General features: G+C 41.4%; 2 protein-coding genes across 2 annotated transcripts; one reads left to right on the top strand and one right to left on the bottom strand.

Moving 5' to 3' along the window:
* The first annotated feature begins 33,760 nt into the window (after window positions 1-33,760).
* Window positions 33,761-92,538, top strand: RMND5A (required for meiotic nuclear division 5 homolog A). Its single transcript, XM_032410507.1, has 9 exons — window positions 33,761-33,995; window positions 54,704-54,846; window positions 70,722-70,856; window positions 72,385-72,485; window positions 83,999-84,165; window positions 84,963-85,128; window positions 87,590-87,692; window positions 89,690-89,844; window positions 90,956-92,538. Exons 1-9 carry the CDS (start codon window positions 33,854-33,856, stop codon window positions 91,017-91,019), a joined length of 1,176 nt encoding a protein of 391 aa, XP_032266398.1. The 5' UTR covers window positions 33,761-33,853; the 3' UTR covers window positions 91,020-92,538.
* An 11,185-nt stretch (window positions 92,539-103,723) lies between these two features.
* On the bottom strand, window positions 103,724-108,480 carry CD8A (CD8a molecule). Its single transcript, XM_032411143.1, has 6 exons — window positions 108,401-108,480; window positions 107,946-108,311; window positions 107,240-107,350; window positions 106,917-107,027; window positions 106,239-106,269; window positions 103,724-103,913 (listed from the first exon to the last, which is right to left on the bottom strand). The coding sequence occupies exons 1-6, from the start codon at window positions 108,447-108,449 to the stop codon at window positions 103,862-103,864; spliced, it is 720 nt and encodes a 239-aa protein (XP_032267034.1). The 5' UTR covers window positions 108,450-108,480; the 3' UTR covers window positions 103,724-103,861.
* Between the last annotated feature and the right edge of the window lie 35,699 nt (window positions 108,481-144,179).

Here is a 144,179-nt window from a genome sequence, read left to right as displayed (position 1 = left end):
AAGCTTTTTTCTTATTTAACAAGCATCAGAAATTGTCTATTTCAGTTAAGTACGAAATCTTTGTGTTGGACCAACAAGAAAACAAGCACAGGTTTTAATGAAAAGGTAAATTCCATTCTTTAGTTTTAGTTTCAAAAAGAATACTTTTAATGCTTTTATGTAGTCTGATAAAAGAGATCAAGAAGTAACACATGTCTATAATAATTTTGCAATTTTGCAATGGGAACCTGATCATGTTGGTCAGTGAGGAAATGCTTTTACACTGTCTTGAATAAAACTGTCTTAGGCCATATTTTTATTCATATTGCTTCTTTTATAGTTTTAGTAGCTTTTCAATATTGTCAATAAATTTCACATTGTAAATAACATTAATTAAAATCAATTTACAGCCTTTGTGTAAATTAAATCTACTCCCCTTAAAAAAAATTAAATTTCAATTTGTTTTAAGCCAGTTATTTAACAAAAATGTATTATATTTGCCTTGTGAGTTTTAAATATTTATGACAAGGCAATAAAGAAATAAATGTCAAGAAAGGTAAGCTAATCTTAACTATCTGATTCTTTTTCAAGAATAGATGATTAAAAAGATATTTTAATTGTAAATAAGGAAAATAACTCCTCTTGTATGCATCATATACCACATACCAACCTCATTAGACTCTCATTTAGTAGGAATTTGTGATAAGAATTTCAGATCTACACAGACAAGGTTAAAAAAAATTAAGCAGGTATTACAAGTTAATACCTTTTATCAGGAAGAGGAACCACAAAAAATAGTAGGCTAATTAGTTCACCAAAATAAACAGATCCTCAAAATATATATATATCATTCTCTACTCAGAAGAACATTGGATATTATCATTGAATTGTTATATCTATAATTTACTGATCATGCTAATGTATTATGAACTGTAAGTAAAATAATTTTTATACAGAGGTCCCCTGAGACCTGAAAATTATTTCAAGAGTTCCTCCAGAGAGAAAAGATTGAGAAAATCTGCTAGTGAATCCTCTGTGTGATACCAAGAAGTTGCATTGTGTCTTCCCATATCAATACAAAGTACTGTATAGGTCTTATCCTTTAACATTTTTTAAATAAAATTAATCATGTTCGTGATATCCTATAGTAAATACACTGTGATATTTCATGATATATAGAAAGTGAAAGTATATCACAGTGTTAAACTATAAGGTAAATATTAAGGAGCTTAATTTGTTGTTTTATGGATATATATTTAATCAAATTACATATTATATAAGTTATATATTACATATTAAATAAAAATACAGTTTTAATCATTTCTTCCTGTAACCCAATGACTTTCAGGTGTGCATACACCCACTTTAGAAGCTACTATTCTAATCATAGAGTTTTAGACAAAATCCATACATCTACGGTCAATTGATTTTCAACAAAGGTGACAAGACAATTCACAATGGGGAAAGAATAGTCTCTTTGAGACAGGGAAATTGAAGGACTCCATAAAAATCTTTTTGCTCCTTTTCCTGCTTCTATTCTTGCTAGGACCTGTATCCCACTGCACTCTACACATGCCTTTTTAATGCAAATAGCATATGTCCTCCTTGTAAGGGACAAGGAATTAATGATTTCCCTAGAATAGATAACATCTAAGGAAGGACCAGGTGCGAATGACTAGATGAAGAAATCATACGCATATTCCAGACCACCAGAGCTAGCCAACTTGATGCCAAGGCCTCCTGGCTCCTGGGCCCTGTCTTTGTTCTAAGCAGTTCCTGGATGCCTGAGTGGACGTGTACACCAGATCACCATATCAGACCACCATCCTCAATAAAAAAAACCCAGACCCTGAACAAAGACAAGTCTCCTGCTCCTTTCCTTTCTGAGTCTCCTGGATGCTCTGTATATTATCTGCTCTCTCTATATCTTCAATAAACTCTGCTTTCACCTTCTGCTGGCTCACATTTTATTTCCATCTTGCATGAAGCCAAGGACTCTCTTGGCCGGTCCTGCAGGACACCCTCTGCTCCCACTCTGTCCTTGGACCCAGCCTGCCGGCATCATCTTCAACAAATGGTGCTGAGAAAACTAGACATCCACATACAAAAGTTGAACCCTTAACTCACACCATATTCAAAAACTAACTCAAAATGTACCAAAGACCTAAATATAAGAGATAAGCCTATAAAACTATTAGAAGAAAACATAGGGGCAAATTTTCATGACCTCAATCTGGCAATGGATTCTAGATATGACACCAAAGGCACAAACAACAACAACAAAAAATACATAAAGTAGATTTCATTAAAATTAAAACTTTTGTACCTCAAAGGACACTGTCAAGAGAGTGAAAAAACCCATAGAAAGGGAGGAAAATATTTGCAAATCATATATCTGATAAAGATCTAGTATCCAGAATACATAAAGAACACTTATAACTTAACAAAAAATAGACAAACAACGCAATTTAAAAATGGGCAAAGTGCATAAATAGTGGTATAATAAGAAATATATTTGGAGTTTGTCCTGGGTTCCAGGTACAAAGCATCTAAAACCCTGGGAATTTCCTAATAGGAGTGTCTTTTGTTATTCATATGGCATCCTTTTAAAGCACACTGGAGTTTATGCTAATGAAGTAATTAGGGTGTAGCACCTAGATAGCCTCAGGCTGGGACTGCTCACCAGAAAGATCAAGTGGAACTTTCAGCTCCATCTACCAACCTCGGGGAAGGGACAGCGTGGGGGCATGGGAGAGTGGAGTGGGGAGGATCTGCAGATAAAGCTCTATAAAAACTCTTGAACATATGATTTGATGAGCTTCTGGGTTAGTGGAAGGATCCACATGCTGGAGGGTGGCACATGCCACCTCCACAGGGACAAAAGCTCCTGTGCACGGGACCCCACAGGACTTTGCTCTACGAACCTCTTCGTCTGGCTGTTGATCTTTATCCTTTATAATACCCTTACAATAAGCTGATAAACCTAAATTAATGTTCCCTGAGCTCTGCGAGCTGTTCTAACAAATGACTGAACTGGAGGTGGAGGTCGTGGGAACCTCTGGACTTGCAGTTGGTATCTGATGGGGGAGCAGTCTTGTGCAACTGAGCCTTTAACCTGTAAGATCTGATGCTATATTCAGGTAGATAGTGTCAGAATTGAGTTAAATTTGTAGGACACTCTGAGCATCTGCTGAGAATCAAATTGCTTGAAGGCTTTGAGAAACACTCCAGAATGGGCATTTTTCCAAAGAAGATATGCAAATGGCCAACGAGCACATGAAAAGATGCTTAATGTCATTAGTCATTAGGGAAATGCAAATTAAAATCACAATGTGATAGCACTTCACACATGGTGGGATGGCTATAACAATAATTTTAAAAAAGAAACAACAAAAAACAATAAGAAAATAGCAAGTGTTGGGAAAATAACAAGTGTTGGCCAAGGATACAGGTAAAGTGGAAACCTTATACATTACTGGTGGAATGTAAAATGGTGCAGCTGCTATAGAAAAGAGTTCACAAGTTCTTCAATAAGTTAAAAATAGAATTGCCACGTGACCCAGTAATTCCACTCCTGGGTATATACCCAAAAGAACTGAAAATAGGTGTTCATTCAGAAACTTGCACTTGAATGTTCATAGCAGTACTATTCATGATTGCCAAAAGATAGAGGCAACCCAACTATTCATCAACTGATGAATGAATAAACAAAATGTGATATATCTATACAATGGAATACAATTCAGCCATCAAAAGGAATGAAGTATTAATACAACTCTGAACTCTGAAAACGTTTTGCTAAGTAAACAAAGCCATTTACAAAAGGCCATGTATCATATGATTACATTTATATGAAATAAAATCCATAGAGACAGAATGCATTTATGGTTGCCAGGATCTGTGGAGAAGAGAAGTAGGGAATGGCTGCTTAGTGGGTATAGGATTTCTTTTTACAGTGAGGAAATTCTCCGGAATTCTATAGTGGTGATGGTTGCACAACATTGTGAATGTACCAAATGCTCCTGATTTGTACACTTTAAAGCTGTTAAAATGGTAACTTTTATATTATGTGTATTTTACCATGATTTAAAATTATAAAGAAGAAGAGCATTCCAGGCAGAGGACATGGCAAGCACCAAGGTCCTGAGGCAGGAATAAACATGGCATATTTAAGGCAGTGCATGAAAGCCAGCAAGGTGGGAAAGGTGTAATTGTAGAAGGTATAAGGGTAGAAGATGAGATCAGAGAGGTAGTAGAGAGGCAGGTCTTGGATGTAGTGCTAGCTCATGGGCTCCAGGGAATGAAAAGCATCTCCTATGTCATAGCCAGGCTCCTGCTTTGGGCACAAGGTCTCAGTTGGGACTAGATGGAGGCCCTGCACACTAATGTGCTTGACTGAATCCTGGTACATGGCCACACCCTCATCCAGAAGTGCCTCAGTGTCAGACAAGGATAATTGACAAACATGCCTGGTGTGCCCTCCTCACCAGATAGCAGCTGCTTTGGTTTCACCAATCCTATCCCTGTATTCTCCTCCTCCTGTTCCTCTCAGGTAGTGTTGAAGCCCCAGTGACTTGAAGTCCTGAAAGTGTGCTATTCAGGAATGAGCACTAGCAGGATATAGCAGGAGAACAGAGTGCCTAAAAGGATTTGGTTGCAGACAATGACAGAGAATCGAATGCCAGGGCAGGTGTGGTACAGGAGGTGGGGAAGCACAGAAGGTGTTTGCAGAAAGGGATGAAATGTATTTTAGAAATATACTTTTGGTGGCATTTGGAAGGATGGAGCAGGAGAGAGAAATGGAGAAAGGAAAAAAGAATTTCTAATCATAGAATATGTGTATGTTCAAACTCTATTAGATATTGCTGAATTAGTGTCTGAGTGATGGTAATTGTATTATTTTCCCATTGCCACTCTAACAAATTATTACAAACTCAGTAGGTTAAAACACAAATTTATTCTCTTACAGTATTGGAAGACAGAGGTCTGTAGTCCAGGTGTTGGCAGGGCTGTGTTCCTTCTGGAGGCTTCAGGGGAGAATATGTTTCCCTGCTTTTTTCAGCTTTTATTTATTTATTTATTTTATTTTATTTTATTTTATTTTATTTTATTTATTTTTAAAGATTTTATTTATTTATTTGACAGAGAGAGAGAGATAGCGAAAGAGGGAATACAAGCAGGGGGAGTGGGAGAGGGAGAAGCAGGCTTCCCGTGGAGCAGGGAGCCCGATGCAGGGCTTGATCCAAGACCCTGGGGTCATGACCTGAGCCAAAGGCAGACACTTAACGACTGAGCCACCCAGGCACCCCCTTTTTCAGCTTTTAGAGGTTGCCTGCGTTCCTCAGCTTGTGGCTCCTTCCTTATACCTCTGCAGCCTCTTGCTTCCATTGTCACATATCTTACTACTCACCCTGATTCTTTGGCCTCTTCTTTTTTTTTTTTTTATTATGTTATGCTAATCACCATACATTACATCATTAGTTTTTGATGTAGTGTTCCATGATTCATTGTTTGCGTATAACACCCAGTGCTCCATTCAATACGTGCCCTCTTTAATACCCATCACCAGGCTAACCCATCCCCCCACTCCCCTCCCCTCTAGAACCCTCAGTTTGATTCTCAGAGTCCATAGTCTCTCATGGTTCGTCTCCCCCTCTGATTTCCCCCCTTCATTTTTCCCTTCCTACTATCTTCTTCTTCTTTTTTTTTTTTTTACATATAATGTATTTGTTTCAGAGGTACAGGTCTGTGATTCAACAGTCTTACACAATTCACAGTGCTCACCATAGCACATACCCTCCCCAATGTCTATCACCCAGCCACCCCAACCCTCCCACCCCCCACCACCCCAGCAACCCTCAGTTTGTTTCCTGAGATTAAGAATTCCTCATATCAGTGAGATCACACGATACATGTCTTTCTCTGACTTATTTCGTTCAGCATAATGCCCTCTAGTTCTATCCACGTCATTGTGAATGGCAAGAGTTCATTCCTTTTGATGGCTGCATAATATTCCATCGTATATATATACCACATCTTCTTTATCCATTCATCTGTCGATGGACATCTTGGCTCTTTCCATAGTTTGGCTATTGTGGACATTGCTGCTATAATCATAGGGGTGCATGTACCCCTTCAGATCCCTACATTTGTATCTTTGGGGTAAATACCCAGTAGTGCAATTGCTGGGTCATACGGTAGCTCTATTTTCAACTTTTTGAGGGACCTCCACACTGTTTTCCAGAGTGGCTGCACCAGCTTGCATTCCCACCAACAGTGTAGGAGGGTTCCCCTTTCTCCGCATCCCCGCCAACATCTGTCGTTTCCTGACTTGTTAATTTTAGCCTTTCTGACTGGTGTGAGGTGGTATCTCATTGAGGTTTTGATTTGGATTTCCCTGATGCCGACTGATGTTGAGCACTTTTTCATGTGTCTGTTGGCCATTTGGATGTCTTCTTTGGAAAAATGTCTGTTCATGTCTTCTGCCCATTTCTTGATTGGATTATTTGTTCTTTGGGTGTTGAGTTTGATAAGTTCTTTATAGATTTTGGATACTAGCCCTTTATCTGATATGTCATTTGCAAATATCTTCTCCCATTCTGTCAGTTGTCTTTTGGTTTTGTTGACTGTTTCTTTTGCTGTGCAAAAGCTTTTTATCTTGATGAAGTCCCAATAGTTCATTTTTGCCCTTGTTTCCCTTGCCTTTGGCGATGTTTCTAGGAAGAAGTTGCTGTGGATGAGGTCGAAGAGGTTGCTGCTTGTGTTCTCCTTTAGGATTTTGATGGACTCCTGTCTCACATTGAGGTCTTTCAACCATTTTGAGTCTATTTTTGTGTGTGGTGTAAGGAAATGGTCCAGCTTCATTCTTCTGCATGTGGCTGTCCAATTTTCCCAACACCATTTGTTGAAGAGACTGTCTTTTTTCCATTGGACATTCTTTCCTGCTTTGTCGAAGATTAGTTGACCATAGAGTTGAGCGTCCATTTCTGGGCTCTCTATTCTGTTCCATTGATCTATGTGTCTGTTTTTGTGCCAGCACCATACTGTCTTGATGATGACAGCTTTGTCATAGAGCTTGAAGTCCGGAATTGTGATGCCACCAGCTTTGCTTTTCTTTTTCAACATTCCTCTGGCTATTCAGGGTCTTTTCTGGTTCCATACAAATATTAGGGTTATTTGTTCCATTTCTTTGAAAAAAGTGGATGGTATTTTGATAGGGATTGCATTAAATGTGTAGATTGCTCTAGGTAGCATTGACATCTTCACAATATTTTTTCTTCCAATCCATGAGCATGGAACGTTTTTCCATTTCTTTGTGTCTTCCTCAATTTCTTTCATGAGTATTTTATAGTTTTCTGAGTACAGATTCTTTGCCTCTTTGGTTAGATTTATTCCTGGGTATCTTATGGTTTTGGGTGCAATTGTAAATGGGATCGACTCCTTAATTTCTCTTTCTTCTGTCTTGTTGTTGGTGTATAGGAATGCCACTGATTTCTGTACACTGATTTTATATCCTCCCACTCTACTGAATTCCTGTATGAGTTCTAGCAGTTTTGGGGTGGAGTCTTTTGGGTTTTCCACATAAAGTATCATATCATCTGCAAAGAGTGAGGGTTTGACTTCTTCTTTGCCGATTCGGATGCCTTTTATTTCTTTTTGTTGTCTGATTGCTGTGGCTAGGACTTCTAGTACTATGTTGAATAGCAGTGGTGATAGTGGACATCCCTGCCGTGTTCCTGACCTTAGGGTGAAAGCTCTCAGTTTTTTCCCATTGAGAATGATATTCGCTGTGGGTTTTTCATAGATGGCTTTTATGATATTGAGGTATGTACCCTCTATCCCTACACTCTGAAGAGTTTTGATCAGGAAAGGACGCTGTACTTTGTCAAATGCTTTTTCTGCATCTGTTGAGAGGATCATATGGTTCTTGTTCTTTCTTTTATTAATGTATTGTATCACATTGATTGATTTGCAGATGTTGAACCAAACTTGCAGCCCAGGAATAAATCCCACTTGGTCGTGGTGAATAATCCTTTTAATGTATACTGTTGGATCCTATTGGCTAGTATTTTGGTGAGAATTTTGGCATCCATGTTCACCAGGGATATTGGTCTGTAATTCTCCTTTTTGATGGGGTCTTTGTCTGGTTTTGGGATCAAGGTAATGATGGTCTCTGGCCTCTTCTTATAAGGACCCTCATGATTACATAGGGCTCATTCAAATAATCTGGTATAATTTCCCCATCTCAAAATCCTTAAATTAATCACATCTGCAAATTCCCTTTTACCACATAAAGCAATATATTCACAGGTTCCAAGGATTAGGGTGTGGACATATCTGGGAGGCTATTATCTAGGGTAACAGTACCTATTGTGGACGCTGTGGGGTTCTACCCAGAACCCCAGGAGGACCAGGGTGCTCATGGCCTCAGCTACTGTTTCATGCTAAGGGCTCATAGTTGAGTCTCTCTCTAGAAATTATCCTTGACTGAAAGGGGCCACCTCACCCAGGATTTTGTCCCCTCTTCAGGGATAGCGCATATCTAATAACGGTCCACACAAAGATACAAAGTCCTGGCCCCCTTGCCTTAGGGCCATTCTAGCTCCCAAAATCCCCAGTGGTTTTAGCTGGGCCTCTTTTGCAATTGTATAGCGGTTCAACTTCTTTTTCTGCTGAATGCTACTTTTCTCCCTCTTTACAAGAGTTGTTCCCAAGCACACTCCCCAATAACCCTATACAGATTTCTGTCTCAGAGCCTGTTTCCTAGAGAATCAAGGTATATCATTACCAGTTTACACTATTGCTAGCAGAATATGAGAATTCTTGGGTTTCACATCCTTGCCAACACATGGCATTATCAGATTTACTAACTTATGCAAACCCAAAGATGTAAAATGGTCTTACATTGTTTTATTTTGTGCTCTTCTGATTACTAGTGAGGTTGAACATCTCTTCAGCCCTTTATTGGTCACTCCAATTTTTCCTTTTGTCAATCAACTGGATACATTTTTTTCTTTCTTTCTTTCCTTCTTACTTTAAGTTTTCTAAATTTGGTTGCATAATTTTTTCCCAAATACTGCTTCTATTACAAAGTAGCATATGTTCTTTGCAGAAAATGTAAAATACACACTCACCCCGCAGAGAAAGAGATAAATAAAAGTTACCTGTAATCCCATCCCCCAATGATAACTATTAAGTAATATTTTGGCTACATCATTTCCTTATATATATTTATGAGTGCAATATCTTCTTTCTCATTTGGGTCTTAATTTATGTACTTTCTGTGCCTTTTAAAAAGTAGTTGGGCTGGGGTGCCTGGGTGGCTCAGTTGGTTAAGCATCTGCCTTTGGCTCAGGTCATAATCCTGGGGCCCTGGGATCGAGTCCCACGTTGGGCTCCTTGCTCCGCAGGGAGCCTGCTTCTCCCTCTGCCTCTGCCTCTCTCTCTCATGAATAAATAAATAAAATCTTAAAAAAAATTAGTTGGGCTGGTGGTTTACTTGCATTTTAATCAGTTCATTTGTAGTTTTATTTTTCATACTAAGTTATCACTTTTTTTTAAAGATTTAATTCATTTATTTGACAGAGAGACCTAGAGACAGAGAGACTGCACAAGCAGGGGGAGCGGCAGGCAGAGGGAGAGGGAGATATCCCTGAGAGATAAGAAAGAAATGAGATAGGCACTACAATTGCTAGGGACTTGGGTCTAGGATATATAAATACTCTCAAAACCATTAAAGTTTTTTTAAAAAAATCTGACAATGTGAGGAGTGCCTGGATGGCTCAGTTGGTTAAGCATCTGCCTTTGGCTCTGGTCATGATCTTAGGGACTTGGGATCCAGTCCCACGTTGGGCTCCCTACTCAGCAGGGAGTCTGTTTCTCCCTCTCCCCCTCCCACTTGTGTTCTCTCTCTCACATAAATACACAGTCTTTAAAAAAATCTGACAATCTGTCATAGAAATGGATAAAAGAAGACACTTCTCCACCAAAGATCCACAGATGGCAAATAAGCATATGAAAAGATGCTCAAAATCATTAGCCATTAAGGAAATGCAAATTAAAAACCACAGTGAGATACTACTATACCCCAATTAGAATGTCTTAAATTTAGAAAACTGTTCACACCAAGTGTTGGGAAGGATGTGGAGGAAGGATGTGGAGATAGGAGTGAAAAATGGTACAACCACTTTGAAAAACAGTTTGGCACTTTCTTAAAATTTAAGCATACACTTAGTGTATAACCAGTCCATTCTATTTCTAGGTATTTACCCAAGAGAAATTAAAGTATATGTTCATACAATAATTTTTACACAAATATTCATATCAGCCTCATTTGTAATAGTGTCAAACTAGAAATGACCCAAATGTTCATCAATGGGTGAATGGATAAACAAATTGTGGTATATCCATATAACGGAATACTACTGAGCAATAAAAAATGGATGAGCTATTCATATATGCTATAACATGGATGAATCTCAAAATAATTATGTCAAGAGGCCAGACAAAAAAGAGTACATACTATATAATTCCATCTATATAAAGCTCTAGAATATGCAAAGTAATTTATAATAGCAGAAAGTAGATCATGTAGATGGGCAGAAGGCAGGGCAGTACAGGAGAGAGACATTATCAAGGGGCACAAGGAACCTTTTGGAGGTGATGACTGTGCTCATTGTGTGCATTGTGGTGATGGTTTCATGGGTATATACCTATGTCAAAACTTACCAAAGTGTACACTTTATGTGTATTTTATTATATTTTAACTATACCTCAATAAAGCTAATTAAAAATTCCATTATTATATTCTGTGTTTCCTCTCTGAATCTTTTTAAAAATAATGTTTTACCATTTTCCTTATGGTTGGGTAGTTTAAAAATTTGAAATTATATAAAGTCATTTATAGAGTGAGCCTATTTATGCTTATTGTGTAGTTCTTATAAAAGATTCCTTTGAATTTTTTCATTTGAAAGGAAGTACATTTACAGATTTTATATCAGTTACATTTTATTCATTGTATCATTCAAATCTACTCTGTCTTTATTAACTTTATTATCATAATCTTTTGCAAATGCAGATTTAATCTCTAATTACAATTATGCTTTTGTTTATGGCTTCATTTATGTTGGATTATTCTTTCATATTTGCTTGACTAGCAATGGAGAGTGGTGGGAGTCTTTCTTTTGAGGATTATTCTTAGAGACAACTTAAATTTTACCTGTATATTAAGTTTTGTTTTTGCTTCAGAATTTTTTCTTCAATTATTTCCTTAAATTGTGAATTTTGCTTGACTTTACTTTATTGCATACCTCTATGTCTTGCCAATTAGAACTTAGATGCATAGAGCCACATCATTTTAGAAAGAGATCTCAGATACCATGATTTTCCAACCTCTCCAATTTATAGATGAAGAAACAAAGTCATAGAGAAGTAAATGTTTTACCTAAAGCCAAACAACCAAGAGAACTGGGCTAGAACCCCAAACTTTTGATTCCCTGTTTCTTGCCCTTTGAAATACATCATCTTCCTTTTTCTATAATGGATGTCAATTTCTTTTTAATGGCTTTCTGCTTAATCTTTCCATGATTTGTGACTGATGTTTTAATTTTTTTGTTTATTATTTGCTACATTGCTGCTGTGAAGATTAAGGAAATCTTGTTAAGGTGTACATGGGTGAAAGCTCCCCCTTCAGGGCTTCCTGACTCCATTATATATGAGGTTTCCTTAAACAAAACAAAAAGGCAACCTAGTTAATAGGTTAACTTAGTTATGATATTTGCAAATGATATATCTGATAAAGGGTTAATATCCAATATATATACATAGTAGTTATACAACTCAACACCAAAAATCCGCAAACAATCTGATTTAAAAAATGGGCAGAGGACCTGAATAGATATTTTTCCAAAGAAGACATACAGATGATGATATACATACAACATACACATGACACATCAAAAGATGCGGGACATCATTAATGATTAGGGAAAAGCAAATCAAAACCACAATGAGATATCACCTCACACCTGTCAGAATGGCCAGTATCAAAAAGACAAGAAATAACAAGTGTTGGGAAGGATCTGGAGAAAACAGTATGTGGGTTCCTCAAAAACTTAAAAATAGAAATACTATACAATCTAGTAATTCCACTACTGGGTATTTACCCAAAGAAAATAAAAAAAAAATAATTCAAAAAGATATATGTACCCCCTACGTTTATTGCAGCATTCTTTTTTTTTTTAAAGATTTTATTTATTTATTTGACAAACAGAGACACATGTCTGCGAGAGAGGGAACACAAGCAAGGGGAGTGGGAGAGGGAGAAGCAGGCTTCCCACTGAGCAGGGAGCCCGATGCGGGGCTTGATCCCAGGACCCTGGGATCATGACCTGAGCTGAAGGCAGACGCTTAACGACTGAGCCACCCAGGCGCCCTTTATTGCAGCATTCTTTACAATAGTCAAGATATGGAAGCAACCCAAGTGTCCACTGATAGATGAATGGATAAAGAAAATGTGGAATACATTGGAGTATTACTCAGCCATAAAAAAAGAATGAGATCTTGCCATTTGTGACAACATGGATAGACCTAGAAGGTATTATACTAAGTGAAATAAGTCAGAGAAAGCCAAATTCCATAAGATTTCACTTACATGTGGAATCTGAAAAACAGAAATGGACAAACAAAAACAAACTCTTTAATGCAAACTGGTGTTTGCCAGAAGGGAAGTAGGTGGGGGGTGGGTGAGATAGAAAAAGAGGTACAAACTTCCAGTTATAAAATAAATAAGTCACAGAGATGAAAAGTACAGCCAAGGGAGTATAGTTAATATTGTAATAATGTGTAGTGACAGATGGTAGCTACACTTATCATGGTGAGCACTGAATAATGTATAGAATTGTTGAATCAATATGTTGTATACCTGAAACTAATATAACACTGTATACTAATTATACTTCAATTTAAAAAGATCAGAAATCAATTGAAATGATAATGAAACACATGATACATTCTAATTGAGTGTAACATTCATGTAAAATTAAATGTGCTTACTTGTTTGCAATTCTTTCTTTTTTTTTTTAAGATTTTATCTATTTATTTGAGGGGCGCCTGGGTGGCTCATATGGTTGTGTCTCCCCTTGGCTCAGGTCATAATTTCCAGGTCCTGGGATTGAACCCCATGTCGTGCTCCCAGCCAGTGGGGAGTCTGCTTCTCCCTCTCCCTTTGACTCTCCCCCTGCTTGTGCTCTCTCTGTCTCTCTCTCTCAAATGAGAGAGACAGAGATAGCGAGAGAGAGCACAAGCCAGGAGAGGGAGAAGCAGGCTCCCCATTGAGCAGGGAGCCCAAGATGAGATGCTGGCCTCAATCTTAGGACCAGGGGAACATGACCTGAGGTGAGGGCAAGATGCTTAACTGACTGAGCCACTCAGGAGCTCCACTTGTTTGCAATTCTATGTATATATTGCAATTCTACATATATTATATATATTCTCTGAACATATATATATTCAGATGCTGAGCCAGAACCACCCAGGTAAGCCACTCTTGGATTTCTAAACCTCAGAAACTATGTGAGATAATTAATGTTTGTCGTTTTAAGCTGCTAAACTTTGGGATAATTTGTTATGTAGCAATAGAAAACTAATATAGCAACTCTATCATGACATTTACTCTCAACTAATTCTGGGTCCAGAGGGCTGGATATTGAGAGAGGAAGACCAGCCTAGGAAATTGTTAGAGTTTTCATTCTTGGGAGTTGTTGGATCAATGCTTTATCACTTCTATAGTATGTTGAGTCATGGATTTTAGGCAGTACATTAATTAATTTTTATTTTTAGGCACTCCATTAATTCTAAAGAAAGAACTGGGGCTCAGATCATAGCAAGAACATGAATTGTTTGAGAGAGCCTTTTTCTCTTTTTGTGTGTATAGGGCAATGTGTTAAGAAATTAAGGAGTTTCACTGTCTTAAACCCTCATTATCAGATATTTAAAATGTAATTTGTCAAATTGCTAACTATACATTAGTCTTAAAATTAAAAATTTCATTTCTGGCAAATGAAATTTATAAAATTATGGTTAATGTTAATGGTAATTAATATAGGGGAAGAACCTAGAAATTTTTTTTTTAGAAGATTTTATTTTTTAAGTAATCTCTATACCCAACGTGGGGCTCGAACTTACAGCCCTGAGATCGAGTTGCATGCTCCACCAACTGAGCCAGCCAGGCGCCCCTAGAACTTTCTGTAATAGTCAATACCCTGACATATTACAATTTTTGTATTATGAACAGAATATTAATTCAGTACTACTGTACTACTTAAACACTTGTGCTAAGTTGGGAGAGGTTCAGGAAAGAGAAAATTAAAAAGAAACCTACAATTTAGTCATAGAGTGTGATAAAACCAGCTATTTTTCTCTTCCCCTGAAAGGCAGACTGTCACTTTAAATTTAAGATGAAGCAAACTACTGAACCAAGACACACACACACACACACACACACACACACACACACACTATAATTTTCCAGGGGAAACTGGCAAAAGCTGTTAAATTGGTAACTTAGGTCTGTAAATAAAAATTGCCAAACTGGCTCCTTGCCTGAGATGGCCATGGGAGAGGGTGAAATTAAGATGGTTTTTCATAAGTGGCTTAGAACTACCTTCTGTTTGGTGGAGAATAGACAAGCAATTTTGGCTGCTGACTATAAAAGTGTTTTGTGTATTTTATATGGAGCAATGGATGGAGAGCAAAGTAAGAGAGAGAGGAAAATTATGTGAGAAGCCACCCAAGGAAGGGTAAAAATCCCTGTCACTCTTAGTACAATTTAGTTCAGAAGCATGTAGATATTAACTTCTGAGCCTCAGGAGAAGCTGCATAAAATTCTTGCCAGAAAAAGTAGCAAACTTGACAAAATGACCACAAAAGGACTTAGTTTTAGTCAATATTCAGGAAAATCTGAAAATTAAAGAGGTTTAAATATAATTAAGAAACCATGAGGAGAGGAATCCATATGTCATAGAATACAAACATACAGATGCATGTGCATGCACATGCACACACACATTTTTTAGTATGATGCTCTAAAGATATATCGCCTTTAGGTGACTGTGTAATTGCAAGTTGTTTTAGTTTATTTAGGCACTCTGATTTGAAAGTCTGAGTTTGATATAAGGTCATGTAGAAACCCACTATTTAATTAGGGAAAAACACATTCTTCGGCTCCTGTACCTTTCTTTTTTTTTTTTTAGTTTTTATTTATTTATTTGACAGAGAGAGACACAGCGAGAGAGGGAACACAAGCAGGGGGCGTGGGAGAGGGAGAAGTAGGCTTCCTGCCGAGCAGGGAGGCCTACGGGGCTCCATGGGGGGCTTGATGTGGGGTTCGATCCCAGGACCCTGGGATCATGACCAGAGCTGAGACGCTTAACGACTGAGCCACACAGGCGTCCCTCCTGTACCTTTCAATTTCAAGAATATGCAGCACTGTTTACCACCATTTGGTATCATTGTACAGCATCTGTAGGAATAACTGACACTTCATAACCCATTAATCTCCAAAGGTCTAAAATTGCAAAACAAATATCCTGAGGCTATAGCTTTCGGATAGACGCTCACTCATGAAAAGGTTATATGATAACTAAAAAGAGGGAATTTGATTAGGAAACAAATTAAGCACTGAAAATTCTATCTATAAGAGAAATCCACAGGGGCACCTAGGTGGCTCAGTCGTTAAGCATCTGCCTCCAGCTCCTGGTCATGATTCCAGGGTCCTGGGATTGAGCCCCACATCGGGCTCCCTGCTTGGCGGAAAGCCTGCTTCTCCTTCCCCCACTCCCCTTGCTTGTGTTCCTGCTCTCGCTCTCTCTGTCAAATAAATAAATAAAATCTTAAAAAAAAAAAGAGAGAGAGAGAGAGAGAAATCCACAGAAGGGAGATCCAGGACAGCTCTCATGATGTGGGGAGGCTTTGAGGAAAAATCATCTGGGCTCTGAGGCATAGGATGACTTCAGGGGATTGAGAGAAGGGCATTAGATTAGCAGGGGGATGGGGACAGGAGCAACAATAGTGTGAACAGAGGAAAGGAAGAGACTGATGTAGATTAGAACTGAAAGTTCATGTTAGGAAGTAGTTTTGAGAATAAACAGCTCAGTAGTGAGCAGCACAAGAAAGGTTACTGGATTTAATAAATGCAAGGAGATCCCTAGAAGCGCTATTTCAGGAGACTGGTGGTCCATGGACAGAACTATTTTTTTCTATAATACATTGTTTGATTTTTTTGTGAATAATATCCTTCATAGTTTCTCATGAAAAATAACACCAGTATCCTAAAGATCCCTACAGGTTTTTTTTTTTTCTTTTTTAAAATAACTTTCTGGGGGCAGGAATAAATAAGAACAGGGTACCAGGATCTTTAGCGGTATTAATGAAGTAATTTGAAAACCTCCTGTTATTTAGATAACTTAACTCTACAAACTTAAGCTAAAATCCCATAGTTTTTAGAGAGAAAAATATGTTTTCTGGCCCAATGGACTGGGAACAAGAAAAATAGATTTTAATTATTTTGCCATTAAAACATACACTTTGTTGCCTCCAGGTTCAATTCCTTCGGTTCCTCATGGCATTGAATCCAGCTCTTCATAAAAAAATTCCCTTCCCCTGTCCCTTCTCTCAATGTCCTGCTCCAACAGGCTTCTGAGGGTCGAAGGAGAGGCTCCAGGGCAAAGCAGTTGGTTCTGTGGCTTTTGCTTATACCTCAGAAAAATGTGCATGATGAGAAGAGGGATAAAGACAAAGAGTCACTTGGTATGGCATATACCTACTGTGTTTCTTCCATATCACAGGTGAATGCAACTACAGTTAGAGATTGGAGAAATGCCCTAGATAAGGGTGGATGAGAAAAGTTCTATTTCAATGCAATGATGTGTTTTAGTTGGTTGTACTTTATTGGACATCCATGATCAGGAATTGATTTGGAAAAAGGAGTTGAAAATATCGACATTCTTTGCTATCATGAATCCAACTGTAAACAGAGAAGATAAACAATATATGGATGAACTTACAGAAATTTAAGATGCAATATTAGGTTTTGCTTTCTGATTTCTTGAAATATCTTCACACTCAAACCAAACATGGAAATGAAATAAAATGATGAATGCTTAAAATCTGTGTAGTGATTAAATTCTCCAAAAATTTCAGGGCATTCAAAATAATAGCTAAGAGAAATCTGTCTCTTTTTTTAAAGATTTATTTATTTATTTGAGAGAGAGAGAGAGAAAGAGAGCGAGTCAGGAGGAAGGGGCAAAGGGAGAGAGAGAATCTCAAGAAGATGCCCTACTGAGCATGGAGCCCGATGCAGGGCAGATTCTCATGATCCATGAGATCATGACCTGAGCCAAAATCAAGAGTCAGATGCTTAACCAACTGAGTCACCCAGGTGCCCCCCAAAATCTTGTTCTTTATTACATTTTTATTTATAGAATTTTATTCATATAGCTTAAGTTTTAGTGACATGAGATTCTCTTCTTTCATTACAAAGAAGAATATTACCTTTTTTCTTTTGATCAAATCAGTAAAAAAAACCAGTGGCTGTAGTTACAAATATGAGTAAGATATAGTCCCTGCCTATACTGGGATGAGACTTTTGGGAACTTTGGGAGGCAATGAATATATTCTGCATGTGGGAGGAATGGGAATAATTGGGAGGCAACCTCTAACATGGCTCCTAATGATCCTGCCTCCTTTTATTCTTGCTCTTGTGTAATCCCTTCACCTTGAATGTGGGCTGGACCTAGTGACTCACTTCTAAAAAACAGAACGCAGGAAAGGTGAGGGATGTCACTTCTGAGATCAGGTTATAAAAATAGGGTGACTTCTGTCCTGCTCAACATCTCTTGCTTGCTCATTCAATGGAAACCAGCTGCCATGTTGTGAGCTACCCTATGGAGAGGCCCAGTGGCAAGAAACTGAGGGTGGCCTCTGAGGAACTGAGGCCTCAATCCAACAATCCATGAGGAATTTAATCCTGGCAGCAACCATGTGATCCTTCTCTAGCTGAGCTTTCAGATAACTACCAGTCTAGGTAATACCTTGATTGCAGCCTTGTAAGAAACCCTTAACCAGAGGACTTAACCAAGTGTTCCTGGATTCCTGACCCACAAAAACCATGAGATAATGTTTGTTGTTTTAGTCATTAAGTTTGTAATAATTTGAATACAGCAATAGATAATTTATACTGTCCTCAAGTAGCTTATGGTCTAATTAAGTGAAATAAACAAAAATAAAGATAACAGTTAATACTTATGTAGCGCTTATTGTATTCCAGGTACTTTTCTAAGCATTTTACATATATTAATTTAATCCTTACAATACATCTATGAAATATTACTACTATTGCCATTTTATAGATGAGGAAATTGAGGCAACCAAGAGGTTAAATAACTTGCTCACTGTCACACAGCTAGTGTAGCTGGGATTCAAACTCAGTTTGGTGTCAGAGTTCAATTTTTTTTTTTTTTTTTAGAGTTTAAGTTCTTAATCACTATATTGTACTGCTTCTTTCCAATTTATATACTATAATAGAATTATGCACTCTTTATAGAAATAGTACAGCATAGGGAATGATTATATCTGTAGGATAAGGGGTCTGAAGGATTCACAAGACACTAAGCAAAATTTGAAACATGGAAAGAAGGCATTCCAGACAGATGGAATAGCATATGCTAAGGTATGGGGGCACAAAACAACATTGTACTTGCCAAGGACATATGCTACTATTCCTTTCAAATGTTTGTAATCAATTATGTGGTCTTCTTCATATTCTGACCTTTATTTCTATTGATAAACACTATGTTCTCTGAATTCTAATAAGCCACAACTCTTTTTAGAAAAGAATAATGCCTGATTCTCAACCAAGGGCAAAGGCAGCTTAGAATGAGTTGAGCAAAAAAATCTCCCCACTCATTTCAACATACAAAGTGATTTAGAGGATTAGTAATGGAGGCATTTGTCTTTTGTAGCAACAAAAGCATGCTCTTTACACACTTCCCACGTGCTGTCTACCAGAGAGTACCCAACATCCATAATGCTCTCCCTGCCTTTGGGATGATGAGCAAGATCAGTCATAGGTTTGAGAACCACAAGTCTCTATACTGAAATGTAACTCTAGATAATCTTGCATCAGATCCAAATAACCTATTGATTATTTGACAGGAAAAATGGAGAGGAGAGAAAAAGGGGGATTAAACATAACTCAGAATTAATCACTAGAAAAAGTAAACCGGGTAACCCTAAAAAGAAAGACAAGTGGCTGTAGATATAATAATTATGGACATAAAAGGAGTGGTTGCCTTTCCCCCTTCATTATCATAATTATCCTCTAAAGGCCAATTAAAAAAACTTTTTTGAGATAATTGTAGTTTCACATGCAGAGAGATCCTGCATAGTGCAGTATTGCAACCAGAAAATTAACATTGGTGCAATTCATTGAATTTATTCAGTTTTCACCAGATCACCATGCACTTGTGTGTTCACACAAACTTCAATGCAATTTTATTACATATGTAGAATTGTATGGCCACCACAATCAAGATACAGAAGAGTTCCATCATGAAGATCCCTCATGTTACTCTTTTGCAGCCACAGCCAGGCTGTTCCTCCTACTATCCCCAATCCCTGGCAACCTTCAATCTGTTCTCCGTCTCTATAATTTCATTATTCAAGAATGTGATTTAAAAGGAAAGTTTTGAGACTGGCTTTTTTCTTCCACTCAGTGTAATTCCCCTAAGATTCATTCAGGGCACTGTGTATTAATAGTTCATTCCTTTTTATTGCTGAGTAGTACTGTCTGGTATGATTGTGCCACAGTTTTTTTTTAACCAGTCACCTGTTGAAAGACATTGGTGTTGTTTCCTGTTTGGGGCTATTACAAATAAAATGTCTGTGAGCATTTGTGTACAGGTTTTTGTGTGAACACAAGTTCTCATTTCTCTGGGATAAATGCCCAAAAGTGCAATTTCTGGGTTATATGGCAAGTGCACATGTAGTTTTGTATGAGATTGCCAAACTCTGCTCCAAAATGGCTATTATCTTTTTACATCCCCACCAGCAATGTATGAGTGATCCAGTTTCTCTGCATCCCTACTTGCGTTTGGTATATCACTATATTTTATTGTAGCCATCCTGAGAGGTGTGTAGTGATACCTCATTGTTGTTTAAATTCTTATTTTGCTAATTGCTAATGTTTGTTGGGCAGCTTTTTATGTGCTTATTTGCCATCTGTATACTATCTTCAGTGATAAGTATGTTCACATCCTTTGCTTTTTTCTGATTGGATTGTTTGGTTTTTTACTGTTGAGTTTTTTTTTTTTTTTAAGATTTTATTTCCTTATTTGACAGATAGAGACACAGTGAGAGAGGGAACACAAGCAGGGGGAGTGAGAGAGGGAGAAGCAGGCTTCCCGCGGAGCAGGGAACCCGATGTGGGGCTTGATCCCAGGACCCTGGGACCATGACCTGAGCCAAAGGCAGATGCTTAATGACTGAGCCACCCAGGTGCCCCTATTGTTGAGTTTTGAGAGTTCTTTATATAGTCTAGATACAAGTCCTTAGGCAGATTTACAGTTTGCAAATTTCTCTGTCTATAGTTTGTCTTTTTCATTCTCTTCACAGGCTCTTTCACAGAGCAAAAGTTCTCCATTTTGATGAGGTTCAACTTAGTAATTTTTCATTTTATGGATTGTGCTTTTGGTGTCAAATCTAAAAATTCTTTGCTTAGCGCTAAGTCCCAATGATTTTTGGCTATTTTTTATTGCATTATTTTAAAGGTTTTTTTTTTTTTAAGATTTTATTTATTTATTTGTCAGAGAGAGAGAATGAGTACAAGAGGGGGAGTGTCAGGGAGAGGGAGAAGCAGGCTCCCGCTGAGCAGAGAGCCCGATGTGGGACTCCCCAGGACCCTGGGATCATGACCTGAGCCGAACGCAGATGCTTAACTGACTGAGCCACCCAGCGCCCCAATTTTCGCTTATTTTTTAAAGTTTTACATTTTACTTTACCTGTTTGACATCTAAATCAGTAATCTACTTTGAGGTAATTTTTATAAAAAGTGTGAGACTTATGTAAAGGTTCTTTTTTTTTTTTTTGCCCATGAATGCCCAATCATTTTATGACCCTATTTCCTGAAAACGCTATCCTTCCTCTATTGATTTCTTTTGCACCTTTGTTAATATCACTTGGGCATATTTGTGTCAGCCTATTTCTGGGTTCTCTATTATATTCCATTGATCTATGTGTATATCCCTGGGCCAATACCATACAGTCTTGACCACTGTCATTATATATTGAGATTTTAACTGGATAGAGTGATTCCTCCTATTTTATTCTTCTTTTTCAAAGTTGTTTTAGTTATTAGAGTTCCTGCACCTTTACATATAAATTTTATAGTAAAATTGCCTATGTTACAAAAGACCTTGCTGAGATTTTGATCAGAAATGCATTAAATCTATAGCAATCATTTTGGGGACAATTGACATCTTTACTATACTGAGTCTTCCAATTCATGAACAGAGTATATTTATTCATCCATTTAGGTTATCTTTCTTTCATCAGTATTTTGTGATTTTCAGAATACAGATCCTGTATATGTTTCATAAGATTTATACCTATGCATTTTTCTTTGGAGCAATTATAAATGACATTATGTTTTTATTTTATTTTGTTTTTAAAGCTTTTTTATTTATTTATTTGACAGAGAGAGACACAGAGAGAGCAGGAACACAAGCAGGGGGAGTGGGAGAGGGAGAAGCAGGCTTCCTGCTGAGCAGGCAGCCCGATGTGGGGCTCGATCCCAGGACCCCTGGGACCATGACCTGAGCTTAACGACTGAGCCACCTAGGCACCCCAGACATTGTGTTTTTAATTTCAGTTTCCTCAACTAATGTTTTAGCATAAAAAACACAATTGGTTTTTGGGTGTTATTCTTGCATCTTGTGATCTTGCTGAACTCATTTATTAAGTTCTGGGATTGTGTGTGTGTGTGCATGTGTGTGTATATGTATGTATAGATTCCTTGGAATTTTCTACATAGACACTAATATCATTGGCAAATAGCGACAGTATTATTTCCTCCTTTCCAATCTGTAGGCCATGCTTTTTATTTCTTTTTCTTGCTTTACTGAACTGGTTAAAACTTCCTGCCACTTCACTAGGTGGTGAGAGTAGACATTCTAGGACATTGTAGGGAAGAACATTTAGGCTGGCACCAGTAGTTATGACGTTAACTGCAGGTTTTTGTAGATATTCTTTAACAAGTGGAGGAGTTCCTAGCTTACGGAGGCTTTTAATCATGAATGGATGTTGGATGTTATCAAATGCCTTTTCTGCAACAATTGATATGATCATATGATTTTTCTTTAGCCTGTTGATATGGTCGATTACATTAGTTGACTTTTGAACATTGAACCAGCCTTGTATTCCTGAGAAAACCTCTCTACACTATGATATATAAATCTTTTTATATATTGCTGTAATCAATTTATGATTCTTTATTTTTGCAACTAAGTTCATGAGAGATATTGGCCCATAGTTTTCTTTTGGCTTACTGTCATTATCTGGTTTTGGTGTCAGGGTAAGACTAGCTTCAGAGAATGAATTGGAAAGTATTCTCTCATATTTTAAAATGGAAGAGATTGTATAGAGTTGGTGTTAATTACTCTTGAAAGGTTTGGCAGAATCCTCCAGTGAAACTATGTGAGTCTAGAGATTTCTTTTTTGAGAGTTTCAAAATTATGAATTCAATTTCCTTAATAGCCTTAGGACCTTTCAAATAATCTATTTCATTGAGCAAGTTGTAGTAGTTGGGTGTTTTTTGAGAAACTAGTTCATTTCATCTAAGTTGTTGAATTTATATGTATAGAATTGTAGTAGTATTTCCTTATTATCTTTCTGATGTCTGCAGGGTCTGTAGTGATATTCCCTGTTTCATTTCTGGTATTTCTAAGTAGTGGTTTCTTTTATTCTTTGTCAATCTTGCTAGAGGTTAATTTTCTTTTATAGATTTTCTCTATTGTTTTCCTATTTTCAATTTTATTGCTGTCTGCTTTTATATTTATTATTTCTTTACTCTGCTTGCTTTAAGTCTGTTTTGCACTTATTTTCTGAATCACTTGAGGTGAGACTTTCTCTTTGACTCATACATTATTTAGAAATGTAAAATGTGTTATTTAATTCCAACTGTTTGGAGATTTTCCTATTATCTTTGTTATTTATTTCTAGTTTGATTCCATTATGCTTGGACAACATACTTAGTATGATTTTGTTTCTTTTGAGTGAGAATTGTTTTATGGCTCAGGAAATGATCTATCTTGGTATATGTCCATGAGCACTTGATAAACGTGTATTTTGCTGTTATTGGGTGAAGTATTCTATAAATGTTGACCAGATCCTGCTGGTTGTTGGCATTGAGCTCTTTTATAGCCTTGCTGATTTTCTGGCTAATTGTTCCATCAGTTTTTGAGAGAGGGGTGTTGAAGTCTCCAACTATTATTGTGAATTTGTCTATTTCTTCTAGTTCTTTCAGTTTTTGTTTCACATTTTGTTCGCAGCTCTGTTGTCTGGTGCATACCTATTTTGAATTGCCATGCCCTCTTGGTGGATTGACCCTTTTATCACAATGTGGCCATCTCTATCTTTGATAATTTTCTTTGCTCTTAAGTCTTCTATATGCAATATTAATATAATATCAGCCACTCATGTTTTCCTTTAATTAATGTTTGCATGATATTTCTTTTTAAATCCCTTTCATTGCCTATATCATTATATTTGAAATGAACTTACTGTAGACATCATATAATTAGGTCATGTTTTTAAATCCATTCTGCCAATTTTATCTTTTAATTGGTGTACTTAGGCTGTTAACATTTAATGTAATTATTGATATGTTACAACTTAAGTGTGCCATTTTATTTTCTGTGTGTACTTTGTTTTCCATCTGTAGTTTCTTTTTTCCTGCCATCCTGTTACTTGAACATTTTTGAAAATTCTATTTTGAAAATTCTATTTTATCTATAGTGTTTCCCCCCAACTTTATTGAGATTTAGTTGACATATAACACTGTGTAAATTTAAGGTGTATGATGTGTTGATTTGATATACTTACATATTGCAAAATCGATTACCATTTCTATAATGTTTTTTTAATTTACCTATTTTTTCCATTTTGGTAAAATAAGCATAACATAAAATTTACCATTTTAAAACATTTCTAAGTGTATAATTCAGGAGCATTAAGTATGTTCACAATGTTGTGCAAACATCACCATTATCCATTTCTAGAATCTTTCATCTCAAACAGAAGTGCTGTACCACTTGAAACAATAACTCCCCACATCCCCCTTATCTGTAGTACTTTTTAATTTTACCTATTGTATAGTTTTTTTAGTGGTTGCTCTAGGTATTACACTATGTATACATATCACAGTCTACTGGTATCATTATTTTACCAGTTCAAGTTAAGTATAGAAACCTTAACTCCCTTTATGTCTTTGCCCTCCCTGTTTATAGTATAATTGTCTTAAATATTTACATACATTTAGAATATAAATAATGTTACAATTTTTGCTTCAACTATCATTTTAGAAATTTATAAAACTCAAGAAGAAAAAGAGTCTGTTGTATATACCAATATTTTTGTTTATTGTGTTTTTTCTTTCTTCCTGATGTTCCAAGTTTCCCTTTTTTTTTTTTTTTTAAATCATTTTCTGTTTAGAAAATATGCTTGGGGCACCTGTGTGGCTCAGTTGGTTAAGTGTCCAACTCTTGATCTCAGTTCAAGTCTTGACTCAGGGGTTTATGAGTTCAAGCCCCATGGAGCCCATTTAAAAAAAGCTGGGTGTGGAGTCCACTTAAAAAGTTCTTTTTGGTGTGACAAATTCTCTTAGTTTTCCTTCATCTGAGAATTTCTTGATTTCCCTTTTCTCATTGAAGAATATTTCACTGGACATAGGATTCTTGGTTGACAATCCTTTTAATACTTGAAGAATATTGTGCCACTTCCTTCTGGCCTCCACAAGACATTAGGTGATTCATATTGGTGTTCCAAGTAATGTCATTTCTCATTGGCTGCTTCCAAAATATTTTCTTTGTGGTTAGTTTTCAGAAATTTAATTGTTGTATGTTTTGGAGTGGATTCCTTTGGGCTTGTCTTTTTTGCAATTTAACTTCTTGAATTTGCAGGTGTATGTCTTTTGCCAAGTTAGGGAAGTTTTCAGCTATTATTTCTTTGAATATTTCTTCAGTTTTCTCATTCTCCTCCAGTGATATGATTGTTACCTCCTACAATGGTATGATTGTTACCTTTTTTTTTTTAATATCCCATAGTCTCTGAGATTCCATTCATTTTATTCCAGACAATTTTATCCAGTTGTTCAACTTGAGTAAGCTCCATTGGTCTGTTCCTCAAGTTCACTGATTCTATCATCTGTTATCTTCACTCTGTTATTGAGCCCTTATGGTAAGTTTTTTATTTTACTTATGTATTTTTCAGTTCTATAATTTCCATTTAGCTTTTTTGGTAATTTCTATTTCTTTGCTGAAATATTTATTTTCACTTTGTTTCAAGAGTATTTGTAAATGATTGATGAAGTATTTTTATGATAGCTGCTTTAACATAATTATCAGACAATTCCAACATTTGATTCATCTCATTATTGGCATCTGTTGATTGTCTTTTCTCATTCATGTTGTGATTTTCTTGGTTCTTGGATGAGTAATTATTTTTTGTATCTTGGATATTTTAGATATTAGATTATGAAGCTCTGGGTCCTATTTAATCAATCAATCAATTGATCGATCAATCATTTATTTATTTTTAAAGTAGGAAGTCTCCTGTTGAGACATGGGCTGCTGGGTGTGTATGTTTAACTTCTCTCTGAGCCCTGCCAACACCACCTTAGCAAAAGTGGAGCACTGATTCACACTGCCTTGTTGCAATTGGGTGGGGTGGAAGTTCAGCTCCCCCCTTACTCCACCAACAATTTCACAGTGAAAGTGGGGCACCAATTCCCTCTGTCTTGTTGCATCTGAGTGGGGATATAAACTCAGCTCTCCTCTCAATCTGCTGATACCACCTGCTGGGGAGAACTGGAGCACCACCTGCTTTCGCCAGGCAGAAGATGGAAGGTCAGCTCCCTACTCCAGCCCTGCCAAAACCATCCTGCAGGGGAATTGGAATGCTACCTCTCATGTCCATGGATTAGGGAAAGTTGAATGGGAAATTAACTCCTTGCTCAGCTCTACTGAAACTACGCTGTGATTAGAGGGTGCAGTTTTCTGTATTTGGCTGGAGTAGGACAGAATTGTCAATAAGCTTTCCACTGTTAGGCCATTCTTTTTTCCATCCTTTGGGTAGGGAAAACGGACTTTTCTTGGAGTTTTTATTGTCTGTGCCTGTTCGTAGTGCTGGGTTGGAGGATTTTGCATTGCCCTGAGATATGAGAGGAAATAAGGAAACCTGGAAACTTATCATCGTGTCATTCAAGTCTCCAGATTCCTATGTAGCCCAACTTCTTTCTACCTTCCAAAATATTACTATGCTTGTTTTCTGTAGTATGTCTAGGGCTTTTTAGGGACAACCTAAAGGAATGGGGTTACTTCATGTTAGTTGAACTGGAAGTCGCCTTAAAAGGCCATTTTTTTAAACATTACCTTAGTTTACTACCTGGAATCTCCCCAGGTTGTCAGAAGTCATGAATCTTGTATTTTAGCAATTTACAACCTAGACTCTGCACTGAACAGATGCACAGAAAGATCCATAAACAGATGAATCAAATGCATACATAATAAGAGGAAATAACAGCACCCTAAGCTTTTATAGGGCTTAATGGTTTACAGAGCACTTTACATATATAATGTATATTCACAATGCTCTTATATATTTACAATTAAATATATACATTTACTATATAAAGTATATTCATGTTACTTTATAAATATATATGTACATATTACTCTCAACAATGTTGCAAGGTAGGTGGAGCAGATATTGTTATTTGAAAAAAATAAAGGCTGTTTGGTTAAGGTTCTTGCCTGAGGTTGAAAAGCTGGTAAGGAGAAGTGTTACAATTTTTGTGAATCTTAGCCCTGAGCTCCTGATACCAAACCACACTACCTAGGGTAAATAACCCTCCGTTGTAGTAGAAATCCTCTGCTTAACAAATAATCATAAAGCATAATTTTGCCTTTTTGAGGTATAGTGGCTTGTTGGTTATAGAGTCAGATTCAAATTCAAATTCTAGCTCCACCTGTCTTATTTGCGTAATCTTGGAGAAATTACTTAACCCCTGCATACCTCAGTTTCTTCATCTGTAAAATGGGGACAACTATAGTAATATTTACTTCAAAAGGTTGCTTTGGATAATCACACATTTAAAGCAAAGTGCCTGGCATATTGTAAGCACTCAATAAATGGTAGGTAGCTATTATTATAATTAGGGATAAATAAAGAAAAAAAAAAAAACAAAAAAAACAAAAACAAAACAAAACATCACCACATTTCCACGAGGAAATAATGATTCAGACGCAAAGCTTTCAAAAGCAGAGAGGGTGCATCTGTTCATTCCTGTATGGTTGTGTCATACCTCACGTATTGCTTAATAAACATTGGCATCTCTATAATTTTAAAACTGGAAGGACCTAAAAGGTCATCTATTTCAAGCTTCTCATTTTATAGATAAAGAAACTTAGGTTGGGAGGGGTTGAATGAATTACTTCGGTGTTAGTACACTTCTTGCTACACCTAGTAAAGCACACAAAAGAGTGAGCAGGACATAAAGTATAGAAAGACACCCCAGAATCCAGAAAGGAAAAGATTTGGGTCAATAAAACCTGGGGAGGTGGGGGACAGGTCCAAAAGGTATAAATACTTCCCTACAGGTTGGGTACCATATAGGTACCATACCATACAACAAGATTTTTGTTTGTTTGAAAATGATGAAAACTGACTTTTTTTAAGTGATGAGAAGGAATATATTTTGTAATTGAGTATGTCATTACACATTTTGTCAATTTACTCTTACTTTTATATTAGCTGTGAGCTAGAACAGTCAGTAAATTAATAAGCTCCTTTCTACAAGGTCTTTTTTAATAAAGTCTTTCTTACCCTTATCAAAAGTGTATTTTGCATAAAAGTACATTTTTAAAGCAGTTTTTAAAAACAGATTCTCAAATCTGAAAGATGAAATTTTGACTTTTCCTATCTTGCCTCTGTGTAATTTCAGATTTCTAAGAATAAATGAAAGTGAAAAGTATAAATATGACATATGTTGAATAAGGGTGAGTTCTAAGTTCTAGTAATGTGCAACAGCTATTAAGCATTTCAAAAGATGTCAAAAGCAGTTCTAGGGGTGCCTGGCTGGCTCAGTCAGAAGAGCGTGTGACTTTTGGGCACCTGGGTGGCTCAGTTGGTTAAGCGACTGCCTTTGGCTCAGGTCACGATCCCGGAGTCCTGGTATTGAGTCCCACATCGGGCTCCCGGCTCAGCGGGGAGCCTGCTTCTCCCTCTGGCCCTCTCCCCTCTCATGCTGTTTCTCTCTCTCTCAAATAAATAAATAAATAAATAAAATCTTAAAAAAAAAAAAAAAAGAAGAGCGTGTGACTCTTGATCTTGGGGTTGGAGTTCGAGCCCCACACTTGGGTGTAGAGATTACTTAAAAAAAAAAAAAGCAGTTCTAAAGACTTTTTTGTTGTTGTTAGAGAAAAGTTGTTAAGCGGACAACAAAAGCAGTTTACAAAATGTATATAAAAAGAGCTATCTTTTATGAAAATGCACATATGGGTATATGTGTATACATAGGAAAAACTCTGGAAATTCACCCCAAATGTTAAAACTCATTTTTTTTCTGCTTCTGGGATTTCATGAAATTATTATTTATGTACTGTTTTTTTCTAATTTCCTTATGATGAATATGTATTTTAGTCAGAAGGCAAAGGGTTTCCTCTTTCCTTTGGATTAATATTAGTTAAATGTTACAGAGAATCAAATTTAAAGTTAAGGGAAGGACCAGAGCAAAGTCCAGAATGATTGCAAATTGAGAGGTTCTCCAGATTGAACAGAATATGGGGACAGGAGTCCATTTGATACTGGAGTAGGGTTTTGTTTGTGTTTGTGTTTGTGTGTGAATTTTTTGTTGTATGATGAAAATGCAACCACAGAAAAATAATTTGCAGTTGTTCTGAAACTGATTTTTTTCCCTCTTGCTTCTAGAGACCCTCCTCTGAGAAACCAAGGTATGGGCTTAAAGCAATTATGCACTGGATAGGAAGGGCCAATACAAACTAAAGAGGGAACATAAAGATCTCTGTCCTTACAAGTACTGTTTTTCTTTCCTCGGTTAAATTCGAAACCTCTTCTCTCTCTCTCTCTTTTTTTTTTTAAGATTTTAAGTAATCTCTAAACTCAACATGAGGCTCAAACTCACAACCCCGAGATCAAGAGTCCCACGTCCTAATGACTGAGCCAGCCAAGTGCCCTGAAGTCTCTTCTCCTCTTATTATGCTCTTTCCTTTAACAAATACCTAAAGCACTTTTTCTATTCTGATTAAATCATGTGAGAGAAAAAGAACAGTCAGCCCTGACCTAGGAGCTAACAATCTAATTGAGTAAGCAAATTGGAAAAGTTAACCAAGAAGAGAAGAGCACTAGGCACTTAGGAATTAAATGACTTAACTCAGAGAAGTCGTATAGCAGGTCAAGGAATGGCTGGTAACTGTACTGTGGTCATGGTCTAGATCAGCACTATTCAATATAACTTTCTACAGTGATGGATTAGCATAGTAGCCACTAGCCACATGTGGTTAATGAGTACTTGAAATGTGGTCTGTACAACTGAGGATTTTAATTTTTAATTTTAATTTAAAAAGCTACGTAGAGTTGGTGACTTACCATATTGGAGAATGCAGGCCAAGATCTAGAAGATATCAAGAAAGTAGGACTTGTCTTGTTACTTGAAGAAAGGGGAGGGTTTGAATGGCTTTGGACAAAGAAAGGCATTCCAGGAGAGGAAAAAGCACGGATGAACTGTGCTCACTTCACCCTGAAAATGTGAACGTGTCCGGTGTTTGGATGGGGGATTATGATGGGTTGCTACACTGGGCAGACCATGCAGCTGAGAATTATGATTTGAAGCTGTCAGTAATGGGAAGTAATTAGTTCTTCCTTTTTTCTTAATTGAGGTATAATTGATATATAACATTATATTAGTTTCAAGTGTACAACATGATTTGATATTTGTATGATTATTTCTGATCAGTAGATAATAATAGCTCTTACCATGTGTTAGGCATTATGTTGAGTGCTTTAGATAGATTACCTCATTTAACTATAATAACCTTTTGAGGGGAATGAAGATTCATTTGGTGGCACTGTAGGAGTAAGAGAAACAATTATAATCTTGGAAATATCTCAAGGTACTGATGATGAGGATGTAGAAGTTAAAAAGCCTCATGAGGACATTAGGAAGTCATACTCAATAGAACTTGATGTCTGACTTCATGTGGAGGATGAATGAAAAAGGGACAAGACAATCTGCATCCCTAGGGATACTGATGAGGACAAAATCCGGAGGAACACCAATGATTCTGGGGTGAATGAAGGCAGTTGAATTAGCAAAGGGATCTTGGGAAGGATGTAGAGGGGTGGCAATGGAAACAAGTTAGTAGAGTCGAGGAATTTGATAAAGGGTTTTTGAGAGTCCTATAGGTAAGTTAAAGATGAGGATGGAGGGGCATCTGGCTTTAACTGGTGGAGCATGTGACTCTTGATCTTAGGGTTGTGAGTTTGAGCCCCATGTTGGGTGTAGAGATTACTCAAAAATAAAATCTTAAAAAAGATAAGGATGGAGAAGTGGCAGCTGTAGCTGGGAGTTAAGGTAATGCTGACAAAAATAGAGAAGTCAAAGGGAGGATAGTCAATTTTGAAAGGAAATGTGAAGTTTTTTTGACATGTTGACTAGAGGTAGTCAGTCTCTGGATGATAATGTCTTACTGGTTGGAGAGAATGTGAAGCTAGAGCTTATGAGGCACATCAAGGCTGGAGAGGGGCAGATTGTAAAGTGCTATCTCAGGACAGCAGGTATTGAGGATAAAACCTGGGGCAAATGCCCACTCACATAGAGGGCTAAATGAGAAAGAAGAGCCAGCAAGGGAGAAGGGGTGACTGAACCATACTAGGACAATATCAAGGGAGAATTTTACAGGTGAAAGTGAGTCAGAATTTTCTCGTGTGGCAGTGAGGTCAAGGAAAAAAAAAAGACTGAGAAAAGAATGAGCTTATCAAGGAGATCAGGGAGGAAAAAGTGTAAAGAATTTGGTCAGTTTGGCCATGAAGGGACTGAGAGGAAAAGGGAAACAGCTTGAGAAGGGATAAATAAAGATCATCTCTCCCCCAATTCCCCAGGTAGGTCAGTCCCATTCAGTCTGAAAGCAGAAAGGAAGGACCTAGTACAAAGAGGGGAAGACGTCTGGAGGGAGGTGAGATGAAGCCAGCAAGCCAAGGGTTGGCAACTTAGAATGGAGAAAAGACTCTTGTTCCTTTAGGTACACAAAATGGATGGTACGGACAGAAATACTTTGAGAAGAGTGGCAGAGGATGCTGGAGTTGGATTTTTTTTTTAATCTTCTCAGTGAAAAAGCAATCAGGGCCATCTGTCAAGAAAGAGGAGAAAGGAAAATGGGTTAGGTGGGAAGGAGAAAGGAGATTTATAACAGCAACAGCGAGGGCAGCCCTTGAGAATCACCTGAATGAAAGGATTGGGGACTACACCAACGTGATTCCATTTTAGGCTGCCATCTCAGATTTACTTATGGGAACAGACAACTAACAACCAGCATTTATCATACGGCTATTCCCTGCTTACTATGAGTGTTTACATATATTATCTCACTTAATTTCCCAAGAAGCCAATGAAATATTATTAATTGCAATTATTTCCAAATTACAAAAAGGGAAATTGAGACTCAAAAAGATTTCGCCTTAATCAAAAAAAAAAATTGCCTACTATGTTGCCAGGCGCCGTTCTTGGGCAGAGAATTAGACAAAGGCTTGCCTTTATGGAGATTTACTGAAGAGGTGCAGGCTGAAAAGTAAACGAAAAATTAACCAGATCACTTCAGCTTTTAATAAATGGTGTGAAAATAAGAAAACTGGTGATATGGTTGATATTATGATAAATACGACACAACACTGGAGGAGTGCGGGAAGGTGGAAACTCTATTAGTGTGGTCAGGGGAGGGCCCTCTGAGGGGGCAAGTGAGCTGAGAAGTTTAGGATGAGAAAGGTGGACGGGTTTTCCAGGCCAACGAAAAAGCTAAGTGCAGACGCCGTGAGGCAATTACTAATGTGGCTTTTGGAGGAAAGCTAACATTAGCGCAACTGAAGCTTAGTGAGCAAGGGGATACGGGCCAAGGTTGGAGGCACCACGGCAGTCCGGGAAGAATTTACGCAGAAGAGGTAACTCAATTCGTATCAATGGAATAAGGCGCCCGAGAGCAGGGGCAGGTTGTGCCGCTCTCCCACGCGGGTTTCCATTGCGTGAAGCTGCCCGCACACGGCGCAGAGAGGAGCTACCTGTCGGGAGAGGTTCCCAGCCCCGGAGCCAAGGAGCTGAGGCCCGCGGGGGGTGGGGAGTGTGACCTCCCCGCGGCACCAGCGTCCCGGCAGCACCGACGGCCGCGCGGGACTCTTCCCCGCGCCGACCCCGCGCAGCTACCGAGCAGCCCTCTTCCCCCGCCCTCCGGCATCGCCCCCGCCTGACTTCTTGTTAGCGACCTCCGCCCGCCGCACTACCGGCCCCGCCCCGCCCCGCCGGGCTTGGTTTTTCGTCCGGGGCGGCAAGTCCGTCTTCCAAAACTTCGGAACGACAGTAGCCCTAGGAGTAATGGGGAGATGACATAAATTATGACCAGGGCGAACTCCTGTAGAAAACAGACCTTTTAGTCTCTGCCTTGTTTTCCCTCATGGCTTTCCAGAAATAACTTGCTTCCCACGATGCACTCTAAGTCACCCCCTCCAACAGCGAGACTATTGGTTTGGCCCCTATACTCCGATTGGCTGAAGGTTTACGCCTCGGTCAGGGATTGGAGAACGTTGGATCCTTACGTATTCCCCGCGCCCATTGGTTCTTTTTCCCCTTTTCTGGGCGGAGTGGTTAGGGACGGTTTCCACCCTCTTGTTTACGGGGAGCGTAGTTGTAGCGCTCTCTGAGCGCCGGGGCTGTCTCCGAAGTTCCCTATTTAGCTCCTCGGACCAATTGGGTTCTTGCTCCACCCTCGCCCTCTCCCTTGCACGCTTCCCGCGTGGTACTGCCCACACCTTTAGAGCGGCGGCGCGAGCGGACGCTCGTCGCGTTCCTCCGCCCGCGTTCGCCAGGCTGCTCCCCCTCGAGGGTGCGCTTGGTACGGCCCGCGCCGCCTCTTTCCCTTGCTGGGGTGGCTGCCCCCCCCTCGGGTCGGCGGCGCTTGGTGCCGCCCGGGAGAACCAGGTCATCGGTCGGTTCCCGTGAAAACAAAAACAATCGGCGGCGCCGCCGCGGGCAGCCGAACGCGGCGAGTGAGGACCAGGGGCGCGGGACCGGGTGGGGAGAGCGAGCGGGAGCGGCGGCGAGTATCCGGGGGCCGGGGGGCCATGGGGCAGGCGGGCACGGGCTGCGCGGGACTCCCCCGGCGCCGCGGCTAGCACGCCCGCTCTCTCGGCCGCCTCAGCCGCCCGCGCCGCCCGCCTGGGGGACGAGGAGCAGGACGCGGCCTCGGCCGGGCCCGGGCCGAACGGCTGCGGACACCCGGGCGCCAGGGAGCCGAGCGCCGCCGCCGCCGCCGCCTCCGGGATGGATCAGTGCGTGACGGTGGAGCGCGAGCTGGAGAAGGTGCTGCACAAGTTCTCGGGCTACGGGCAGCTGTGCGAGCGCGGCCTGGAGGAGCTCATCGACTATACGGGCGGCCTCAAGCACGAGATCCTGCAGAGCCACGGTAGGGCGGCCCGGGTGGGCGCGCGGGGCAGGGCCCGGCCCCTTGGGCCACGGCGGGCCAGGAGGGGTGTCCCCGCGCCTCCCCCACCCACCCCAGCCCTCTGTGACTTTTCTTCCTCGCGATTTGCCTCGAACCTGCCCCGACTTCGTTGTCAATTAAGAGTGAGCGCGATCCACCCGGAAACCCAGCCCGGAACCACGGGTTCCAGCCGGGTTAAACATGTGTGGGGGCCGGTCCGTGGCACCTGCAAACTGCCGCCGTCCCGGGGTGGGCGCCCCCCGCCCCCGACCCCGTGCTTTCTGGTCCCTGCGGGCTGAAGGTGCGCTGATTGCGTTGGACCGAGGGTCTGGGTGATAAGAGGGTCGGTGTAGGAAGCCCCTTCTTCCTCTCCTGCCCCAGATCCTTGGCCCTGGGACTTACTTTCCAAGTCTTTCTTTTTTCTTCTTTCTGTTCTTTTTTTTAAATTAGAAAGTCGAGTGTTATTCTTAGCTGTGGGTTAGCAGAACAGCCGCTGCTGCAACTTCACGATTTGCTGCTGTGTGGAAGCAGCTCTTCTTCAACGCCGCAGCAGCACAGACGATTCCTAGGAAACGAGCTCAATCAAATTGTTCAGCTCTCCTAGTGTAGCCTGAGGAAGAACAGGCAACTTTCCTGAAGCAAATTGTGGCACAAGTAGTTAGTTACTTGCCTTACCTGGCCAAGTTTTTACTTGCTTTCCTTTCAGAAGACAGATTTTTCTATAGTAGAATGTTTTACCTAGATTATTTCATTATTGCCCTAGGACCTGGGGGCAGATACTTTGCCGAAGTTAACTTGTGGAAGCTGGTTGAGAAGGGGTTTTGGTTTTGGTTTTTTAGTAACAGGTTAAGGTCTGGTGTCCTTAGACTAACATATTCATAGTGGTGATTCCTTCTGGTCAAGAAAGAAATGACTTTATTTAATGGATTCATTCAAGAGTTTGAGGGAGCCTTCTCAATCCCTAGGCTGAACAGCAGTTTATGGAAAGGAAAGTTTGGTAGCTGAGGTGAAATGCGGATAATTGGGCAGGTGAGGTGAAGGCGGTGGCGCCATCTGAGCTTCTCCCCTCCTCCACCTTTCTTTCCAGACTCCTTTCAGTGGGGAGTAAGTGCTAGCCCGTGATAAGGGAGTCTTAAAACATCTTATTCTGAACATGGCAGTCACTTTTGAACTCGGGGGAAGAAGCAAGCCTGCAACCATAATGGAAAAAGGAGTTAGAATATTAATATGGAAAAATAAACAGACATAGATGGCTGCTTGGGAAGGGGAAGTGGAGGTGGAGTTGGGTGGGAATCCTGGGAAGGCTCTGGTGAATTGGGTTTTTGGACATGCGGGATAAAGCTGAAGGGCTGATGAAGACAGAGCCAAGGGCTAATGTGTACTGTTGGCTAAAGATGCAGTTAGAATTGGGGGGAAAAGTAAGGTCTCAGATGGTTTCCTAGTATCATTTCTACCGAGGAGAGTGAAGGAGATCACATAGGCTGCAGGGAAGAAAGACTGTAGGGTCCACCCGCACCTTGAACTCCTCTTGGAGAGTGGAGGGCCATGGAGGAGCCAACAGAAACAGAAAAGGCAGGAGCTTAGAAAAAGAGAAGTTGGTCAGCTGGTATTTGGCTGTTGGGAGTCAGTGACCGTCTGCTTGCAGCTTCATAGAGTTAAAATAAACTAGATTAGTGGGGATTAAGAAAAATATGCAAACTGAAGTGTAAGAAGGCCCAAGGCTGTTTAAGTACAAGGGTGGGAGGTGCGTGTGTCTGTGTCCCTCTGTCTCTGCCTGCCCACCCGCCCATCCGTTTCAGGAAATCTATGTCTTATTCAAGGCTGAAAGGAAAAGAATGAGTGAAGGGTCTAGACTTGGAGAGGTGGAAGGAGCATTTCCTTTTTAGGGACCAGGTCAGAGATTGAGGGGTTGGATAGGCAGAATTTGAGAGAGAAGATGGAAAGTAAAATACCTTCCTATAAGAGAGAGGGGGTATTAGTTGATGGGGGAGTGTGATTGCAAGCCTCGTTTTAGGGAATTTGGGGCCCATCTCAGATGGATAAAATAATTGCCAGAAATTGCTGAAGCACTAGTTTGCTTTAGACAAATTGTTTTTTGCTTGGTATCGGGGAACTTTGCAAGGAATATATGGTGTGAGGGTATTAGCCACAGATAATGCCATGCTATTCAAATGGTCTGACTTGGTGAATTGCATGTGTTCCTTTCTCAGCCTCCTATTTTTTACCTTCTTGTCTACCAAATTGCAGTTTGATATTGGTATTTCTTTGATTTTCTTTAATTCTTTAATAATAGGATTAAATGACTAAAGGCAGTTATGAAACATGAAAGAAAAATAAATACTGCAAGTGCCGGGTCTAGTTTCCAAAGTAAACTCTTTTTTCTAATGGTGTTCTTATGTGTGGAGGCAAACATCATGCTTTGGTATCTTGGTTATGGTAATTTTCAAAGCAGATAATTTCTAATGTTCTTTGCCAGCGATGATGTGGATATTACATTTGTATCTTAAATATACCCTTCCTAAAGTTATGTCTACTGAAATCTGAGTTTGGAACTCCACTTTCAAGTTTGAATGTACTTGTTTGGGCAATTGATCTTGTGGGCTCCTGTGACTTGAGAGAGGGGCTCCAACTGGGACCATCTGTCAGGGCTTTGGATCTCATTCTCTCGGGTTATTTGTGGTAATATTCTTGTAAGAATGTGATGTGAATAAAGTAGAATCTTGGGAACCGTATAGATCCCCCAACATGGCATCATACCGATGGTGAGTAACTGCCTGATTAGGAAGTTTTTTTTTAGCTAGGGTCAGGGGATCAGTTCAGTTTTTGAGGATGATTTATATTTCTTTATGTTTAAGTATCTTTGTTCTAAAGTGAGTGAACAACTATACTAAATGAGGACAGTTAGAATAGTTTGTGGTGGAAACATCATACGTAAATGAAGATTAGTAAGCCCATTGACAACCCATATCCACTCTCACCACTTTTATTCCAGATTGTGAAACTGCCCAAAGGGGGCTAGCCTGGCAACTGGCTTGGAAGTAGTCCTGCAGTGAGCCCTAACATTTCTTTCATCGGCTCTAAATTGCCTCTATATAGCCTGAAATTCTTTCATATAAACTTTACCTAGTTATTTCATTTAAAATGCATTTTTCTTAATTCACTTACCTTTGGGAGAATAAAGGTGATGTGGGTGGTCACTTACACCTGGTGGATTAGTTGGTACTCTGCCATTTAATCCACCTCTAACCAACTCCAGCCTGGGAAAAGGACAATCTTTTTTTTAAGTTAATTTATTTTTTTTAGTGGGCGTGAGGCCTAAGGCAGAGGAGTACTTTCAGAGTAGAAGGCTCTGACTGAAGGCCCCGATTGATACGTGCGGGCTTTGACTAGGTCACAGCCGGCCATGCAGTTGTTGGTGGTTGAGGGGCAGCATAGCAGTAACAGAAGAGCGAAGGGGCAGTAAAGAATCACACAGAATACTAAAAAGAAGTTCTGTTGAAGCCTGATTCATTCCTCTTCTGGAGACTGACTTAAAGGCTTTCTTTAGGTCCAAGAACTGCCTGGGAAACCTTAGGGTGGTAGATTGGATGATGGATGGGAGAGTGATCCAGAGCCTGCTGAGTGAGGTATCTGAGGTAAAAGGGATTAGAGATGACTGTTCACAGCAGATGAAAGGTCTGTGCTGAGGTGTTTGGGCTGGGAAAGGAATACCTTTTTTTTTTATAATTTTATTATGTTACGTTAATCACCATACATTACATCATTAGTTTTTGATGTAGTGTTCCGTGATTCATTGCGTGTAACACCCAGTGCTCCATTCAATACGTGCCCTCCGTAATACCCATCATCAGGCTAACCCATCCCCCCACCCCCTTCCCCTCTAGAGCCCTCAGTTTGTTTCTCAGAGTCCATAGTCTCTCATGGTTCGTCTCCCCCACCGATTCCCCCCCTTCATTTTTCCCTTCCTACTATCTTCTTTTTTTTTTTTTTAACATATAATGTATTATTTGTTTCAGAGGTAGAGGTCTGTGATTCAACAGTCTTACACAATTCACAGCACTCACCATAGCACATACTCTCCCCAATGTCTACCATTTTTAAGCTTAATTTGCCAGAAGTTCAAGGATTGTACCAAACTCTGAGTCTTACCCTTAGTTACTTTGATTAAATTTCAGGTTCACTTAATTTCCTCAACTCTTGGGAAAGAGGAGAGCACTGTCACATAGTTGTACCAGCTTTTCAGTGAGTTTCCCTGTGCACATGAAGTTTGGTCTAATTTTCTGTATGGTTGATGCTGTTTGGTGATCATTCCCAGTGTGCCCTTGATCTAATTTGGGTAATGCACTAGTGCTTCTCAAACTTCACTCACAAATGTGCGCTCTTATTTTTCAGATGAATTCATGATTTCTCTTAAGTGGAAGTGAAAGGCACTGTAGGCACTGATGTTTGTGAAATCATAGGTTTGGTGTATTAGATATAATAAACTATTAAAAGCAAATTCATAACTATTAAAATACTTCACATACAGCTAAAATCACTATTCATGTCAGTGGTGTGGGAACCACACTTTGGACAATCCTCAATTAACAGGCAGATAGTATGGATAAATGTTAGGGATTTGACTTGTGATTGTTTATATGCTTTTTAGCTTTTTTTTTTTTTCTATTGGCAAATATATTTTGTTTCCCATTAGCACTTCTGTGGTGGAAGGAGAACAGAAGAGAACTATATATCACGTATTGCTGATATTCTAATTTCACATTTGGTAAATGGAGATTAGACTGAAACAATAGGGTAGCATTTATGACATGATTGACGTGTACTGGGAAAATTACAATCTTTGTTAAGAGGCAAGGGTATGCAGTTTGTTTAAAAGTTATTTCTAGGCTAGGGGCACCTGGGTGGCTCAGTCAGTTAAGTGTCTCTTGATCACAGTTCAGGTCTTGATCTCAGGGTGGTGAGTTCAACGCCCATGTTGGGTGTGGAGCCTACTTTAAAAAAATTTTTTTTTAGGCTATTATAGGGAATTGTATTATAGTTTCTGAAAATGATTCTCAGTGACTTTTTTTAAATGAATTTTCTAAATTTAAATTTTATTTGTTTTGAGTAGATAATTTGTTCAAATGGTATAAATTCAAATGATAAGAAAAGGATACCCAGTAAGAAGTCTCCCTCCTACTCTTATTTGTGGGCCACCTAGTTGCCCACTTCACAAAGATGCTAGCTTCCAGAAAAATTTTTAAGAAAAATCAGGGAAGTAATAATTTGTCACTATTCATTTTTACTTTGAGGCATTGGACATGTAGTTCTACTTACTGTGATTTAGGCTTAGTATTATTGCAATTTACAAGTTGGTAAAGACAACTTAATTTGTAGGAGTGGTCAACACATATATTAGCTTCTAAAACTCCTTTTTTTGTGCGCGTATGTGGTCTGACTCCCAGTAGTAAAACTCATTTAAACCATAATCCTCCATCTTTCTTTCTTTGGTGAATCAAAGAGAATTTAGTTACTAGTTGTAGAACTGCTTCCAGTTTTTAAAACTTGAAGGTAAAAAATGAGAAGGTAAATAGGCAATTAAGCATGGAAGAGAAAGCAAATTGTGGCCACTTTTTAAACTAATTTCTGTGGTATGGTTTTTATCAGTAGACAGAAAACAGAGATTCAGGGTCATATGGTATGGATAACTCTTCATTCTAGAATTTGAGTTGTATATATTATATATACTTACTGAAAAGTATGCTTATTTATACGTATAAATCCCTGTGCTTTTCAGAGCCTCCCAGGGTTGTGAATGTATTATGTTGAATGAATATTAAAGGATCAGGGTTTGGTAGACAAGTGGTTTGCTTATTCAGCCTTTTTGTTTGGTGTACTTGAAGTAGGCTACAGTATCTCGTCTCTCAGTTGTCAATGAAACTTTTTGCTAAATATTAACAAGACACTATTGGGAGAGAAAAGGATTTTATTTGTGTATGTATGTATGTATGTTAGCCACTGTATAGTACATCATTAGTTTTAGAGAGAGGAAGGACTTTAAATTTTTAATTGAATAAAATTTGATACCTACTTTTAACATCTAGTCTGGAAAGTAGCAGGTAAGTAGGTCAGAAAAGTTTGGGTGGATAACAGTAGTCATCGTTCAAATACTCTAAGAGAAGAATAGACCACTTAGCAAGCTACTTGGGCTGTTTTAGATGGTGAGAATAATAGGTTAGTGTGGGCATTTCCAGTTAAGGTTTAGAAGCTGATTTAACTTTGTCAGCCATTCCTTTCCAGGCTCTTTTAGGAGATAATTCTTTATTTGACACCTTATTCATTGAGACTAGAATCTGTTCAGGATTCTTTTGATTGCAGGTGGCAGAATAGTTTTAATTAAAATGGACTTTGTTGACTCATAACTAAATAGGCTGAGGTAAAGCCAGCTGGCTCCAGAAGCAGAGAGGATGTCATAAGGATTGATCTTTTTCTCTTCCTTACTCAACTGTGCTTTCCATGGTTGGCTTCATTCTCAGAGGAGCTTTCTCCACATGGAGGTAAAGATGGCCAGTGGAGTTCATATCATTCTTATATTGCTAGTGATCCCAAAGACAGGAACATGCTTTTTTTCCCTGCATTTTCAAACATAAAATTACCAGGGAGTATTCCATGCTGTCTTGGTTCAGGTCTAACCCTCTCCCTGAATCAATAACTGGGGCCAGGGCATGGAGTTCATTGGCTACCTTGGGCAGTGCTTATCCCATGTCAGGAGATGTACGGCCATGTGATCATAGACAGGAGAGAGTTCTAGAAAGGAAAACTTGTACCCAGATGAAAGTGATAGATGTCTGTTATAGTTGAGCAGCTACCAGTTACACCAATAACAATGTTCTTTGAGGTGTTTTCTTGACTAGCCCAACCTTTATTTCTTAGTTTTTGCCTTGCCTCCTAACTATAACGTTCATACAATTCAAATACTGAGTTGCTGGTGCAACTTAATTTGTAGACTAAAAAAAAAAATACAATTTGGTTCATGTTACCTTTGGGAACTTACTTGAAATTGCTTGTATGCTTGGCATAGTAAAATCATTTTACTAAGGTTATTTTATCTTTTAAGTAGTTTCTAATTCAGGATAATAACATTGGTGAGGGAGAAACTTGCCAACGCTTCTGTGATACGATACTAGAAATTTCCATTCTTTCCATGTCTTAGTCACTTAGTTGTTAGGATAGTGAAAATGGTGTTTTGGTAAACTATTCACTTAGGACCTTAAAACTGATTTGTTTTTATTTGGGTCCCTGCTTTTTCATCTGTAAAATCTTTGAAAATAACCCCAAAATGTGGAATAGGGGAGAATTATGGAAGGCTCTAGTCCTGAGCTATGTACTGGAGTGCCATGGTGCTCCATGTAATCCCCAGAAGTTGATAGATACCAAGGACCTGATGCTCTCTAAACTGGGCATTTTTTTGAAAGCTTCAGGAGTTTGTAGAAGAATGGCAGAAATGTTTGGCCTTCCTCTTAGATTAGGTGTAGTCTAATCCCTCAAAGAACAGAGACTAGAATCTCCAGCAGGACTTGAGACTTTTAGAAATATACTTCCACCTTATTTGGGTTTGGTGATTGTATGGCTCAGCTCAGAATGGTTCTTAGGGAACATTGTTCTCAGAATCCATAAGGCTTTAACACTTAAGATTGAGCCTGAATACTTTCTTCTCATTTTGAGGTATAGCGTCTGGCTGTGTGTTATCTTTGATGAGTTTGCTATATCTATGGGATCCATCTAGATTTAATATCTCATTATTGATTATATGAAGGTATTCAGGAGGAGATAAGGAGTGACTTAAAAGAAACATTATATATGGCTTTGGCCCTCCAGGAACTTGGAGGCTAGTTAGGGAGATAAAAAGATGAGTCTGCCACTTGGAGAGTAGACCACAAAATTTTGTCCTTGAGCTTAGGAGATCTGAGTTTGAGTCCTTGCTCTGCCACTTTACTGGTTCTATAATCTATAATCTTGCTTAACCTATTTCCTCTTCAGTAAACTGGTAACTTATATCACAGAGTTATGGGAATTAAATAGGTAGTAGATGTAAACTGGCTTTAAAATCTGAAAAAGAGGTATATTTGTTATTTTTAATGTCTGCCGTTTTTGTTTGTTTTTATTTTTTTTAAGGTCTGTGCCTTTAAGCAGTGTTAAGCACTATGGAGACACTTTGACTATTAGGTATCTTTTGTACTGGTGTATGTTAGCTACCATTCTGTGCCCAGTAGTCTGCCTAACACCATAAGGAATATTCAAAAGGCATAAGATACAGTCTTCAAGGAACTTTAGTTGGATAATGAGACAAGACTTTTACATTTGAGAGGGGAAAAAACCATGGCCATGACACAGTATAAATAGCAGTACTTCTGGTTGGTATAAATACTAGCAGTTCAGAGAAACAGGAGAGAAAAAGCCCTTAGAAAGAACTGCTGGGTGTGTGTGTGTGTGTTATTTCAATTGAACTTCAGAGCACCTGGTCAATAGTTATTAATTGCCAATTAAATGTAGAACTAGGCTAAATCTTGTGGGAGTTAACAAAGGGCAAGCAATCGTTCTCATGCTCTAAGAACTTTCTGTCTAGTTAGGGAGATGTCACTGGTGTGTTTTTAACCAACTATGCCCAGTAGTGCAAGGCCATGTACATAGGCCAATGCTGACTGAGTGGTACAGGCAAGAAGGGGTGGGATTTGAGACAGAGTCCTCTAACCTGTCAAGTTTCAATAACAGAGATTGAATGTGGACAGTAGGAAGATAGGATGGGGCGCCAGAAGTGGTGGTTGGCAAGAACAAAGGTACAGAGGAGTGAGAGAACAAGAGGCATTCTGGGAACAGGGAAGGACCAGAGCAGGGAGAAATAGAAGAATTAAAATTAAATCGGAATCAGGGTTTATAGAGTCACACATACCAGGGAAAAAGTAGACTGGGAAAATGTTGAATGACTTGGGTGGGGAGTACATTTTGAACAGGGACTGGACAGGGACATTATATTGAGACCAGTTAGCAGCAGTTAGGTTGATTGGAGTTGGGAGTGCGGTTTGGCTAGAGGCAAGAGGACTAGTTAAGTGTCAACTTAGACCTGATGAAAGAGGGACCTGTCTTTGGGTAGTGGTGGTAGAGATGTACAGGGACCCATGCATGGGATCTCCTGAGGGAAGGAATTACCAGGACTTATTGTGTGGATGTAGTCTGGCAGGATGGGAGAGAAGGGTCAGAAAAATCAAAGCTTAATCTAAGGTTTGAGCATGAGTGACAGGTAGACAATTATGGAACCAGGAAGAAAATAAGTTTATGAGAGGGGAAGGTAGAAATTTGAGTTTGATTTTTAAGTATGAAATTTACATTTAAAGACTACAAGAAACCTTACCTGTTTCAGCCATTCATTTCAGAGATATATAGAAGGAGATAGCTAGAGATTAATTCTCTATTTTGAATTTGAAGGGAATGACTAGGCTCTCTAAGGTAGGACTGTCTAGCAGACATTTGAAAACCGGTGCTATGTGTCCTCTTTTTCTTCTGTCATCTCCCTCAGTTCTTGCCTCATCATGTATTTTTGAAGCCTTCCCTTTCTTCCCTATGCCAGTCATTTTGGTCTAGCTTTCTGCTCTAGGCGCACTATTAGTCTGTACCATGTAATTTAGCTTTTAAATATAAGCTTTCTTTTTTTCTTTTTTTTTCCCCCTTATGGTTGGTTTTGCAGCACACTAGGGTGTGATTTGGAGCACTGGATCAGAACACACCTATCTGAATCTGTGTTCTGTTCTGGAAGGTCAGGGGTTGACCCCCAAAATACTGTGCTTGGTAGATTTGCCACCTATTAATATACTGAAAAAAGTTTGTTTTGTTTTCAGTGTGTACTGCCCGTAGAAAAAAATGAGTGTGTTCTCTTTGTGCGTTTTTCTTCCTCTGAGTGTTGAGCAGCTGCTGTGTCCTAGGTGCTGAGGTAGCTGATCAGAAGCCCCAAACGCCAATAGGCCACAATTTAGTTTGTTACTCACAGTATGAAACAGTCCTTTTATTATTATTTTTTTAATACCAACCTTACCTTTTCAAGTTTCAGGTTTTTCTATTTTAATATTTCGCAATCTTTTCCATGTTCACCTTGCCAGTGACTTCTTTAGAATGAATCTTAGACCCTTTTATTCTTTGTCTTCTTTTATTCCCATCCTAAATTTCTTAATCTGTCTAAAATGCTTGATCTGTACCCTGAACATTGCCGACAGGCATTCAGCACTCAGTAAATTGACTCTGAGTGTCATGGTTCTCTCTTCCTTTTGACTTTAGTCTTTTTTCCCCCTGTTTTGTCTTTGTCTAGTCTCATTTTGTTTAAGATATTAAGACTTCTAAAAAAATAAGAGCGGGATAAGGGAGCCAGGGTGGTTCAGTCGGTTAAGTGTCCCGACTCTTGATTTCAGCTCAGGTCCTGATATCAGCGTGGTGAGATCAATCCCTGTGTCTGGGCGGGGGGGGGGGCAGGGAGCCTGCTTAAGATTCTCTCTCTCTTCTTCTGCCCCTCCCCCCCTTAAAAAGAGTGGGATAATGTAGAATTTTTTTTCCCCTTACAGCATTCTTTCGACTTTTTCTATTTTAACTTTTTTTTAGGAATTAATCTAGAATGAATTCTGGAATATAGCTCTATGTGGCCCCAATTTTCATTTAGGTATAGTTAGGATTATGTTTACTAAATGGATTTTTTTGCATTCACATCAAAACTTGTGTGCCATTTTGTTTTACACTTAATTCCAAATTTAACATCTCTGTCCATTTTATGAAGCGGAGTTAACTTTTAATAATGCAAAAGAGCTCAAATGCAATATGTGTAATATTTATAAACTTGGATATTTAAAATGTTTTCTGTCTCCGTGATGTTCATAAGATTGTTAAGTCAGGTCTTAGTGATTTCTGGGGAATGCTACTATTTGCTTCTACCAAAATATTCTAGTCCTAGGTGGTGGTGTTTTCAGCCATTTTGGACACCTGAATAATAATCATCATAGTAATCACCTTTCTGTGTTGTGCCTCACCATTTTTTTATAGAGTGCTCTTAATTATAGGGGGGTCTCATCTCTCATGTGTTTGACTCTTAGGCAGCATGTACTTCATGGTGTAATTGACACCTTTAAACTGCCTTTTACAGGCCAGATTAGAACTTTTGATTATCTGTCCATGAGCAGATAAATCAAGCTACACCATTATAGTGCTGCCTGCCAACCAGCTGTTTAATTTGAGCAACATTATCTTTCTTTAATAGTGTGTACAATTATTTGAGGGGTTTCTTCCCTTCTGATATCCTAAAAATAAGTGGCAAACAAAATTGCAAATGCGAACACTGAGTAGGGATGAGTAATATAGTTTTCAGTCTTAATTTCTTTGTCTTGATTGTGTTAGATGAGCCAAAATGATGAGTAAATGTTGTCCCATAATTGGACATATGGTTGTTTTAAGCCGTGTGATTATGAAGGAAAATAATTGAACAAATAAATGTACAAAATGATAGAACTGTATTGAAAAGTTATTTATAAAACCAAGGTATAATTAGGAATTTTGTAATTTTTCCCTGTGTGGGAATTGGGCACTCCTTTTATTGTGTAAGTTTGTTCTACCTTGCTACATTCTGACTTGGGGTATAATTTTACAGGAACACGTTATGTATGAAAGTTGAAATGTATTTCCTTTTTTTGACACACCTTAGCATAGTTTTCTTTTACAAACACAGAAACTGTGGCTCAAAACACAAACCTGTTAATTTTTTCCCCAAGTCTTTACCTACATATTTAAGGTTTTAGAGGGGAGGGAATGGTCATTATTTGGAAAAGGGAAGGAACTTACAACTGGGGGGACTCTGTTCTATGAGTGTGTTTTATTTGGACCTTGGTGTGTGTGTGTGCGCGTGCGTTATTTATTTGGTATTTGGAAAATTTAGGCCATAGTGCTTTGCATAGTACACACTAAATACCCTGGAAGGGAGTAGAAGGTCAGTGAGCTGCTGAGTGTGAAACTGCTGGCAGTTCAGAGGGTATTGGTTCAGTGTGTTGGCAGTGCCAGAGTCTCCAGTGCTGGGCTTGAAAAGAAGAACATGTAATTTACTAGGGGCCCTTGGCTGGCTCAGTCAGTAGAGCATGTGACTCTCGATCTGGGGGTCGTGAGTTCAAGCCCCACACTGGGCGTGGAGCTAAACACCGAAGATTAAACAATCATATTTCCTATCTTCAAGTAATTTCATGAGGGTGATAGACAAATATTTACAATGAAGTGTGAAACTCTGATAGAGAAGTACAGGATGGTATGGAAACAAACAATTTATTGTTTCTTTGAAACTAATGGACATAAATCCTGAAATGGCTAGGCAGTGAAGCCCAAGGGCAGAGCTTGAAGTCTTAGCTGGGCTCTCTAAAAAACGGTTTAGGAGTTAACTCAGATGAAAGAAGCCAGTCTGAAAATGCTACATGCTATATGATTCCAACTATCCAGCATTCTGAGGAAGGCAAAACTATGGAGACAAAAGGATCAGTGGTTGCCAGGGGTGGGGTGGAGGAGAAAGATGAATAGGCAGAGCACAGAGGATTTTTAGGGCAGTGAAAATACTCTGTATGATACTATAGTGATGGATATATGCTGTCAGAATCCATGGGTGCAACACCAAGGGTGAACCCTCAGGTAACTCTGGACTTCGGGTGATAATGATGTGTCAGTGTAGGTTCATCCTTGGTTTAAAAAAAAAAAAAAGTACCATTCTGGTGGGTGATATTGATAATGGGGGTGGGGAGGCCAGTTTATCGGGAAAAGCACAGTAAACAAAAGTAAGGACTGTTGTGCAGATAGAAGTCTGAACCTTCTTCACTGATAAGTTTCATATGATTTAGAGCCATTCTTCTCTTCCTGGTGTAGAGAGAGAGACACTCTTACTAATGGAGATTTCCCTCATAAATGTAAATTTCCCTTGCAAAAGGGTGACTTCTACTCTGTTTTTAGAACTTTTCCTGTATCTGCTGTTTCTCACAGTAACATGCTCAAAATAATCCTCATGCCAAAGAAGCATATTTTGGGGTGGCAAATTCTGCTACCCTTCATCCCCACAGTAGCCCCATGGCTGATTCCTTCATTTCTTTCAAGTCTTCACTGAGATACCACTTTCTCAGGTATATGGGGAATCTCTGTACCTCACTCAGTTTTGTTGTAAACCTAAAACTACTCTTAAAAAACAAAACAAAACAAAACACAACAATCCTTAGGGCACCTGGGTGGCTCAGTCGATTAAGTGTTTGCCTTTGGCTCAGGTCATGATCCCAGGGTCCTGGGATTGAGCCCCCATTGGGCTCCCTGCTCAGCAGGGAGTCTGCTTCTCCCTCTTCCTCTCCCTCTGCCTCTCCCCCTGGCTTGAGCTCTCTCTCACTCACGCCTTCTCACTCTTAAATAAATAAATCAGTAAATAATCTTTAAAGAAAAGAAAAGTACATGTGGTCACTGTAAGTGATGAACACTGCCTCAGAACTATTTCTTTCATGCTTATGTATGGGCCATGAGTTCAGGGAGGTTTATTGCATTGAAAGACACAGTTGGGGGCACCTGGGTGACTCAGACTCTTAATTTCAACTCAGGTCATGATCTCAGGGTTGTGAGATCCAGCCCTGTGTTGGGCCCCATGCTGGGCATGGAGCCTGTTTGGGATTCTCTCCCCACCCCCCTCCACTCTCTTTTGCTCTCTCTCCCTCTTAAAAAAAAAAAAAAGAAAGAAAAAGAAAAGAAAGAAAGAAAACAAGACACAGTTGGCACAGGACTTTATCCTGGGTAAAAAGTGATCACCGCAGTGGCCAACTGGGATTCTGACATTTACCTCACATCTAGTTTAGTTATGGTAAAGACGGCTATTAGTAATTCCCCAGCTTTATTTCTAGGAACTGAATCCATTTAGATTTCTTTCACAGAAATGTTCTTCTAGAAGCGGGTTTTGTTTTCAGACAGAAATCAGAAGAACATTAGAACTCTCCCTTTAGGACTTAGAGATTTGGTCTCAGTTTGATTATTACAGCGATTTCTAAACCTGTTTTTACCTTGGCCGCTTTCCACTAAATCCATTTGAAAATGCATTAGTGGAATCTTTCTCTTTGAACAGGGCTTTTCCAGGGTTCTCTTTCAGATTATTCCATTCTACTTTTCTTACACTTCCGAATACATTGTAGAAATTTTTCCTTGGGGTGTACTGAGAATTCTCAGTGTTAATTAATTGACCTTATACTGCTAGTATCTGTCCTTTATAAACTTGAAAACCAAAAAGTGTAGGGTCTTAATAGATGGTAAAGGAAAAAGAAATGATAGCAGCACCAAACGTCAGACATTTAAGTTGCTGAGATTTGAAAATATCAATGAATTTTAAGGTTGGGGCATGGAAGTTCAGTTGGTAAATTCCAGATGACCTCTCTCCTCCAGCTTGGTGTCTGCTTTTTTGTTCTTTAACCTTTTGTTTACTTTGTTGTCTATTGACTGTAGAAACAAACATGCTAGAATGAATAGGACTTATGGCTTGCATTTTTAAGATTTTTAAAATTGAGAAATAGTTCACATACCATAGAAGTCACCCTTTTAAAGGGTATGATTCACCAGCTTTTAGAGTATTCAGAGATGTGCAGCCATAACCATTATCTAATCCCAGAACATTTTCATCACTCCCAAAGAAACCTCATACTTACTAACAGTCACTCTCCATTCTACCCTTTGCCAGCCTCTAGCCCCCATGAATTTACTTCTGTCTATGGATTTGGAGATTTCATATAAATGAATCATACAATATATGGCCTTTTGTAACTGGCTTATTTCAGTCAACAGTTTTTTTTTTTTTTTTTTAAAGATTTTATTTATTTATTTGAGAGAGAATGAGACAGAGAGAGAGAGCATGAGAGGGGGGAGGATCAGAGGGAGAAGCAGACTCCCTGCTGAGCAGGGAGTCCGATGCGGGAGTCGATCCTGGGACTCCAGGATCATGACCTGAGCCGAAGGCAGTCGCTTAACCAACTGAGCCACCCAGGCGCCCCTCAGTCAACAGTTTTTTTAAGGTTTGTCTATGTTGTAGCATGTGTCAGTGCTTTATTCCTTTTTATGGCTGAATAATATTCCATTATATGGCTATGCCACATTTATCCAGTCATCATTTGGACATTTGGATTGTTTCCACTTTTTGGCTATTATGAATAATGCTGCTGTGAACGTTTGTGTGTAGACATATGTTTTCATTTCTCTCAAGTATGTACCTAGCAGTGGAATTCCTGTGTCATATGGTTATTCTCTTTAGCTTTCTGAGGAACTGTCAAATTGTTTTAATCAGCCACTGCACCATTTTACATCCCACCAGCAATGTGTGAGGGTTCTAAATTCTCCACATCCTCCCCAACTCTTTTTCTTGTCCATCTTTTTCATTAGAGCTATCCCAGTGGGTGTGAAGTAGTTTTTCATTTTAGTTTTGATTTGCATTTCTTTTTTATTTATTTATTTATTTATTTATTTATTTATTTATTTGAGAGAGAGAGAGCACATGAGAGGGGGGAGGGTCAGAGGGCGAAGCAGACTCCCTGCTGAGCAGGGAGCCTGATGTGGGACTCGATCCAGGGACTCCAGGATTATGACCTGAGCTGAAGGTAGTCGCTTAACCAACTGAGCCACCCAGGCGTCCTGCATTTCTCTTTTGACTAATGATGTTGAACATCTTGTCCTGTGTTTGGTTATTTGTCTTACCCTCTTTGGGGAAAAAATGTCTATTCAAATTCTTTGTCCATTTTTATTTTTTAAAGATATTTATTTGAGAGAGTGAGCAGGGGGAAGAGCAGAGGGAAGAGCAGAGGGAGAGGGACAATCAGACTTCTGTGCTGAGTGCAGAGCCCAACATGGGGCTTGATCCCAGGACCCTGAGATCATGACCTGAGCCAAAATTAAGAGTCAGACACTTAACCAACTGAGCCACCCGGGCGCCCCTGCCCATTTTTAAATGGGGTTGTCTTGTTGGGTTGTAACAGTTCTTTGTACATTCTGGATACTAGACCCTTATTTGACATATGAGTTGCAAATAGTTTTTGTCATTCTTTGGATTGTCTTCTCAATTTCTTGGTAGTATTTGAAGCACAAGAGTTTTTTTTGATAAAGTCCAATTGAATGAATGAAGAAGTTATCTATCTATCTATCTACCTATCTGTTTCTCTATCTACCTATTTATTTTTGTTACTTGTGCATTTGGTATCATACCTAAGAAACCATTGTCCAATACAAGGTCAAGAATACACCCATGTTCTTCTAAGAATTTGATAGTTTTGGCTCTTACATTTAGGTGTTCATTCCATTTTGAGTTAATTTTTGTATATGGTATGATTCTTTTGCATGTGGATATCTGCTTATTCCAGCACCACTTGTTGAATATGGCATTCTTTTTAACTGTTCTTTTCTTGCTTTATTTACCATCAATCCAAAGACTTATATTAATAGTGCATGAAACTGAGGCACCTGGGTGGCTCAGTCGTTCAGCGTCTGCCTTCGGCTCAGGTCATGATCCCAGGGTCCTGGGATCGAGTCCCGCATCGGGCTCCCTGCTCATCGGGAAGCCTGCTTCTCCCTCTCCCACTCTCCCTGCTTGTGCTCCTGCTCTCGCTCTGTCTCTCTCTGTCAAGTAAATAAATAAAATCTTTAAAAAAAAAAAATAGTGCATGAAACTCTGCAAAGCATGTGATAAGACTGGAATATGTAGTTTACAATAAGAACCTATCTTCCCTCAGGACTTACATATCTAGTTGAGACTGATGATGGAATTATACACAAAATTGTTCAGTGGGATACAATTCAGTGCTAGAGGAATGGTGGAGAGAACAGAATTCATTAGGAATTGAGAAGACTGAGTAAATCTATGAGCAGAGAGGTTCATAGAGGAGATGAAGGTACTGAGGTTGGGTAAGGTTTAGATACAGAAATGGCCAGAGTAGAGCTACTGAAGCAGTTAGATTCATTTGGCTCAGGGTATGGAATACCTTTTAGACAGATTTTGAAATTTTCCTGAATTACCAAGTCTTCTCTTAGCCTAAATTATATTATTAGAAGTTGGAAGCACCTGATACATACTTTGTGCAATTGTATCTAGAGAAGAGGGCAGTTTTTATTTTGGTTACATCATATTGGATTGGGTATCTTATGGGCACTATCTTCTGTTTGCTTATCTTTTTACTTCTCTCAGTGGTTGTCACTGAACTAGACTTAAATTCCCTCTTCACAGTCCCTACAACCTTCTAGGTTTCTTTTCTTGAAACTTTAGAGAAACTCTTTTGTCATGGTCACTGATAACTTCCACATTGTAAATCCAGTGGTCAGTTCTCAGTCTGTATCTTAATAGCAGAGCATTTAACAGTTACTTCTTCCTCCTTGACACATTGTCTTTACTTGGCTTCCCCAGCACCCTGCTTGATTTTCCTCCTACCTCACAGTGTTTTCAGTTGTCTGTTAGTCTCCTTTTCTAGTTCTACTTCATCTTGGTCTCATAAACTTGGAGTTTCCAGGACTCCCATCTTTTATCACTTCTTTTTGTCTGTACTTACTGCCTCTTTTGATGATTTCATTTAGCCTCATGGCTTTATGATTTTTTTTAAAGATTTATTTATTTTAGAGAGAGAGTGCAAGAGAGTGCAGGGAGGGGGGTAAAGGGAGAGGGAGAAGAATCTCAAGCAGACTCCCCATTGAGCACAAAGCCCAACATGGGGCTTGATCCCAGGAATCATAAGATCAAAGCTGAAACCAAGAGTTGGACACCCAACTGACTGAGCCACCCAGGCACTAACCTTATGCCTTTAAGTATCATCTACATGCCAGTGGCTCACAAATTTGTAGATCCAGCCCCATGTTTGCTCTTGAACTCCAGGTTTATAAATCTAACTCACTCCACATGTGTACTGGGGTAACTACTCACATATCAAATTTAACAAACCCAAAAGTGAACTCTTTCTCTCTTCCTTCCTCTCATACCTGCTCAGCTTTTAATTTTTATCATTCTAATTGAAGACAACTCCATCTTTCCAGTTGACTTAAGCTAAAATGTTTGGAGTCATCTGTGAGTCCTTTTCTTGCCTCATACTCAGTCAGGAAATCCTATTGGCTTTACCCTCCGAATATATCCAGAATCCAACCACTTCTCACCACCTCCACATCTAAAACCCTGGGCTGAGCCACTGCCCTCTTATCTGGACTGCTGCCACAGCCTCCTAACTTCTCTTCCTGCTTCTGTTCTTGTACTTCTGTCTTGAGCCAGAATGACCATACTAAAATGTGTTAGTTTATGTACCTGCTCTGCTCAAAACCTTGCAGTGGATACCCTTTCACGCAAAATAAAAGCTAAAGTCTTTACAGTGCCAAAAAGGCCTGCAAGATGAGGACCCCCATTATCTCTTAAACTTTTTCTCCTCCTGTTTTTCTTTGCCAGACATCTACTTTAGCCACACTGGCTTTTTTGCTATTCCTTAAATAATCTTGGTATATTTCTGTAAGGGCTTTTGTCCTCTCAGCCTGGAATGCTTTCCCCTGAAGGGGAGGAGAAATAATTTTTCCTTTAACCTTGTGAGTTCTTGGCTGAGACCCCTGTAATAAAAGGCAGATTAACAAGAGAAAAACAGCTTATTAACATGTATACCTTATGTATACAAGGGAAGTTCTCAAAGAAAAGTGAGTAACTCAAAGAGGTGGTTTAGAGTTCAGGCTTAAGTACCATCTTCAGCTAAAGATGAAAGAAAGGTGTGGGGAGGCCAGTTTATCAGGAAAAGCACAGTAAACAAAAGTAAGGTTTGTTGTGCAGATATAAGTCTGAACTTTCTTCACTGATAAGTTTCATATGATTTAGAGCCATTCTTCTCTTCTTGGTGTAGAGAGACACTCTTACTAATAGAGATTTCCCTCATAAATGTAAATTTCCCTTACAAAAGGGTGACTTCTACTCTGTTTTTAGAACTTTTCCTGTATCTGCTGTTTCTCACAGTAACATGCTCAAAATAATCCTTATGCCAAGAAGCATATTTTGGGGTGGCAAATTCTGCTACCCTTCATCCCCACAGTAGCCCCATGGCTGGTTCCCTCATTTCTTTCAAGTCTTTGCTGAGATACCACTTTCTAAGTGAGGCCTATCATATCCATTCTGTTTAAGATTGTAATTGTTCAGCTCACATACACTCTCCATCTCTTTTACTCTGCTTTTTCTCCCCCAGTAGAATATATCCTCTTTTGTCATAGTATATATAATTGACTTATTGTGTTGTTTATCTTGCTCATCAGAAGGTGTCTTGCTCAATAAATATTTGTTGAATGAATGAACATCCTAGGGCTGTTGTACTTTTGGGGTTGTTATTGTTCAGAATCTTGAACCCCACCCCAGACCTCTTGAATTAGATACAGGGGGTGGAGGTGCAACTCCTTTGTTTTAACTAGACCTTCAGGTGATTCTGATGTAAATTCAAGTTTAAGAACCACTGCTATATCATAGTGAGTAGTTCAGAAGCCAGGCCTGTTGCTCACAGGTGGGGATATATAGATGTATGAGGTAATTGATAAATGTTTGCTTTTCTTCCCATCTTCTTCTCCTCCCTTTTTCCTGAGGAGATAGCACTGGGAAAGATGATATAAACTTTAGCAACTTTCAGTTGATTTAGCATGTGTATCAAGGTCCCCAAGACCACCTTTAGGTTCCAGTTATCACTAGGAGGACACACAGGAATTAGCCTGTAGTCACACTCATGGCTAAGATTTGTTACAGCGAAAAGGACACAAAGCAAAATCGGCCAAGGGAAGAGGTTCATGGGGCAAAGTCCAGAGGAAACCAGGAGAAAATTTCCAAGAGTCCTCTCTCAGTGGAGTGTCACACAAAGCAGGATACATTTAATTCCTCCAGCATCAGATTGTAACAAGTGTGAAGTGTTGTCTACCAAGGAAGCTCATTAGAGACATAGTGCTCAGGGTGTTCATTGGGGACTGGTCATATAGGCACCCTCTGCGTAGCACATACCAAAACTCCAGACTCTCAGAAGGAAAGCAGGAATTCGGCTTAAACCTCATTGTACAGTTTAGGCATAATGAGCCACTCCTATCAGTTAGGGTGGTGGGAACCCTGATAAGAATGGCTCACTGTGCCTTATAGATGGGGATATGTTAACTCTTTTTCTGCTATGTTCACTCTTTTCATCTGGTATCCAAAGAAGTTTGTTGGGTTTTTTCCCTACTTCTTTATATAGATTATAAAGCATTTAGACTAAATCTCTCTTTTAGGAAATTGAGTAACAAAGAAAATGTTTTGAGGATAACTTGAACAGTTTACTTTAAGTGGATTGAATAACTGAGTTTATTCAGTTAGACATATTTTCTGAAAAATGCCTTGGCAGTATCATTCACAGTCTGTGCTATTTTAGTAATTACAAAAGTGGCTTATTTCATAGTAAAGTTTTCTTATTTATTCCAAAAAATAAATTAAGATAACTTTCTTAGCATTCACTTGAAAAATGTTATCTATGAATGTGACCATCTGTTTCAAAGCAGATATTTGTTTTTCTTCACTTTTCTTCCAACTTTCATGTTCTAAAGGGCCTATTTGAAATTTGCCATCTTTGGGTTTGCTTTCGTGAGTAACCAATCTTTCTTTCTTTCTTTCTCTCTTTCTTTTTTTATAGGCCAAGATGCTGAATTATCAGGGACACTTTCACTTGTTTTGACACAGTGCTGTAAGAGAATAAAGGACACTGTTCAAAAATTGGCCTCAGACCACAAAGACATCCACAGCAGTGTTTCTCGGGTTGGAAAAGCCATTGATAAGGTATGGTGTTGAAGGAAGTGTCTGGGACTTTTTAACATCATCCTTCATCTCCTATCACTGCTTTGATAACATTTGCTTTCTTCAATTCTTTTATGCTATTCCTTTCATCCTGGCTTTTATTAATTTTTTCAGATTTGGTTTTACTATGTTATTCTTAAAGTTTGCTCTTGATATTTAAAAAAACAAAAATAAAAACATTTGCTTATATGACTACAGTTCCTGGTATCATGATGAGTGAATTTCCAAAGAAATTTTAACTCCTGTGAGGGAGTGTGTTTATAGAAGTAACTTCCTACTTCCTGAATAGTTCCCTGGTAGTGACTCTGTCTCTCTTATGGGGCGATTAGGATAATACCCTTGCATCTGTCTCCCCTGCATCATCCTGTTGTCTTCCTGTGTGCATGCTAGTCACTTTTCTCCAGTGTTGCTTTCTATGTGAGTGAGTGGGTTGGTTGCAGTCTACTTCTGTTGGGTGATCGTTCCGGTGACATCTCTTGAATCTTTGACTTAGTGGTTTACTTATAAGTGGTTATTTTTAGCACTGGGCCAGTTTTGCCCTTGGAGTTCATAGTGGGGCCTAAGAGATAGGGCCTAACTACCTCTGTGTGATACCTCTGACTACATCAGCCATTGGCGAATTTGTAACTGTTTATGGATGTTTCTTTGACACAAACTTGTGGGAAGGTAGGAAGAACTTTTGGGAGAGCTCTTTGTAGAAAAAACCAGTCCTATGAGTTGCTTAGTCTGAATGTAGGAGAGCTAGTAGCTATGATGTAGATAGAAACTCATGGAATCCAGAGGGTGACTTTGTCTAACTCATGGGTAAGCCTCCCTGTTAGAAATTATCCTGTAGAGCAGTAGTCTTGAAGGGCTAGTCTCCAGGCAGTCTAAGGTGGAACTATCTGCTACTAAGGAGATATTGCTAACTGGTAGGTACAGTGTGACTGGACAGTGTGTGGCACGGGCTCTAAGGATTGTTTGGGTAGCTGTGGTTTACAGAAGTGTTAGTGACCTTTTAGAGAGCTTTCACCACTCCCATAGTGCTGAGGGTTTCAACTTGGCAAAAGAGGCCTGAGAAGTAGTCTTGGCAGCAGCAACACGATATTTGGATTAGTGATGGCATTTGCTAGCAAAGGCTGGGAAGGCAGTATTCTCTGAAATAACTTTGAGGTTGTGATGCCTGTTTGGTGACTCCAAGAGAGTGAACAAGCTTTGGAAGTGGCTTTGGCATCAGACTTTTTGGGGGCTATGGCATTGGAAATCTTCAGTTGGTATGTACTAGCTTAAGGGCTCACTGGAATGGTGGTGGGGCACTTTAGAGAGGATCTTAAATCACTGTGGGTGAGGGACCTTCAGGTTCTCTAGGTGGTGTTTAGGAAGCTTTGGGTTTTGGTGGCTGACAATGACCAAGGCAATCTAGTGATTCTGATGGTTCAAGCCCTTGGAGGTAACAGGAGGCATCTGCTTGACCACCAGGCTGCTTGTAGTTATGACAGAGGGTGGGGACAGCAAGACCAGAAGATGCCATGATAGTGGGAAGAGCTGAAGTTTTCATAGCAGCCAATCAGAGAAAGTATCTGAGAAGAGATCCCAGATTCAGGATAGGTGAGGATGGCCTCAGCAGCCATATCTCAAGTGTGTGGACTGCTGGCCACTAGGATCTAGAGCATTTGGGCCAGTAATTGACCAGCTTTGTATTCTACCACTGATAGGGTGACCATGTGTCCCCATTTCCTAGATTGTGCCTGTTGTCCTGTCAGATTATTAGAACCTTCTTTTTACTCTTGTTCCCCTAGCTAATGTTGACTTGCAGAGCATGTCTTCCTGATCTAGCAAGTCTTTACAAATACTCATAATTGTTGTCAAATATTTTGGCTAATCTTTGAGACAAAGCATTTAAGTGTATTTGGTGCTAGAAACAAAAGAATCCCTTTGAGAATGGATACCAAGGGAATGCATAGTGAGTAATGTACATTATAGCTTTTTTGGTGCGGATGTGTTTGAAGTGAATGTTCCTAATTATATATTTTGATTTACTCATTTCTCTTTGGAGGACATTTTTGTCATGTAAGTTATAAGGGCTTTTTCAAGTAAAAAAAATTTTTTGTATGATTTTATGTTGCTGTGAAGGTAGTTTAGGTTCTAGGTGACCTGGATTCCAGATTCTTCTGATCCATCCTATGACATTCCATTGTTAAGTTGATACTGTTAAGTGTTTGCTGAATTATGGTCCTGGGGCACAGAAGAAAGCCTGGATCTTTTAACCCAGTTCTGTACCATTTTTCAGTGCATTTTCTCCCTCCCTCTTTTTTGGGGTGGGAACATCTGTTTGGCCTGAGCTGTAACAGGAAGCTGTTACCTACACTAGAACTACCTAGACACTGTGCTTCTCACATACTTGAGGAATTCTGTGTAGGCTGTTGTCTTATAGGACTCCACTGACTTGTAGTTTGGACCTGGTAAATTTGTACAAGCTTCCAGGGCCACCCATTGTAACAAGGCTGGGTGGACTCCTATGGGCTGGTGGTGAGCAAACAAGATGAAGCTGAAGCCATTGTGGCACAGGCCTTTATGTACCACAAACAGACTTGAGTAATAAACCGGAATGCTGTCCAGCAGCCTGTGAGTACCTTGTTATGGACACATGTTCCCACCCTGCCAAGAGGAGGACAAAGAAGCTGGTGACTCCTTTATGAGCAGGCTGGTTTTGAGTGAGGAACATTAGTAAATTTTTGACATGCTTAATGATTTTTTTCCTTTAATGTTTTAATGCTTGTTTTAAAGTTCTTTAGTCATCGCTTAATGTAAGCATAAAAAAAGTTTGTGGTGTTAGCCAAGGCACTTTCTGGCTTTTAATTTTGTGAACATAAAAAAATTATTGAAGATTTCTGCCTTAATGTGTTGACTATTTTCAGATCATAGTATGATCACTATTTAAAATAAATAATATCAGCTATTGGGTTCTGTGGCAAATTATTTTTAGTAAAAACAATGTGTTGGCCTATTTTTAATTTCCTCTCCCATTTTAAGAACATCTAGAATTCTCTCCTGCTTAGGGCTTTTACTTCAGTGTTTAAGTCTTTTGACTTTTTTTGAGTTTACTTCCTAAGTAAGAAAAGTCAATAAAACCATTACTGCTTTAGATATGTGTGTGTGTGTTTATGTTAAAATAAATAGTGCTAAGAGTTTAAATTGTCTAAATTTAGACACAGTTGTGGGATAGTTGAAAGCACAATACATAGTCCATGTTCTTTAGAAGAGGATGGTCTAGTTCGGTTATGTAAGAGTGCTGCTTGTACACGTGAAAGAGCTGGGAAAATTCTGAGGCTACATAAGATAAATTTGCATGAGATGCACTCTCTTTACTGTAAAGTAAAGGGAAGATCATTGTGCTCTTATTTAGTCTAAGTTTTGTGGAGTTGGTATCTTAAATTTGAATTGGGGGGCGCCTGGGTGGCTCAGTTGGTTAAGTGTCCGGCTCCCTTTCGGCTCAGGTTGTGAGCCTCGGGGTCATGCTCATTGTGGAATCTGCTTCTCTCTCTCTCCCCCTTTTCCCCTCCCCCTGCTCACATGCATGCTCTAAATAAATAAATAAATGAATAAATAAATAAAATCTTTAAAAAAATTTGACTTGGAAGAACAGTTAAGATTTCAAACAGCAGAGGTGTAGTTTTCTGTAGGACTGAGGAAGAGGCTAAACAACTGAGAAATGCTGGACTCCTGTGAAAGACCCTCGGGGACTGACTCTATTGGAGTGGCTGCCTAATCAGGAATAGGGTTGATGGAAGGCCTAAGGATTTGATTCAAGGAGATTAGGGAAAAAGGGAGTGAATGATATAAGCAGTTGAGGATTTGCTTGCCCTCATTAAATAGGATGAAATTAGACTAAGGAGAAGTCCGGAGTAGGAAGATAATAGCTGTCATGTATTGAGTGTTGACCGTGTTCCAGCTATTGAGCTGGGCGCTGTACATATATTTATATTCTATGGTATAGGAACATTGTTCCCATTTTAAGACTCAGATATTAAGTAACATATCCCAGGTGTACAGCTTGGAAGTGGTGAATCAGGATTTGGAAAAAGATCTCACTCATGAGTGCTACACTAGGAAATCAGGCCATTGCAGGGCTGGTAGTGTTTTAAGGGGGGAAATAAGGGTTAAAAATAGTTTTTAAAAAGCATCAGCCTAAGCTGATCTGCCAGTAGATGGAGCATCTACATGGGTGAGTTAAAACGCTGACTGTGTTAAAAAATGGAGTAATGCCATAAAAAGCAAAATATAGAATATTTAAGATAGTTCTGGGTGAGCCATCTGGAACTTCCTTTTATGTAGGTATGACTGGGGTATGAGAGGAGAAAAAGATACCAATGGGAGAAAAGGTGTTGGATTTGGCCTTAAATAGTAGCTGAGATACAGAGTGGGTGAGATCAGGTATGTACTAGCTCTAAAGTTCTGTTATTATGTAATGGATAAATCTTTATATAGTAGAGAGATGTTATTGTTAATGAAGGAAAAAGGAAATTAAAATGACTGGAAATAGAAAATACACTCTGATTAAGAAGAAGAGCTAAGTTGAGTTCTGAAATACAGACAGATAATTTGATAATATATTTTGAGTATTGAATTTTTAGAATTACTGAAAAGGAATGGTTAACAAAGTTATAAAAAAGACAACAATGATAAAAAGCCAGGAACATATTACCTAAAAATAAAATAAAACATGTCAAACTAACTCTTCTCCCTGAACTACTAGTGAGTAATCCAAGAAAATGCACTAGACTTATGTGTCTAAATTTTGGGGAGGCATTTAATAAAAATCTCATATCTTTGTAGTCAAGATGGAAGGCATTTCTTTTTAAATTATGTGATTTGGATTAGGAGCAGCCACATTCTCAATACCTTGTTGGGTTTGGCCATAGTTGCATGGTCTGAGGATCGATTTGACCTACCCAGGCTTGGCCACAGTTGTTTGCTCCAGGGTGGATACCTCAGAGTCCTCTCCTAGGATCTTTCTCATTAGAGCTCTTATGGAAAGAAGGGCTGGGAATATGTGCACCTAGAAGTGATTAGTAGTCCCTGAAAGAATGTGGTCTGTTGTGGGAAACAAAATTCTTCTTCAGAGAGAAATAGAGCAAGAGGTGGGGGAGGGAACATCTTTTGAGGTTCAGCTACCCTCTTACCTACCCCTGGTTACCTGAGCCTTTCTTCAAATCCAGCTTGTTTGGGCAAAGGAGATTTCTGTTTGTAGGAACCAAGAGTCCTGACTCATACAAGCAGCTAGATGCTCTCTGGGTCTCTTCACTTATATCAGGCTCCAGTTTCTGTGAAACAACATTGGTTTTGTCTTTTTCAGTCTGAAGATCATTCTCAAAAGAGATGAGTTAAGTTCTGTTTTTTTTTGCCATCTGTTACACAACATCATTAGCTCTAAGCTCTGGGCCTATCTTGTTCTTATTCTGCTCTGAGCTGAATGAAACTACATTCTTTAGTTGATAATGATAATTGTTTGCATTATAGTCTAGTCCACAGAAGAAAGCCTAAACCTTTGCAATCAGGTGTCATATTAAGATGCAGGATCAGAGAATCCCACTGGGCCTGGAGGTGTTATGGACCCACTTTTGCCTGAGGCTAGAAGATGAAATAGCTTGCTTAATCTAGCATCCAAGTCAGGTTGGGTTGAGAGGGAAAAGGGACCTTACACCCATTAAGTTGTGCCACCTAATGCAGTGTGTAATTGTATTCGAGTGATTTTTAAATTAATGAATTTGTTCTTAATGCCTGTGTTAATGTGTTTTTTGTTTTTATTTATGTTTTCTAAAATGAAGACTTTTCAGTGTAGAATCAGAAGATTTGGTGGCAAGGCCTGCTTCTCCAATTCAGCTACTGTTGTATTGAAGGCTTTCTGTGGGATAAGGTCCTGGTAGATATTTTGGTGTACATTATTTAGTTAGTCTTTACCAACACTTTGTAAGATAGGGATTATTGTCCACAGATACAGGTGTGAAAACTTTGATCAAAGAACTAGAAAGCAGATGGACAAACTGGGTAAATACTAAGATTTTATGACTTTGAAGAAACTTCCTTAACTGGAGTTCCTTGAGAGAATTAACTCCCGGTGAGTGTCCTTGGGCATCCTCTGTATGTATGAATTTCTCTCTTATGCATCTAGAGTGGTAAGAGGTATGTGCCATCTTTGGGAAGATTAGTAAAATAGTTCCTCAAATTTCTGTCATCTGTTCAGATAAGGAGGCAGTTGGGAAAGCAGATTGACCAGAGCAGAAAGGTGTGTAAAATAATTGTGAGGGGTAGGGATGCAAATGTGACAGATGGTTAGATTATGGAGCATTTTAAGGATTTTAAAAGCCCAATGCTGGAGTTTGGCATATCTCTGACCATGTCACGTTACTCTCCCCTTTGTTTATAAAGTAAGAACTTACCAGTATGCCTCCCCCCCACCCCGCTCCTTCTTTGATCTGGCACAACCTGCCTCTCTCTTAACTTTGAAAACCAAAATAGAAGTATGAATATCATACAGAGGACAGAATGGAACGTTTAAGAAGGTAGCGTCTCCATCTAGAAATGCATCTACAAATGCTGATTATGACACACTACTGAATTTATTTTCCAACCATAGTTTGCAAGGCACCGCTGGCTGGTATATGCCCAAATATGGATTATTTCATCTGAGACCATGTGCCTCATCATCAGCTTTACTAGGTTTGCTAAATTTTTCCCTGAAGGGCTTATACTAAATTACCGTCCTACCAAACATGTATTAAACACAATTCTGTTTCTCATCTACATTTGGTACTATCAGACTTGAAATTTTCTGAATATTTCACACCCATCTGATTAATTTATCTTGTTGTATAAATTTGCATTTCCATCATCATCTTTGGGGTTGAGCATCTTTTCATGTTTTTGACTATCAGAATTTCTCCCTTTTGTGAATTTCTTGCTCATCTTTTGTCCACTTTTTTTCAATTAGGTTGTTTGTCTTTATTGTTTGGGAGGAATTTTGGTTGTTTTGTTCTCATATTGGGAGGAATTAAAAAAAAAACCCACACCTCTTTTGGATGTATGTAAAGTATGTATGTATATATGTATGTAAAGTCGGTATCTTTTCCCAGACTGAGTGGAACCAGAATCCAGGTCTTCTTAATTCCCTGTTAAGTATCCTTTGTGGTCTACCTCTGTCCCTCACTGCTAAACCAGATTAATTGGATGCTTAGAAGAGAAATTGATTCCTGCTAGGTGTAACAATAGCACATTGTTAGGTTCATACACCAATTTTTCTTCAAAAGTAGGTGGGGGAGTTTTTTTTTTTTTTTTAAATTATTAACAGTATTAAAGAATTGACACTTAAGAATTAAAATAATTACTGAGTTTTTTCTTGTATTGTTACCATTGCTCAATAATTAAAATTTCAGGGGTGTCTCGGTGGCTTGGTCGGTTAAGTGTCCGACTCTTGATCTCAGCTCTGGTCTTGATCTCAGGGTTGTGGGTTTGGGCACCATGCTGGGCATGGAGCCTACTTTAAAAAAATACATAATTTCATAAACTTTATTTCAGAAATGTATTGGTTTTGAATGGTGAACAATCAAAACCGGTCCTCAAAGTCTAACCAGTTTGTAAGCATGTTCATGATGTGGCCAAGGAGATAGGATGATCTGTTTAGATTTCATAGTTTCATAATGTTTTATTAAAGTTATTTACTCCTTCTCTGTCTCAGTTTCCAGATTTTATTTCTTTATTTCTTTATATATATATATATATATATATATATATTTTTTTTTTTTTTTTTTTAAAGATTTTATTTATTTGACAGAGAGAGACACGGTGAGAGAGGGAATACAAGCAGGGGGAGTGGGAGAGGGAGAAGCAGGCTTCCTGCCGAGCAGGGAGCCTGATGTGGGGCTCGATCCCAGGACCCTGGGATCATGACCTGAGCCGAAGGCAGAAGCTTAACAACTGAGCCACCCAGGTGCCCCTCTTTATATTTTTTTTAAAAAAGGTTTTATTAGTTTATTTGAGAAAGAGAGAGCAGGCATGTGGGCGGGGGAGATGGGAGAGGCAGAGACTCTCAAGTAGACTCCACACTGAGCACAGACAGTTGCGGGGCTTGATCTCATGACTCTGAGATTGTGACCTGAGCCAAAAACAAGAGTCAGATGCTTAACCAGCTGAGCCACCCAGGCACCCCTCAGCTTCCACATTTTTAAACTTAAAATCGTCAAAAATATGAATGGCACTGAAAGTACATACATGAGATAGTGTGTGAATTAATGTATCGTTTCTAAGCTATAACATCCTTGCCAGGCAGACACACCCTTGAATGTGTGCTTTTTTGTTTTTGATTCTTGTTTGAATTCTGCTTTCATATTTAAGAACATCTTTTCAAGTTTTTTCTTGAAAAATGTAAAAGGAAAAAGTACAGTAAAACAGAAGTACTAATAATAGATATTTCTTTTTATTAGCCACTTCTTGGCTTGTTTGCAATGCTACTGATTTCCTGCAGCCATGCAAACGAGTTTGGTCACCTAGCAACAGAAGCTGGAACTGATCCTAGCACTGAAGCAACAGAAAGAACATACAGTTATAACAAAAGGAGTAGCACTATGCTGCATTTCCTCAACCTCTTCATACAGTTTTAACTTTAATTTTTACTACATGTGAGCAGAAAATAAGCTGTGAAAGTAGTTTGTTTTTCTACCTTGATAGTTTAAACTGGAAAGTCAGAAAATTTCATCTAATGCATTGCTTATTCATGTTTAGTTATATTTTCCAAGACTATGGAATTAGAATTTGAATGCAGTAAAGATACCCTGAGCATAAGGGTGTTTGATTTTTTCCTTACCCATATAGCAGTGACTAGGGTATACCTTATGGAAATAAAGGTATGTGAGGAGCATAGCAAAATTGTTTAAATTTGTTTAAATATTAAACTCTTACATTTTAACATTTTCAGATGATCAAAATTAACTTTTTTATGTATATTAAGGGAAGATTTGAAGGAATTCTTTTCTTGAGCAGTTATTATCTGATGGTAGCTATTAAAATTTGGACTTAGTCTATACTGCCAAATAAAATAGTCTCTTTTAACATGCTCTGTCCTTTGAGATGACCGTTGTGTCTTCCAAAGTTGTTTCATTTCTTTCCTGCAGAACAGGAACCTTATAAATTTGTTGGGGGTTGATGGGATTGGAGTATAATTATTAAATGAGTAAGTAGAAATCTGAAGGCTATGTTTGGATTGAATGAGGTCACTAGATCAGTGAGGAATCTTTCTTACATAGTCTCAATGATTCTTGCTTATAGGGTACACTTAGACATTGAGAGAAATACAGGCAGATGCTGGAGTTTGTTATAAATTGTGTCATCTTCAGATAGCCATTCCTTTATTCATTTGAATGGCCATTTGTCTGGGGCAGAAAATATGGGACAGTGTCTATGACATCATCACCCGTATGGCCTCTGCTCTAGTCTGGAAGAGGAACAGAGTAGCACCATCTCCACTTCCAGCGTTCTAGTGGTCATAGACGGCATAGAGATACAATAATCTACTCAAAAGCATTGGTGAACTGTTATAAAGTCATCTCTCAACAGGCAGAATCTGATAATCTGATTTGAAATTAGCCTTATGCAAGCAGTTGTGGCTTTTTCTTCAGTGCTAGGGACAGCCTATTTAGTATTTGTGTGGTAGCTATTGCTTTAGCATCTAGGTACTTGGTATTATTAGTATTCTTTAGGTTAAGTACTAGACCAAGAAAGAGGTCTATAAAAAGCAAGTAAATAAAATTTAAGATTCTGACGGTAATTTTGCTTGTTCATTTTTGGTTTTTGTCTAAGTAATTCTGAGTCTTAATGTATGTGTTTTGTTTTAGGCTATTGGATTGACATCCAAAATAAGGGTAGATAGCTCTTTAAAGAAAAATGTGCTCAATGTTGGAGAGAACTCTCCTGCATTGCGGTCATTGTAAATGGTGGGTGCTTAGCAGTTTCTGCCTGTTCTTGTATGTGCTATAAAATAATCCTATGTTACTTGGTCTGAGTTAAGCAGCGGTTGCCTAGGATTGTAATTTCAGTTAAATCTAAATGATCTTGTCTAATTAAATTTATGTGCTTAAAAAAATGCAAGAGGTTTATTGGGGGGTAATGCCTATGTAAGATTTAGGGAGTGAAAGTAAAATTCGTTAGGGAAAGCTTTTATTTTTTATTTTATTTTATTTTATTTAAATTTTATTAGTTAACATATAGTGCACTATTGATTTCTGGAGTAGAATTCAGTGATTCATCACTTATATATGACACCCAGTGCTCATCATAAGTGCCGTCTTTAATACCCATCACCTATCTAGCCCACCCCCCCTCACCTCCCTCCATCAACCCTCACTCTGTTCTCTGTCATTTAGAGTCACTTATGGGTGCCTGGGTGGCTCAGTTGGTTAAGCAACTGCCTTCGGCTCAGGTCATGATCCTGGATCCTGGAGTCAAAGTCACTTATGGCTTGTTTCCCTCTTTCCTTTTTTTTCTTTTCCCCCTTCCCAAATGTTCATCTGTTTTCTTTCTTAAAGTCCACATATGAGTGAGATCAGATGGTATTTGTCTTTTTCTGACTTATTTCACTAGGCACAATACACTCTAGCTCCATCATGTTGTTGCAAATGGCAAGGTTTCATTCTTTTTGGTGGCTGAGTAATATTCCATTATGTATATATACCACATCTTCTTTATCCATTCAACAGTCACACTTGGGCTCTCTCCATAGTTTGGCTATTGTTGATAATGCTGCTATACACATCAGGGTGCACATACCCCTTTGAATCTGTATTTTTGTATCCTTTGGGTAAATACCTAGTAGTGCAATTGCTGGGTTGTAGGGTAGTTCTATTTTTAACTTCTTAAGAAACCTCCAAATGGTTCTCCATAGTGGCTGTACCAGTTTGCATTCCCACCAGCAGTGTAAGAGGGTCCCTGTTTCTCCGCATCCTCGCCAACATCTTTTGTTTCTTGTGTCGTTAATATTAGCCATTTTGACAGGTGTGAGGTGGTATCTGGTTAGGGAAAGCTTTTAGACCACAAGGTAGACTTGTTCTTTCTTCACTCTTGATGTTCAGAATTTACTTTTGGTATCATTTCCTTTCTATCTCAAGAATTTACAACAGTTCTTTTAGAGCAGGTCTTCTGGCAACAAATTCAGCTTTCTTTCGTCTGAGAATGTTTTTATTTCATCTTCGTTTGTACAGGATATTTTTACTTGACATAAAATTCTGGGATGATCATTCTTTTAGTACATGAAAAATGTTGAGTGACTTCTTTCTAGTCACCATGGTTTCTGTGGAGAATTCTGTAAGCAATGCATCACTTTTCTCTAGCCACTTTCAAGATTTTTTTCTTTGTCTTTAGTTTTCAGCCATTTGATTGTAAGGTGTCTGGGTGTGGATTTCTTTGAGTTTATCCTTTTACGAGTTTGCTGAGCTTCTTGAATCTGTAGATTTACATCTTTTGCTAAGTTCAGGAAGTATTCATTTTTTCTCCATTACTCTCTCTTCTTCTGGTACTCGGATGACATACATATTAGATGTCTTGTTGTCCCACAGGTCTCTGAGGCTCTGTTTATTTTTTCCAGTCTTTTTTATTGTTTAGATTAGATAATTTCTATTGATATTCACTGACTTTTTGTGTTGTTACCTCCATTCTGATATTGAGTCCATTCAATGAGTTTTTTATTTTGATTACTGTGTCTTCTGTTTCTTTGATAGGACTTTGTGTTTTGTTCGAAAGTGTTTGCTCTTCCTTTATAAAGCAGTTTTATAACTTTAAAGTGTTTGATGACTTCAATATCTTTGTCATTTTGGCATTGATGTCTGTTGAACCATCTATTCCCATGTGAGTTTAGATTTTCTTGGTTCTTTGTATGCCAGATGATTTTGGATTGTATCCTGGACATTTTTAATACAGTTGACCCTGGAACAACACCCTGCACAGTTGAAAATCTACATACAACTTTTGACTCCCCCAAAACTTAACTACTGATAACTTACTGTTGGGTGGAAGCCTTACTGATAACATGAACAGTTGATAAACACATATTTTGTATATGTGTTATATACTATATTCTTATAATAAATTAAGCTAGAGAAAAGAAAATGTTACTAAAATCACAAGGAAGAGAAAATACATATACAGTACTGTGGTGTATTTATCAGAAAAAAAAATCATGTATAAGTGGATCTGTGCAGTTCAAACCCAGATTGTTCAAGGGTCAACTGTATTATGTTACGAGACTCTGGGTCTTGTTTAAATTCTATGGAGAATGTTGATATTTCTGTTTTAGCAGTCAACCTGGTTGAGTTCAGGCTACAAGTTCTGATCAGTCTTCTCTGAGTTGTGGTTTCAATGTCAGAGCTATTCAGATATGTCTTATTTGTCTGCCAACCAGTGGCCATTCTGGGACCTGGAATCTAGTTCTGTCCCCTAGTTCAGTTTTTAAAGTCTGGTATGTTGCTTAGGGTCGGCCCATGCATGTGCAACTGGAGAATGAGCCTAGGAGTTCATAAACAACTTTAACTTTAAGGGGTCACTTTTCTGAATTCTTCCCTCTCTATGATCTCACTGGGACTATATGGTTCTCTGGGCCCACATTTTTGGTCATTTGGCCAGAAAACTGGGGCTTTGTTTTACCCTACCCTTCTGTACACGTACTATGACTATGCCTGTATCTGGGGCTAGGTGGTGGAAGGACAGAAAGCAAAGATGCAATAGAGGTTTTTGCCCCTTCTTGGGACCACAGCTCCTCTGATTGGAGAGAAAGGACCCCCTCTGCCAGAGTTTTAGGTTGCCTGCTGTAGTAGGCAAAATTCTAAAAATACCCTCCGAAGATTCTTGATCCCTGGTTATTCAAACATTTATCTAGGTACTGCTTTGAAGGGATTTCACAGGTATAATTAAGGTTACTAAGCAGTCGACCTTAAAATGGGGAGATTATCTAGGTGAGCCTGGTACATTTTACAGGAGCCCGTAAAAGCAGTGGAGGTTGGTAGAAAGAGAAAAAGCAGATTCAGAGTGTGAGGGATGTCACCTCTGTTGGTGGCTTTTGAACATAGAGGGGACCATGAGCCAGGGAATGTGAGTGGCTTCTAGAAGCTGAGAACAACCCCTACAGCCAATTAGGAAACAAGGACCGTGGTCTGAAAGCTGCATGGAACTTGGGCGCCTGGGTGGCTCAGTTGGTTAGGCGACTGCCTTCGGCTCAGGTCATGATCCTGGAGTCCCTGGATCGAGTCCCGCATCGGGCTCCCTGCTCGGCAGGGAGTCTGCTTCTCCCTCTGACCCTCCCCCCTCTCATGTGCTCTCTCTCATTCTCTCTCTCTCAAATAAATAAATAAAATCTTAAAAAAAAAAAAAAAAACTGCCTGGAACTTTATTCTGCAACCTGAACGAGCCTGGAAGCAGATTCATCTTGTATTCTCCCAGATAAGAGCCTAGTTCACTGACACCTTGATTTCAGCTTTGTGGGACCTGGAGCAGAGAAACGGTGTGAGCCTATTGGACTTCTGATCTGTCAAGCTGTGAGATAATAAAATTGTGTTGATTTAAGTTGCAATAGAAAACTAATGTACCGTCAGACTGCCTTGAACTAGAGGTGCAAGAAAATGGAGGGAAAATACATGTGATTTCTCTTCCTCTCTGGGTGATAGGAGAAACCCATTCCTGTTTTTCATGCTGGAACTAGAGGGCTTCCCCTGGAACACTGTGTCCACATTCTGGATGCCTAGTTCTGTGTTTTGGCTGTATCGCATCCAGGCTGAGAGGTATTGGAGGGAGAAAAGTAGTAAACTCACCACTAGTTCTGTGACCCTCTTCCCAGTCCACTTACTACTGTCGATGGTCCCCGACTTAGGATGATTTGACTTACAATTTTTTTTTACTTTATGATGGTGTGAAAGCGATATGCTTCCGGTAGAAACTATACTTGGACTTTCGAATTTTTACCTTTTCCAGGGCTGGCAGCACTATGCAGTATGTTACTCTTGTGAATGCTGGGCAGCAGCACTGAGCTGCAGCTCCCCGTCAGCTACACGATCACGAGGGTGAACGACCAGTACACTTAGAAGCGTTTTAATACTCTTATCACCATTCTGGTTTTCACTTTCATTACTGTATTGAGTAAATTACATGAGATAGTCAATACTTTGTTATAAAATGGGCTTTGTGTTGATGATTTTACCCAACTATAGGCTAATGTAAGCATCTGAGCATGTGTAAGATAGGCTAGGCTAAGCTATGATGTTTGGTAGGTTAGGTATACTAAATTCATTTTCAGTTTATGTTATTTTCAGTTTATGTTATGTTTATCAGGATTTAACCCATCATAAGTGGAGGAAGATCTAGAATCACTTTTTAGTGTCCTCAAATGGCTGCTGCCTTCACTGCTGATTTTATAACTGCATTCAGTGGGATAGACAGGGTGGAATGTGCTTACATGTAAATCTTACCCAGAACTGGAACTCTTAACGTGTGTTTTAAGAAAATCTTTCAGTTTATCATAAAAGGAATATTTGCTCTTTTGTGGAGAGTGGTAATCTCCAGTGATAATCTCTGCTAATACTTTATATTCTTTTGGATTTTTTTCCTAAGCATTTGCAAGTATTCCTTTTTTAAAAAACAAAAATGGGGTCATAATTTTGTAAAACTTGCTTTTTTCACTTAAGGTGTCATGGCCATTTTTTCATATTAGTAGATATATAGTAATGAACCTCACTTTTTCATTATGAATAGTAATATTAGAATATTAGCAACTACCATTTCATTTAACCAATAAAGGAGTGTATTAATTTGCTAGGGCTCCTATAACAAAATGCCACAGACTGGGTGGCTTAAACAGACCTTTATTTTTCCACAGCTCTGGAGACTAGAAGTTCAAGATAAGTGCTGGCAGGGTTGGTTTCTGCTGAGGCCTGTCTTCTTGGCTGGTAGATAGCCACCTTCTCCTGGGATCTTCACATGGGGTCTTCATCTGTTTGAGGTGCCAAGAAAAAATACCATAGACTAGGTTGTTTAAACAATAGAAACTTATTTTTCTTACAGTTCTGGAGATTGGGAAGTCCAAGATCAAGGTGCTGGCCAACTCATTTCCTATTGAGGGCAGACAACCTCCTTCCTGGCTTATAGATGACTGCCTTCTCACTGTATCCTCACAGGGTGGAGAGACAGAGAACACGCTGGTGTTTTTCCCTTGTCTTATAAGAGCACCAGTGGTATTGGATTAGGGCCCCACCTTTATGACTTCATTTAACCTTTATCTCCTCCTCGCAGACCTTCTCCAAATATAGCCACATTGGTGGTTAGGGCTTCAGTGTAGGAATTTGGGAGGGGGGGGGTGGACACATACAGACATTCAGTCCCTAACACAGGGGTCTTTCCTCTGTACTTACCTGTGTCCTAATTTCCTCTTTTTATAAGGATACCAGTCCTATTGGATTAGGGCCTACCATAATGATGGGTTTTCTCTCTTTTCCAATTAGACAATGCTGCATTGAATATGTTTTTCTAGGTAGCACTGTACACCTGAAAATATTGCTGTATTGTGTAGAAATAAATTTATTTGAAATGATTAAATGTATTTTCCCAAAATACCCTCTGAAAATGTACTCATTTACTCTTCTAGCAATAATCAATCAACGAGAGTGACAAGTTTTAGAACGGAGCAGTGGAAAAACGACTTCTTTCATAGGCTGCAGATGATTTGAATTGGGTCCTTACTGTGGATATTTGAGCAAAATGAAGGGCACTCTTTCTGTTAGGTGGGGTGAAAATCCTATAAAGTGATCTATCCTAGTCAATTCCTGATCCGTTTTCTTTTTTTTTTTCAGAATTTTGATTCTGACATTAGCAGTGTGGGAATAGACGGCTGCTGGCAGGCAGACAGTCAGAGGCTCCTCAATGAGGTGATGGTGGAGCACTTCTTTCGACAAGGAATGCTGGATGTAGCTGAAGAGCTCTGCCAGGTAACAGCGTGCCGGTGTGTGAGGACATGCAACAGAAAACGAGGGGGCTCCTTGGGGTCTTTGAATCTTCTGCTGGCCGTAGAGAGATTTTTAATATCAGGGCTGACCTCATTGTACTAGGAGGTCTTTTTTTTTTTTTTTTTGGTGAAAACTACAATTCTAGAACTTCTTATTTGAATTGTTTTTTCCTTATCCCTGCCACATCACATTGGTCCCAGGTCATCAACCAAGGGGTCAAAAGTGATACTACTTTCTCCATTTCCTCTTTTAATAGGGAAGGTAGGATAGCAGAGAAGAATCTGGCCCAACTTGTAGCATTTTGTTTATCAGATGAGTTTTAAGCTAAAATTTACTTCAGGTGAGCAGCTTTTGTCTTTTTTGCTAGTAGACATAAGGTTGGGGATCTCAGAATAGTCCACCAGTATCACCTAGTCATGATGGTGCCAACTGTCATGTGTTGAGTCCACAAGCCAACCCCTGCCTTTATTCCTCACTGCAATCCTGTGAGATAGAAATTGCTAGAAATTGCTTCCATTCTATAGATAAGGAAGGTGAGGTCTGGAGAAGTGGTTTGCCCAAGGCCATACAAGTTCCTTCGTGAAGGAACTAGGATTCAGTCCCAAATTGACGTCTTCAAACTGTATTCTAAGCCACCATGTGCTATTGTGTTTTCTGTTTAGAAAAATGAAGGACTATAAAGATTAAATAGTTTAAAGCCAGTCTGTAAACCAGACCTCTAATCTAAGCCTTTTCTATTTTATTTTATTTTTTATTTTTTAAAAGATTTTATTTTTAAGTAATCTCTACACCCCATGTGGGTCTTGAACTCACAACCCCAAGATCAAGAGTTGCATGCTCTACCGACTGAGCCAGCCAGGCACCCCTTCTATTTTAAACAATTCAGAAAAACAGTAACTCGGGTCTTTCTCTATTCCTTATGGGAATTTTGTGTGTGTCTGTATAAATTTCCTAAAGGGAGTTATGTTGGGTTAGGATTAAGCTTATTTATAAGTAACAAAGACCCAAAATACCAGTGCTTTAAAAAAAAAAAAAAATGAAGTTTATGTCTCTTGCACAGAAATAGGAGGTGGTAAGCCATCCACAGCAGATATAGTAGCTATGCTCCATGAGGCTTTTAGGGACCTAGCTTCCTTGTAGCTCTGCTGTTTCTAAGGTGTCCCTGTCCTTATAGTCCAGGATAGCAGTCAGAACTCTAGCTACACCTTTTGGTATTCCAGAAAGGGGCAAAGAGTGTATGTTTCTGTTTCGCTGGCCAGAATTTACAACTCACAAAGTCATATCCAGCTTTATTCCATACAGTTATGTACTCGGCTCTGTATGGAATACAAAGGGATTCTACTACTATTAGAAAGAATGATAGTAGGGCTCAGTCATCAGTCTGCACCATAGAAATACATGTTAGAAATTATTTTTAATGGATTGACCCATACTTTATAATTTAGAATATGTTTTTACCATATCTCTTTACCTTATTACTGCTAACAAAAGTTCATTCTATTTTTGTCAGGAATCCGGTCTTTCTGTAGACCCAAGTCAGAAAGAACCATTTGTGGAGTTAAATCGAATATTAGAAGCATTAAAAGTCAGAGTTCTGAGACCTGCTCTGGAGTAAGTTTCTGTGTTTGTTTTCTTTCGAATACTTGGGGAGAACTCTCTATAAGGAAACCTAATTAGAAAACACATTTGAGATTTTGATATATACACACACATATACATCTGTACCTCTCACCTGGGGTAGACTTCAGAGAAAGCAAGGAAGAATTATTTTCTTCCTTTTAACCTAAGTAAGAACGGGGGATGTACAAAGAGGATAAAATGGTTTGAGCGTTCTTTGCTTATCAGTTGATCTGAATTCTCAAGAGAGAAAAAGGGTTTCCTATATCCAGGCTATTCCACTACTTTAGACTAGCATTATAACTGAAGTACTATTGTTCAGGTGGTCTGAGTTTGATACTTGAACTTCCATACTGTGCGGGGTTCTCTGCTAGCATTCTAAAAAAACAACTTAGTTGGTTATTGGAACTAAATGGTAGGCATGAAGACCACAAATATTGTTACGAAGGAGTTCTGTGCTAATTACCACCATAAAATGTATTGATTCACTGTGAACTTATCATTGATATAAATTATCTTGAATTACTGAGTAAGCTGTGATAAATAATACCCTAGAGCAGGAAGCAAAGTTTTTTGTAAAGGGTCAGAGTAAATATTTTAGGTTTTGCTAGCCATATAAGGTCTCTGTCGAATATTCTTCTTCGATTTATTTTATAGCCCTTTAAAAATGTAAAAAAAAAGAGACAAACAAAAAAACCATCTTGGCCATCTGGTGTACAATATGGGCAGCAAGCCATATTTGGACCTTGGCCATAATTTGCCGACCCCTGTCCTAGAATTTTTTAATGTGAGGATTACCAGGTTTTATAAAAAGAAAGAAAAGGTCATAAAGTAAAGGGAAGAAACTGGATGATAGAAACAGTGATACTGGTGTGAGGTTCTAGCCATAGAATTCTGGTACTTTAAAATTGGAAGTATTTGAGATCATTGTTTTCAGGAAAAAAAAAAATAGTTGGGAAGATTCTTGTTGATTTTTATAAAATGCACCAATTTTTTCTTCCATTAACCAATTTAATTCTTCATAGCTTAGTTTTTTTTCTGATCATTTATCAGTTTTTTAAAAATTTTCAAAGTTCTGAAACTAGCTCAGATGAACATGGAGAGATAGATTCCTGTGTAAGTTTATAAATGATAAATTCCTGTATAAATTATAAATATGAGGCAGGTAGGTACTGTATCTTTAAAAGACATCAAATAGTACCATTGTGTATGGCGCACATTACCTTTACAGTTTATTTATTTATTTTTTATTTTTAGCAAATGTTAGATTTTCACACATTGGGAGATTAAATTCTGCCAAGTACCACTAATAACTCTTTTTTTTCTTTTTTTAAAGATTTTATTTATTTGAGAGAGAGAGAGAATGAGAGACAGAGAGCATGAGAGGGAGGAGGGTCAGAGGGAGAAGCAGACTCCCTGCCAAGCAGGGAGCCCGATGCGGGACTCGATCCCGGGACTCCAGGATCATGACCTGAGCCGAAGGCAGTCGCCTAACCAACTGAGCCACCCAGGCGCCCACCACTAATAACTCTTAAACAGAATATAGCAACCACTCTTCTATCTACTTTCATATTTCACCTATATGATTAAACATCTACAGAGAAGAGTGAGGGAGCCTAAATAGAGAAATGTATGGGTTTCCCAGTTGTTTTATAGTGATTTGGAAATAATATTTGAGCTGTTCAAGGAAATAGTCATTTATCCACTAATTTCTCAGGCTTCTCATCCAGCTTGTGTTGAGTGCCTACTGTGTGCCAGAGACTGTGCTGAGCATTTAGACCACCTCAGCTCTCCAAGTACTGAAGGCTCTTTCTTCTGGAATGAAGAAAATTTATAACACCCTTTTCACTTTGTGCTTTTTCTGTAAGATCTGTTTCTTACTGATAACTATATCATATATATCAATTTTTCTATAAATGTTTTCTGTTACTTGGAGTCTCAAGCAGTGCCTCTCAGGCAAAGGGAGGGCTCATTCTGTCCACTTGGTGTAGTAACAGTGGGAATTACTACAAAGTAAAAAATTTTTCAAAATTTCACTCTTCTGGGAATATTGGCATATTAAATAGTATCAGCATAGGGGAATATAGCAGCAATTATAGTTAACTCTTCTTGAGTGCTTATTATATACCTAGCATTGTTTTCAGCATTTTACATGTATTCACTTATTAAATCCTCATTATAACCCTATGAAATAAGTACTCATTTTATAGAGGAGGGATCAAGGCCTGGAAGTGCTTTGTGGAAGAAAAGGATATGGAGTCAAAAGGTCACATGAAAACGCTTCACATGATGTCCCCCGAATACTCTTCTCCAAGAGACCGTAGCACATTCCAGGGGCCATCAGTAAAGAAACTCATTTAACTTTGTCGAACTCTTGTTTCCCATACATATTTGACCAAAGAATCCTTGTTCTTGTCCCCATCCCCCCAAAACACTAAAACCCACAAAACTGGAGTTCTGCAGAACCGAAGTTTTGAAATGATAGCTTAATAGAAATGTCTGTTACAGCAACTCAAACTTTTCCAGTTCTTACCTATTCCTGGTAGATACAAAGCAGGTATTTCCTCAGCATCCTTAATGTGCAAGGTACAGAGAATTCACTTCATTCAGCTTGTAGCAAAAGTTGAAAAATATGGGACATCAGTTTGGAGAAATCTGGTTTGGATACAAGGCAGAGAGTATCTTTCAGTCGTGTGGCACCTTCTATTTGCACCTGCTGGGAGGCTATGTCTTGGAACCCCCATGAGGGGCTGCATCAATTCCTCCAGGCAGCCTGAACAGTTGAGGAGGCAGAGGCCAACCACAAAAATTAGTATGGATAGAGACCATGGAAGGAACTTTGGAGAGCATTAACTATCATTTACAAGTAGTAGACAGTGGAAAGAAGGCAGAAAAGAATGGTGCTAAGGCAGAGAGAAGTGGGAACAGCTAATTATATACACAGCTCTAGTTAGGACACAGCCTACTCTTTTGTTCCTGCCCTTTATATTTCTGAGTTTGTGTACAGATTTTTCTTCTCATCCAGATTGCTTTATCTATTTTTTAAGTTCTTTTTGGCACCTAGCATGGTACTTCCTTAGATAGCTTATTGCATACTTCAATAAATGATGGAATAATTTGAAGGAGAACTTTGAACAGACATGACCCCCTCCTTCATGTGGTAGATAGAAGTAAAGCCAAAAGTAACTAGTTCAACGAGAGATTAATAGGAACTTAATACAGAGAGATGGAGAAGTACTAGAAGAGTAGGAACTGTCCTTGCAGGTATGTGCCCATTACTGACATTTTGAAAGTGCTGTCTTCAGGAGAAGCCAGTTGGTTGCCTTCCGAAAGGTGTTTCAAAGAGCAGTGTTACCTTGGTGGACTTCCCACAGCCTAGGATCTGACTTAGAACTTTGCAGACTTGGAAACCTGGTTTTTCAACACTGAGAAGCAGGCCCAGAGGCCTCCTAGCACTCCTTTAGAAGAATTTGCAGTTCTGTTTGGAAAGCCTCAGTAGAATGCTATGAGGGAACAGAAAATGACTGAATGGTTATGAGAAAGAGAGAGAGTGAAGTTAAAAGAATTTTTCACAGAAGAAAGAGAAAGATTTTGTTAGTTTAGACCACAGAAGGATTTTAGATTAGACAGGCCATGAACAGTATCAGACAGGCTGTTGAAAAATGAGAGGACACCCCCTCTCCAAGCCTAGTGATTAGGTGGGGCTAGAAATAAAAACCACAGAGGGGTGTGGGATGAGCTTGCCATTGTGGTCTCTTTGTGGTGTGAACAGTGGCTCTAAGGAGAAGAAAATGCTTGCCAGACTTAGAGAAATTGTAGTATCAGTGAAGAAAACAGTTTATACATGGAGAAAGGTTTTAGAAAATGAAAATGAAGGGAGCAAGCTGTAGTACCTGATCAGAGAGCCTTGACTACCACTGGAAATGGGGGTGACAATGATTAAGCAGTTTCTGGTGTCTGTTTTGTTTTTAGTTTTGGCTTCCTATAGGTGGGCAGTCTTGCTGACCCAGGCATTTTTTTTTTAATAGCCACATAGAGCCACAGAAGAAAGAAGGCTCTGATAGATATACCATTGGAGAAAAGGAATCAAAGTTTGAACAAGTTGGATTTTTTTTTTCCAGAGTTTGAGTTTTTGTTTTTATTTTTGTTCGTTTTGTTCAGGGTGGTTCTTAATTCTGAAAAGGCAGAAGAGGTAAGTGAAGGCATGCATTTTTAACTCACTGTGCCCATGCACTAAGTGTGGTGGTGAAGGAGCTACTCTATTAAAAAGAAGCTAATTGAAAATGGAAAGAGGTACCCGGTGGAAAGGATACAGAAGATAGTTCAGTGGACTATAAAGGCCAAAAGGGAAGAAATACTTAGGGTGGTAACATCATTTTCTGTTATCTGTTTTATGTTTGTTGCTAGCAAAAGTTTATATGCAGTTCCAACACAACAGGTATTCTTCAGGAGGAAGAGTACAATATATCCTCACTTGAGGATATTGGAAACGAGTGGGTGAACCATGACTATAGAGGAATTGGGAATCTTCTTAAAAAGAAGGGCAAAATTGAAACAAACTGTCCCTAAGATTAAGTGTTTGAAAGAATAAGGAGCTGAACTAGGCCAGGAATGGGAACCAAGAGGAAAAACTCTGGAGTTTATGTTTGTAAAATGCTGATCTCTTATTTAGATTGATTTAGGTTGTAAAATCTTTTGGGGTTTGTTGTAGGAAATTAGCAGTAAATAAAGCATGTCATATTTAAGTACTTTTTTTTTTTTAAGATTTACTTATTTTATTTTAGAGAGAGCGTGAGTAGGGGGAGAGGGAGAGAGAATCCCAAGCAGACTCTGCACCCAGCGCAGAGCCTGACGTGGGGCTTGATCCCACGGCCCTGAGATCGTGACCTGAGCCGATACGAAGAGTCAGATACTTAACTGACTGAGCCACCTAGGTGCCCCATATTTAAGTACTTTTTTTAAAAAAATCACTAATCTGTAGAACTGTGCTGTCCAGTATGGTGGCCACTTTCCACATGTAGCTGTTGGGCACTCTTACCAGACACTGCATTACTCAGAGGCTCAAGTTAGAAATGTGTGTGTTGTTTTCTTAAGTAGATCCAGATGTGTAATACTGTAGTTTGTGGTGTTTTTAAAATAGCATGTAAGAAGGACAAAGATTCACACCAGTTCTGAGGTGAGTAAAATGTTTGTAGTCCCAGTGATGGACTCAATCCATGGATTATCTGAGAAACTGCCATTTGAAAATATCTCAGAAATGAAATATTAGCCATGGTCTCTAAAGCAAAGTTATAGGATTCTAACCCTTTTGGGTGAACTTTGATTTTTGTCATTTTTGCCATTCTCTGAATTTTTTAAGCACTTGACTTGGTCACCAGTAACATTCAGCCAAGTCCACACCTGTGGAGTAAAGAAATGTCATTAATATCCCGGAATTTCAGCTTTTACCCCCCAAGAATGTGCCCGTAAAGGAGACCAGAAAAGAATATATTTGTAAGCCTTTAAAAATGCAGTGAAAGGTGTAGTGGAGTGTCTGCTGTGGGAATTGGCAAGAGGTATTTTTATTTCATTATTACCAGAAATAGGCACCAACCCAGATCGGCAAAATTATGAGCGGAGAGGGGTAAATAGATGGGGCTGTCAGCTAGGTTCCTGCAGGACAACAGCTAACTGTGGAGGTGGGATCTTGTTTTAATTATTTTTGGAATAACGTGGAAATTCTAAATATGGAGCTAACAATGTGCCAAGTCTTTTCAGAGGCCTGGCAGTTAGGATAATTAATGCTTAATGCTTTGTGGGATAATTGTGTGGATGTGGGTTGCTTCTAACTTAGTCACCTAAGTCAGTAGTATTGTTTTGAGGTCTTTTTATGGAAGAGGCACAAAAGATCTCTTTATTAGAGAATATAGTGGCAGTGAACAGAGATAATTGTGACATCAGTGACCTTACTTACTACTGGTGGCTTTGTTGGGGGGCGGGGTTCCTCCATCCTATGGTGTTCCTTTAAACAAGGAATAGTTCTAAAGCTGATGGTGCTCTCATGGCCCACATTGGAGATTTGGGAGCAGAATTTAAAAAAAAAACAAAACGGGAGCGCCTGGGTGGCTCAGTCGTTGAGCGTCTGCCTTCGGCTCAGGTCATGAGCCCAGGGTCTTGGGATCGAGCCCCACGTCGGGCTCCTCGCTCAGCGGGAGGCCTGCTTCTCCCTCTCCCACTGCCCCTGCTTGTGTTCCCTCTCTCGCTGTCTCGCTCTCTGTCAAATAAGTAAATAAAAAATCTTAAAAAAAAAAAAAAAAAGGTGAAATTATAATTTAATTGAATGTTTAGCTAGCTTGTTGGTTGTAGTATCATGCTAGTTGTTTTCTTTTAAAAATTAAAATTGAAAGTTTTCTGCTGGAAATGCCATTATCCAGAATACAGCACTCCTTAAGATTTTCACTAGTTGTTTTTTTTTTTAAGATTTATTTATTTATTTATTTGACAGAGACACAGCGAGAGAGGGAACACAAGTAGGGGGAGTGGGAGAGGGAGAAGCAGGCTTCCCGATGCAGGGCTCGATCCCAGGACCCTGGGATCACGACCCGAGCCAAAGGGAGATGCCCAGCGACTAAGCCACCCAGGCGCCCCTTTCACTAGTTTTTTATGTGTCTTGATCATGTGTCTTCTGTTGCATTATAGACAGTGGGTTGTTTTTTTGGGGGCCAATTATATTTCATGCTTTTGTAGTTTCCTGTGCTTTGTAGTATTTGGATTTGGTTATTACCAGGTTAATTAAGGCTATGACTGCCTCCTACCCTTTATTCCTGCTCAGCGAATCAAATACCCAAATATTCAGTGTGACAAATTTTGGGATACCTGGGTTGCTCCATCAGTTAAGCGTCTGTGTTCAGCTCAGGTCATGATCCCAGTATCCTGGGATCTAGCCCCCGCATTGGGTTCCCTGCTCAGCGGAGAGTCTGCTTCTCCCACTCCATCTGCCTGCCGCCCCCCTTGCTTGTGTGTGCGCGTGCGCTCTCTCTCTCTCTCTCTGTCAAATAAATAAATAAAACTTGACAAGTTTTTTGAAGAGGATATCATCGTATATCGCATATCATCGTATTCCCACACTGTTGGTGCTGTAAAAATCAAAACAGCACTGAATACTACATGGGAGTGCCCAAATAACTCTTGTCTTTTAAGTATAATTTTCTTATTAAAAATGATGACTTTGAAGAACTGTTAGAGTTCATTCATTCAGTAAATACAAATTAAGAAGCTTATTATTGAGTATCTGTCTGTGCCTGTCTCTGTGCTCAGTGCTTTAATTAGCCCCTCATTTGCTGCCCCCAACCCTTTGAGGTACCACTGTGTTACAGTAAGGAAACAGATTTTAGAGAATTGAGTAACAGATTGCCCAAATTCATACTGCAGAGCTAAGATTGAAGTCCATGAGTAGTTGGCTCTACTAATCTGTACTCTTTATCAGTAGTCCCCCTTCAAAGTAAGGGGTTGTGCCGAGATGAGCAAGACAGAGTTCCTGCCATATAAAAGACTGGAAACTGCCCTACCAAACAGATTGTGAGATGAGCCATGTGAGAAGTTCAGATAAAGGACATCTAGAGTTCTGTGGATGGAGAGATTGTTTAGGAAAGCTGTAGAAAATGTGGTAATTGAGCCTGGGCCTTGAGATTTTCAACTCTGTTCTCAGCTGCTCACTTTCTGATTGTACTTTTGCAAAAATTAACCAGCACCTACATTGGGAGGTAGGATCATGGCTTCTAATGTCATAAAGCAAACAGGTCTTCTATCTAGACTAACTTTAATTCACCTGGACACGTCACTCGACGGTTAATTCACCTGGACACGTCACTCGACGGTAATGAAAGTTGCTAGATCAAGTTACCTGAATATGTTTGTGTGTTTTTCTTGGCTGCACCTCTGTCTCTATTCTATTCTCAGCATGGCTATTTTCCTCCTTTGATTCTTCACACCACATGACAAACGCCTCTAGTTCATCCTGTTGGCCAACCATTGCTTTCTTCCTCGACACCCACCCCTATGTTGCATAACTTCCCCTCCTGGCATAAACCTCTTGGTTTTCCATCCGAGCTCTCTTCCTCTCAGAAGAGAAAAGCGGAGGGACAGGGATCTTGGTTAGAAAAAGAAAACTAGTTTTCTTTCTGATTCTTTTAAGAGTTGTGCCATAGACACATGGACTTGCTCAGTTCCTCAGACGTTGCATCTGTCTCCGTTGTGCTGCTCTGGGCCTTCCTGGTATCTACAGAATAACCTCCCTGTGAGATGCTCTTTCTCCCCTCGCTGCCTTCTCTATTGAGCCTATGGGCTGTCTTCTCTGTACAATTTCAGTATGCCTGGATTTCAGTTACCACATTTGAGGTTCCCCCCAACAACAAGGTTCAGATTTCAGTTACCACAGTATATTAACTGTAAGTAATTGCATAAACTACAAAGGGTCCTACCAGCTCTTCGGTCCACAAATCACTACATAAATAACAGATGTGCATCATGATCACAGCCAACCACATCACTTTTTTCCAGGTCTGTCAGTGGTTGGTCACTGAGCATCTGTTACCCTCAGACAGCAAGCATGTAGTTGTCTTGCCTGCTCATCTCCTAGAGGTGAACCCGCAGCATATTACAGAAATGGATAGTTATTTCTGATTATTTTGTAGCCTTGTTTATAGCTAAATTTGAAGGTGGGTAAAAATAAGTGGTTAATTAGGAACTATGTTGTCTAAGTAAATACCTCTCCAAGTTAAATGGGTTACATATATTTAGAGTTTGCAGAGCTTAAATTCATAATTCATGGCTTGAATTACTTTTAGGAAATGCAATTTGCAATTAGTCTGTAAGTTCTGATAAAAAAAGGAAGTTAAGAAATTTTGTTTACTTTTGCATTTGCTTAAAGAGTTATTACCTTCTTAACTATAAAAGTAATATATGTTCATTATAGAACATTTAGAAAACATTGGACAGCATAGAGTGTGTGTTAAATCACTGTCCTCTGGACTGCCTACTACTTGTGGTTAGCTAGTTAGCTACTACTCCGTGGTGTGTCCTCCCGTTGTTTCTAGCCTCCTGGTGCTGCTCTGATAGCTGGTGCCCTGTTCTGGGTTGTCCCAGCCCGTGCCAGAGCAGTTGGTAAATAATGTGTGCAATCCAACTTCTTTGGGGTCATAGTTAATTTTCCTACATATCACAACTTTCCCCCCCTGTAATATTATATCCTGAACATCTGGGAAGATGAAATAGATTTTCTTCCTTTGTGAATTGCCTACTTAAGGACTTTGCCCTTTCTCTGCTGGCTTTCATTGTTTATTAAAATTTGTAGTTACTCTCTGTTAGGTCTCTTCTTTGACTACAAACTTTTACACATGTACCTCATATCAGAAACTGAAAAAAGAAAAAGCTTGCTGCCTCTCCTTACTTGTTAGTAGGAAAACATACTCATGCTCTTAATGAGTGTGAGGGAGTAGGATAAACTTTGGTAAGTAACCTGATTTAAATGTACTCCTTGGTCCAAGTGTCTTTCGATAGATGAATGGATGAAGAAGATGTGGTATAGATTCATAATGGAATATTATTCAGCCATAAAAAAAGAATGAATGAAATCTTGCCATTTGCAATGACATGGATGGAGCTAGAGGGCATAATGCTAAGTGAAGTCAGTCAGTCAGAGAAAGACAAATACCATGTGTTTCCACTCATGTGGAATTTAAGAAAACAGGCAAAGGAAAAGAGAGAGAGAAACCAAAAAACAGGGATGTCTGGGTGGCTCAGTCCTTAAGCGTCTACCTTCAGCTCAGGTCATGATCCCAGGGTCCTGGAATCGAGCCCCACGTCGGGCTCTCTGCTCAGCGGGAAGCCTGCTTCTCCCTCTCCCACTCCCCCCCTGCTTGTGTTCCCTCTCTCGCTGTCTCTCTCTGTCAAAATAAATAAATAAAATCTTTAATAAAAACATAAAATTAAAAAAAACAAACCAATAAACAGACTCTTAACTAAAGAGAACAAACTGATGGTCACCAGAGGGGAGGTGGGTGAAATAGGTGATGGGGATTGAGGAATACACTTGTCGTGATGAGCACCAGGTGATGTATGGGATTGTTGAATCATATTGTACACATGAAACTCCTATAACACTGTGTATTAACTGTACTGGAATTAAATTAAAAAAAATAAATGTACTCTTTGGAACTGGAAATCAAGAAGGTGCCTGACAAACTTAGAGATTGCCAAAAGCACAATACTTTTGGTACTGATGGTTGGGCATTCATGAAAGATTGCTGCCAAAAATACCTTGTTTGTGTCAGCGGGATTTATCCCAGACTTGGTGTTGCAGCTTGACTGCATTTGTGTTAGTGCCAGGCAACGATTCAAGGCTTATTTACATTTAAGTAAATATTTCCAAAGTTCAGGTGATTAATATTTTTAACAATCATTTATTTTTAGGTCAGAGAAGCTTCATGATTGGACTCTAAGATGTGGATGCAGCCACAGGTTGATTAGAATATTCATGTGCGTGTGCAACCCTTAGGGTAGGATCCTGTAAAAGTACAGTTCTGTGAGGTCTAATCCCAGTCAGCTGATCCATTATGAATAACCTGAGACGTGTTACTTTTGTAGTTTGTAGAGCTACTCCAAGTTTATATTCATACCCAGTTCAGGTTCCAATGGTCCTTGGTGAAATGGGTTAGGAGGGGACTATTAAAGGAGAATATGATAGTAACAGCTTCTGCATCTTAATATGTGTACAGAAATAAAGTAATGCTTCCTTACCACTTGATTGCAAAGTTGATTTTAACAGCTGGCCTGGTGTATGTTCTGCTCTAGCACCCACCTGAAGTGGTAGCCCCGGCTCAAGACGGGTTATCCTGACAGTACTGTGGAGGCCTGAGTCCCTGTACTGTGGATCACTCAGAAATGAACATTGTTCTTCCTCTCATTAGCACCGTTTGTACGAATCATTTTGGCACATATATATGTAGTTTTATCTGCCTGATTGGACTGAAAGCACCTTGAGGCAAATACCGGTGTTTGCTGTTTTTAATCTCAAAGTGTGTAGCACAAAATGTTGCACCCAACAAAAGTCTAAAAATAGATGGTTCCCATTCAGAATCTTGTGATTCATTTATAAATATGCCAGTTTAACAGGGAAAGAGTAGTGGATATGGGCAATTGAGTAGTGAATCTGCTTCAAGTGTGGGCTTGTATAGTTCCAAAAATATCATGTGACTCATCAGAGTCAATTTTGTCTTGGTGTAAAACCTTACTAAATATGTAACTGTCATCTGACTTAATATTTTTTTCTTACTTTCACTGGCTGAAGTGCCTCTCTGGGTATAGTTCTGTTTATTTTCTGTACAAGTCTCTGGGTCAGGGGGTTGATGTTACCACTGATTTCCACAAGATGGCAGAACAAACCCTTTTATTGTATTGCTAGGTTTCAGACTTTTTGACACTCGTCTATGCTCTTAATTGCATTGAAATCTTTTCCGCTTTTTCTTTAGATGGGCAGTATCAAACCGAGAAATGCTCATAGCTCAAAACAGCTCCTTGGAATTTAAACTACACAGACTGTATTTTATTAGCTTATTAATGGGTGGAACTACGAATCAGCGAGAGGCATTACAATATGCTAAAAATTTTCAGCCATTTGCCCTAAATCATCAGAAAGGTGAGTCTGGAGTCAAATGTTTTTGATACTTGTTTTTCTGTTTGTTTGGGCGTGGAGCCCAACATGGGGCTTGAACTCACGACCCTGAGATCAAGACCTGAGCTGAAATCCAGAGTCAGACACTTAACCAGCTGAGCCACCCAGGCGCCCTGAATGTTTTTGATATTTGAAACAGACCTAAAGCCACCACTGGGATTTGAGTTTATCTTAAGGAGATGTGATACATATTTGCTAATGAACTGAAAGAATTGTAGATGATAATCACTTAGGAAAAAGGTTTGCCTGGACCTAGAACAAAAGTAAAACATTGAAGCCTCTAGGATGAAAGAGACATTGCATTTTTGGGATTCCATATGTAAGAGATATGAGAAAGAGCAAGGCCACCCCCCATGCTGCTGATACTGCCCCCACACAGTGTCTGAGGGCGCACCAGGGTGACAGTGACACTGAGCGCCAATGTGGGGGTACCAGTGTTCTGGCCCGTTCTGCGGCCAGAGATCTGTGATGGCCTCATTTATGATGTCATCTTTACTGCTCTAGACAGTGGTAGTTATACTATGCTATATATAAGAATAAAGTAACTTAAGGTTCATATTTAATGTTTTCCTTTTCTTCCCCTTTCTCTCTATGCCATTTCTCTAATTTAGGTTGAAAGGAGAAACCAAGCTTAAGGACGAGAATTTTAAGAGACATTGTTAATAATTTAGGCTATGTCAGTTGGGGGAATTTTTGCGTTTCTCAGGCCTTATTTTGGGTGTGATCATTCACACTTACAAATTGCTGCTGTTTTTGCGTAGACATTCAGGTTTTGATGGGAAGCCTTGTGTACCTGAGACAAGGGATTGAGAACTCGCCGTATGTTCACCTACTTGATGCAAACCAGTGGGCTGACATTTGTGACATCTTTACAAGGGATGCCTGTGCCCTCCTGGGGCTCTCGGTGGAGTCCCCCCTCAGCGTCAGGTATGCAGACGGGTTGGGCTCTTGAAATATGTGCTGCTTTGTTTTGGTTTTTCTTAATTTCTTGTCTAGTTCTCGGTGTCAAACCTGAAGAGAACATTTGTCTTTCTGAGGGACGGTACAGGTGGTATTTCAAGAGATCGTCACAGTCGGCAGTGAGACGGTTTTAGAACAGCGTGACCCGTGAACCTCTGGGTGTCCCTGAGAACCTTTTCCTCTGTGTTGATATTTGCACAGATGGTGCAGAAATAAGAGTGGATTAAACTGCTCGAGCCTTAGCACAGGTCAGTGCAGTGGTCCCAGACTCCGAAAGGACTCGCTGTGTTCCTCACACGCTGTACTCCACCACACACTTGCAGTTTAAGACACACTAGCTTTACTTCAGACTGTTCTTTAAAAATTATTAGTTTTATTACATCCTGACCTTTAAACACACATCTTTTTAATATTCTTTGTGACAAAGTGGGAAGTTCTCATAAAGCACTTCAGCGTCAAGCCATATCATGCTTGCCTCAAAAAACACCTGTATGTTGTTTGAGTTTTATGAGCCAATAAACTAGTTTTTTTTTTTTCCATGAAACAGTTCTTACTTGAATGAATCACTAAAAGATACACTACAGTTAATTATACTTAGGTTTTTGGCAGATGTTTTTTCACATGTATGAAGTGAGTCTGTCATGTCAAGGAAAGCAACTATCTTTTTGTATCTTTTAAATTCATAAGTTTAAGCTAAAATAGAAATTTTGGGAAACTTGTACCTGCCACCGTGGGCTTGACAGCTTCCCAGTACTTTTCTGATGAGATTGGTGATATTAATGAATTTGAGTTCTTTGATATTGTATAATGAAATGTGTTAACACTTAGAAGATCTTAATTCACTGTGATCTTACAAAATCATACGTGAGTAAAAGATTCACAGTATGAGACAGACAGTTGGATTTTAATGTAGCAGGGTACAAAAAGATTCAATGATAAGGATTCAGATTTCACTTTGCAGCTAACCTTAAGAAACTATCCCTTGGGGCACCTGGGTGGCTCAGATGGTTAAGCATCTGCCTTCGGCTCGGGTCATGATCCCAGGGTTCTGGGATTGAGCCCCACGTCTGGCTTCTGGCTCAGCGGGGAGCCTGCTTCTCCCTCTGCCTCTCCCCCTGCTCGTGCTCTCTCTCTCTCTCTATCTCTGTCTCGAATGAATAAATAAAATCTTAAAAAAAAAGAAACTATCCCTTGTTGAGTTTTGGTGTGGCATTAAAGGGGAATATCACAATTATCTGAAAAGGCAGTTAAATTACCACATATCTGTTTAAAGCTAGATTTTTTTCCCCCCATTTACTTCAATTAAAAGAACAGATTGCAGAAGAAGATATAAGAATCCATCTGTCTTCTATCAAGCTAGGCATTAAAGAGATTTGTTAAAAATGTAAAGCAGTGCCAGTCTTCTCACAAATTTATTTTTGGTTTGGAAAATATAGAGGTTTTTTTTGGGTAAGAATGTTACTTATAACATGTAATATATTTATTATTTTAAATGAATTGATATTTTAAAAAAATTTCTCAGTTTTAATTTCTAGTATAATAATGATAGGTATAACCCACACAACAAATGTCTTTTGAGATTCTTAATATCTAAGCATGTAAGTGGGTTCTGAAGCCAAGAAGTTTATGAACCTGTTTTAAGAAAATGACCTTTAGCTCTCTCCTCTTTAATTCCTCAAGTGTTTTGAATCCCTGCTATGTACCAGGCATTGTGTGGGCTACAAAAATGAATAAGGTACCGTCTGCGTTCCATAGGGTGCTCCACCTGAGCGTAGGAGACACTGGTCCAGTTAACTCTAAGGCATAACCAGGCTGCAGGTCAGGTTCTCTGGGGGAACAGATTGTGAAATGGTGGAGATCGACATGCAGGAAGTTCGTTAGGATCAGCCCTGGTGGAGAAATGAAAGCAGCAGGATTAGGCAGAGGGTAAGTTGGACTGCAGTGTCTTATCAAAGACCTCAGCCCCTCCCCGAGGAGCTCTGGAGCTCTGATGGGACTGGAATCGTCCCAAATTGGGGCAACAGAGCTGGGCTTCTGTGTCCTCACACAGAGCAGTCATCACATGTGACCCTGGTCAGGTGACTTGCTTCAAGTGAGGACAGTCCTGAAGAGGGACTCAGCTGAGCGTTGACTGTCAGCACTTCCAGATCTGAGAAATGAGCACTTCTGCCCTGGGCGGGGCTGTCCTGGTCTGTATGCAGATTGTTTCAGAGTGTCATTCATGACTGATCAGCAGAGCCCGTTGAATCTGGTGGTTTTGTAAAATGTAAAGCTTTTTTGGGGTGCTAATTCAGCAAAGCAGAGGGCTCTGTGCCCTGTCCAGTGGCTAGGGCCCTCGGCACCTGGAGTCTGGAGGAACTGACGTTTCCCAGGAGCAGGCTGTCTGCCACCTGGCCCGGCACTGACGTTTCCTCTTCTGCTCCCCCAGTTTCTCAGCAGGCTGTGTGGCGCTGCCGGCTTTAATCAACATCAAAGCCGTGATTGAACAGAGACAGTGCACCGGGGTTTGGAACCAGAAAGACGAATTACCCGTGAGTTCCACTTTCTGTTGGTTGTTTGTTTGTTCCTGCCTTTAGAAGGACATGGATGGTAAGGGTTTAAAATGCCTGTTTTGCCTTTTAACCTTTTGCCTTTTAACCAGAGAACATTATTATAGCCGTTCAGCCAGGATTCTTTTATGTTATGTGTAGACATGATTAAACAATAGAAATGGGAAGCTAGTACATTTTGGAAGCACTGGAGTTTTTTTTGTTTTTGTTTTTATTTTGACTTAGAAAAATAATAAAATTTTGACTTAGAGCAGCAGTGCGAACTCAGGAAGGAAGACGTCACAGGTGTGTGGGGGGTATACACTTAGCATGCACTGTGTTCTGCAGGGTAGTTGACAAACCACTTACACCATGATTCTTTGAAAATATAAAAGCAGTGAGTCAGTTGGTTAAATTTAGTTTTGTCTTAAGCATTGATATTTATGAGATTATGGATTTGTACTTACTAAAATAGCACATAGCTTTTAAAATAAAGGTGGTCCCTGGGACACCTGCAGTCATCAGTGGCCTTCCAGTGCTGTGTCCACTGCTGTCATGGAACAGACCATGATTTTAAACATCAGCTCCAGTCACTTGCCAGCTCCACTGCTTCTCTAAGCAGTAGTTGGTCCAACTCTAAAATGGGGACCATCCTTCTCTTTATGGGACTTTTAAAGGCTAGAGATAACATTGGTATGCTCAGAATAACATGGGACGCATAGTAGGTACTCCAGTTTTGCTGCCCTAGTAGTCATGACATGGAGTGACAAAGGTCATTGTATGTGAGTTCCCACCGGACCTCTCACTAGTGCCAGACCAGGCACTAAAACTCTGACTAGAATTGGCATTCCTGTCGTGGTTCCTGTCGAGATCCTAAAAGGCTAAATATGCATTTGGAGTTTCGCTTCTTTTTTGCCACACCTGTGCACAGGTTTATCTGCAGTTACCTTCCAGCTGGTGACTGTCAGTTGGTTGCCCCAGCTTCTCCTCGGAGATCTGTTTTGGTTAAAGACACAGGTGCATTGGCAGTGCTGGGTGTGGTCAAGATACAGGCAGCTGCCCTGCTTCATTGCTGCTCGTTTGAACACGGGAAAAGAACTTGAGCCTTCACTTGCTCTGCTGAGGCAGGTGCCTGCAAGAGTCTGGCAGTTTCCCAGCGGTGTTACGAGCATCTCTGACATTTGGCACTAGCATAGAGCATACTGAAATCTGAATTTGCCTGAAAAGCCTGTGTGTCAGGGTAGTAAAGCGATGGGAGGTGCTGATCTGGCCGTTTTTTCTCAGGATTATTCTGTTACACTTTGTCAACATTCTTGAAAGAGTCTGGGTAGTAGACTTTATATTGATAAACCATTTTAGATGGAAAGAAAACAACTGACGTCTCTGGAGCTGCTGTGTGGCTCACGTGGAGCCACTGTGCCCGGTGACTTCATAGCGTCTGTTTGTTTCGCTCACTCTGAAGAGGAATAATGGAGACACCTGCCATGGGCTCTGACGTACAGATTGTAGAAGGTCAAGGAGCGTCAAGTCCTTGTTTCAGGTGGTTTCTCTGGACTGTTACACACAAAACATGGGAAACTCAGATCTGAAGCTTGCACAAAAGTAAACCTTGTTTAGTCTGCCTTTAAAAGAATTATTATTACACTGAATTTTATCACCCACCTAAGTGTGCTACAAAACAGGGTTTCTGGTGGGTTTTACTCTTAGGGTATATCCTGACAAATTTTCAAGAGTGTTTGACTTCTAGAGCATTGCCTTCCCTTTGACTCCTCAAACATCAGAATTCGGTTTGAAAAGTAGTGTTGTAAATAATTTTGAAGGTTAACTAGAATTGTGAAGTAACACTTGGATCCCTAAGACTACCCATCTTTGAGGTAAGAGTGCTGTAAAAAGTTAAATTCAGATGAGTAGACTGATAAATGTTTTTGCTGCCCAGTGCATATTAACGTTGTAGATGGTTTTCTGAAATATAACTTGAGCCTTTTTTTACTGTTTTTAAGATTGAAGTGGACCTTGGTAAAAAGTGCTGGTATCACTCTATATTTGCCTGTCCCATTCTTCGTCAGCAAACAACAGATAACAACCCACCCATGAAATTGGTCTGTGGTCATATTATATCAAGAGATGCCCTGAATAAAATGTTTAATGGTAGCAAGTAAGTGTCTGACTTTTTAAATGTCGGTAAAAACATTTTTCTTTCGGAACTTAGTAGGAGGGTGGTATCTGATTTTTTTGTCAGTCTTTTTATTTGTTCATAAATTTGGTGATTAGATTTATAAGCATGTTCTTTAATCTTAACTTTTGGGGTAGGCAGTACATTGTCGTCGTGCCCTGCCTTTACACGAAATGTAACACACTATATACGGTTCTAAACTTTGCTTTTTTTACTTAATGGTATATCTTGGAGGTCTTTTATATGCTACAGAGAGAGCCCTCATTCGTTTTTAAAGCTGCAGAATATTCTACCGTATGGAAATGTGATAATTTATTTAACCGGTCCCTTATCAATGAACCTTTAACTTTTGTTGTTATAAAGTGAATTATTTTATCTACATGGGATATGTAAATTGTAGAATTGGAATTGTTAATTCAAAGAGTATATACATTTAAAAGTTTTTTTTTACCCATAATGGGCCCACCTTATTAAAAAAAAAAGTCTCAAAAGCCTATTTATAGTTTAGGCAGTTAGAACATTTTTCATTGGAGTTCATTTCAGACCCGTTATGGTAAAGTCTTTCTTTTGAAAGAAGGTCCTGGCATGTAATGAAGCTGCTTGTGCCCTTCCCAGCCCGTGCAGCAGCCCTGCTGGTGCCGCTGCATGGTGCCTCGAGCTTGCCGCTCCGTGCCGCTCTTCTAGGCTCCGCACCTCATGTCACGTTTGCTGCACGTCACTGCATTCTGTGACCAGTACATTTGAAACTTGTTTAAAGACAGGGAAAACCTAAACTTTGGAGGAGAAGAATTGGATTGACTTTTAAAACCGCAAAAGCAATTTTCAAAACCGTTGTCTTTGTCTGGTTTACGAAACAGTTTTCACTAATTTCTGCAGAAGAGGAGCCTTCAGTTTAGTGTCTGGCTTGATTGGTGTTTACTTGTGACCCTTCAGAGCTTGGCTATTATATTAACAGAAAGCGCAGTTAACTCTCACAACAAAATACAGGTGTGTGTGTGTGTGTGTGTAAGTGTTAGAGATATTCTATAGATGAAAATTGAATGCTCAGTACTGATCCTGTTCCTTGATTCAGTATTTTCTTTTTTGTCTTTAGATTAAAATGTCCATATTGTCCAATGGAACAAAGTCCAGGAGATGCCAAACAGATATTTTTCTGAAGAAATAACTTTAATTTGCAATTTGTAAGTGAAACTGAATTGTGGCGCATTTCAGAAGAGAACCGTTCCATTTAATGCAGCTAACTGAGGACTCCCGTGTTTATATAAGCTAATGCTCCAGAAACTTTGCCAACATTTTAGTGTACACACACTGAGGGGAGTGCTCCAGATGAATATTATCATAGGGCTTTATTATATTCTTGGTCTTCATTTTTGATCAAGTAAATACACCAGCAGTTGTCATTCAATGCAGGTTTTTGTACTTAATTATATGGTGATTTTTTTACTTTTTAAGAGCAGAAACAGAAATCAACCTCCCTGCCATGTGTTTAATATATCTCCTGCTTTTACTTTTGTCATTTCTTGATAATTGTAAGGTTTGAGAATGTTTGTGAAAAAGTTTTACTTCCTGTTAATGTATACATAATTAAATGAAAATTCTTCAGAAAAAGTTTGAAAAACTGAATTGTGGTTATAAAACTAATTTGCATTTTTTTTGCTTAAGGAAGAAAGCTGTGATAGATTCCCAATTTGCTTTTTGATGTTTTCCTCTGCTCCAGCTCTCACCGAGAAGTCAGCAGATGTGCATTTGAGCTCTGCTTGTAGCCCCAGCGGGCTGCCTGTTTCCAATTCCATCATGAATTTAGCAGGTTGGTGTGAGAAGTCTTCCACTAGAACAGAGTGGAAGGAGTACTATTGTTTCTTTGCTTTTATTGCCAAGAGGTGCTTGTTTTAAAAGTGTGTTCAATAAAATGAAATTCTGAAGTTAGAGGTGTTCTTAAGTTAATATTTGCTCTCTTGGTCTTGGTAGCCCTATTCTCTGAAATCTGCCTTCAGGACTTGGCTGTCTGTTTCATTTGTATATCATTGCAGACACAGTGTTGTTTGTGTGTGTGTATATGTGCACCAGCATCCAACATTGTGCATCTGGAAGGGAAGAAGCATGTTCCAGTCCTAATATGCAGTTACCAGACTCGTTACTTTAAATCCTTAAAGTTAGAAGTTAGCATATTTTCTGTAGTGCAGAATATGTTTATTGCTGTTTTTGTATTTGAATAGTATACTGTTCAATGCCTCTCTTCTGCAAAGTGTATCATCTCATTGGCTGTGAATCTGTATATTACTCTGATGGATACAGATGATGATCTTTTCTCTTGTGAGGTATCTTCATTTAATGCACTGTCCAGAAATAGCCATGTGTAAGAGTCTTTCTCTGTATGATGAACGAACTACATGGAAAGGGTTCTGTGGACATACTTCTGACTTACACCCGTTAAGTCACTTCATTATGAGAAGAATGTTACATGGAAATCACCAAATATTTTGCAACTTTATTTCATCTGACATGGAACTGAACATCACTATAGGAAAACTTGGATAAGAAAACAAAGAAAGAAGAAAATACAGAAGGAAAGAGGACCGTGACACTTTGCATTTTAAACTGCAGATTGGTTTCTTTTGCAGGGAGGGAGAAAACAGGTTTGGTGCTGAGTTCCCTAGAAAGTGTCAGCATGTGCAGTCGTATACCAGCCCGCATGGTTTGTCCTGAAGTGTTTATCTGGGAGAGCAGGGATTTTGTCTCAGAGGAAAGGGGTACTGCAGGAAAGCTCTGCTTGACTGCTGTGTGTGGTCAGGCTTCCTCTGAGTGCTGCTGTGTACCGGGTGGGTTAGCCAGGAATGACGACTAGCCTGCTCAGAGTGCTTGCTCTGTCCAACCTCTGTCTTGTTGGCCCCACCGGGACTTTATCTCTGTGTTTCTGCTTTCCTGTTGAAACCCTCCCTAAAGTTTCCCCTCTCTCCACTAAAGCAATGAAGGCGAAGAGCAGAGAGAAACTCCTTGGACTCCGTAAGAGAAGGTAGAGAATTCCAGGTAACTCTGGCTGAGGATGTAAACCTGGTTTATGACCTATATTTCACTTTGAGTTACAATCCAGAGTATGGTTTTTGTTTTTGTTTTTACTTTTTTTCGCACTAGGCCAAATTTAGCTTTACTCACAACTTAGTCTCACCTTTCCACCTCAAACACTTAAAAAACATTCAGGCTTCACATAAGATTTGTACAATGTAGATGTCGCTTAAGAGGCCGGTGTAAATATTTTGGGGGCCAGACACTTCACATAGTCGGCTCAGGCCACTTTTAAGGACAAAAGCCAGAACTCTGCTTTGTCCCTCTCCCAGTGTTGGGAATCCTGTTGACAGTTTTCTGTGCGGCTCATGAAACTTTAAAAAGAGCATGCTTTTAACTGAAGCATTTGATTTTACAGTTTCCTATGTAAGGTCCTTGTAGTCCTACTGGGCAGGGTAGGGCCAGAAATTTGAAACTCTTGATTTGACAATTTAACATGAAAATTATGTCTTGTGACCTTTAACTAACTGCATGGACTTAAACCGTTGGTGACTAAATGTGAAGGAGAGGTGGATTTGAAAAGGCCAGACCTTAACCAAAGATGCTGAAATACAACATGTTGTCCTTTCGACTCTAGAAACACCTTCAGCAGTGGTGTCAGGACCTTATCGCTGAGGCTGTGTATGTCAGCAGCGCAGGAGGATGCTCTTTGTCACGCTCTGGTCACGATAGAGCCAAGGTTTTTTTAGAGTCAGACTCATTATAATAATATACATTGCAAACAGAGTTTCAGAGTGGTTTCCTCAATTTCCTTAGGAACCATTCCATTTACCAGTCATGGACAAAGGCCATGGGACTATGCTAAACCAATAAAACCTTATTAGAACCTTAGATTCTGATTTAGCCAGAGCGTCTGTGCTTTCAAGTACAATCTGAAGTACAGTGGCTAAGTTTGTCTTTCAATCTTTTTTCTCCTTAGTGTGATCATCACAAATACCATTTCTGTTATTTTGGTGGTGATTATGTGAAACTTCTAATACAAAAATGAACGGGTATTGGTGCCTCTTGATTTTAAAAATGTTGAAGAGAAGAGCCACCTCATGTTCATAGGGTGTGTGAGTATTTTGTGAGTGTATGAGCATTTAATTGAAAATAAGAAAGGTATGAAGTTAATCTTTTGATTTTTCTGTAGCAGCTGACGTATACAGAGACACTAAAACCCACACCAAATTATGTGGGGAATGAGGATCCTTTTTCTCTCCAGGTAGTCCCACAGGTATGTAGTTTGTTCAGTATTCTTTATGTTGTGAGTTATTTCCACCTCAGTGGTTCAGCCTTTGGGACAACAGATATTGCAAAAACCAAGGACTCTTGGTTATTCGCACAAGACAAGCTGCTGGTAGACATTAGCCCTCTGGTTTTCCAGCTCAACTTCTGATTAGTGGACTGACAGTAAAGCTGGTCAGTTTGCTTAGTCAGCAGACTCAGGTTATTTTCAGGGAAGGCATGGTTTGGTTAATTTCATCACTAGGATGTGTAAGGTGAAGACACAAACCAAATAGCTTTCATTACTTAACTCTACGTACATCATCCTTGGTAACACTAGAATGCTGTGGTCTTGAGGGAATGTTGGCAAGGAACACACATAGAAGGTCTGGTGCTCCATAAGCCTGTCCAGCTGTGGTGGGTTTTATGTGGTACAATAGTGTTTACCATAAGCAGGTACAAACTTCATGAACTGTTCTTACTGAACTATAATTGAGTAGATACCAAAAATAGAATGACAAATGTATTTTAATAGCAGATGAGGCAATTAGTTTTAGGGTGAGTTTTCCGCTGTTGATTTTACTTCAAGAGATAGGGAGAGAAAACAAAGATTTGTTTTCAAGACATTTCCGTCTACAGTGCTAAACTGTAGTGAGCATATGCTTCATTTACTTCCAAAGAGGCAACAGCAGCTGGAATTGGCTGACAGCACAAGCTTTGTTTCGTGTTGTGGGTGAGGATTTACACTCTTATTTTAGCAGTCACTTCACGTTCTCCAGCAAGGCAGATGTGGGGTTCACTAGGACTTAGTGCCTGATCTTTTCTTTTGGGAAGGGGTGGGAATGAATGTAGCGGGGATGGGAGGGAAGCAGGAGAAGAAAATGGGAGTGTGAGTGAGCGTGCATGTGTCCGAGACTCACTGTTCCCCGCCCCCACCTGTGTCCAGCAAGGAACAGGCATTTAATGTATTTTGCTCACGACTGCAGCGTGCATGTATTTTTTTTTCCTCCTCCGTGTTTTCTAAACTTACACTAAAAGGATTCATCAAATCATCTTGTTCAGATGGCTCAGGATTGTATTTCTTTTGCTTACGCTGTGCTCTTGGGTTCTATAGTATTTCTATAATTATGTAACAAGAATAGTGTTGCACTGTAATCTATCATATAGAGCTATATGTATGGAAAATTTTGATCAGTTTTTTAAGAAATGTATCCTGTTTGCAAAGGCACAATAAAGTTGCATCTTATAGACTATAGGCAATAAAGCTAACAATAAACCTTATTTAACACAAACCATATTCATATTCTCTGTTCATTTGATTTTGGACAAAATCCACCATATCCAGTAGTTTCAGGGATTTCATTTTGACTTAAAAAGTTCTGATATACCTAATTTATAAATTTCAGACTGATATAATAGAGTTTTGGAAAACTATAACAAATGCTTTGTTAATGTGTGTATTCCTATGTAAAACACATGGCTTCTCCTGTGTATATTTTTAAAAATTAAAGAAATGCACATTTAAAAAGTGTTTTGTGGAACCAGTCTGTATAAATGTGACAGGTCACAGAGGCATGAGGGAGGGAGTATGGAGGTGTCACTTGTAAGAAGAGAACATTGCTGCCTGTGTTTGCTAAGGGTCTGAGTGTAAAGAATGTAAGAAAATAGCTTTGTCTCCATCCTGTCCTATTTCTGTGCCACCAGCAGTGGAAGCCTCGGAGGAGGTGGCTGGGCACCATCTGCAGTTTCTGGGAGATTGCATTCATGTTTCCAGGCTCCTGCACCCTGGGCATGCTGCGTCCTGTGGATGGCTGGGACCCTCTGGCTGGGGTGATAGCGTGTGACTGGGAAGAGAAGCCCTGGAGCCGCTCCCGGGCTGCAGGTGGAGTGGGGCACGTACGGTTGGCATTGCCAGGGAGAAAACCGGGCTGAGCTGTCTGTCCTGTTTAGTGACAAGCTAACGTGGTGGAGACCAAGAATCTGTTTTTGCTGCTTTTGTATATATTTTTTTAGACTCATTCTTATCTGAGATTTAGAATGTTTCCTACTTGGGAACAAGTGTGGGCCCCACCCAGTTGCATTTGGAGCCAGTGGCCCAGGTGGTCGAGGTGAGGCCTGGCAGGCCTGGCCAAAGATCTCCCCACCCATCCCTGCAGCATTTGGGGCTCTCTAGGACTCAACATGTGATCTCTAGCAGCAGGAGCATCACCTGAGAGCTTGTGGGAAATGCAGAATCTCAGGCCTCAGCCCAGACCTGCTGAATCCGAATCTGCACGCTTGTGAGAAAACTGGCTTCCCTTACAAGGGGCCTCTTGGATGCTCCCTATTTTGTGAAGTATCCTCCCTCTTCAATGACAGGTAAGGATCACGTCTACTGAGCAAAATTTACCCTTGATGACTAAGTCCTGAGTCATCAAGAAAAGTTAAATTTAGTGTGCTTTGAACTCTGTTTTAGTTCTGTGATTTTAAAAACCAGTGCATTTCTTTAAGCATCCAGACATTTGAAGGGGGTGCTGTATTTGCAGCATGGCAAAATACATTTCCCATCCCCTCCCCACCAAAATGGGCAAGGATGATCACCAAAGATGAAAAATAATGGATTTTTGTAATGGCAAGATAAAGACTAAAAATGCACCTTTAGACCGAACAGTAGCTTAGTGCCCTTCACCCCCTGGTAGAGGCTTGATGATAGTATCCTAGCAAACAGAAATGTCACTTCACAGAGGACCCACCTGACTTTGTTTTCTGGCACCCAGTAAGAAAATCTCATAACCCTGTATACACAAGATTTATAGTTCTGAAACACGTTTTACAAAACGAACGCTTCTAATTTGTTACAACACTGATTTTTTTTTAAGATTTTATTTATTAATGAGAGACAGAGGGAGGCAGAGGGAGAAGCAGGCTCCCTGCTGAGCAGGGTTTTATTTGTTAATGTTCATCAAGACTCTTAAGTTAATTTTATGACCTGCTAATGGGTCATCGAGATCCACAGTTCAAAAAACCTTGCATTAAGGGACAATGGTAGAATGATCCATTCACAAAGCTACTTTGGGAAATCTCTGTCAAGATATGTATGATAGAAAGTATTTTATTCATTCTTAAAAAAAAAAATCCAAAAACCTTTCCTTGTTGTGGAGTGTTTCTTACACTCCTGTGAGTCTTCTATGCTAACAGATATACCTAAACATTATTAAGTACTGTCTAAGCAAGAGCTCCTGTGTTGTCTGAGAATTTTGAGTTTCCTTGGGAAGGTCAAAGTGCTTCGTACTAATTACTTAGAATCCTTTCATTTAATAACTCAAACAGATGTGTGTATGTTAAATGCAAAAAACACTTAACATACCATGGTATGGCACCTTCAGTCATTCAACATGGGATTTTTTTAAGTGCCAGGCACTGAGAGAAAACAGGGTACTTGGCATCCTGGAGCTTAGGGACTGCTTGCAGATAGAGAAAAGTAGAGCACCAAGCACCAAGGCCCTTGTAGGGAGGTTAGTTCCCACCAGTGACCTAACTACCAGAGGACGATGGGAGAGAAGAGAAGGGAGACATGCAATAAATTGTGTATTTTTAAGGGCCACTCTGGCTACAGTAGCATGAGAAGTGGTTGGGGAGGGGATGAGGTTAGAGCAGGGGAGGTCAGTACAGTAGGTAATTAAAGTGAATGTTGAGTATTTTAGGTCCTGTGTAGTATTGTGAATAGACAGACTTGGTCTCAGTAAGGACCAAGATAATGTATTAGTGAGTAATATAATGAAAATCTAGCAAAGAGATGTTTTTGTCATAAAATGTCAGTGCTCCGAACCCTTCTGTAATTCAGAGAAGCAATAAGGTGGGGATCTCTTAAGTGATGGGCTTCCTTGCTCTGGTGTTCTAAAATATATTCCCAAGTCTTTCTGTTGTCTACATTTTCTAGAAGGGTGAATTTTTTTCTTTTCTTTTTTTGAAGATTTTATTTATTTGAGAAAGAGCACACGAGAGCACGAGTGGTGGGGGAGAGGGGGAAGCAGACTTCTGACTGAGTAGGGAGCCTGATGCGGGACTTGATCCCAGGACCCTGGGGTCATGACCTGAGCTGAAGGCAGACGCTTAACCGACTGAGCCACCCAGACGCCCCAGAAGGGTGAATTTCTAACTTCACACTCTCCTTCTGTTAGTCTACACTATGTGGGTTGTGTGATTTTCTGCCAATTTCTAGTCAGGAATGGATCTTTCTAACTCCATTTGAGGACTGCATTCAGCCACCGTGCAAGGGCTGCCGTGCAAGTAAAGGTCTTTGATGTCGTTTCCCCTCTAAAAAAAAAGTTCTTTAAGAGGAAGCCTGTTATTTGTCAGTGTTCAAGACTAATCATTTCGGGAGCTTTCTCCCCTTCTGAACAGGTTAGAAATGCATTTCAGGTTTCCTTCTATTCTTAAGACCATGTTGCTTTTGGTTGTTTTAGATCGGTGAGCTAATCAGCCCCAAAGAGGAATTTCACAGGAAGTTATTAAATAGTCCTGAAAGTTTTGAGAAGTAGATCAGGAACTCTGGGCAGATGTCCTTTGACTTTACTGCCTGCCCGCGAGGAGTAGGTGTCTAGGGTTTGTAGGCTGGCTTCATGCCGTCAGGGGCCCAGGCTCCTGTCATTCTCCACAGCCTTCATGGGTGGCCTCAGTCTCACCTCTTCGTAACAGTGCTCCAGGCAGGAAGGAGGAGGAGGGAGTGGGAGAAGCAGCGGCTTCCAGTTGAGTCAGCCCCTTTGACCGGGCCTTTCCTGGAAGCTGCGTGCAATGACTTTCTAGCTACAGTTGGCGCGGGGAAGCCTGGGAGATGTCTGGGCACAGCGCCGCCTGTAGAACCCGAGGGTTCTGCTGGTAGGGAAGAAAGGGCGACCGGTTGGTGGAAAGCAACCTGCAGTCTCTGCTACACTTGCCCGTGCCTCGGAGCCAGGAACAGATGAGATTTCGTTCATGTGAAGGAATTAAGCCATTGGTCCCAAGCAGTTGGTGCAGCCTTCCACCTGCCCTGAGAAAGGAGACAGGTGAAGAGTTAGCTGTCACGGAACCATGCCCTTGAGCGGCATTTCTCGGCCCCTCGTGGTATTCGCGTTAGAAGCAGGGCCCTCACCCTGACTTCAGACAGGATCCCATTTGTTTGGTTTCAGAGCAGGTGGTGACCTTTGTTTTCTACCTTGGCCTGCATAGGTGTAAAAAAATGGTTTTGGGTCCTTAACACTTGTGGTGGTACAGCATAACGTGACAGCTGTCGAGTCACTACGTCGTACCGTTGTGTGTCCACTACACTTCAGTTAAAGAGAAGCAGATGATATTCAGGAGAGCAGAGCAGCTAGGCATTTGGGCTGTAGGATTGGACCTGAGTTCAAATCTTGATCCCACCACCAGGCTCTGGTGTGATCTTGGGCAAACGTTCAAAACTTCCAATGCCTTAGTTTTCTCATCTGTAAAGAAGAATGGTAATCGTTCCTACTTTAGAGTTCTGATGAAGCCCAAATGAGGCACCCAGGCCCATGGTGAGTGCTAAATAACGGGTAGCTATTATTTAAGTCACTAAAACATACGAACAAATGACACCTACGGATCACAACCACCTAAGGGAGAGCGGAAAAGGGGAATTAGGAACTGGCATGCAGAAGTGAGGTTGTCCAAAGGGATGGGGACTTCAGTAGGTGCTGAGAGGACAAACAGTAGGGCACATGCTTTTTCTACTCTGCCAGCCTTATCCAGTTGCTCTGAGGATGGTAGAGCTCTCCCGCAGCAGGGGGTGGGGGGATCTGGGGGGTGGCCCTCAGCATGTGAGGCTGAGGGGAGCTTCAATGACAGAACAAAGGCTGTGTGTACCTGGGACTGAGCTCTCTCGAGGTGAGATGCGTATGAAGGGTTGTTCTCCTTAGCACTGGGATGCCGAGATCCCTGCGTTACATACATTAATATGTTGTCAGAAATGGCTACCCTTTCTGAGAACAGAAATTGGGAGAATCAGACAGAGGTGGCTGCATTCGGAGTGCAATAGATGCTATGCATCTATTGAAAAAAATGCAGTACGTTTTTTTTTTTAAGATTTTTTATTTTTTATTAGCGAGAGAGAGAGAGTACAAGCAGGGGGAGCGGCAGACAGAAGGAGAGGGAGGAGCAGGCCCCCCACCCAGCAGGGAGCCCGATGTGGGCCTCGATCCCAGGACCCCAGGATCATGACCTGAGCTGAAGGCAGACGCTTAATGACTGAGCCACCCAGGCGCCCAGTATGTTGTTCTCAGGATACATTTTGGTACTGTGTTCCAGGAGCTCTTCGAGGCACTTAAAAATACACAGAAACTCATATATTCTTCCCAACAACCCTTTGAGGTAGGGACTATCATTACCCCCATTTTACAAGCGGGGAAACCGAGGTTTTGAGACTTTAAGTCACTTGCTAGAGAACACAGGGTAAGTAGCAGAGCCAGGAAGCTGCTTTTAGAACTCTGCACTTAACCTAATCTAAGGCAGTTGTGGCCTCCGTCAGTTCCTTTGGTGGAGAAACATAGCTCAAGCCTGCTTTTAGGAGCAGAGTAAGTGTTGCCTGCCCCTGGTGGTCACAATATGGGGGGGGGGGGGGGGGGTAGGGGTTTGCACATGGCCAAGGGCAGGACGGAGGGGCAGCTTCTTGCTGGTGAAAAAGAGACTTCTCCCTGCCCCACTAGTTGAAGAGTCATGGGGGATGTTCAAGTGCAGCCAGGGGTTCTCTGAAGGGCAGTTTCACAACTGGAGAAACAAATGACAAAGTTCTTTCTTCCACAAATGGAATATGTTTTTTGTTAAATGAATGAATATTTATTCAATGAACCCCCAAGTTAACTGCATAATAGAGAAGTCGTTTCTCTACTGCCGGCTTTTCAGGGTCCAAAAAATGTGTCGTGGGCATCTTCCACATGGGGAAATTTGTAGAACCAATGCTTCAGGCTAGAAGCTGGCAAGTGAAATATGACTTGGACCTGAGGCTGCCAGCTTTGAATTGTCAGGTGCTCCTTCTATGTGTGCAGAATGAACAGTTGGATGTTTGTGGTCACTAGCAAGCCCTGAGCCTAAATTCACAGCCGCCTTTAGCATGCTTTCAGCCTCGGCCTGCAGCTTTTTTTTTTATTTTCTCCCTGGTCCTGAGGGCCAGCTCTAATGAGTACCTTTTCCTATATTGATTTTTTTTAAAGATTTTATTTATTTGACACAGAGAGAGCACAAGTAGGGGGAGTGGCAGGGCGAGGGAGAAGCAGGCTCCCTGCTAAGCAGGGAGCCTGATGTGGGGCTTGATCCCAGGACCCCAGGATCATGACCTGAGCCGAAGGCAGATGCTTAACCGACTGAGCCACCCAGGCACCCCCTGATTTTTTTTTTTTTTTTAAGTAGCCTCCACCCTCAGTGTGGAGCCCAACACAGGGCTTGAACTCACGACCCTGAGCTGAGATCAAGAGTCGGACACCCAACAGACTAAGCCACCCACATGCGGCAGCCCCTGTGTTGATACTTTTAATATCCAAAATTGTGTTTACCATTTTAGTTACGGTAAGTGAAACCTTTTAGGGGGTATGAGAAAATCAGTAAGTATTGGACCCTCTCCAAGCCTCCCCAGGGTGGCTTCCCAGCCACTCATCACCTGTGCTGCAAGTTAAGGAGGAAAAGCTCTTTTCCTGTCTTCACCCTGGCCCGGGTTCTTTGAGATGGGCCCTCCACAGCCATTCCCTCAAGTGTCTCCCATGAGGAGACCGGCTGTTCCTTGTCCCCCTTTCCAGGGAGCCCAGGGCACAGCTCCCACAGGTAGCCTCAGAGCCTGGAGCCCGCCCAGAACTGCGTCTCAGTCCCTGCAGTGGCTCCGGGTTCTGGTCACCGGATTGGTTTGGGGAGGAAGGGGACAAGGGCAAGACTTTGTCTCACGGGAACTTTCTTAGCTTTCACTTCTGCCTTTTCACGCTTGAGGCACTTCTTCCTCTTGATATCTGTTCTTTAAAAGTGCCTTGGTTTTAAAAATTAAGTTTGCAAAAGCAGTTTCAGGAGGGCAGGGACAGTCTCTGTTGGCCTGGCGCTGGCCGTGTGGGTGTGCTCGCTTGATGATGTCTCGGAGCTGCTGCACACCTAGGATTGGGGCGCTTTTCGGTATGTATCTTCTACCTCAACAAGAGTGAAGATGTTACGATTTATTGCGAGAGGAGTATCAGCTCACCTGTTGCCACAAAAGAACAAAAGACAAGGTGATGCCAAAAGAGGCTAATCAGTTTAAACTGTTGGGAAAATGGGGAGTCCGCAGTGAAAGTGGGGACTGACCCAATAACTTTACTTTTAGGGTTTTATCCTAAAGACACAAACACGTGTGCAGAGTTTTGACAGTGGTATTAGAGTAGTGAAAAACTGGAAACTGGAGAATTGAATGCTGAGTGATAGTTAAATAAGAGTGGGCACAATCGAAAATGGCGTGCTATTTTGTCGTGAAAAAGGATGCCGTCAATGTTTGTTTATTAAAGCCATTTATGAAAAGCAGAGCGCAATCTCATTTTTAAAAATCGGAAGTATATACTTCACATACATGCATAGAAAATCATCAGGAAGAATGTACACCACAATATTAAGAATGGATTACGCCTGAGGTAAAGAAGTACGGGTGATTCTTACTTCCTCATCTGAGTTTTTTCTGCCAGTGAGCGCTCGTGGCTTGTTCAGCTCCATACGAGAGGAAAGGCGCGGGTCGGGCAGCAGGTTTGGCTCTCCGCCTCCTCACCAGAGTCCGTTCTGTCGCAGCCCCACGTCTGCCGGTCGAGGGGAGGCCAGGGCCGGTGCTGGCAGCTCTGTAACAATCCTGCCTTCCCACATTGTCAGAAGTCCCTGATGTTCCAGGAGCACGATCAGATATGGTATCACAAGTTTGGAGGCTCAAGGGGACTTGTGTTCAACTGTACTGATGCTCAGATCATACTTGTCAAAGGGGGGTGTCTCTCCTCTTTCATGGGCCCCTCTGCATTGTAGGGGCTGGGAGAGCAATTTTGCCTCCACTTGGGGATTTCCCAGAGATTGTCTTTAGAGATTGAGTTTTTCATTTTCCAGGATTCAGTTTATCCCTTCCACTTTGAGGATCTCCTACCCCATGTAGTTCCACATTTCATTATAAAAAAGTCTGATATTACTCAACGACATTACAGAACTCTGTGAAAGGCAGAAGTTCTCTTATTTTATAACCTCCTTGGGGCTGCGGGTGCAGTCATTGGTCTATCACTGCTGCTCAAGAAATCACTTGTGCCCTTACGGATCGAGACACAGCACCCCACGCTGAGACAGACGCCTCCAGAAGCAAGACCTGAATGGTTGGAGGAAGAGCCCTGAGACTTGCTGTGACTCTCTTCAAGCTGCTCCCCATCCCTGGATGTCAACTGAGGAGGTTTGGACCGAGCCATGCTGAGCACCCCCCCCACCTCCGCCCCAGCTCTAACCGCCAGATTCTGAGAACATGGCTCGTGGTAGCTCTGGCCTGCCCACCCTTTACCCCAATGCGTGCACACAGTGGTATCGTAACCCCTGTGGTGTACTGCAGAGGTACGGTCTCGTTTCGTGTCAACTAAGGAAAACACATAAAGAAAAAGTCACCCTTTCCACCCCACCCCCCCAAAAAAATAATAGAATGGATATATAAGGAAGGAAGGACTGTTGCTATTCTCATAGAGAGAGTGCTGTTTGGTCTTGTAGTGGCTGTCGTACAGGGCCCATCTCCATGTTAGACGTATCTCTCCGAAGGGCTGGGCTTGCCTCCTGGTCTGACCATGGGCCTGAAAGAGAGGCAGATGACCGACCATGATTGCAGCAAGAGCCCCCACAGCATGGTACTGTATCCATCCATGTCTCTCCGCCCGCCCCAGCCTCCCAGCCCCTGCAGGGTCTGTGAACTTGTTCCTGGAACACCAGCGTGGGACTGGGTGAATGACGTCAGCAACTCTGTCAAGGGCCTTACATTTGCCATCTTGCTGTCACAGCAACCTGAGGGTGGGGGGCACTGGGAAAGAGAGATTAGAGAACTTGCCCAAGGTCACATAACTAGGAGGCGATGGAGCCAGGATCTGAACCCAGTTAGTCTAGCTTCTGGGAGCCTTTGTCAGGGCACCCATGGAGGTGAGAGAAGGAGGCTGATAACCAAAGTCATCAGTTGAGCTTATTCTCGGCCCCCGGGGAGGATGTGAGCAAACCACCACCATCAGCCAAGCAGAACTACTTTATCTCACACAGACAACCAAAATTTGATGTCCCACTAAAAATGTGTGTTAATTCAGGACTGGGCTAGCACCTCCTAAATGGGCTGATTCATCATGAATGTCATGTCTGTGCACACCGTCCTCCAAACCTCTCTGGAAGCTGAGCTGCCCTCAGTCATTACTGAGTATGTTAACTCAGGCATGTGGATCCCTCAGATGTGTTTACTCTGTATAGCTTTGTATTCTAGGGTTTTGCTCTCTGTTCATTTCAGAATGAGAATTTTCAGAGAAGATAGATAAGGGATGATTCTCCTCCAAAATCTCCCAACTGCACCACAAGTACTTGCAAATGCTAAAAATCTTTCTTTGTTTTTAAAGGGTCTTTATCCTCTTGTTATACCGTTTATAATACAGGCATTGGAAATTCATTACATTTCCATTGTTAAAAATGATATGTATTTTGGGACGCCTGGGGGGCTCAGTCGGTTAAGTGTCTGCCTTCGGCTCAGGTCATGATCCCAGGGTCCTGGGATCGAGTCCCCGCATCAGGCTCCCTGCTCAGCTCTGCTTCTCCTTCTGCTCCTCCCCCTGCTTGTATTCCCTTTCTCACTGTCTCTCTCTGTCAAATAAATAAGTAAAATCTTTTAAAAAATGATATATATTTTTAAAAATAATAATGCTATATGAGATATTGAAATTGGATTCCTGCAGAGAAATACCAAGGAGTGTGAAATGCAAACCCTAGGTATAAAATTTGAAATATTCTCATCTACTGAAAGGAGCTGGTTATCCTTAAACATCCCCATCCCCCAAGCAGCAAGGAGCCTGAGCTTGGATAGAAGTTTCAGTTCTGATATTTGCAGTCAGTGTGGCCTTAGACAAGTCACTAAATGTCCTAATCTTCAATTTCCTCATCCGAAAAAATGGTGGTGGTGGTAACTACTTGAAAGATTGTTATAAAACTTGATATTTAAAAAAGAAATATATATAAAAAGGAACTGGTACTCTGTAGGCTTTTATTAAGTGGTGTATTATTTTGATAATCTGAGAGTCATCATGTCTCTGCCGTCTTGGGTAGATTTCCTGATCTGAGCCGCTAATCTGTGAGATGGGGCGATGGTATCTATCACATGGGGTTGCTGTGTGGAGAAGAGAGATCCTGAGTGTAACCCCCGTCGCGGTGCAGGGCTAGAGTAGGGCTAGTTAGATGTTAGCACAGGCTGTCTCAGCCTAAGTTCAAAGGACAGAGGAGATGGAGGCTTCTCTTCTAGGCACTGGTCTTTGTTTTGTTTGTTTTTTCCTGATCATCTCAGAATGATCATGGGCTGGAATTGGATCAGGGAGTCACTTGGGCTGCCAGATAGCTAACTGCTCCTGCCTCTGGGTCCCTTTTCTTCCATTCTAGTCCTTGGTGGTAAATCAAGGCACTACAATGGCACAGGGAAATTAGGAGCCTAGGCAATTGTTTATTTGGTTCCCTGAAAAAGACTGGCTCTCAAAACACTAGTCTCTCAAAAATCTACAACAAGGAAGTAGAAAAAAAAGTTTTCTTAAGAAAACAACAAAACCAGTTGGATTCATCCAGATAAAGAAACCTCAGGTCTTTTGAGGAGCTAGGACCAATGGGGGGAATCCTTCAGATGGGATTTTTGGTGCTAGGCCAGAGAAAATTGAGATTTACGGAAGTCACACTGCTCTCCCCATCAGCCCCAACTGTGCTTCCATTTCCTCACCTTGCCAGCCTTGTGCCTCTCTTTGCTCAGGAACTATGCTGACTCCCTGCCCCCAGAATTCTACTGCCATGGCTTCTCTGGGAAAAGTTCCTGCCAACTGCAGCTTGGGAAGCTAGGACCTGTGCATAGAGTTGCCCAGGGTTAACAGGCCCAGGGGTTCTAAAAGACTCACCTGGGACATTTGCAGACCCGTCTTCGGTTCCCTGAATAAGAAAAAGAAGGAGTAAAGTGACTGCCTCCCCACCACCAATAGTCCCCAAATAGATTTCCTCCTTCCCTCTTCCTATTTCTTTAGGATTAATAACTCTTGAGAGCCAGGTTAAGAGCTGCTTTTCCAGCCCTCTTCTCATCAGTTCTAAAAGCATTGCAAATAGAGATGTGGGTTAAGATGGGTTAGTACAGTCACCCACAGTGGGACCCAAAGTAGTAGGGGGTTCACTGGGAGGTGGCCCAGGGTAAATCTCAATCGGTCCCGGTTTTGACCCAGTCTTCCTGGGCACTAGTCCCAGGGCCACAGGGGCACACCCTCTCCCGCTGGCGTTTGTAATAAACCAGAAACTGCACTCCCTGTAGCCTTCGCCTTCGCCAAGGGAACGCAATTCTGCTGCCGCTCCTGGGATAAGGGCTCTATCTTCCTAAAAAACGTCCCAGAGAGTGGAAAGAGGAGTGGAAAGCGGTTTCTCGAGTTCTGTCTCCAGGAAAGAAATGGACTGTGCCTGACCCCACAGTGCAGCTCAGGCCCCAGAAATTTCCATCCTATCTCCTGGCAAGGGCTGCCTGGAGCAAGCAGCGCACAAGGAGGAAGTAGGCCAAACCGTTTCGCCCCACTCCACGCGCCCCTAGAACTTACTGTGGTTGCAGATGACGGTGATGACCAGTGACAGGAGAAGGATGGCGCAGGTGCCGGCCAGGGGTGCCCAGATGTAGATTTCACAGGCGAAGTCCAGCCCACTTTTTTCCACTAAAGATGCCGACGTTTAGGAGCTGGCCCGGGATCCTCCAACCCACACCACCAGCTGGGGCCTGTCCCTCGGGTCGGGTCTCGGTTTCCCCACCATTTGGACAGCTTTCGGCTCTACCTCCAGGATCAGGGCTGAGCCTGGCAGGGGCTCTCCCCGCGGTCCGCACCGCCCCTGGCGGGTCCCAGTCCCGGGACCCCTGCGCCCGTCTCACCTGCGCTGCCCGCCGCAGGCCGGCAGATCCCCGGGCTCAGAGACATCGGCTGCGACGCGTTGGTGGGCGCCCGCGTGGGTGGTCGCGGCGCCGGCGTCGGGGTGGGCTTGACTGCGGGAGAAACAGAGCGTGGTTGGAGTCGGGCAGGGGACATCGACGCTAACCTTCCCCACCGCTTCGCGCGCCTTTGCCCAACGGGACGCCTCCTTCGCCCGCGCCGACCTCTGCACTCAGGGAGGGGAGAGGGATTGCGGACCTCCAGGATTCGCGCTCACCCCCTCGCGGCGCGCGCCGCAGCCTGCTGGGTCCCGGGCCCGGCCAAGCGCACCAGGCGCCTCGGACCGGAACGCAGGAGCCCGCTCCCGGTCGCCCAGCCTCTCTCCAGGGCTCAACCTGCAAGCCTGTGGGCTTGGGTTGATAGCCGCATTGTAGTGACAAGCAAAGGCAGGCTCACAGAATTTAAGTAACTGCCCAGGAGCAGACAAGCACCCGAACTCGAGCCTAGATCCGCCGGACCTAAGAAGCCATCTTCAGTCCCCCCAGCCGCATCTTAGCCTCAGTTTCCTTGTCTGTGAAGCAGTATTAAGTAGCCCCCACCCCAAGGGCGCTAAGAGGTTCAAAAGCGGGGCGTCCGTGTCAAAAAAACGGGTTCAGAGGTGAGCCCTAAACCCCACACTGAGAAGCGCCGCGCCCCGGGCGCCCGGACCTGGCAGGAAGACCGGCACGAAGGGGCTGAAGTACAGCATGGAGTTGCTCAGGACAGAGCAGAAATAGTAGCCTTCCTCCTCCTTGCGGAAGCGCTGCAGGGTGAGGCTGTAGAGGTTGTCACGCGTCCTCGTGCCCGAGATCTGTTTGGAGTTCAGCCCTTCCGCCGACTTGGTCCGGCTTTGGGAGAGGTACATGAGGAAGACGGGACGGGCGGCAGGTTCATTCTTCTGGTAGAGCCAGGAACAGCCCGGCGCCGCGCTGGACAGCAGCACCTCGCACTGCAGCTCCACCTTCTTGTCCAGCTGTGCGACCACCGTCGGCGGCGACATGCGGAACTGGCTTGGCCCGCCGGCCGCGGCGGCATCTGCGGGCGGCAGGCATCGAGGCTGAGCCCGGAGCCCCGCGCTCCTCGTCTGCCCCGCCCCCCGCCCTCCCGGACGGTCGCAAACTCACGGAGCAGCAGGGCCAGCGGCAGGAGCAGGGAGGTCACCCGAGAGGCCATGGCGCGCTGCGCGCTGCGCGACGCGTGCGGACTCGCGCTGGAGCGGGTGGGACGCGGAGGGGGGGAAGTTGCGCCCTTCGGCCGGCCGAGGAGCCACATTTCGCGCTCGGAGGATGTGATGTCACCCGAAGCCCCGCAGAGGAGAGTCGCCCTCTTTTTCGCGGTTGCCACCTTCCAGCCCAAGGAGGAGGCTGGGGTCCATGATCTGGGCCGTCAAAGCGGGCTTGCAGGGCAGCTGGGGACGGTTAAGAGCTGCGGGCTTGAGGATGAAGAAAAAGGCTCGCAAATGACCTTTGGAAAAGGCTCTCTTGTGGGGAGGGCAGAGACAGAGGGTAAAGAGAGATTACAAGAGGCGAAGAAGGTGAGAGTAAGCAGGAAAGCAGGGTGTCCACTTCCTTTGTAGTCACTCAGAATGGCTCTAGCAAGATGGGCACTGAAGCTTGGGGAGGGAGAGGCGCTGGTGACTTGCATAGGTCCCCGGCAGGGTAGTCTGGTGTTCAGCAGGAGGGAGAATACCAGGGGGCAGCAGCCACCTGCCTTGTGTGGGACTGGAGGTCCTCTGCTGACCACACCCTTGGAGATTCCTCCCCACTGCTAAACATCACCATACAGCCTCAACATTTTTTCTTGGGGCCACTGCAACAGCCTCCACATGAGTTCATCTCTTGGCCACACCTTCAGCCACCCTGCCATGATCATGATTCTCATAAAGGGGATCTGACAGTGTCACTCTTGCAGCCTCCCGTGACTTGTAGGACTGGATGGAAGCTGAAACATGGCTTGGCTCAGAGCCTCTGCCCAGTCCCCTGGCCCTGCATTCTCACTGAACCTGACGTCTAAACTCTGGACTCCTTGCCTTTGCTGTTCCCTTTGCCTGAAATACCATTCTGTTTAAGCCCTGGCCCCAGCTCCAGTGCTGTAGGACGTGGACCTCATTCCTCTGTATCCTTGGCTTTAGGCGCTTGGCAGGGACACGTGTGAAGCCTGGGTGAATGCCTGGGTGGAGGCAGTTTTCCCTCTCAGGCTCCGGCACATCATACCCCCTTCCTTCTTACCTATTGCTATCCTGAAACCTTCCAGCCCCAGTGAATACCTGCCTCTCCTTTCTTCAGGGTGCCCGAGCCTTCCCACTTTGAATCCTATAATGAATACACCTCACACTGTTGCTACTTGATTCTAGAGTCAAGCCACATGGCATTATCTATTCCATGTGTCTGCCCCATCTGTGGGTTTTGCCCGATGAGGACTGTGTTGCAGACACCCCTCCCCACCATGTCATATCATAGCTTGGGCTGAGCTGTGTTTGTAGAACTTAAATGTTGGATGGGGCTTTACAAAAAATTATTACCATTTCTTTTATTTCAATGTGTGCTCCCCACCCTTCTCAAATCATCCAAGGTGCTTACCCCTTTGTGGAACATTTAACATATTTTATTTTATTTTATTTTAATTCCAGTGTGGTTAACGTACAGTGTTGTATTAGTTTCAGGTGGACAGTAGAGTGATTCAACACTTCCATCCATCACCCAGGGCTCATCACAAGTGCCCTCCTTCATCCCCATCACCTGTTTCGCCTCCCCTCTGGTAAGCACCAGTGTATTCTTTATAGTAAAGAGTCTGTTTCTTGGTTTGTCTCTCTCTCTCTCTTTTTCCTTTGCTTACTTGTTTTGTTTCTTAAATTCCACATGAGTGAAATCATATGGTGTTTGTCTTTCTCTGACTGACTTATTTCCCTCAGCATTATACTCTCTAGCTCCATCCATGTCGTTACAAATGGTAAGATTTCATTCCTTTTTATGGCTACTAATAATACATGTATAAATATACCACATCTTCTTTATCCATTTATCTATCGGTGGACACTTGGGGGGCTTCCATAATTTGGCTATTGTTAATAATGCTGCTGTGAACATAGGGGTGCATGTATCCCTTTGAATTAGTGTTTTCGTGGTTTTTTATAAAGATTTATTTATTTTAGAGAGAGAGAGAGCACGTGCATGAATGGGGGGAGGGGCAGAGGGAGGAGAAAGAGAATCTCAAGCAGATTCCCCACTGAGTGTGGAGCCTGACACAGGGCGTGATCTCACAGCCCTGAGACCATGACCTGAACTGAAATCAAGAGTGCTACCACCATTCACAAAGGTAAACTCAAAGTGGATGAAAGACCTCAATGTGAGACAGGAATCCATCAAAATCCTAGAGAAGAACATAGGCAGTAACCTCTTTGACATCACCCACAGCAACTTCTTTCAAGATACTTCTCCAAAAGCTAGTGAAACAAAAGCAAAAATGAACTTTTGGGACTTCATCAAGATAAAAAGCTTCTGCGCAGCAAAGGAAACAGTCAACAAAACAAAGAGGCAACCCACAGAATGGGAGAAGATATTTGCAAATGACACTACAGAGAAAGGGCTGGTATCCAAAATCTATAAAGAACTTCTCAAACTCAACACCCAAAAAACAAATAATCAAGTCAAAAAGTGGTCAGAAGAGATGAACAGACACTTCTCTGAAGAAGACATACAAATGGCTAACAGACACATGAAAAAATGTTCATCATCATTAGCCATCAGGGAAATCCAAATCAAAACCACACTGAGATACCACCTTACACCAGTTAGAATGGCCAAAATGGACAGGGAAAGAAACAACAAATGTTGGAGAGGTTGTGGAGAAAGGGGAACCCTCTTACACTGTTGGTGGGAATGCAAGTTGGTGCAGCCACTTTGGAAAACAGTGTGGAGGTTCCTCAAAAATTTAAAAATAGAGCTACCCTATGACCCAGCAATTGCACTCCTGGGTATTTACCCCAAAGACACAGATGTAGTGAAAAGAAGGGCCATATGCACCCCAATGTTCATAGCAGCAATGTCCGCAATAGCCAAACTGTGCAAAGAGCCGAGATGCCCTTCAACAGATGAATGGATAAAGAAGATGTGGTCCATATATACAATGGAATATTACTCAGCCATCAGAAAAGATGAATACCCAACTTTTACATCAACATGGATGGGACCGGAGGAGATTACGCTAAGTGAAATAAGTCAAGCAGAGAAAGTCAATTATCATATGGTTTCACTTATTTGTGGAACATAAGGAATAGCATGGAGGACATTAGGAAAAGGAAGGGAAAAATGGGGGGGGGAATTGGAGGGAGAGATGAACCATGAGAGACTATGGACCTGAGAAACAAACAGGGTTTTAGAGGGGAGGGTGGAGGGGGGATTGGTTAGCCCGGTGATGGGTATTAAGGAGGGCACGTACTGCATGGAGCACTGGGTGTTATACGAAAACAATGGATTGTGGATCACTACATCAAAAACTAATGATGTATTATATGGTGACTAACATAACATAATAAAATTAAAAAAAAAAAAAGAGTGGGTCACTCAACCGACTGAGTTACCCAGGCTCCCCTGTATTTTTTAAAAAATATATTATTTATTTGAGAGAAAGAGAGAGCAGGAGCAGGGGGAGGAACTGAGGGAGGAGAGAGAGAATCCCAGGCAGACTCCCCACTGAGCTTGGAGCCCAACTTAGGGCTCGATCCCAGGACCCAAGACCATGACCTGAGCCGGGGAAATCAAGAGTCAGAGCTCAACTGACTGAACCACCCAGGTGCCTCTGTTTTTGTAATTTTTTGGGTAAATACCCAGTAGTTTGATTATGGGATCATAGGGTAGTTCTATTTTTAACTTTTTGAGGAACCTCCATACTGTTTTCCACAGTGGCTGTACCAGTTTGCATTCCCACCAAGAGGGGAACATTTAGCATTTATATATTTAGAAATGTTTTTTAAAGTGTCTTTTAAATTACAAGAGTTATGTTTTCTTGAAAAACTTCAAATAATACAAAAAAAAAAAAATACAAAAACAAAAACAGGGAAAATTCCCTGCCTTAGTTTTCCTCACTGTCATCCATTCTCCAGAGAAAACCACTGTGACAGTTGAGTGTGTCCCTCAGCTATGGTCTGTGCATAAACAGATGTTTATATGTCGTTTTATTTTATTTATTTATTTATTTATTTATTTATTTATTTATTTATTTATGGAGAGGGAGAGAGAGCATGAGGGGCTGGTAGAGAGAGAAGGAGAGAGAGTCTCCAGCAGGCTCCCCGCTGAGTGTGAGCCTGAGGTGGGCCTTCATCTCACGACCCTGAGATCATGACCCGAACCGAAATCAAGAGTTGGGCACTCAACCAACTGAGCCACCCAGGTGCCCCTATATGTCATTTTAGACACATGGGGTTGTACTACACATGCATTTTTTGCAACCTCCCTTTCTTAGCTAATAGTAGAAGAATGAAAGCTTTTCATATCAACACATGTAGATCTACCTCATTCTTCTAAATGGGTGCATTTTCTATGGGTGTTCCATAATTTAATTTTCCTGTTAATGGACATTGAAGTGGGCTGTAGTAGATACAATACATCTGTATCATTGAGGACTTGCTCAGTACATGTTACATTTTCAAATGGAAGATGAGGGAGGCTGGGGAAGGAAAACCCTTTGTAATGATAGTTATAACTGTGACTCACAGCATATAGCATATAGATGTATGCATGCGCGTGTGTGTCCCTGGCAGTGTAGGCACAGTGCTGTCCCTTAACCCACATGACTGAGGGTGACAAGGAAACAGTCAAGTCCAGGCTGGCCATCTTGGTCGGCTGAAAGAGAGCTGCAGCTCGCTTGGAGGCCTTCCTGCCTTGCAGCTAAGACAAGTGTCAGCCATGGGGGGGGGGGCAGCCCCTTTGTACAGAGCATGACAGAGGGTGTGTGTGTGTGGGGGAATGCCAAGATATGTGAAACCTACCAAGGAGGCTTTGTGACCCCAATGATATTTTTTACAGAATGTGGTGGATTCTCAGCGCAACCACAACGACATCCGCCTCGCAGCAGGTGGGAGAGCAGATGCAGTTTGTGAAAATTCTGGGGATGCTTGCTTGCAGTAGGGCCAGGTGTGCGGAGGGCTGGGCGGGGCCTGCTCCTCACCGCCAGGTGAGCTCCCCTGCCGCTCGCGGCGGCACTCACGTGGGAGGGCATGAAGGCATGGGAACTCCTGCATTCTGTCAAGCAAGTCCCTTATTTTTAAAAACATCCAGAGAGAGATAAGTTAAGAGAGTAACCAGTTTCTGTGCCAAATTTAAGCAAGTCTTTGTTTCTCTTGAGGTGTTTGTTCTTAAAACATGGAAATAAAGTAATCTTAATTTACATGAATTGAAGGCATTCCGAACACATAACCGGGCAGGGCAGTGGTATGAGATTCATCAGGGCTCTGACCCTCGGCTCCTAAGACACTGACTGCAGGGGCAACTTGGAATCAAGGGCCTGCTGCCTCCTCTTGCCAATCCTAGACTGTAGAGACAATACTGTCTCCTTGGAAGGAGTTAGCTTGTTTGGGTCTAGAAAGGCCCTTGAGTTCTAGAGTTAACAGGGCCTTGCTTTATCTCCATGACAAATACCTGTCAATTCCACCCAATTGTGCCACACCCACTTTTTCTGGAGAATGTTTCAATATATAGAAACATTGTCATACTGTATGTCTTTGAGTTGTGTTGATACATATAGATTTAGTTCATTTATTTTAAATGCTGTATAGTAGTCTTATCTTGTGAATATTCCACAGTTCAGTGGTCCTCAAACCAGAGTATTCATACCCTGTGGGAACAAGGAGTCTGGCTGTCTTTGGGGATACACGTTATTTTAAGGGGCTCATTTCCCAGAACTTCAACTCCCATTTGTTCTCTTTCCTAAGACGGATCTGCCCAGGAGCAAATGTGTGTGTCTAGTCTTCGTGCTGATTCTCTTTCCCCACCTCCCCTTTCATAATCGCTCTTCTCTTGCTTTAGAACAAAAAGGCAGACTTGCTACCCTCCTGTTCGTTAATTTGGTGTAATGCCCAGGAGGTGCAAAACTCTCTGGGGCAACAATCAAAGGGAAACACCCAGATATTTTTCATTTCATGTCCATTCCCTTAGTTGTGAATAAGCATTTCTCCTGAGGAAAGTTCCCGAGATCCTGGCAAAGAGGTTGTCTGGGAGAAATGCTGGAGCTGGACCACCTTATGGCCAACTGCTGGCCCTCATCACTTTACTCACCTCTCTCTGTAGAGCTAGAATGCAGAAGCCAGACGGTTATTATGGGATGTGTGCTCATTCCTAGCGTATTCATCAGCATTGCAAAAGGAAACACACTTTCTTTTTTAACACAAGGTCTGATTTGCTAATTGGTTTGACATTGAAGACTGACTTTGCCAATGAGGTTAGTTGGCAGCATTTTTATTTGCAATGAATCAAATGAGGTAAAACCTTAGCTCCAAATTTGTTTTGATGAAAACAAAGTTTAAAGTCTATGATAAAATGAAAACATTAAATTAAAATATTGTTTTGGCAAATTTATGTTGAAATTAAAAATATTTCTATTTCCCCCAACCCCTTCTAAGTTCATCAGTGAAGGCAGTTGCTTCTAGGTGAGGTAAGAATGGTACAGTTCATAACTACCGAATAGACATTGGTAAAGCCTATTTGAGTCCGCTTCCAGAAACTGAGAAGTGAATAATTCTAAAGATGGTAGTCAATCCACTTACAGGTCAGTGGTTCCCAAGTCTTTGCTTTCAACACAATTGAAAGAAGACCTACTAGAGTTGGCAGCTGTTATGGATTGAATTGTGTGTGTCCCCCTGAAAATCATATGTTGAAGTCCTAACCCCCAATACCTCAGAAAGTAACCTTATTTGGAGATTGGGTTTTATCGGAGGTAAAGTCAAGTTAAAATGAGGTCACTAGGGTAGATCGTAATCCAGTATAACTGGCGTCCTTATAAAAAGGGGAAATTTGGACACAAACACATACCCTGGGAGAATGCCATGTGAAAATAAAGGCAGAGATCAGGGTGATGCTTCTATAAGCCAAGCAACCCAAAGATGGCTAGCAACCTGCCAGAAGCTAGGGGAGAGGGACGGTGCAGATTCTTCCTCACAGCCCTCAGAGGGAACTGACTCAGCGCCTTGTCTCAGACTTCTCAGACTGTGAGACAATACATTTCTGTTGTTGAGTCACCTAGTTTGTGGTACTTTGTTACAACAGCCCTAGCAAACTAATACAGCAACTAATAGATCATTAAGATGAACTTCTGAGGGTAGCTCACTATCATGGTTTTGTTTTGCAATAAATAAATAAATAAATAAATAAATTTTGGGGGAAAAAGTTAAAAGATGTGGTGACTCTGCTATAACAAAACCAACTATTAATTTATAGGGACAAGATTTCTCAGTGCTTATATTGTATGAAAAAAAAGGTAGGAAAGTAATTGGTGTTGTACCCTGTCTTTTTTAGCAATAAGTAATAGTTTTCTATGGGTTCATTAACTAACTGGGCCCTATCCATCTCTTTAAGAGCTGAATTTTCCCTCAAAGTTATTTTTTTTATAGAAATTCTTATTTTCAGATAATTGTAGGTTGATACTGCAGTTATAAGAAATAATACAGAGAGGGGCGCCTGGGTGGCTCAGTCGTTAAGCGTCTGCCTTCGGCTCAGGTCGTGATCCCAGGACCCTGGGATCGAGCCCCACATCGGGCTCCCTGCTCCGCGGGGAAGCCTGCTTCTCCCTCTCCTACTCCTCCTGCTTGTGTTCCCTCTCTCGCTATGTCTCTCTCTGTCAAATAAATAAATAAAATCTTAAAAAAAAAAAGAAAAAGAAAAGAAATAATACAGAGATCTCATATACTCTTTAACCAGTATCCCCCCAATGGTAACATCTTGCAACTATCGTACACTATCACCAAATGCTACTTTTTATGTTTAACCCTTAATTTTCAATGTTCATAATTTATATTATCTTTAAACCATCTACACTACTCATAGCAGTAATGATGGCATAATCTAAATAAATTTTTAATACTTACAAATTCATGGTTACAGGAAATTAAAATTACAATTTATATGTTTTTCTGGCAGAGAAGTATGATCAATAAAAGGTCTTCAAGCATAAAAACATATCACATTAGAATAAACTTCTAGGCAGGAAGATGGATAGAATTCTAAGTTAGAGAGGAAAAAGGAATGATGAAGAATTTCCAAAAGTTAAAGAACTTATTCTTGCTTTTATTTATTTATTTTTAATCCTTTTTTTTTTTTTTTTTGACAGAGAGAGACACAGAGAGAGAGAGAACACAAGCAGGGGGAGTGGGAGAGGGAGAAGCAGACTTCTCGCCGAGCAGGGAGCCCAATGCAGGGCTTGATCCCAGGACCCTGGGATCATTACCTGAGCTGAAGGCAGACGCTTAACGACTGAGCCACCTCACGGGGCTCGATCCCAGGACTCTGGGATCATGACCTGAGCCGAAGGCAGACGCTTAACGACTGAGCCACCCAGGCGCCCCCTTATTTTTGCTTTTAAAAACAGGTGATGGCTGAAATAAAATTGATATATTATTTATTTACATTCTATCAGAAACAATTAAAAAGAGTGATATAAAGGTTTTATCTTAAAACATCAATGTTTACAACACATTGGAAACTATATATTTTACAACTATTCATGATGAAAAATGCTTGATGTCAAGTTAAAACTGAATGAAGGAGCACACCTATTTCATAGCAGCATTATTCACCATGGCTACACTGTGGAAGCAACCCAAGTGCCCCCCCCCACAGGTGAAAGGATAAGCAAATGTGGTATATCCACACAATGGAATATTATTCAACTTTAAAAAAAGGAAGGAAGGAAATTTTGACCTATACTACAACATGTATGAACCCTGAGAAGCTTATGTTGAGTGAAATAAGCCAGTCACAAAAAGACAAGTACTGTATGATGCCACCAACATGAGGTATATCGAGTACTCGAAGTCATAGGACAGAAAGTAGATTGGTAGTTGCCAGGAGCTGAGGGCCCGGGGGATGGAGAGTTATTATTTAATAGGTGCAGAGTTTCAGTTTTGCAAAATAAGAGTTCTGGAGGTGGATGGTGGTGATGTTTGTACAACAATGTGAATGTACTTAATACCACTGAACTCTACACTTAGAAGTGGTTAAGATGGTAGATGTTATGTTATATGTATTTTACCACAGTAAAAACATTAAAAAAAAATGAGTGAAGGAGTGCATAGTCTTTTGTATTTGGGGGGGATACAAGAGCAATAAGATGTGATGAGAAGTGCCACTGTTTATTCGTTCCTTTGTTAATGGATCTTTAGGCTGTTTCTAGTCTTTGCTGTTATAAACAACGCTACAGTGAACATCCTGGTAAATATTACCTACAGTCTATGTACAAGATTTTCCCTAGGGTTTCAACTTGGAAGAAGAACAACTTCAAGAGGATATTGACCTTGAGAGCAGTGACTAACTTGGAATATGAGCTTCTCTTCAACCTCCATAGCTATTGGCACATTTTTCTCCAAAGTGATGGTACCAGTTTATCCTCACGCCAGCTGTGCCCGAGTTTCCATTTACTCACATGCTTTATAATTCTTAGTTTTGTCAGTCTTTTCAATTCTGTCACTCTGTCAATTTGTTGGTGCTTAGAGAACCTGATTTATTTCTGACCAATTGTCCAGTACTAATTTCCACAATAAATGAGACTTTAGCTCCTCTTTTTGTTTCTGGGCTGTCCTGGGTCCTGCTGTACTCACAGTTAAGGCTCTGGCAAAAAATACTCAGTCACAAAATAAACCTATAAAAAGGCTCATTTCTCCTTCCTTCTTCCCTCCCTCCCTCCCTCGCCTCTCTCTCTTTCTTCTTTTCTCTCTTTCTTTCTTTCTTTTTCTTTCTCTCTCTCTTTCCTTCCTTCTTTCTTTGTCTCTCTCTTCCTTCCTTCTCTCTCCCTCTCTCTCTTCTTTCCTCCCTCCTTCCTTTCTTCTTTCTTTCTCTCTCTCTTTCTTTCTCCAATTTGTTGTCTTGATACAGTGTATCCAAAATGGAAACTTTATTTTTTTAAAGATTTTATTTATTTATTTGGGAGAGAGAACGAGAGACAGCGCGCAAGCAGGGTGAGGGTGAGGGGCAGAGGGAGGAGCAGGGAGCAAAAAGTCAGTGGAAATTTTTCTTTCTACGCAAGATGGTTCAGTCTTTCTTTGGGCGCTGGCGGAGGATCCATGAAGTCACCCCAACTCAACCCTAAAGCTTTCACTTCCACGTCCTATCCACTGTGGCCTCGCCGGCGGAAGCCCCCCGTGCAACGTTCTGAGGGCATCTTAGCGGTTCTCTTCAGGCACCTGCGCGCTGAGCCGGGGACGCGGGAGGCGCCGCAATGGAAACACCGCGCGAGGGGAGGGCGACTGTTTCCGCAGCTGCCCACCGACGCCGCGGCGCAGGCGGCCAAGGCTCCGACCGCTCCCGCGCACCTGACCCCTTTAGAAGCGTCTTCCCCTCGGCGAGCGGGAGGAGGGAGTTGTGAGCGCGGAGAGCGGAAGGCGGAAAAGGCGAGCTTGGGAAGGAGAGCAAAGACCGGGAAACCCCAGGGCTTTGCCCTCGCTCCCTCCGCCTCCAGTCCTCCAGCTTCTCCCCCCTCCGTCTGTTGTGGGGGCGGAATGGAGGGGGTTAGAGGGCTCCTCAGGATGGTCTGCACCTTCTCAGTCCAGCAGGGATGAGGGAAATGAGCTGCCTCTCCATACCTCAGACACCGAGGTGAACTGTCCAGCAGGAATGTTCCTACATGTGCCCAGAGGCGGAGCCCTGAAATAGGACCCCCCTCTGCCCCATGGCCAGCTTCTCCCTTGGACTGGGGACAATGTTTCCATGGCCGCCCAGGTAGTTGTGCGGTGCAGAGGAGCTACATGGAGCTGGGGTACGGGGGTGGGGTGGGGTGTGCAGTTGGTGTCCTGCTTCAGGGGACCTCTTCGAGTTCTGCAGGTCCCCGTGCTGAGAGACGCGCCAGCAGTGGGGACAGGCAAGGAAACACGTGACGCCAGATGGGGGTGCCAGGATGTGGTGGGTGCAGCGAGGACAGGAGCCCAGCCAAAGTCACCATCCTTGGGGGGGGGCGGGGAGCAGACAGAGGCTGGGGGAGGGCGACCAGGGCGATGGGCACAGCTGTGCCTTAACCCAGTCTTAAAGGAGGCCAAGTGCAGAGCTGGGGAGCCAGGCTGAAGGCACACATTGTTGCAAAGGCAAGGTGGCTAGAAGCGGTGCAGTGTGTTTGGGGAGCCTGCACCAGCCAGGTCCTTTGGGGCAGAGTTGATGATGGAGAGGAAGTGGGGTCATTGTCAGGACTGCAAACCTTCTTCTCTTCTCAGTTGCTCATTCTGCATCATTTTCTGGGCTAGCCTTGGCAGAAGTCTAAAATATCCACCCTGGTTGAATCAGAGCCTGAAGCCCTCCCACCATTTCCCACAGAATTCATTTTTCTGTGCAGGGCAAGGACCTTAACAGGGCAGCCAGCACATTTCCCACTCTTACCCCAGAAACAGTGGCCCCTAAAGAAAGTCAAGGCCCCGTTTTCTTACAGCATACACAAAAATAAACTAAAAATGGATGAAAGACCTAAATGTGAGACAGGAATCCATCAAAATCCTTGAGGAGAACACAGGCAGCAACCTCTGTGACCTTGGCCGCAACATCTAGCTAGACACATCTCCAAAGGCAAGGGAAACAAAAGCGAAAATGAACTATTGGGACTTCATCAAGATCAAATGCTTTTGCACATTGGGACTTCATCAAGATCAAATGCTTTTGCACAACAAAGGAAACAGTCGACAAAACCAACAGACAACCGACAGAATGGGAGAAAATATTTGCAAATGTCTTATCAGTTAAAGGTTTAGTACCCAAGATCTATAAAGAACTTATAAAACTCCACACCCAAAAAACAAACAATCCAGTCAAGAAATGGGCAGAAGACATGAGCAGACATTTCTCCAAAGAAGACATACAAATGGCCAACAGACAATTGAAAAAATGCTAAACATCACTTATCATCAGGGAAATACAAATCAAAACCACGATGAGATACCATCTCACACCGATCAGAATGGTTAAAATTAACAAGTCAGGAAACAACAAATGTTGGTTCGGATGCGGAGAAAGAGGAACCCTCCTACACTGCTGGTGGGAATGCAAGCTGGTGCAGTCACTCTGGAAAACAGTATGGAGGTTCCTCAAAAAGTTAAAAATAGGGCTACCCTACGACCCAGCAATTGCACTACTAGGTATTTACCCAAAGGATAAAAATGTAGTGATCTGAAGGGGCACTTGCACCCCAATGTTTATAGCAGCAATGTCCACAATAGCCAAACTATGGAAAGAGCCCAGATGTCCATGGACAGATGAATGGATAAAGAAGATGTGGTATATATGTACAATGGAATACTACTCAGCCATCAAAAAATGAAATCTTGCCATTTACAATGACATGGATAGAACCAGAGGGTATTATGCTAAGCGAAATAAGGCAATCAGAGAAAGACAAGTATCATATGATCTCACTCATATGTGGAATTTAAGAAACAAAACAGAGGATCATAGGGGAAGGGAGGGAAAATAAAATAAGACAAAATCAGAGAGGGAGACCAACCATAAGAGACTCTTAACTCTAGGAAACAAACAGGGTTGCTGGAGGGGAGGTGGGTGGGGGATGGGAGAACTGGGTGATGGACATTAAGGCGGGCACTTGATATAATGAGCACTGGGTGTTCAATGCTACTGATGAATCACTGAACTCTACCTCTGAAACTAATAATACACTACCTGTTAATTAATCGAATTAAAAAAAAAAAAAGGTCAGGTCCTGGCCTTATGCCCTCGCTCCGGAAGGGCACAGAGCTCAGCGCAACACAGAGGCAGAAACTGAGGTGCCAGAGTAGGCTGGGCAGGACCATGAGGTGGGGGTGGAAAGAGGAATGAGTGCCTCAGGGCCCCTGGCAGGGGAAGGAGAGAGGAGGGATCTAGAATCTAGAGTTGGGAGTGAACTCAAAAAGACCCAATCGAACCCATTTATGTTATAGAAGTTCCAGGAGGGTGAGCATTTTACTACAAGTCACTAAGGAAGGCCTCACTGAGCAGGGACTAACGGCCCAGGACAGTCGCTCGCCACGAGGCCCGCCCGTCGTCCACCTTGGATGAAAGCTCAGCGTCACTGGGTCCAGCAGGGGGCGATGTTGCTCTAGTTTTGACCCTGTTGGGGGTTGGGTGGGTGGACGGAGGGAGGTAACCTGAATTCAATCTGCGCTGGATCCCAAGCAAAACTGAAGCAGGTGCAAGCTCCCGCGCAGCCACGCGGTGCCCAGGCCAGTTGAACCTCGCCACTTCGCCCCAGTATCCCCCGCTGTAGCTCCCGCCCCTGCCTTTCTCAGGATCGCCACTCCGACTCCCAAGTCCTCTTACGGGCTCCTTCGAGCCCTGCTTTTTTTTGGTGACCGGGATTACTACTGGGGAGTGGGGTGGGGTGGAGAGCGGGGTTTGTCTTTTTACAGGGGATCAAATGACTAAAGATGGAATTTCTGGCCCAACAGTGGGCGGGGAGATACCTGGGGTAGACTCTTAATCGCCCCCGGTGCTTCAATAGCTACCTTTAGTCTTAAGCCATCTGTGCAATGCCTCGTCCCTGGAAATAGCTAGAATGTCAACGCTTCATCGGTGTGTGTGGGGGGAATCCCCATTTGTAGCACCCCTCTTCTTTGGGCCAGGCCAGGGTTTCTCCGAATTCTCCATCCTGAAAAGGGACCGGCTGAAGATCCTGGGCCGTTCCAGGAGCCGGGAGGCCCGGTCGGAGGGCTGACCTGGTCGCTCTCCGGGGGTCCCCTAGCGGAGACCGCTCGGCCGAGGCGCGGAGGGGCCGCGGGCGGGGATCCTCTCGCTCGCGCCTTTGGACCTGCAGCCCCCAGAGGGGCCCTGGACCGGGGGTTGGGGGGAAGAGTAGGAGGAGGGCAGCACAGGGCAGGAAGCGGATGGGGTCAGTGGGGGGAGGGGGGGCGCTGGGGCAGTCCTGGCGGCAGGTGGAGCATCCGGTCCCCTGCCTCCCGCGCGGGACGCGGAGGTCGCTGTGCGGAGATGGGTCCCGGCGGCGGGTGCTGGGAGAGGGAAAGCCTCGGAGCACTAAGGTGGGAGGTTCCTTTGGCCTTTTCACCGATTTCATTCCGAGTTTGGTTTTAGTTTACTTGGAAGGCGGTGCTTGGAACCAGAGCCCCTTGGTCAAAATGCGTCATGCTGTGAGCCACTAACAAGTCACTAGGCCCAGTCTGTTTCTTCTGGTGACAGGAATCCTCGTTTTTGATTATTCACGTGGATCCAGAGCTGATTAGACCCAGGGGGGCAGGGGGTGCAGTGTAGGGGGGGGCGGCTGCACTGAATCTGTGGCTCGGCAGATCCCTGAATCTCTCTCTGCCTCAGATGTATACAATCAGTACAGAGTTTTGCCTTCTTTTTTAGGCTAAAAATATTTTGGAAAATAGAAAATAGAAAAGGAAAAATAATCACCCATGGTGCCAATATGTAACTATAGTCACTCTCAATAGTTTTTTTTTTTAATATTATTTTTTTTTGTCCTTTTTTGTTCTAAGCCTATACTGATGCATTTTTTAAATTTTTTTCTATCACTGTCATCGTATTTTCTATTCAGGTTTCCAGCCTGCTTTTAAAAATTCTTATGCCATACACATTTCTTTTATAACATGTTTGTCATGAATATCACCTGATATCTGCGTAATAGTCTGCTCATATTTTGTCCAATTAGCCCCAATTAGTTGGACATTTAGATTGTGTCTACTTTTTCATTATGATACAGTGATTTCTAAATAGCATGTGATTTCTTTTTTTAAATTATTTTTTCTAAATAGTATGTAATTTCAATTTTTATTTCTTAATTACCTCTAGAGTTCTTAAAAGGGGTTAACAATTATTTAATTGGATAGATTTATTTTTAATTTTATTGTCCTGTGGTCTGAGAATGTGGCCCATATTTAAGTTTTCTGGAATTTTTTGAGCTTTTGATTGGTGATTGATTTTGTAAATTACTTTAAGCATAGTGTTGAATGAATGATTGAGTACAAAATTCTATATATTAGATCAAGCTTAGTAAAATACGTTATCCATATCTACTATGTCCTTTATTTTTATCTATTTGATCTGCTAATTTCTGAAAGAACTGTAAGTTTTCAAACTATGTGGATTTACCATTTCCTTTTTATATTTCTAACAGTTTGTGCTTCACATATTTTACTTATTTGTTAAAATGTTTTCCAGCTTTATTGAGACATAACTGACATATAACATTGTGTAAGTTTAAGGTGTACAATATGATGATCTGATATACGTATGTATTGTGAAATGATTATCACAATAAGAAGAGTTAACACATCCATCACCTCACATAGTTACATTTTTTTCACCTCTGTGTGTGAGTTGAGAACATTTAAGATTTACTCTTAGCAACTTTCTTTTTTTTTTTTTTAAGATTTTATTTATTTATTTATTTGACAGAGAGAGAGAGATAGCAAGAGCAGGAACACAAGAAGGGGGAGTGGGAGAGAGAGAAGCAGGCTTCCCACAGAGCAGGGAACCTGATGCGGGGCTCAATCCCAAGACCCCGGGATCATGACCTGAGCTGAAGGCAGACGCTTAACGACTGAGCCACCCAGGTGCCCCTTACTCTTAGCAACTTTCAAACATACAACAGTATTGTTGATTATATTCACCATGCTGTACATTACATCCCCAAAACTTACTCATCTTATAACTGGATGTTTGTTTCTGTTGGCCATTTTATTTCCATATTTTAAAGTGATGTTATGAAGTGTACGAGGACAAACAAATAAACAAATTGGCATATATATCTTTTTTTGGCTTTTAAATTATTTTCCTGGGGCACCTGGGTGGCTCAGTTGGTGGAGCATCTGCCTTCAACTCAGGTCATGATCTGAGGGTCCTCGGTTGGAGCCCCGAGTCGGGCTTCCTGCTCAGTGTGGAGTCTGCTTGAGATTCTCTCTCCCTCTGCCCCTCCCCACCGCTTGTTCTCTCTCTCTCTCTCTCAAATGAATAAATAAAGTCTTTAAAAAAAAACAAAAAAAAATTATTTTCTTGGTCTGGATTTTTGGAGGGAAATGACGTTGAAAGCCAAACTGGCCTCCGAAGGACTTGACAAATGCACACGGTTGGCTGCCACATGGGAGTGCTTGCTTCATTGAACTCTGGTCCATAGCAGGTGTCAAATTAACAAAACCAAAAGCAGGACAGTTTTATTTTTGAGATAAGAAATGGGATACTTCTAAAAAATTTGCTTTGATTTTTATTGAAGTTGCCTTTTTTTCCCCTGCAAGTCTGATGATCATTGAATTTTCTCTCTCGTATGTGGGTTGTTTGTTCTTGTCCTTTTGTACTTCTGTTTTCTGACTTGTAATGTGAGGAGGTTAATCTCTTTTAAGTCTTACATCCTAGGAATTATGCTTATGTTTATTCTCCTGCAAAACACCTATTGAAAAAGAAAAAAATCCAGCCCATCAAACCAGATACCATGAATTCTCCCTCTCACTCTGCTGCCCCTGGTCCTGAGCAGAACTTTCAGTGTGACACACAAAGCAGGTAGGGGTACTGTGGAGCCTCAAGCTTATACAATCGAGGTGTGTGTGTGTGTGTGTTGCTTTAAAAACAATTTTTTAGAGTGGTGAGTTCTTAGGGTAATTGGGCTGAAATACGGGGGAAAGTAATGTCTAGTGAGATTACATGATTTTCCTGGTATTGATAGATTCCTGTTTTCATTGTCCCCAAGATAAAGGGAGTTTGATGGAGACGGAGGGGAAAGTAAGGTGTAGGAAGCTGGAGTCTTTTGCTTTTTTCCGGGACTAACCAGATGAGGAATGGCCCAGTCTGTCATACACAAGTAGCCCCATTCATTTATAGTATACCTTCAGTGTCCTTTTACCGTCCATGGGATCAGTAGAGATGACCCTTCTTTCATTTCTGATATTAGTAATTAGTGTCTTCTCCCTTTCTTTCTTGGTTAGCCTGGCGAGCAATTTATCAATTTTATTGATCTTTCCTAGGGACCAGCTTTTAGCTTTATTGATTTTCTCTATTGTTTCCCTGTTTTCCATTTCATTGATTTCTGCTCTCATTTTTCTTTTTTTCTGCTTGTTTGAGGCTTAAATTCCTCTTCTTTCTCTCATTTCTTAAGATGGAAGCTTAAGTTATTGATTTTAGATCTTCCTTCCTTTTTAATACAAGCATTTAATGCTGTAAATTTCCTTCAAAGCACTGCTTTTGCTGCATCCCACACATTTTGGTAAGTTGTGTTTTCATTTTCATTTAGTTCAAAAATATTTTTAAATTTCTTTTGAGATTTATTCTTTGACCCACGTGTTATTAAGAATTTTGTTGTTTAATCTCCAAATATTTAGGGATTTTCCAGGTATCTTTCTGTTACTGATTTCTAGCTTAATTTCATTGTAATCTGAGACCATACTTTGTATTATTTCTATTCCTTTAAATTTGTTAAGGTCTGTATTATGGCTCAGAATGTGGTCTGTTTTGGGAAATATTCTGTGTGAGCTTGGGAAAAAATTGTATTCTGCTGTTGTTTGATGGGGTATTCTATAAATGTCAACTAAATCAAGTTTGTTAATAGTACTGTTCATTTCGATTAACTCATTACTGATTTTCTGTGTGCTGGACCTATCAATTGCTTAGAGAAGGATTTGAAATACCCAACAATAATAGTGGATTTGTCTCTTTCTCTTTCCAGTCAGGCCAGTTTTTGTCTCAGAGATTCTGACACTCTGTTGTTAGGTGCATACATGTTGGATTGTTAAGTCTTCTCAGAGAACGGAACTCTTTAACATTATGTAATGCCCCTTTTTAATCCTGATACTTTTTCTTGTTGTGAAGTCTGCCCTATCTGAAATTAATATATCTATAAAAGAAACACCTTTCTTTTGATAAGCATTAGCATGATACAGCTTCTCCCATCCTTTTGCAACCCATCTGAGACTTTACCTTTAGGCTTCTTGTAGACAATATATGGTTGGATCTTGTTTTTTATATCCTGACGATCTGTCTTTTAGTTGGTGTATTTAGACCATTCCCACTGAAAGTGATTATTGGTGTGGTTAGATTAATATCTATCATATTTGTAACTCTTTTTACTTGTTGCCTTGTGCCATCCATATAAATAACTTCTCAATGTTTTTCCAGCATATGCCTGAGCAACATTGTGACTGGCTATGTGTGCAGCAAAATGTGCTTCCTCACAGCTGTACACAATGAGGCAGTTATAAAAACACTCATGAAGCCCTGCCTATAGAGTGAATTTTTGGAGAAAACCCACTGTTCATCAATGCGGCGGTGGGAACTTAGATTACGGTTCACTGACCTAAAGGAATACCATGTAACAGTTAAAAGTAAGTCTATACATTCATATGTTTTGGAATAAAACAAATTCTAACATATATTAAGTGAAAAATGAGTTGCAGAACAATATATATGATTCTTTTATATAAAAGTTATGTGTGTGCATGTATGTGTGTGCATGTGTATGAATGCACAGAAAACGCTGTGATATTATGCCAGCTGATGTGGTGATGGTGGATTTGGGAAACAACTATTAGTTACAAGTAGCAAACTATTAGTTTTTCTGACAAAATCGTATTGATAAGATTTTTATTAAACTTTAAAACAATGAAAGGAGATTAAAGGTGCTTTTCCTCAGGAGGTCACATGACATAAGCAACGTTCTCTAACCTCAGCACTTGGGCTGCTCATCTGAAGTGAGTGAACCATCCCCGTGGTGGTCCCGGGGCCAGGAATGCAGGAGCAACAATGTCCCCAAGCACTTTCCAATTCCAGCACTGCCCTTTTCCCCATCCTCTAGGACTCTGGGCAAATTTATTAAAGGTGGACACTCTGTAGGTCACCAGGAGAGGGGTCACAGCTCACCAGGGCAGAACTAGAGTCGCCTAGGATTTGGGGTGGGGGTGGGGTGCTGGAACACCCTGATGGGAGGGGGAGGGAATCCGGTGAAAATGTGAAAGATCCACTCATGTGGACCTGCACTTCTTGCCCCTGATTCTCGGGGACCCTGGCGCCAAGCAGCTTTGGTGAGGTCACAGCATGGCTGTACTTTGCAGGTAGGCATCATGAGACGGGGATTACTGAAATGCCTTCCCCTCGAGGCCCTGCAAAGGACAGGAGGGCTCAATACATGCCCCAAATGGGCAACAGGCTGTGAGGTACTTGCTAAGGATGACGGATGATTTACTCTGTGACTCAGTTAACCAGTTCCATGTAGTGTCACCTTCCATGGAAGGAGCCAGGATTGTAGCACTCCACAAGCCTGAGGAAACAAGAGGATTGACCCTCAATTAATTTAGGACCCGAAGCCAGAAAAGACAGTTTCTGTTTCTTCTGAATTCTCTTCAAAAGGAGGAAATCACACACACTGAATCACTTATTGTGATTATGCCCCCAAAGTAAGCAAGTTCATCTCATTTGGGAGAGTAGGGTGAGGATTTTACCCCTCCCTCTCGGGTGTCATCGTGGGTTTCATCCCGTGGTTAGTCAAGGTGAATTTCAGTAGTGTGTGACCTGCAGTTTAGTTCCCTGACATTTGGGATCGAGGGTATAAGGGTGTATACGTGCAAGAGACATCCTCATGCTTTCTTTTTTAAAAAATTTTTTTAAAGGTTTTATTTATTAATTTGTCAGAGAGAGAGAGAGAAAGAGAGCACAGAGGAGGAGGGGCAGAGGGAGAAGCAGGCTCCCTGCTGAATAAGGAGCCCAATGTGGGGCTCAGTCCCAGGACCCTGAGATCATGACCTGAGCCGAAGGCAGACGCTGAACCAACTGAATCACCCAGGTGCCCCAAGACATCCTCATGCTTTTAAAATTTCTCCCAGCTGAGTTGTGAGGTGGGTTGGTCTTGTCATCTCAGGCTGGAAGACAAGCCAGTCTGTCCCAGATGTCAGTGAGCTTGTTCTGATGGAAATGTCCTCTCCGAGATACACCATATTAGACACAAAGACACAGCTTCAAGATGTCAGTTACCATATAGGGTCCGTGTACTCTAATCTCAACTATTCTTAACAGACTGACTATAAACATTCATGTGGAAGTCTAAAGGAGCACAAAAAGCTGAGATAATTTCACTGAAGGGTAAGGGGAGAACCCGTTTTTCCAAATATCAGGATTTATAAACTGTAGTAATTTTAATAGTAATAAACTGATAGAAGAGAGTAGAAGGCCCAGAAGAAATATATATGAAAATGTTGGGGGTGGCTGTACACATCAGTGGGTAAAAGATTTAGTCACAGTGCTGTGACCATTGGCTTTCCTTGGGAAAAATATAAAATTTGACCCCTATCTCCAATCATTTGCAAAAATATATTCCAGATGGAGTGGAGGCTAAATGTGAAAATAAATGCTTTAAAACTTTTTGAAGAAAAATATTTTTATGACATAGGATAAGGGCAAGATTTGTTGATCAAGACATAAAAACACAAACCATAAATGTCTGACAGTATATTACCACATTAAAATTTAAAAAAAGAATGTGGGACAAAAACTAGTAAATACAAAGTTCAAGGACAGATCTCAGATTAAGAGAAAATATTTGCAGTGCATAGAAGCAACAGAGTATCATGATCCATAATATATAAGACTATTACAAATTAAAAAGAAAAAGACACGTGACTCAATTAAAAATGAACAAAGGACATGCATCAATCATTATCCATATAAAAAGACCCTAAACCTTAAGTGAATAAGGGAAATGCAAATTAAAACAACTAATATCATTTTATACCCAGATTAGCAAAAATTAACAAGACTAATCATATCAAGCATGAGGAGAGGGCCAAAGAGCTCTTATGCAGTGTTGATGGGACTGTAAATTGGTACATCCACTTTGGAGACACTTCAGCAATATCTAGCAAAAATGAAGCTACTGACCATTTCCTCCAACTCACCCTCCCTCTCCGACCCCAGCACCTGCACTTTCAGGTTCGTCACTCAGAGAAACTTTGAAGTATAAGAATGTTCATGGAGGTAACAAAGAGAAGAAACTGGAAACTTGTAATAATAAAAATTGGAATAAAGTTGAATATCGAATAATAAAGGAATGGATAAATAAATGGTGATAAGTTAAATAACAAAGTAAGTGAACTAGATCCACAGGCATCAGCACAGATAAATCTCAAAAATGTGCCATTCAATGAAAGAAGCAAATTTCTAAAGTGTACATACAATCTGACATCATTTATAAAACATAAAATCACATGCAAAATAATGCTCTTATTATTTCTTATTATCATTATTTATAAATACATACTTATATAATAAACGTATTGTGATAAGGTTGGGGCCAGGTGGAACTCACAAACTCGGGATGCGGATTGCTTTGGCGGTGAGTGGTAGTGGAGGGTGGAATGGGGTGAAGTAAGTATTAACATTTTGTATCTTGAAATAAAGAACTGAAGAAAATTTGGCGAAATGTTAAATTGTATAAATCTGACAGTGGGTATCTGGGCATCTATTGTATGACTTTCATTACTTTATATTTGAAATATTTAATAATTCAAAACAAAATATTTAAAACTTCTGTCCTCTTTGGAAGGTTAATAGACTAATCATGTAATGAGTATCTGCTGTGTTCAAGGCACTGTTTAAAGTACTAGAATTTCCAAGTTAATGAAACAGCCTTTGCCGCCACAGGGTAAACTTCAGGCTATTCAAAAATAGCCAGGCAACAAAAGATGTAACTTACAACTGTCTATAATAAAAAATATAAAATTAAAAAAAAAATAGCCAGGCAAATCATCTATCTGAGAAGGGGCTAATTTCCAAAAATATAAAAAACTCACACAACTCAATAGTAAAAAAGACCCAAACAATCCTATTTAAAAATGGGCAGAGAAACTGAATAGCCATTTTCCCAAAGGAGACATTCAGATGGCCAAGAGTCACATGAAAGGGTACTCAACATCACTAATCGTTAGGGAAATGCAAATCAAAAATGAAATATCACCCCACACTTGTTAGAATGGTGATCATCAAAAAAACAAAAGATAAAAATGCTAATGAAGATGTGGAGCAAGGGGAACTCTTGTGCACTGTTGGTGCGAATGTAAATTGGTGAAGCCATTATGGATAACAATGTAATGATTCCTCAAAAAATTTAAAATGGAACTACCATATGATCCAGCAATTCCACTTATGGGTGTATATATATATATATATATATATATATATTTGGTATATATATTTGGTATGTATATTTGGTACATATATATATTTAGTATATACTTTTGGGTATATATATATATATATGTATATATATATACACCAAAGGAAATTATTTTTTTCTTTTTTTAAAAATTTTATTATGTTATGTTAATCACCATACATTACATCATTAGATTTTGATGTAGTGTTCCATGATTTCATTAGTTGCGTATAACACCCAGTGCTCCATGCAGAACGTGCCCTCTTTAATACCCATCACCAGGCGAACCCATCCTCCCATCCCCCTGCCCTCTAGAACCCTCAGTTTGTTTCTCAGAGTCCATCATCTCTCATGGTTCATCTCCCCCTCCGATTTCACCCCCCTTCATTCTTCCCCTCCTGCTATCTTCTTCTTCTTTTTTTTAACATATAATGTATTATTTGTTTCAGAGGTACAGATCTGTGATTCAACAGTCTTGCACAATTCACAGCGCTCACCATAGCACATACCCTCCCCAATGTCTATCGCCCAGCCACCCCATCCCTCCCACCCCCCACCACTCCAGCAACCCTCAGTTTGTTTCCTGAGATTAAGAATTCCTCATATCAGTGAGATCGTATGATACTTGTTCTTCTCTGATTGACTTATTTCGCTCAGCATAATACCCTCTAGCTCCATCCACATCGTTGCAAATGGCAAGATTTCGGTTTTTTTGATGGCTGCATAATATTCCATTGTATATATATACCACATCTTCTTTATCCATTCATCTGTCGATGGACATTTTGACTCTTTCCATAGTTTTATACCAAAGGAAATTAAATCACTATCTTGAAATGGTATCTGCATCCCCAAGTTCAATGCAGCATTGTTTAAAATAGCCAAGATATGGAAACAACCTAAGTGTCAATGGATGAATGGAGATATATCTACATCACAGTGAAGTATTCAGCCATTTAAAAGAAGGAAATCTTGCCACTTGTGACAACATGGATGGACCTTGAAGGCATTAGGCTAAGTGAAGTAAGTCAAGCGGAGAAAGACAAATACTGTAAGAGGTGGGTGAAATGGGTTGGAGATGGGGCGCCTGGGTGGCTTGGTCGTTAAGCATCTACCTTCGGCTCAGGTCATGATCCCAGGGTCCTGGGATCGAGCCCCGCATCGGGCTCCCTGCTCAGCGGGAAGCCTGCTTCTCCCTCTCCCACTCCCCCTGCTTGTGTTCCCTCTCTCGCTGTGTCTCTCTCTCTCTGTCAAAATAAATAAAAAACATCTTAAAAAAAAAAAAAGAAATGGGTTGGAGGTATTCTTTCTATTTATTCTCAAAAGGTACAAACCCATATATCAAAAGGCACAAACTTCCAGTTGATAAATAAGTTCTGGGGATATAATGTACAACATGGCAGCTATAATTAACAATACTTTATTGTATGCTTGAAAGTTGCTAAGAGAAGAGATCTTAAACGTTCTCATCACAAGAAAATAATTTATAATTATGTGAGATGATGGATGTTACCTAGACTTGTCGTGCTGATCATTTCATAATATATACAAATATCAAATCACTATGTTGTACACCTGAAATTAATATAATGCTATATATCAGTTATAGCTCAACAACACTGGGAGAAACAATAGCCAGGGGCGCTTGCCTGGGGTCACATAGGCAGCCCAGCTCTGCTGGACACCGGCCTTTGCCCTAAGCATCAAGCCGTGCTGTCTGTCTCTAGGGCTCTGGATTCACCCCCTCCGGCCTCACCTCTCCCCCTGAACCATTCGGTATAGCTGGGTTTACCTAATTTGAAAGGGCCAGGTTAACTTTTTTTTTTTTTCCCTCAAATAATCCAAAAACTCAGACTTTTTGTCACTTATTCCCCCAAGTGTTTCTCCAAACTCATTGGGCTCGCTGTTCCTCCAAGTCTTAGAGGAACAGCTCTGCGATGTCTGGCAAGTGTGGGGAGTAGGTAAGGCGTTAGAGTCAGGCTGCCCCGGGGTTGAAACCTAGCTCTCCGATTTAGTAACCGCTGTGTGACTTCGATCATGCTGCTGAGCCCCTCTGGGCCTCAGTTTCCTAACCTGTTAAAGGGGTTAGTTACTACCATCCACCCTGTTAGCTCTCGGGAAAGTAAGCAAGAAAGGGAACGCACCTGTCACAGCACTCAGCACGGGGGAGCTTTATTATTCTTGTTTGTCTTGTGCGAGGAAGCAGATGGAGTCTCGCCTGGCGGGCACACCTGGGTTAAAACACAAGGGCCCTTCACACCCTGGCCCAGGCTGCGATGCTGGATGTGATGGGGCCGCTGCGGCAGCGCCTTCGTCACAGAAAGCAGGCGGAGGGATTGTTTTTAAGCCAGTGTGGACCCTCAAGTGGAACATCTTCCCTCCCGGGGCAAACCCCTTCAGAACCCTTGGAAAATTACAGTTTCACTTTTAGCAAGACCCTGCCACAGTGGGGGGAGGCCCCCACAGCAAGCAGTCCTCTCCAAAGGGGGGTCCTCCTGGCAGAGCTGCACTCGCCCTGCTGGCTGCACTCTTGCCTTCCCTCTGCTTAATTCCTTAGCTCCGTCCTGTCCTGCCTGCTTTATCCTTTTGCCTTTTCCAGCCCCGCTCCTTTCTCACTTTGGAGGGCTGATGGAGCCTTGGCCGTGTCTGCCGTGGCCTTGGTGAGGAGCCTCTCCCCAGCAGCCACGGAGTGTGGCACTGGGCTTAGATAACTGCTTCCAAGCAGCCTGCCCTGATTCATCCCCAGGCACAGGCGATGAACCAGGTACCCGATCCAGGGTTTTGAGTTCCTGCCCTGTTCATAGCATAAGCTCTCTACTTGAGCTCTATAACACAGCAGGCAGGTCTGCGTAGTACAAGGAAAGGTGTTCCACTTGGGAAACACAGAGTTTTAAAATGCTACATTCTTCCAAGGCTTGAGCCATGAAAGAAATAATAATCGGGACTTCATTATGATCAAACACTTCAGCTCAGCTAAGACAATGTTAAGAGAGTGATTAGACAAGCCACAGTCCGGGAGAAAATATTTGCAAAAGACATATCTGAGAAAAGCCTGTTACAAAGCACTCTTAAAATTCAACAATAAGAAAACAAGTGACTCAATTAAAAAATGAGCCCAAATCTTAGCTAACACCTCACCAAAGAACATATACAGATGGCAAGGAAGCCTAAGAAACAACACTCCACATCATATGTCATCAGGGACATATTAAAACGAGACACCACTTCACACCAACTAGAATGGCCAAAATCCAGAACACTGACAACACCAAATGCTGATGAGAATGTGGAACAGGGGAACTCTCGAGCATTGCTGGAGGGAACGCAAGACGGCACGGCCACTTTGGAAGACAATTCGACAGTTTCTTACAAAGCTAAACACACTCTCACGCCTTGGTATTTACCCAAAGAAGTTGAAAACTTATGTCTACACAAAACCCGTCATAGATGTTTATGGTAGCTTTGCCAGAAGCTGGAGGCGACCCAGATGTCTTTTAGTCGGCGAACGGATCAATAAGCTGCGGTTCTTGTAAGCAATGCAATATAATTCGGGACCAAAAAGAAATGAGCTATCAAGCCATGGGAAGGCATGGCAGAACCTTAAATGCACATTACTAAGTGAAAGAAGCCCATCTGAAAAGGCCACATACTGCCTGAATCCAATTATGGAACATTCAAAAAAAGCGAAACTATGGAGATGGTAAAGAGTAATGGTTGCCAGGAGTTAGGGGGCAGGAAGGGATGAGCAGGAGGAGCACCGAGGGTCTGAGAGCAGCAAACTACTCTGTACGATGCTGTAATGATGGAGACATGTCATCACACATTTGTCCAAACCCATAGTATGTACACCAAGAATGAACCTGAATCTGAACTACGGACTCTGAGTGATAATGGCGTGCCAGTGGAGGTTCATTAGTTGTAACAAATGTAGCACTCTGGTGGGGATGTTGATCATGGGGGGCTGTGCACTTGTGGGGGCAGGAGGTGTATGGGAAATCCCTGTACCTTCCTTTCAATATTGCTGTGAACTTAAAACTGCTCTAAAAAAGAAAGTCTTTAAAAAAATGTAGTAATCTTCCAATACAAAATTATCATACAATGCTGAAAAAATATTTCCCACCTATAACCCGGCAGGAAAAAAAAAAGGTGATACATGTTGTGGGTGAAAGTGGGGTGAAACTGGTACACGCTGGTGGCCTGGAAAACATTTAAAGCTATAAAATGTTTATACCCATGTGCTCAGTAATTCCAGTCTGGAACATTTGTCCGGTAGATATAATCTTTGATTCGGTACAATAGGGTATAAATAGAGATGTTCAATGTTGGAAACAATTGAAATGTTTAGAAGGAACAGATTATTTAAGTAAAGTATGATAATCCACTCAAAGCAATTTTAGACATTAAAGTTTCAAAGTATTAGAATTATGAAAACTATGTAGGAACAAGAAAAATGCTTAGAGTAGACTTTATAAAAACATACATTCCACGTGAGTACAACTATGTAACTATATCTAAAAATCATTAGAAGAAAATGCATCAAGATTCCTTTCCCTTGCTCTTTTTGCTAATGTCTAAATTTCTGTAACATATAGTACCACAGTTCTATTACTTTTACAAATGGAAGGCTTAAAAATAACTCACTTCCCTTCTGGGGGAGTGATGCTCGGTGCAAAGCTGTACTCCGCCCCCCACACAGCCCTCAGGGCTGGACGTTTTTCTTTCTAGGGGCTGGACTGAGCTCTGTGTGTCACTCCTCGCCTGATACTGCCTGGGCCATTTATTCAGATATTGTCTTGTCATTCTCCAATAGTTCACTATGTTTATTTCTTTCTCCATAATTATTTAAAACAATTTTTAATTGTGGCAAAATAGATACAACCCTGAGTTAACCATTTTAACCATTTTTAAGTGTCCAATTGGGTGGCAGTAAGTACATTCAAAATGCCGTGCCACCCTCACCACCATCCGTCTCCAGAACTTTTTCATCTTCCCAAACTGAAACTCTGTCCCCATTAAACACCAGCTCCTCCTTACCTCCGCCCCCCTCCCCCTGGCATCCACCGCTCTGCTTCTGTCTCTTCTGTCTCTGTGGATTTGCCTACTCTAGGAACCTTGCATAAGGGGAATCATACAATATTTGTCCTTTTCCCACAACCACTCTTAAAGCTCTTTGGGGATAAGGACCAAGTCCCTGATTTGTTTTCATTTTAGACACAATGTTTATTTGCTCATTTATTTAATATGTACTGTGCCAGGCGGAGGGGCAAGCGATGCCCAAGAGACACATGTGTTCTCTGAGGTTGACAGCGTGGTGGGACAGAGGTAACAGGGAAAACAGAGGAAGAACGGCAGAATGTGAGGAGTGGGGACTGAGAAGCCCGTGGGGTCTTCTGGATGGATGGGGGAATGATCTGGGAGGAAGGCTGAGAGGGAGCCCTGAGGGTCCAGGCAGAAAGAGGGGGAGGGACCTTTTCCAGAGTGTGTGTGTTTGTGTGCGTGTGTGCGACTGTTCTCTCCAGTGTGTAGACGTGGGGACCGAGGCCTGGGGGCAAGAAGCCCCTGGCCCAAGGTCTAGGAGCAAGTAAGTGAATGAGGAGTGAACCTGCCACTGAATGAGCAAATGGGAAGAGAAAATGTCTGACCCCATCCCTACCCCCAACGTTCTCTCCTGGGGGCCTGAAGCAGGGCCCCAGGGAAGAGAGACAGAGGCCTGAGGCCTGTGGTTGGAAGCAGGAGCAAAGGAGGGAGCAGAGCCTGCCACAGAAGATGACAAGAAGATTCTAGTCTCTCCAGAGCACACTCAAATGTGCTTTCTTGTGCTTCTCTCCTGAGCCTTGTGTTGACCTTACTTCCTGCAAATGCAACGTTAGGTCCTGTTTTTCCTTGATTATTTGCATAAACATTCTGAGTCTCTTACAAAATCTTTATGACCTCCATTTCTGAGCTTTGAATAATCGTCTACCAAGTAAATGGACCACAGTTTATTAAAATTGCCTCTTATTGTCAATCATTTAGGTTGCTTTCGATATTTCTTAAATACATAAATAATATTATTGAACAGTGCTGATAACACTGAGAGTCATATTTCCTGAGGATTAATCTCCAGACTGGGTTTCCAAAGTCTGAGTAGTTTCTTTGGGGCCTGTCAGTGTTGACCCTCCACAGTGCCTCCGGCGGCTGTGGGCAGGCCGAGGAGCAGGGATGACACTGCGTCTGTGTTTGTAAATGAACTTGTTCTTTCAGGCCCAAGCAGTGGGGTAGGGGTGGGGTGGGGGGGCGCTCGCTGCTGGAGCAGAGAGGGGCTGCCCTACATAGCATCCCCACATAAAAGGGCAGGTGTGCAGGGGGGACCTGGGGTGATAGCAGTTCTGCCTGACTCCCCCTGCTTGTTGGGGGGCAATCACCCGCATCAGCTCCTCTCCCACCCCTCCTTGGCCTATTCCCTTTAACTCCTTTGGGAAAAAGTCCCCCATTCGGGATTCTTTGCGCATTTCAATCTGACCCCATTGGAAGCGCAACCCCGGCTTCTGCAACCGTCGCAGCAAACCCCAGGCACGCAAAAACAGAGGCTTGTGGCTCGCTTGCGGTTGCTGTGATCACACCAGACTCAGAACCACTGCCCTGGCAGGCACCACTCAGCACGTCCCAAGTGGGAAGAGCCCTGCGCCAGGCGGATGTCCCGAGGCTCTGAGAGAGACCCTAGCCCTGGCAGCCTGGGCTCCAGCCGACTCGGCCTCCTATTGGTTGATTCCCCGGGGACCAAACACCTCTAGGAGGAAACCAACAAAATTCATGCAGAAGCAACGCAGGAGAAGAAAAGTGCAGTGACCCACTCTCGCCTGCCACCTCCAAGTGTGCATGGTCAGCAGACCCTAACCAGAGGGGCAGAAGCTTCCCAGAAAAGGCCACTCCCTTCCTAGCGGCTCGCCTCCAGCCCATCCCCCCCAGCCCTTTATCGCCCGTTCCCTGACTCTGTCAGGCTGGCTGACTCAGCATGTGCGTGCCAGCCACGGTCAAAGACACACCATGGAGAACAGTGCAGCCCTGTCCTCAAGGAAGGGACACCGGGCACAATTCAGTCACGAATGGGAGCACGTACCTGGATGTGTAGATACCGACGGCTGGAGTTTTTGGAGGAAAACATCCAAGACAGTTCCTCCAGGCTTTGATAAATCTGTAGACCAAGCCGACTCAGACACCTGCATTTTTAGGTGGTTTTTAGAAAGTCTCATTTATGTTATATTGAGGTACCCTTGAAAGACTGAAAGGAAGTGTGGTCTTGTGGGGGAGCGCTGTGCAGGCAATACCAGGGCCCATGTTGTCTTCTTAGCTCTGCCCCTTGTTGTCAGAGGAGTCCATCTGGGCCATGGGAATGAAGGCAGGTCACACCTGTCCCCTGGGCTAGCCAGCGATGCCTCCCCAAGTTGTGGGGCAGGGTGATGGAGTTATAAAGCCAAATTGCTCCTTCCAATAAACAAAACAAAACAAAACAAGGAGCAGTTCTAGAATAGTGACTTTCTTGCAAACAATGAAATATTCTAAGAATCTGTGTGATAACTGTGGGTTTGTTAATGAAGAGGAAACAGGAACCGCTGATCGTAATGATACCATTAAAAGCGGCATTGGTTCTGGGCCAGGGGCAGCAACAGACATTCTGGGAAAGCAGATGACCCAGGAAGAGAGGTGTTGCCTGGGCCCTGTCACCTGGAAAGAACCCCAGCTTACCTTCTTAACCTTCTCTGTGTGGGTACCTTACTTTGTCACTGCCGGGTGTGAAGTGTAGCAATTAGAAATACCCACTTCCTTAAAATCAGCGGAGCGAGTCCAAGGCTATTACCATAACATATAGCATCACTTGCTTACTTGTATTCAGGTAGCTTTCCTCGAGTGGGCTAGAAAGAGAGGGCGTGACAATTGGGAACTGGCCATGGAAAAGGTCACACGTGGATGTCCATGTGATTTTTGTGGCAGCAGAAAGCTCATCTTGGTGCACTAATGATTTGAAACTGCGGTCAAGTGTAAGCCATCGAGTAGACTTGCTTTAGAAGGGGTTCTTGGAAGCTCACTGGGACTTTGAGAAAAACACTTTGTGGTAGAATTAGAGAATGTGAGTTTTATGAATTTAAATGTGGGGAGGACGAGCATTTGGCAGGGCTGTCACTGAGGGTCTCCAAGTATTATTTTGGGAGCTGAATTAGACTAACTTCTTTTCCCAACATAGAGATCTAAATTCTAAAGGATCAGATTTTACCAATCGTGAAGAATTTTTCATTTCAGTTGCAGTTTGCTGCTGCTTCGGCCACAACCGGAGTAGAGACAGAGCCCAAAAGGATGGCTATTATGTAACAATCATGAACTCTGGGCTTTCATATGGTGATAAGACTAGGCGAGCTTCTGCAGGACCTAAGATGAAATTGCTCTTTCTTTTGTCCCCACGGGTTGGGGTGCGGGCACAGGACATCTCACTGGGTGTCACTGGGTGGTTGTCAGGAGAGTCCTATCTCTGCCATTTGCTTTATAGCCTGGTGGCTTGATGATGCTTAGGTTTAGCATCCTGCTTGTACAATGGCAAGAGTGCATGCATGCATAAGGGATTAACTGAGAGAATGCAGGTAAAACCATAGATTACCAAGCACATGACAAGTGTTTGATAAATAGAGATGGTGGCTGGCAAGTGAGGGCAAATGTCAATAAACAATGTGTGAAGATATGGGTCATCTGGTCACTTAAAATTTTAGTGAGATTGGAGTGGGCTACCCTTCTCTGGAAACAAGTAGAAACGTGTGCATACGTGTGCACGTGCGTGGTCAGACCCATGACAACTTTTTAAAATAGTTGTACAAAGTAGATCGTCTCATTTATAGTTTGGAAATTTAAAATTTATGTTTATTGCTTGTTATTTGATGATAATTTTTCTCATCTCAGAGGCGATTTTGCAGCTGCGGGAGATGCTCTGGATGAGCTCGCCTCTGAAGCTAAGATGCCTTTCGAAGGGCCCTGGACTCAGAGTGAAACCCCCAGAGCAGCTGGAGATGATGAGCCTGTGATATTCGGTGGCAGATCACAGGTGACTTTTACCTTCTTGTCCGTGCATTTGGATTACTTGCATCTGTGTGTTACATGTATAGTCAGACAAAACTATAAAGCAATTTCAGTTTTGAAAAGAATATATATATGAGGAGAATGTATAATGACAAGAAAGGAATTACTATTTTAAAAAAGTTATGGGGGTGCCTGGGTGGCTCAGTCAGTTAAGCGTCCAACTCATGACTTCAGCTCAGGTCATGATCAATATATAATATTATAGTATAACCCTGCTATAATCATAGTAACCTTTTCATGAGAGATTGATAGACGTGGATTTGCTGGGTCAAAAAATATACACCACTCTAAGGCTCTTGATACCTGTTACCAAATTGCCCTTGGCAATGATGACACCATTTATCAGTACTCTCATCTATCTGAAATATTATATTTGGGATAATCTATCTGGTCTAATGCCTTTTTAAAAAATGCATTCCTTTTTAAAATTTGTTGTTTAAACAACTCCAATCTGTATTAGAAACAAGTTCATATTTAATTTTATTTTTTTATTTTTAAAGATTTTATTTATTTATTTGAGAGAGAGAATGAGATAGAGAGAGCATGAGAGGGTCAGAGGGAGAAGTAGACTCCCTGCTGAGCAGGGAGCCCAATGCGGGACTCGATCCCAGGACCCTGGGATCATGACCTGAGCCAAAAGCAGTCGCTTAACCAACTGAGCCACCCAGGGCCCCTCATATTTAATTTTTATTAGAGTTTATTATTCATTCAATTACTGACCTCCTGGTTTCTTGCTTTCAGTATATTTTTTAAAATATTCACTTATTTAAGACACCTGGACTTTCTTTCCATGTAAGATGTGAAGGGCTAAAACTTAATTTTTTTCCAAATAGCTAACCAGTGATCTCAGTACCTTTATTATATAACCCATTCTTTCCCCTTGTATGTGAATGCCGCTGGTGTCATGCACTCCAAATATTCTAATGGGGTCTATTCTCATATCACTTTATTTTACTTATTGGAATCAGTAATTATAAATTGGCCGGTATGTATCTAGTAGCTGATAAGCCTATTGGGAGGAAGAGGCTCTTGCCTTTGAGAAAGAAAACCTCCTTGATTCCAAAAAGATGGGTGAGTCACATTCCTCCATCTCTGCAATTTTTCCCTCCGCTACGACCTAAGGATGGGAAACACAGGACATCACCGTGAGGATGCAGGAATCCAGAATTCAGAACCTGGGTGACCAGGAACAAAGCTTGTGGGAAAACTGCACCCCCCACCCCCGGGCAGGGCGGCGGGAGTGGGTCACAGTAAAAACTGAAGATCAGCTTCTGGGATTCCGACACTTTGAGAAGCCAGCCAAGTTCTGGGGCCTTGAGAAAAAAATTAAAAACCAAGAGTTTGGGGAGGAGAAGGAAGTATTGTTCTCATGCTTTTCAATAAATTAATTAAATAACAAAGTGATCCATAGGGTCATGCCAGAGGAAGTCGATAACCTTGTTGTACCTATGCTTGAAATGACATCTTTTTAAGTGTAGGAACTGATAATATGTCTAGCTACTGTACAAATTCTACTTCTGTGAAAAAAGTCTAAACGAGTGGAAATTGCGTGCTCTCACATAAGTGTCCTGCTCAGCAGCCTGGGTGGTCACACCACGAACCCACAGCCAGAGCGGCATGGTGGCGCTCAGGTGGTGAATGGCAATGTTAGGCAAACAGAGGAGAAAATAAATTACCTGGAGTGATTGGAAAACAAAAAATAGAAAGAGGTGATAACACATCAGGTAAGATGGAGGACGCAGTACCATCAAGTCTTGACGTAGAACCAAACGACTCGGCTCGAGTGGAAATGTGTGTTGAACACTGACAGGTGCTGTCCCCACCCTGATGCCTGCTGATTTGTCCCCACTCCCCATTCCATTGCTGCTTTGCCCTTTTGTACTGTTCCCTTTGTGTGTGTCTCTTTGTCACCTGCCCCAAATCCTTTTTGAAATTAGGGAGTGCAAGAATGAATAAAAATACTGATTCTTAGGTGTTTTCCAATGTACTATAACTTTGACAGTTATTATTGAACTTTAACCATCAAGTTAATTAATAAAAAATGAAAGGAGGAATTCTTTTGTTTCAATTTCTCCTTCAGTAAAACTAGTTCCTTTTCCAAGGAAACATTTGCTTCTTAGCGCTCATGCCCAGTATTGGCGGTGAGGCGTGTCTCCTTCTACAGTGACATTGGCTTGTTCATGCGGTCATGTACCCTCAGCCCTAGCCAGGTATGTGGTTTTCTGCGGGGCGATTACTTGCCTTACAAAAATAGGATCATATTTTAAATTCTTCCCTGCATCCACTTTTTCCTCCTTAGGGATTTCCTGGCAATCTCACCAAATCATTCTCTTGAGTCATTCTTTTGATGGCTACGTGATATTATTTCAGGGCATGTATAGATCACATTTTTATTTAGTAATTCCCTATTGATGCGCTTGGGGTTGTTTCCAGTTTTTATTTGTCCCAAATGAAATGGAAAGAATCATCTTTGTATACTTACTCTTTCGCAATAATGCTTTTATTTTATAGGGGCGTATTCCCTGGATTGCTGAGGTAGAGCGTGTGATTTATATTAGACGTTACTAGATGTTACCAAATGGTTTTTCCAAAAGGAAAACAGCTGTAGTGTCTCGTGATGCCATCAGCAGCCCCTGTGAGTGCTCTTGTCCACGTCCTCTCCAGCACTGAGGGCCGTCACTCTTACATTTTCACCTGCCCAGGGACATTCGGATGCAAATGACAGATTTCCATTTTACTGGAAAATGTATTCTTAACGCTGACTGAGTCACCACTCATTCTCTGAAGTTGAAACTTCAGTGTAGAGGTCATGGCAGGAGGGATGAGACCATGCAAATCAACCATCCTCTCTTAAACACTCAGACACACTCAAGGATCTTAATTTATTTGGATTCTAAAGGCAGGGCAGGGAAGACAGTGGGGAGGTTTTGAGTTAACATCAGCAGGGGCTGTCCAGGCTCAACTGTGGGATAGCTGTCCCCTGAAAGGCCCTGTGTGGCACAATAATCAGGAATAGTTTACGAGGCAAACATGCAGGGGCACGCTCCGTCTGAAGTGACACAGATGAAACCCCAATAGCGTCATCCCTCTTCCATTGCTAAGCTCCGCACGTACAGCTAAGATGTGGGGAAGTGTTAGGCAGGCGCTGCCTCCCATGTGGGCCCCAGCGAGCCTTCCTTCTCACCGCCTTCACCCCCAACGCCTCAAGGTGGGCTGTGAGAGATGGGGTGCTGAGCTTCTGGCCAGGCGGGCTCTGAGTGCGGCCCAGGAAGGGGCTTCCACAAAGGCCAGTCCTGTCTTTTGTGCTGGGTGAGCCTCCCAGTGCTCTCTGCTCCCTAGGCCTCCCTGGCTCCCCAGGCGTGGCAGAAGCCTGCGGTGGAGTGAGGGTCGAGGAACAGGAGAAATGGCCTCCCTTTTGCCTGGCCTGGCCCCTTCAGCATCCTGCGGGCCAAACGCTCGCCCTAGGCTAGACCTAGACAGCAGGTCTAGCCAAGCAGCCAGCTTTTGGCCCACAGGATGCTGATGGGGGGCTGGGGAGAGCTGTGTGGGGAAGATGGGCCTCCGCCTCCCCACCAACACTTCAAATCTTCCCCTCTTAACTTTGTCCCCACCCAACCGCAGAGACCTCCACAAAATCTACTGTGAAAGGCCTCATACTCTTCCATCAGCACAGCACAACTTCTTGTGAGGTGGCAACTCATGCCTTCTGCTTGTGTTAACATCATCTGGGTATTTACGTGTCTCCCGTTTACCGGCTGTCCAGGGCTGGCACTAGCATGCGGCCCCGAGGGCGCTCACTCTTGGAGTCACGCAGGTGCCGGGCCTGTGTCTCTGTCCCCCACGACGCTGTGAGCCTATGGAGTTAGGGATAGTGTCTGCTGAACGCATCGTTAGTGCCAAGAACTCTATAGCTGCTCGGTTAATAACTAGTTCGTTGAGTGTATGATCTCCAAGGGGTTTGCTGACGGTACCTGTCAAAGCAAACAGTGAGAAGTGTGGCTGAGTCGAGTCCTCACAGCGTTGGGGCCCAGACAGGCTGGGCTGGGGAGCCGGCGGAGAGGGCTGAGGGGGTGCCTCGGGCAGGCTGTGCCTCTGGCTCAGTAAGTGGGCTTCTTGCTTCGCTCATTTATTCATATACATTCTGGCCTTGAGACTTGGGAAGGCTGACTGTGTATGCGGGTGGCAGGACAGGGCCAGAGGGCTCCCACTGGCCTTGGTCCCCCCAGGAGATCAGGGACTGGCCAGTAAGGGGGGATCTGGGGGGCCGGGCTGTGTCTGTCCTGGTTCCCCCAGTCCCAGCGCAGGGCCAGCCAGGCACACAGAAAGTGCCCAAAATAAATACATTTACCCTGGCATCGAGAAGCCTGAGGAAGAAGAGCACTACCTGCAGAGAGGGGGCAGCTGATCAGCTCACTTGTCAAAGAGGACAGGATGGGAGATAGTCTGCAATTACAAATATACGAAAAGGGACGCCTGGGTGCCTCA

Source organism: Phoca vitulina, unplaced genomic scaffold, assembly GCF_004348235.1.
Source record: "Phoca vitulina isolate PV1807 unplaced genomic scaffold, GSC_HSeal_1.0 scaffold12, whole genome shotgun sequence".
Lineage (NCBI taxonomy): Eukaryota > Metazoa > Chordata > Mammalia > Carnivora > Phocidae > Phoca > Phoca vitulina.
The sequence above is the reverse complement of the archived record's forward strand: the minus strand, read 5'-3'. Positions and strand labels throughout refer to the sequence as shown.

Excerpts from the sequence above, each read along its gene's own strand:
- CD8A (XM_032411143.1), bottom strand. The coding sequence starts at position 108,449 with ATGGCCTCTCGGGTGACCTCCCTGCTCCTGCCGCTGGCCCTGCTGCTC. Across the intron at positions 108,312-108,400 it reads GCCGCTGGCCCTGCTGCTCC|ATGCCGCCGCGGCCGGCGGG; the intron begins GTGAGTTTGCGA and ends TGCCGCCCGCAG. Across the intron at positions 107,028-107,239 it reads GCCTGCGGCGGGCAGCGCAG|TGGAAAAAAGTGGGCTGGAC; the intron begins GTGAGACGGGCG and ends CGGCATCTTTAG.
- RMND5A (XM_032410507.1), top strand. The coding sequence starts at position 33,854 with ATGGATCAGTGCGTGACGGTGGAGCGCGAGCTGGAGAAGGTGCTGCAC. Across the intron at positions 54,847-70,721 it reads TTGGAAAAGCCATTGATAAG|AATTTTGATTCTGACATTAG; the intron begins GTATGGTGTTGA and ends TTTTTTTTTCAG. Across the intron at positions 84,166-84,962 it reads TGCCCTAAATCATCAGAAAG|ACATTCAGGTTTTGATGGGA; the intron begins GTGAGTCTGGAG and ends GTTTTTGCGTAG.